The sequence below is a fragment of the Vipera ursinii genome (genome assembly GCF_947247035.1).
Source record: "Vipera ursinii genome assembly, chromosome: Z".
NCBI classification, from domain to species: domain Eukaryota; kingdom Metazoa; phylum Chordata; class Lepidosauria; order Squamata; family Viperidae; genus Vipera; species Vipera ursinii.
Window position 1 is genome coordinate 14,347,455 of NC_139517.1, and position 140,769 is coordinate 14,488,223.

At 44.7% G+C, this 140,769-nt stretch overlaps 10 protein-coding genes across 14 annotated transcripts; 5 read left to right on the plus strand and 5 right to left on the minus strand.

The window, feature by feature from the left end:
• The first annotated feature begins 15,841 nt into the window (after nt 1–15,841).
• LOC310648571 (histone H1.5-like) lies at nt 15,842–17,866 on the plus strand. The gene has a single exon (XM_083376472.1). The coding sequence runs from the start codon at nt 15,896–15,898 to the stop codon at nt 16,553–16,555; it is 660 nt and encodes a 219-aa protein (XP_083232598.1). The 5' UTR covers nt 15,842–15,895; the 3' UTR covers nt 16,556–17,866.
• A 60-nt stretch (nt 17,867–17,926) lies between these two features.
• Nucleotides 17,927–18,499, plus strand: LOC310648572 (histone H4). Its single transcript, XM_083376473.1, has one exon. It carries the CDS (start codon nt 18,068–18,070, stop codon nt 18,377–18,379), a length of 312 nt encoding a protein of 103 aa, XP_083232599.1. The 5' UTR covers nt 17,927–18,067; the 3' UTR covers nt 18,380–18,499.
• A 3,801-nt stretch (nt 18,500–22,300) lies between these two features.
• On the plus strand, nt 22,301–23,214 carry LOC310649812 (histone H4). The gene has a single exon (XM_083378605.1). It carries the CDS (start codon nt 22,329–22,331, stop codon nt 22,638–22,640), a length of 312 nt encoding a protein of 103 aa, XP_083234731.1. The 5' UTR covers nt 22,301–22,328; the 3' UTR covers nt 22,641–23,214.
• A 1,689-nt stretch (nt 23,215–24,903) lies between these two features.
• On the plus strand, nt 24,904–25,314 carry LOC310650229 (histone H3.2; the record flags this gene model as incomplete). The annotated part of the gene is made up of 1 exon (XM_083379062.1): nt 24,904–25,314. One exon carries the CDS (start codon nt 24,904–24,906, stop codon nt 25,312–25,314), a length of 411 nt encoding a protein of 136 aa, XP_083235188.1.
• Nucleotides 25,315–26,053: 739 nt separating this feature from the next.
• Nucleotides 26,054–26,781, minus strand: LOC310650260 (histone H1.10-like). Its single transcript, XM_083379104.1, has one exon. It carries the CDS (start codon nt 26,725–26,727, stop codon nt 26,083–26,085), a length of 645 nt encoding a protein of 214 aa, XP_083235230.1. The 5' UTR covers nt 26,728–26,781; the 3' UTR covers nt 26,054–26,082.
• Nucleotides 26,782–30,733: 3,952 nt separating this feature from the next.
• LOC310648405 (histone H4) lies at nt 30,734–31,112 on the minus strand (the record flags this gene model as incomplete). The annotated part of the gene is made up of 1 exon (XM_083376223.1): nt 30,734–31,112. The coding sequence occupies one exon, from the start codon at nt 31,110–31,112 to the stop codon at nt 30,801–30,803; it is 312 nt and encodes a 103-aa protein (XP_083232349.1). The 3' UTR covers nt 30,734–30,800.
• Nucleotides 31,113–41,872: 10,760 nt separating this feature from the next.
• On the minus strand, nt 41,873–47,119 carry FIZ1 (FLT3 interacting zinc finger 1). Of its 4 annotated transcripts, XR_014494346.1 has the most exons (3): nt 46,972–47,119; nt 42,553–44,457; nt 41,873–42,504 (listed from the first exon to the last, which is right to left on the minus strand). XR_014494346.1 is itself a non-coding variant. In XM_083379170.1 (2 exons), the coding sequence occupies exon 2, from the start codon at nt 44,440–44,442 to the stop codon at nt 42,988–42,990; it is 1,455 nt and encodes a 484-aa protein (XP_083235296.1). In that variant the 5' UTR covers nt 44,443–44,457; nt 46,972–47,119; the 3' UTR covers nt 41,873–42,987. The 4 variants fall into 4 exon arrangements, 3 of the variants coding, with proteins under 3 accessions (XP_083235296.1, XP_083235298.1, XP_083235297.1); XM_083379170.1 differs by having other exon boundaries at nt 41,873–44,457; XM_083379172.1 differs by lacking the exon at nt 46,972–47,119 and adding an exon at nt 46,438–46,756 and having other exon boundaries at nt 41,873–44,457.
• Nucleotides 47,120–49,938: 2,819 nt separating this feature from the next.
• LOC310650287 (sacsin-like) lies at nt 49,939–78,613 on the minus strand. 2 transcript variants are annotated; one of them, XM_083379137.1, is made up of 8 exons: nt 78,451–78,613; nt 76,037–76,067; nt 74,342–74,429; nt 72,527–72,638; nt 70,432–70,578; nt 62,077–63,535; nt 61,363–61,451; nt 49,939–60,684 (listed from the first exon to the last, which is right to left on the minus strand). In XM_083379137.1, exons 2-8 carry the CDS (start codon nt 76,057–76,059, stop codon nt 49,943–49,945), a joined length of 12,660 nt encoding a protein of 4,219 aa, XP_083235263.1. In that variant the 5' UTR covers nt 76,060–76,067; nt 78,451–78,613; the 3' UTR covers nt 49,939–49,942. The 2 variants fall into 2 exon arrangements, with proteins under 2 accessions (XP_083235263.1, XP_083235262.1); XM_083379136.1 differs by having other exon boundaries at nt 78,447–78,613.
• A 2,259-nt stretch (nt 78,614–80,872) lies between these two features.
• Nucleotides 80,873–110,665, minus strand: LOC310648832 (sacsin-like). The gene is made up of 8 exons (XM_083376890.1): nt 110,499–110,665; nt 109,773–109,803; nt 108,038–108,125; nt 103,334–103,445; nt 97,995–98,141; nt 94,429–95,887; nt 93,715–93,803; nt 80,873–92,226 (listed from the first exon to the last, which is right to left on the minus strand). Exons 2-8 carry the CDS (start codon nt 109,793–109,795, stop codon nt 81,497–81,499), a joined length of 12,648 nt encoding a protein of 4,215 aa, XP_083233016.1. The 5' UTR covers nt 109,796–109,803; nt 110,499–110,665; the 3' UTR covers nt 80,873–81,496.
• Nucleotides 110,666–129,266: 18,601 nt separating this feature from the next.
• LOC310649985 (uncharacterized protein) lies at nt 129,267–130,354 on the plus strand (the record flags this gene model as incomplete). The annotated part of the gene is made up of 2 exons (XM_083378818.1): nt 129,267–129,301; nt 129,358–130,354. The coding sequence occupies 2 exons, from the start codon at nt 129,267–129,269 to the stop codon at nt 130,352–130,354; spliced, it is 1,032 nt and encodes a 343-aa protein (XP_083234944.1).
• Between the last annotated feature and the right edge of the window lie 10,415 nt (nt 130,355–140,769).

Sequence of the window (140,769 nt, forward strand, 5' to 3'; positions counted from 1 at the left end):
AATTAACGCTATCATGCCAGGCCAGCCTGCTGGAACAAAAAAGTTTTTAAGTCGCGACGGAAGGTACGGAGGTCAGGGGCCATCCGGATTTTGGTAGGTAAGGTGTTCCAGAGGGCTGGCGCACCCACTGAGAATGCCCTCCCCCTGGGGGCCACCAGCCGACATTCCTTGAGCGGTGGCACCCTGAGGAGGCCCTCTCTGTGGGAGCGCACAGGACGGTGGGGTGCTGACATCGGCAGAAGGTGCTCCCGTAGGTAGTCCGGACCCATGCCATGTAGGGCTTTGAATGTCATTGTTAGCACCTTGAACTTCACACGGAAGGCAACCGGAAGCCAGTGCAGCGCACGGAGGAGAGGTGTGATATGGGAGTATCGGGAGGCTCCCAAGAGTGTCCGTGCCGCCGCACTTTGCACCAGTTGAAGCTTCCGAGTGGATCTCAAGGGCAGCCCCATGTAGAGAGCGTTACAATAGTCTAGGCGAGATGTCACAAGGGCATGGGTGACTGTACGTAAGGAATCCAATTATAGCAGTTACATTATTATTGCTGTACTTATAGCTCTCCAGCCTATCTGAAACATATAAGGGCTGGGAAACTATTTGATGGCCAGACATCAAAAGGAATCTGAAAGCTATATTTTTAATGTTTTCAGAAAAGCTGCCATCAGAATGATTTTTTGCTACTATAGCCCAATGTGGCTTTCTTCCTACAATATTTTCAGGAATATTCCTACAATATTTTCAGACCTCACATGTAAAAAAAGTTTTTAAATTTATATTTATTAAGAATTTTCAAGGAAGGAAGGAAGGAAGGAAGAAAGGAAGGAAGGAAGGAGAAAAAAACAAAAGTAAACTAAAGTTAAGAAATATATAAATGAACTTTGAACTTCTTTTCAATAGACAGTCATTGTCCTTCCTCTCTCTTAAATATTTTACCAATCCCCTCAGTCCATCCTTTAACCCACATCTTTCATAATCTTTAAATCCACAAATCATTTATTCATTTTTTCTTCTTTCAGCAAAAAGACCACATGAGGGTTCCAGTCTTTTTTAAAAACTTGTTTGTTCAGTTTTACCATTCCTGCAAATTCCGACATTTTCACAATCTACTTCTCGATTGTGGGAATGTTATTATTTTTCCATTGTTGACCATACAGTATAATTTTCTAATTAAAAAAATGGAAGGAAGGAAGAAAGAAAGGAAGTTTAAATGTAAAAAGAACACGTATGTATACTATGCTATTTTAAAAACTACTGATCAGTGTTGAGATCCAAATAAATATAAATATCAACAGTAACAGTGAATACCATACACATCATAACATAACATGGGAAGTAAAGTGATTTCTATCCAAAGACTTTATGTTAAAAGCAATCCAAAAAGGGCTGATGATTATCTAGTCTAGACTTATCCTGTTTTCCCAATTAATACTCCCTTTCCCAAGTTCTCAAATGCCAGAAAGAGGAATATTGAGATACGAATATTATTATTATTCTCCTTGTAGTGGTTTGTTTCTGTTATGTATATAGGGAATGTGTCCAGTTGAGATGAGCCACTGACCCCACCAGGTGGCATGGTACCCTGTCCGGATTGGCAGGGTAGTCCTTGGCGGGAAATTCAGACAAGGGGATTGGTTCCTGGTATACCTGGCTAGGTTTATAAAAGGGGCTAATAGCCCTTTGTCTCCAGTCTTTACCATCTTCAATAAAGTATACTATGTTGAACCCTATTCTCCGGAGTCATCCATGCGGTCCAGGACCCACAACACAATAGTTTCTGTTTTGCTTTTACGATGTCGTTGTTTCAGTCCTCCTCCCCCACCATTGTCCCCTAGAGTTTTCTCCTCAAACAGCAGACCTGACATCAACTGTACGTACCCCTTTTACTTGTTTTTCTGCATTGTGGTCCTTAACAGGCAAGCAGGTGACTTAGCCCTTCAGATTAGAGCCTTGGTGGAGCAGCGGGCTAATGCCTCCTTAAGTAACACCAGCTGCCTGCAAATTAGTGCAGGTTCGCATCCCACCAGGCTCAAGGTTGACTCAGCCTTCCATCCTTCCGAGGTAGGTAAAATGAGGACCCAGATTGTTGGGGGCAATTAAGCTGACTTTGTAATAATGCCGCTTGGGGTGTGTGTGAAAGCCCTAATAAGCAGGCATATACATAGAATGAAGGCTACTGCTAAGTTTGTAAAGCCGCCCTGAGTCTTAGGAGAAGGGCGGGATATAAATGGAATTTAAAAAAAAATTAAAAAAAATATCGGTGGTCAAACAGCTGATAATGAGCTGGAGTGTTGAACAAAGGAAGTTGGAAAAGAGATGGCAATATTGGTTAAACCTTTGCATTGACTCATCAATTATTTCTCATGCTGCCCTCCTTTCTTTCTTTCTGGAAGCAGAGGGCCTGAGTTTAATGGCAATAGTGACGAGCAATTACTTTATAATTGCCTTTATAATTCAGGACATTTGTTCAGGATGCTAAGATGAAGGAAGAAGGCCAACAAGGGTGTTGCTTCCTTTTGTGCTAGCAAAATTCTCCCCTGCGGCTGGTATCTCCATGGTGTTTTGAATGTTCAGCAGCCCGTGAAGGGGAGGACATCGGAAATGGGTGCAAGTAGCAATAACAGCCACATCCCAGTGACAAATATGTGCTAATGAGGAAGCTTCTGCTAAGGGCTTCAACTGAGGGACTACAAAACATTGGGAGAGAATAAGTGAAAGAGTGGGGAGAGGGAAATGAAAGCAACAGTAATTTGGCCAGTACTGCAGAAATTTAATTACTTATAGATTTAACCTATGCCTCCAAAAAGAGTCTGCAAGTGCTGTTAGCGAATGGGGTGACGATGCACGAAACAATATTAATTATGAAAGTAGATATAAAGGTGTAGAACAAGCCACAGGCAGACGTGATTTATAGCTGCTAAATTTCCCACCCCGTACCTGGAAAACTGCCTTTAATCAACCATCTTGCAGGAAGAAATATAACGATACGTTTGCATCACCACTTATTTTTGCTGGAAAAGAAGAGAACTGGACATCATTAGCAGTAAAGGGAGGGAACTGAGTAAAAAAAAAAAGATTTTATGCCACAATTCTACATGGGTCTAGGTAAAAGTAAGCCCATTAAGTTGAAGGAGGTCTGTATGGATAGAGGACCTTAGCTCTACAAAAGCTTGTCTACCGTTTTAGATAAGGTCAGGAGGGAGAGAAGACTATAGAGATATCTCTATATCTCTAGATATCTCTATTCTAGAGAAGCTGAGATGAAGAGTGGGATTCCTGCGACCATTCTAGAAGCTCTAAGCTACTCTTTCTAGATAGCTTAGCAAAGTCTTTGTCTCTTGAGTTGCAAAAGCTTTTAAGATACCTTGTTGAAATGTTGATTCTTGAAGTTAAATTAGGACTATCCTTTCCTGCATTAGAGCCAACACCATTTATGGAGTAGACGGCCCCATTACCCCCCCTTTAGCTAACAACCAAACGTCCTGGTGCTGTTTTGTTAGTGTTTTTTTTTAAACAGTGTTTGTGTTCTTCAGAGAGAGGAGAAGAAGAAAGGAGTGGCATTTCTAAGCTTCATTATCATCTTCTATTCTGTGCTGGGTACCAATTTCAGGCAGCCTTCCAAAAAAAAAAAAAGAGTAGATGACATTATGGAAAAGGACTGATAGGATCAGCACTGGGTAAGGAAAAATGAATGGAATGGAAAAATGAACAGACACAGAAATGACTGGCTGAAGATTGGTGCCTTTACTGTGAATCTGCCTTCTTAGCTTACCTCATCAAAGAACAGGTAGGTGAGATTGAAAGCACCTTTTCCTTTCTGTCTATAGAACCTTTTAAAAATGTAACATACCAGCAAAAAATGGAAGGCTCACTTCTTCCATAGAATTTGATCCTATCACCCATCTGATCTCAACATCAGTTGCTTTTGTATGTCTAGTGTAATATCCTTTTCCATGTCATTCATGAAGCCTGTCATATGTAAATTCACTTTCAGCTCAGTCTCTTTTGTCAAGTAAAACTTGTTCCTCTTCCATAACACATTTTAGACAGTTTTCCATAGAAGCAGATATTGCTATTGACATTGTTAATATTAACTTCTGACTTCACTTCTCAACAGCATCCTTCAATAATTCCAGTGTTAGGATATTTTGTGTCACTCTGTAACTGTTAGTCAAGTTTATGTGTACTTCTCCTTTAATTGAAATATTTAGTTCCCTCTAGTATCCAGTATTTAAAATCTTTTTTTTTATTTAAAATGAAACTATTTTCCCGAAGGAAGATTGTTTCTAATTAATTCCACAATCATATTCCAAATTTATCTGGAATTCTAAAATTAAAGTTTTAATCCATCTTTTGATGTTTATTTTTTTTAAAAAAAGCTTGTAGTTCTTAATTCTTAAGCTTGTAATTAAAACTTTATTTCATTCAGGATTGAATGCAAAATGACCCAGTGCTTTAAAATGTGTCAGTCCAAAGGTTTGTAATGGCTAAAAGGTAGCTAACAAGCTATTTCCAAAAGTGATTAGAAAAGGAAGTATGCAAAGTTAGTGTCCTTTCAATGGTGTGGACCATCCTTTGAGCAAGATAACTATTCCCTTATCTCACCCTGCTTAAAACCTGCTGGAGACTGCTATCTTGCAAGCTTCTCAGGAGGAGCAAATGTGTGGAGAACTTGTGGGTGATCTCTACCCCTCTCCTTTGTCCAGTCAGCTTCGAAAAGGCCAGTCTAATCATTGACTCTTCGTTCTCTGTGGTTGTCAGCTCTGCTTTTTCTTGGAACTATCTTCAGTTCACCATTCTTTTTCTGTGAGTCTCAATACTCTTAAGAGACACCTTGTACAAAATATTTATATTTATATTTATTATATTTTTATACCGCCCTTCTCCCGAAGGACTCAGGGCGGTGTACAGGGCAATAAATAAAAAAACGGAATACAAAAGTTAAAAAACAATTAAATATTATGCCCAAGTTTAAAACAGTAATTAAAAAACATATTAAAACCCCAACCCTAACCCATCAAAGGTCAGATTGCTCGAATAAATAAGTTTTTAGATCGCACCGGAAGGAGCGAAGGTCGGGGGCCATCCGGAGCTCAACCGGCAAGCAGTTCCACAGGTCTGGCGCACCCACAGAGAACGCCCTCTCCCTAGGGGCCACCAATCGACTTTCTTTGATCGGAGGCACCCTGAGGAGGCCCTCTCTGTGGGAGCGCACTGGATGGAGGGAAGTTGACGCTGGCCGCAGGTGTTGCCGTAGGCAATCCGGACCCATGCCATGTAGGGCTTTGTAAGTCATTACCAACACCTTGAATCTCACCCAGAGGACAACCGGCATCCAATGTAGCTCACGGAGCAAAGGTGTAACATGGGAGTATCGGGAGACTCCCAGCACAACTCGCGCGGCTGTATTCTGCACCAGTTGGAGCCTCCGAGTGGTCTTCAAGGGCAGCCCCATGTAGAGAGCATTACAGTAGTCCAGACGAGAGGTCACGAGCGCATGAGTGACTGTATGCAAGGCATCCCGGTCCAGATAGGGTCGCAACTGGCGCACCAGGTGAACCTGGGCAAAGGCCCCCCTAGTCACAGCTCCAATATGCTCTTCTAAAGAGAGCTGTGAGTCTAGAAGGACCCCCAAGTTGTGTGCCCTATCTACCCCCCATGGCAAGAGATGGAATAATTGGAATTTCCCGGGATGCCGGCACGAACAGCCACTCAGTCTTGTCAGGGTTGAGCCGAAGCCTGTTCCTCCCCATCCAGACCCGGACCGCCTCCAGGCAACGGGACATCACGTCGAGGGCATCACTGGGGTGGTTTGGGGTCGAAATAAAAAGCTGGGTATCATCAGCATTCCATATCACTGGCTCCTGATATTGAACTGCTAAAGAGTTCTTAGCTCAATGTAAAATTGTTCAACATCTAATAAGAGAGTCTCACTTGTTATTCAAATCAGGCTTAGTACAGGAAATTAGAAGGATTTTTAAAAAGGGATCCAGGGTTGATCAGGGAAACCACAGGTCAGTCATCTTGGTGTATAATTAATCGGCCATGACATCTCTGCTCTGCAGTTGGAACTGAACCTCACTCATATGGACACAGAGAATGTTTCACCACAACTACCCAATTTTGGCACCTCCGCCACAACCCCTGGCTCCCGCTGAAGGTGGGAGCGATCTGTGCACCTTTGTGTCCGCTGCAACATCCCATGTGATCCATGCTTTGCAGAAGCCTTGCAAGAGCCGACCTACTAAACGGAAAGTGAATCTCCGGCGGTTTCTCCAAAACCAGATATGCAGGTATTGTTGGAATGTTTTCAGCCTCCCTACCTCTGGAGCAGGGGGTCTTGTGGACTACAACTCCCAGAATTCCTCAGCCAGACACTCTGGCTGAGGAATTCTGGGAGTTGAAGTCCACAAGTCATAAAAGGGCCAAGTTTGAAGACCCCCTGCTCTGGAGTAACCAGACCTGTTCTAAGCCACCATCCTAAAATGAACTGGGACCATTTAGGTCCGTGTTTGTCCCAGCTTATTGGTAGAAGAAGGATGTCACCCAGGTGATTTAGGGATGTAATATTAAAGCATCTCCCAACTGATGCTTTCAGATTTGTTGGGTCCTTAGCTCTAAGAATTCCCAACCCACATGGACTTCTGGAAGTTCTAGCCATGCATTTAACTTCAGCACCTCTGGAAGGTTTCCGGTTGGGGAAGATAAGCTGCAACAGGAGTTCTCTTTATACCAGGATTGATGTTTTTAATTGGGTTTTGGAGGGGAGACACACAAGGACATTTTTTTGTTTTTGCGTTTCAGGGAATTTATTTTTTTAAGGCAGAAAAGGTGAAATCTGATTTCAACACAAAGAAAAAGGAGGGTGAATGGTCCTGTATTTGTTCTTATATTATGAAAAAGTGCACCAATGAAAGCGGGCCTGGGTGGGGCTGAGTGGATTTGAATGGCATAAACCTGGAATTGGGAAAGCAATTTGCTAGGACACACCTGGAATACTGCATCCAGTTTTGGTTACCATGATGTAAAAAAGATGTTGAGACTCTAGAAAGAGTACAGAGAAGAGCAACAAAGATGATTAGGGGACTGGAGGCTAAAACATATGAGGAACGGCTGCTGGAATTGGGTATGTCTAGTTTAATGCAGAGAAGGACGAGGGGGGACATCATAGCAGTGTTCCAGTATCTCAGGGGCTGCCACAAAGAAGAGGCAGTCAAGATATTCTCCAAAGCGCCTGAGGGCAGGACAAGAAGCAACGGATGGAAACTAGTCAAGGAGAGAAGCAACCTAGAACTAAGGAAAGACTTCCTGACAGTTAGAACAATTAACCAGTGGAACAACCTGCCTCCAGAGGTGGTGAATGCTCCAACACTGGAGGTTTTTAAGAAGAGACTGGACAGCCATTTGCCTGAAATGGTATAAGGTTTCCTGCCTGAGCAGGGGGTTGGACTAGATGACCTCCAAGGTCCCTTCCAACATTATTATTATTATTATTATTATTATTATTATTATTATTATTATTATTATTATTATTATTATTAAAATGGGGCTTCAGAACATCATGCGGTCTGCACTTGATTCCTCTTACTTTTACAAGTACTTAGTGATGATGTGCTTCACATATACAGGTAACTTATGACCACAATTTAATTCCTGTTGCTATGCAAGCCAGTTGTTAAATGAGTTACACCTGATTTTTACAACCTTTTTTTTGGTCTTGGTGAAATACAGCAGAGTTATCATCTGTGAAGGGTAAGCAGAGACGTAATAGCAAAATTCAGAAGTTTGTTTAAGCTGTAATGAAATGTAACACTTTGTTCTACCGGGTAACTGCCATTCACAGCTTTTTCCCCTCTCCTTTCCATCCCACTCCAGAAGCTTTTCTGACATTGAGGCTGCTACTCACAGCTTGGCCTCCTCCATTCTTTCTCAAGAAGCTCTGGCATTGCCTAAGGTATCCCAGGAAAAGGCCCCTCTGAAGCCCCCCTCATCCCAGCCACTCCAGACTCCTCCTGGCTCTTTCTCAGGCATAGCAGAAGCTTTTGCAGCTCCAGACCAAAGCCCTGGTTGGTGTTTCTCCCTTGAGTCTCTCATGTCGGAGCCTGATGAATTTTTTGAACCTATTGCCAAGGAGAACTTACTCGACCTGGATGCATGTGGTTCAAATCTGCTGGGATATGATACATACCCCGATTCACAGTCCTGTGTACTTTCAACAGTCTGTGGAAACCTCCTGGAGCCCCCCCCCTCCAGTCTGCTCTGCAGTGTCTCATCTCTGCTGCCACTCCAAAGGCAATGTCAGCTTCTGCCTGTGACATCCACATGCCCTTCTGAGATGTGGGAATAGGATGATTTTCCACTACATACCAGTGTTTGTAGAGGAAAAGGAGGAGGAGGCAGAAGAAGAGGCAGGAAGAAAGAAAGAAAGAAAGAAAGAAAGAAAGAAAGAAAGAAAGAAAGAAAGAAAGAAAGAAAGAAAGAAAGAAAGAAAGAGACATTTTCAACGTACCCTCACTTTGGTGAAGAGAGAACAGCAACCTCCTTGCTGGAGAGTTTTGGGACATGCTTTGGTGTTAAATCTCTGTCATGCTAGCCTTCTGTAAATGGATAGAAGGAAAAGCCTTGAGGGAGGGGAAAAAAACACCCTCCCCCCCAAAGAAAAAAAATTGTTCAGATAAAAGAAATCTGAGTCTGAAGCTGTAACCTGAGAAGGCATCTGAGATAACCTTCCCCCGTTCTCATAAAACTAAACTTCCGACTTCCAAGGTTCTGTAGTAGAGCAGCTGTGTAATAAAAGTATTATTGCCTGCACGAGGTTGGTTGCCTAGTTGGGGCCTGCCTTGACATCTTTCTGCGCCCTTAACCTATGTTGAGATGCCAGCGTCTAGCATTGCATAGCCGGTGGCTCTGTTGGGTGAAATTTTGGACAGCATCAGATGGAAGGAGACTATTCAATGGCGGGTTTCTTCCCGCCCCTCCCCCGCAACGCCTCTGATGACTCCCCCCACCAAAATCTTAAAGGCCAAAGAGAAGACGGCTTTGAGCACCTTTTCTGTGGTTCCCACTTCTGTCCTAGTTGAGAGGGATCGATGGGTGTTTGAAAGGGAAACTGTTACCCAGTCTCTGAAGTCAGCTTAGAATGGTGTTATAAAATAAACAGGCCAACCCCACCCCCCACCCCACCGCAACTACCTCCAACGTCATAGGGGGGGAAAATCACACAACCCAGAGGCTACTCACCTTGCACCCTTCTACCTGCTGCAATATTTGATATCCAAAATATTGCCCACCAGTGGCCCAAATAAATCCTCTTCCCCCCTCCCCTCTCCGCTGGCCTCCCCTCCAGAACAATTGTGGTGTTCATGAAACAAAGTTTCCCATGTCACCCTGCTTCATCATAGGGAAAAAAATGTTTATTTGTGGTACTTCTGTCCCAGTGAGAGACAGTTTAGTGGAGTTGTTGTAGTTTTAGAGATTATGTGACTAAGAGTCTCCCCTTAAGCAAGAACCCAAGCTGGTGATCTCTCTCAGCCTTAGAAAGAAGGTAAGGCACACATGCACGCACACGCGTGTGCACACACACACACACACACACACACTCTTAAATCCCCCCTGGAAAGAGCTGAATATAGTGTACATACTATTTTGTTCTCTTAATTTTTTCCAAGAACATCAGCACCCATTAAGATAGGGCAAGCGATTAGTCTGAAATTCCTGAGGAGTGAAGGAGGGAGGGAGGGAGGGAGGGAGGGAGGGAGGGAGGGAGAGAGAGAGAGAGAGAGAGAGATTGAGATTCTTTATCAGATGGTGGATGTCAGTATTAAATATTTGTTTCTTTCTGCCCCCTAGTGGTTTGATCAATATTATGTGACATCCCACCATCACCAACACCACCAAACTCTTTTAGAGCAAGGATTACGTAGAATCAAATCAGAGGTCAAAGCCACTTTCTGTCTTTCCTTAGTGATTTGCAAGAAGATTTTAGTTCTTTGATGAATGACAACCATTCATTTGTGGGAGAAATTAAATGAGCTTATAAAAGATGTCAGCACTAAAGTCAACTCATGTCCTTGCTTATACAGGTAGTCCTCGAATCGCAACTACAACTGAGGCCAAAATTTTGTTGCTAAGCAAGAATTGCTGATTTAAGTTGTTAAGTAGGTTTTGCTCCATTTTATGACCTTTCTTGTCACTGTTGTTAAGTGGATCGTTGCAGTTGTTCAGGCAGTAATACGGTTGTTAAGTGAACCTTGCTTCTCCATTGACTTTGCTTGTCAGAAGGTTGAAGGGGATCACATGACCCCAGAACATGGCAACTGTCATAGCTACATGCCAGTTGCCAAGCCCCTAAACTTTGATCATCTGACCTTGGGAAGGCTGCAATAGTCGTAAGTGTGAAAAATGGTCATAAATCTCTTTTTTCAGTGTCATTGTAACTTTGGACAGTCATTAAATGAACGGTCGTAAGTAGAGAACTCCCTGTACAGTGGTAGCTATTTTTTTTCCTTCTTTGCCATTCTCAGGTGGGGCAGAATATTGGAAACATCAATTAAAAGTAGGGGCACTGAATGCCAACAGGTATGTAACTAAAAAGGGTCTTGAAGAATTATTCCCCCCCCAATCTAATTTTTCATTTCCCCTAATCTAGGGGTCCCCAACCCCCGGTCTGTGTACCAGTACCGGGCTGCAGCATGCCAGCAACTGGTCCACACAAATAAGTAAAGCCTCATCCCCAGGATGCAGGCAGTACAGGAAACCATGCCCCGTCTGTTTCTTGGAAAAACCTCTCTCCACGGAACCGGTCCCTGGTGCCCAAAGTTTGGGACCTCTGCTCTAATCCACAAAACACTCGGCAAGTCTACACCAGTCTCCCAGTTCTTTATATTTTTCTCCTTTTTTATTCCCTCCTTACTCTGAGTCTTGGCAATGGGTGGGAAATGGACTAGTTTCCTGCTAAGCTGGGGCTGATGTGCAATTTTTCCCAATTACTTTGGTTAAGTAGCACCAATGTGTCCTTCTTGATTTATGCCTTATGACTCTGTTCAGTGCTGAAGACAGGTAACAAGATAACAATGTAATACAAAATACAAGACACATTCAGAAACTAATGGAGGTAGTCCTTGACTTATGACTTATGTAATAGAGCCTTCCTTTTACAGTTGAAAGTGGTGAAGTTCATCAAGTGAACCCAAATGACCGACCAAATTTTATGACTTTTTTGTGGTGATTGTTAAGGAAATGCCATGATTATTAAGCAAACTCTGCAGTCCTTATGAGAACGCAGCAGCCATTAAGTGAATGCCAGAGTCATAAAACGACTGCCACGGTCATACTTGGCAGGTCTATGCAAACAGCCATAAACGTGGGTTGGTTTCCAAGCACCCAAAATGTGGTCATGTGACTGGGGTGGTGGTGGCTATTGGAACTTCGGAACTAGGTAGTAAGTACCTTTGGGGGATCCATTGTAATAGTTACTAAATGACTAGTTTTGTAGCTGTGCCCACATCAACATTACTTCGCTAAGCATAACACACTGAAAATTTCTGAGTGGCTCCCTATCCAAGTAGGCTTCTGGGGATGACATCAACTTACATTTTTCTTGACTTCCTGAAACTTTATATTCCTTATGTGAGAAGAGGAAGAGGAGGAAGAAATGCATTTTGTAAAGTTAAGAAACTAAGGAGGAAAAAAATGTACTATTTTTTCCCATTTCTTTAGAAGTAAGCAAAATAGAGGGACGCGGTGGCTCAGTGGGTTAGGACACTGAGCTTGTCGATCAGAAGGTCGGCAGTTTGGCGGGTTGAATCCCGAGTGCCGCGTAGCAGAGTGAGCGCCTGTTACTCGTCCCAGCTTCTGCCAACCTAGCAGTTCGAAAGCACGTCAAAATGCAAGTAGAAAAATAGGGACCGCTACGGTGGGAAGGTAACAGCGTTCCGTGCGCCTTTGGCGTCTAGTCATGCCGGCCACATGACCACGGAGACGTCCTCGGACAAGCGCCGGCTCTTCGGCTTTGAAACGGAGATGAGCACCGGCCCCTAGAGTTGGAAACGACTAGCACGCACATGCGGGGGAACCTTTACCTTTACCTAAGCAAAATAGATAAATGAACAGGAGACACTTTCCAAGGGGGGATTTTATTTGCTGCCAGGAAATGTTTCTGGCTTTCAATAAATAGCACCCATGAATGTACCAGGATGCAGTTCTAGACCTAAAATGATCCAACTACCGTGGTCTCAATGTGGTCACTCTTCAGGTCCTCAACTGTAATAATACATAAAATTTTAATACTATACTACACTACACTAATATAATGTTATATAATATAATATGTCAGATAAGCATCTTAGAGCCACTTAACTACAATTCTCACCATGCTAGCTAGTACTGTTGGGGGCTCAAGTCAAGCTGGCAGGCTACATATATAGTTTGCACCAAGAAGGGAGCTACCAGAAAGTCAACAAACAAATCTGTCTTCTGCATTTTGATTCCACACTAAGCAAGGAAAGGAAGATAAATCAGCCTGACCTCCCCAGCTGTTTCTCTTCCGGTCAAACATACAAATAAACATGTTTGAAAGTTAAGTTGTGAAGTCACTCCGTACGATGTTGCATGCATTTCAGGAACGGTATTAAAGTTCTTTTGATCCATCATTCTGAGTTGCTTTCAGAAGGAATGGTCAATTATAAAGGAATGGTATATCTGTGGTTGTCCTGGAGAGAAACTGAAGTATCTAATGGGTTGATATCTCTAACTGAATCCCATAACTTCATTTACAGCGGTAGAAGCAATAACAATATTTTCTTGGTTTTCCTTAACTAAGAGAAAAGAATACTTGGTGGAGGTCCCTATTTACAGTACAGTCTCTGCAACAACCCTGTAAAATAAGATGGCTTGAGAGTTAAGATGGGTTTTCTCCAGGTGATTTTGAGCTAATCCTCGAGTTATGACCATAACGGAGCCTGCCTATTACAGTCATAAGTTGTGATGGTTGTAAAGTGGTTTGATCACCTGACTGACCAAATTTTATGACCTTTTGCAATGGTTATCAAGCAAATGAAGTAAAAAAACAAACATTATGGTCGTTAAGTAAACCACAAGGACTGCCACACTTGTTAAGTGAACGTGGTTTGCTGTGGGTGCATTTCTGCTGAAAACTGGAAGTAAGTGCCAGTTTTTGGCAAAAACATTGTAAAATGTGGGATACTGCAAATAGCAGTAAAGGTGGCCATGTTGCTGAGCCTCCAAAGAGCAGCCACGTGACCATGTGGGGAAATGACCAGCATAACTTCAGAACCAGTTCATAACTTTCCATTTGCAGATAGGTTGTAACTTTGAACTCTCATTAGGCAATTGGTTGTAAGTCAAGAACTACCGGTACTTGTACAGTACTGTGCTCCATTGTTATACACTGGTACCTTGGTACTCCACTTCTTTGAAACTAATTGAATTTTGATGTGAACATTTTGTCCCAGTACTCATTATTTGTTTGGTACTCAAAGCACCAGCTAGAACTTGTCAGTGTTGGCTGCCTTGTGACTCACTACATTATTCCATTATTCCAGGACTACCTGTACTTGGTTGGCCACTGTGAGAACAGACAGCAGGACTACATGGGCCAGGGCCGTGGTGGCGAACCTATGGCATGCGTGCCACAGGTGGCACATAGAGCCCTCTTGGTGGGCACACGCACCATCGCCCCAGTCCTAGGCCGTCAGCTGGGTTGTATAAAACCTTTTTGCTTTAGGCCTTCGCTGCTGTGTGCAAAAAAAAAAAAGTTCAGTCAATCAATGTCAACCTTGCAGGGGAAAAAAAAGATCTCGCAAAGTTGGAATTGTTTGAACTTTTTAGACCCACCCAGTCTGCCGTTACCACCGCAGCCACGCCCACCCAATGGGCCACGCTCACCAGATACCGATGATACATAAGTGGGTTTTGGGTTGCAGTTTGGGCCCTCGGTCTCTAAAAGGTTCACCATTAATGGGCCAGGGGGTCTGATCCAGCAGGCCACTGCTTATGTATGTCCTTATGGTAATTATTGGAGGTGATGGATACACATTCCAAAGATTTCCAGGGTAAGAACTGGGACAGACTTGGTTAACTTTCAATTACTCCCAACCTCCATTGTTATCAAACCTACTCAGCTGAAAGGCAATCACGAATGCATATAATATATGCCATAAAGTTTCATTCCCCAGCAGCAATATAAAATGAAACCAGAACTATTGTACAATGGAGGAATTTTAAAAGACAGGATTAAAATACTTCCTATTTCTCAGAGTTAAACTAAATTGAACTGACATATCTTTGTGTTGACAAGAAATAGAGAAATCATTTTAAAAATACTATCAGTGCTTAGAAAGTTAGCAATCGTGCTTGATTGCTGGAGATAACGTCTGGAAAGAATAAAAGTTCAATGTAAGTTTTACAGAAAAGTACTGATCACTCCCAGTGCAATTGCATTTTTACTATAATTTTATTTTTTTCTAGCATTAGTGACTGGATATCTGCTACTATACATTTCTGAAAAGTGATAGTCTCAGAGTTAAACCAAATTGAACTGACATACCTTTGTGTTGACAAGAAATAGAGAAATCATTTTAAGATACTATCAGTGCTTAGAAAGTTAGCAATCGTGCTTGATTGCTGGAGATAACGTCTGGAAAGAATAAAAGTTCAACGTAAGTTTTACAGAAAAGTACTGATCACTCCCAGTGCAATTGCATTTCTACTATAAATTTATTTTTTTCTAGCATTAGTGACTGCGTATCTGCTACTATACTACATTTCTGAAAAGTGATAGTCAATTACTTTGAAAAAAATACGGAGTGTTTATTAAACACCAGCGATAGTTTTCTCCATTTTATGCCACTGGAATTTTATAGGAATCAATATACACTTATCCAGGGGCCATCCACAACATATTCTTCAGGTCATCGTTCATTCCGCCAAATTTTGGATTTAAAGTTAGGATTTCCCCCCCCCCCATTAAACAACAGCAGGGAGAATGACAAATGCAGGAAAGGAGCCATTTAAAGACCTTAAAGCTTTTGAAGCTGCCCCGAGCCACTCACTCCTTGCCAGAAACGATGCTCGACGGCGTCCGACAGACAAGCAAACTTCTGCGGCCGGCCCGAGGAACCGGACATTCGGGGCGATCGACGCTGTCAAAGAAAGAAAGAAGGAAGGAAGGAAGGAAGGAAGGAAGGAAGGAAGGAAGGAAGGAAGGAAGGAAGGAAGGCAGGCAAACCCGGCTTTTTCCTGGGAAGAATCAAAGTAAAAGTCCCCAATCGGAAGCGTTTTCCCAGCGAAGTGGCCTCACGCCGACTCCAAAGCGAATGAACGAATGTGTTACTTGGGACAGTTCAAGCGGCTTCTCCAGCCCAGCGGCCGTCCGGGCAGAGGCGCTTTCCTCCCCACGCCGGCCCGGAGTGCCCCGAGAGCGGCCCGGCCCCCTTCCCCAGCCCCGCACTCCCGAGACGAGGCCGGAATTTAGGCCAAAACACCCAACGTCTCCTGGCCGGGGACGCGCCGAGCCGAGAGCCGCTCGGCTTCCGCCCGCTTTTCTCCCGCCCGCCGCCCGGCCTCGGCCGAGCGCCGCCCCCGAGCGAAAGGCCGGCTCCCCCCGCCCCGTTTGCCCCGGCCCCGGCCGCGCCCCGCCGCCCCGCCGCCCCTCGGGGGAGGCTTTGGGGGCCCCCAAGAAACACAAAGTGGCCGCCGGCGGAGCCGCGTCTGGCTGGCGGAGAGCGGCGCCCGCCAACGCACCAATCAGGGCGCAGCTCCGCCCCTATAAATAGCAGGCAGCTCCGGCGCGGCGGGTCAGACTTGACTTTTCGGCTGCCGGAGACTCTGCGCCCGTTGCCCGCCGACGCAAAGGAAGCCGAGAGACCCCGAGGAGAGCATGTCCGAGACGGCGCCCGAAGCCCCCGCGGCCGCTGCGCCGGCAGCCAAGGCGCCGGCCAAGAAGGCCAAGAAACCCGCGGGCGCCGCCAAGCCGCGCAAGGCTTCCGGGCCCAGCGTCACCGAGCTGCTGACCAAGGCGGTGGCCGCCTCGAAGGAGCGCAACGGGGTGTCCCTGGCGGCGCTGAAGAAGGCCCTGGCGGCGGCCGGCTACGACGTGGAGAAGAACAACAGCCGCATCAAGCTGGGCCTGAAGAGCCTGGTGGGCAAAGGCACGCTGGTGCAGACCAAGGGCACGGGCGCCTCGGGCTCCTTCAAGCTCAACAAGAAGCAGCAGGAAGGCAAGGACAAGGCGGCCAAGAAGAAGCCGGCCGTCAAGAGCAAGAAGCCCGCCGCCAAGAAGCCGGCCGCCGCCGCCGCCAAGAAGGCGCTCAAGAAGCCCGCCGCCAAGAAGAGCCCCAAGAAGGCCGTCAAGAAGTCGGCCGCGGGACCCAAGCAGGCGGCCAAGAGCCCCAAGAAGGCCAAGCCCGCCAAACCCAAAAAGGCGGCCAAAAGCCCCGCCAAAACCAAGGCGGTGAAGGCGAAGGCAAAGGCCGCCAAGCCCAAGACTCCCAAAGCGAAGGTGGCCAAGCCCAAGAAGGGGGCGGCCAAGAAGAAGTGAAGCGGCTTCTTTGACTCTTTCGATCCCAAAGGCTCTTTTAAGAGCCACCCACTTTTTCTATTGAAAAGGGCTGACCTCATTTGAGTCCAGGCGATCGCTGTGCTTAAGCCAACCCCCGTTTCAATGGGGGGAGCACTTCAGTACGTCTGAAGTACTGCTTGAAACTTCCACAAGGAGTCCTGGTAAGGTCGTGGGGACTTCCGAAGTCACTTTTCCGGGTTGGGGTTTCTGGATATTGAAGCAAAAGTGGGTGGGTGGGGAAATCTTCCCTCTGGCTCTTTATCTTGCAATCAACAGCGATCAACAATAGTAGTTGATTTCCCGAAGTGTTAGGTAGGAACTCGCCAACGGCTCCTTGTTCGCTAAACGTTGGACAGGGAATGCGCAAATAATTTTTTAGGTAGCGCCATGTTCGCCCGCAAAACCAAAGCGAGAGCGCTGCATTTCGTTCTTATCGCGACTACTATTGCCCGGATATTCCTCCCTAATTTATGCGTAATCTTGTTTTATATATTCCCCCACGATAGCGGAGAAAAATGCCCAGATAAGGACTAAAATGAATGAATGCAGATGTGCAGAATTATTGCAACCTTTGCAATTCCTGAAAATTGCTGATTGGTTGAGAAAGCTATGGTTCATTAAAAAAAATAACCCGGGCTTCACAGGGATTGGGTGGTGACTTCATTTTTAACCAATCAGGGCTGACGCAGGCACTGCGCATAGTGACGATCTAATTGCATTTCTGCTTTCCCCGCTATTTCGTTACGATGTAACGAAGGCATGTGAAAGTGATCGGTGTTGCTCTTATGGTGTATCCCAATTTTCCGGAAACATCATGAGACAATGTTATCCAAAATGCCGCAATCATGTCTAAGAGAAACCATTTGAGGCTTCCTTAAGTCTAGGGAAGAAAAAAAAAGCATAGTAAACATTACCGAAGAATTGTTTCATAAAATAAACATTTTTTTTAAACTAAGAATGCTTGAGGCACCGTTGGCCATCATGCCGAAATCATATGTTGGAATCGAGTACTGAAAGCAAAAAGAAATACAAGACACTTAAATAAACACCTCTGCGAACACGCTTTTAGAAATTTCCTTGATAAACGGCTTTGTTGCAATTCACGAATCGCAACTCCCAATTTCCCGAGGTGCATGCAATTTCAAAACGTTTTTGTAACTTTTTTTTTTTAAAAAAAAGTTCGGCACCCGCTTGTCTATTAAGTTACAGTGCTTTGTAAGCATAAAAAGAAAAGTTGCGATTTTGTAGCACATTTCTTTACAAACGAAGAACCTGATTGGTCACTTTCCAGTTCCTGGTTGATTTATTGATGGAAAAGCCCGCCTCTTAGAATTCTTTATACTTAAGGGAGGAGGGGCCGAAAGGGGTGTACGCCTCTCTTCAAGTTCTCACTCAGGTCGGGTAAAGGGCTATATAAACGTTGGTCTCGCAGTCGCTCATCGTTATTTTTCTCTGCTTCAGCCGGAGGTCTGTGGTGGCCGTTTTCTCGTCATGTCTGGTCGTGGAAAAGGCGGGAAGGGTCTCGGGAAAGGAGGCGCCAAGAGGCATCGGAAAGTGCTCCGCGATAACATCCAAGGCATCACTAAGCCGGCTATACGCCGCCTGGCTCGCCGTGGAGGTGTGAAACGTATTTCGGGCTTGATTTACGAAGAGACTCGCGGTGTACTGAAGGTCTTTTTGGAGAACGTTATTCGGGATGCTGTGACCTACACCGAACACGCGAAGCGCAAGACCGTAACCGCTATGGATGTCGTTTATGCCTTGAAACGCCAAGGTCGTACTCTGTACGGCTTTGGTGGATAAGTTTGTAGAATTCATCTTTTATTTCTTGACCTAAAAGGCCCTTATCAGGGCCACCCACGCATTCATAAAAAGAGCTCCGTTGGCTTGTGAATACAAGTGTGAATGTTGAATGTGTTCGCTTGTGGGTGTAAATTATATGTTAAAGCAGGGGTCTTCAAACTTGGCCCTTTTATGACTTGTGGACTTCAACTCCCAGAATTCCTCAGCCAGCTTTGCTGGCTGAGGAATTCTGGGAGTTGAAGTCCACAAGTCATAAAAGGGCCAAGTTTGAAGACCCCTGTGTTAAAGTATTGGAAGGAACACTAGGGAGAGAAGTCTGGTGTTGGGGGAAACACCTTCAGTAAAACATTGTAACCTTAAAAAATTGATACAAGCTCTTTGAAAGAAAGTGGCACCATGTGAAGCTGTTAAAAATGTAAATGTTTGGTCCATTCATGTATCTCGTTTAAGAAAACAAAGTAGCTCCTTTAAAAATTAACCCCTTTCCAGGAAACGAATAACAAAAAGCTTTTATCAAGAGTTCTCTGCTGCCCTGCAACTCTGAAGAAGAGACGTGAATGCCCAGATTTTTTTTGGGGGGGTGCCCAGATTTTTTTTGGGGGGGGCGGCTGTTTATGCTGGTTCTCATTTCACGCTATCTTTTCAATAGCCTCTTCCCCGCTATTTCTGACATTAAAAGTAATTGCTCTCATATTTTCTAGCATATTTTCTCCTGTCCCACCCACCCACCCACCCCCTTGACACTGCTAATAGAGCAAAAATGGAAGGATCTGTTGAACACGTTGGGCTGTTCTGCTAGTCGCAATGCAATGTGGGATGTTTCAATCATGAAGGCTCACAATTTCTATTGTTCTTTCTCCCACTTTTTGATTATGAATCCCAAGGTTAAGTTAAGCTTGATGGGAAACCTGCTGCCTAAAGTGGCCGAAAGGTTTTATAAATGAGCAGTATTCACCTCACCTATCAACTCAGGATTTGATTAACCATGATTTACCAAATAAATTATAATTTTATGAGCTGGTACAATATGCTTTTAGTTAACTGAGCTACTTTCCATAATTAACACATCTGTGTTGGAGATCCTATGAGTAGGCTAATAATGGTAGTCAAATTTACAAAAAATACATTTTAGCCTAGCAACTCCAGGATCACATGCAACTCATTTTGGGTTAATAAGGTAAATTAAACCTGGCTACTTTGTGCAAAAAGTTTTAAATAACTTGGTAATTAAGCAGCTTAAGCTGCTCCACATAGAATTCTGGTTTATGCTTTTATAGAATCCTGGAATGCCAGTAAAAATTTTCAGAAATTACACCCACATGAAGAAAAACATGAGAAGGAGAGCTTATATGCATACACAGTCTCATACTCTGGAGCTCAGCGGAACCAGGCTTTGTTAGAATTCGAATTGGATACCACCAGGTAATTCCAGAATTGTAGAGAACAAAGGGTTAGATTAGGAAGTTGAAAACATGCTTTGGAAGATGGAAAACCACATTCATCCTGCCAAGAATTTAATTTTTTTTAATCCTTTTTATTTTAGAAGTACAGGTAGTCCTCAACTTGCAATCATTCATTTAGTGACCATTTGAAGTTACAGTAGCGCTGAAAAAAAGTGACCAGTTTTCACATTTATGACCGTTGCAGCATCCCCACGGTCACATCATCAAAACATGGACGCTTGGCAACTGGTTCCTATGGATGAGGGTTGCAGTGCCTCTGGGTCACCTGCTCACCTTTTCTTGACCTTCTGACAAGCAAAGTTAATGGGGAAGCCAGATTCACTAAACCTTTTTTACAAACTTAACAACTGTGGCAAAGAAAGGTCATAAAGTGGGGGCACAACTTTGTTGACATCTGTCTCACTTAGCAACAGAAATTCCGGATTCAATTGTAGTCATAAGTCAAGCACTATCTGTAACTCAAGGCAATGAATATGCATAACACTCCTTCCTCCTCCTCCTTTCTCCACAACAACAAACTTGCGAGGTGGATTGGGTTGAGAGGGAGTGAATGGCCCAGTCACCCAGCTGGTTTTCATGTCTAAGACGGGACTAGAATTCCCAGCCTCCTAGTTTCTAGGCCAGTACCTTAACCATTAAAGGTAAAGGTAAAGGTTCCCCCGCACATGCGTGCTAGTCGTTTCCAACTCTAGGGGCCGGTGCTCATCTCCGTTTCATAGCCAAAGAGCCAGCGCTTGTCCGAGGACGTCTCCGTGGTCATGTGGCCGGCATGACTAGACGCCAAAGGCGCACGGAACGCTGTTACCTTCCCACCGTAGTGGTCCCTATTTTTCTACTTGCATTTTTACGTGCTTTCGAACTGCTAGGTGGGCAGAAGCTGGGACGAGTAACAGGCGCTCACTCTGCTACGCGGCACTCGGGATTCGACCCGCCAAACTGCCGACCTTCCGATCGACAAGTTCAGCGTCCTAACCCACTGAGCCACCGCGTCCCTACCTTAACCATTACAACAAACTATATCCATGATTTAAGTACATCTTTCTAGTGGGATGCGGTGGCTCAGTGAGTTAGGACACTGAGCTTGTCGATCAGAAGGTTGGCAGTTTGGCGGGTTGAATCCCAAGTGCCGCATAGCAGAGTGAGCGCCTGTTACTCGTCCCAGCTTCTGCCAACCTAGCAGTTCGAAAGCACGTAAAAATGCAAGTAGAAAAATAGGGACCACTACGGTGGGAAGGTAACAGCGTTTTGTGCGCCTTTGGCATCTAGTCATTTCGGCCACATGACCACGGAGACGTCCTCGGACAAGCATTGGCTCTTCCGCTTTGAAGCGGGGGAACCTTTACCTTCCCTTTCTATTAAACAGAATTCACTTCTATATTAGTATGGGTGTCAAACAAATTTCTCAAAGTAGTAAGCTTGAGTTTCTTAAGGAATAGGTGAAGAATTACAAGCCCAAGAGACAGTTGATTAGTACAAAAATAGATGCCTTTTAAATTAAAACTGTCCCAGAACCCTTGCTTTGGGTATAGAACAGAGGTGTTTGCTGGGTATGATCCGAACAGTCATGGTATCAGTCAAAGCAAATGTAATTGAAGCTTAGCCTATTTTTTTTATGTGTATTGCCATCTTGATTTCTTTTACCACGTCCTTTTATTGTGATTGGAACTCATGGAGGATGAAATCCCAAGTATCTTAAGGAAAGCAAAATAGTCCACCTCTTCAATCCTGGGTCAATCCTGGAAGATTTTTCAAAGGAAAAAAAATCCATTCAATATTCTAAAAATGGATATTACTTTCAATCCGTTTGTGGGATGAAAGTTGCAAAAGATGATTATCAGTAATATTATTTTTCTTGCTCCCTTTCAATCATGTCTCCAGAGAAAATGAGGGGATGCAAAGGAGAAAAACCTCTACTAAACTGCACAAAAGGCAACTTAGTTGCAAGAATGAAGTAATACATACAAGGCATTGGCTTCCTTTGCTTTTTTTTTCACCCTTGCCTTACATTCTTGGAATTGTCTCACAAAAGAGCTGGAAAAGAAATGCCTTTCTGAAGTAATCAGGGAAAAATATTTCACTAGACGTTTTAAAACCTTATTCCCAGTAGATTTAAAAACAAACAACAAACAGTTATCCCTTTATTCAGTTTTAAATTTTATAACAATGCATGTTCAATAGATAAATTATGAGAGGCTTGAGACCGTGTAGATTAAATTAGACTCGCCACATAATTATTTTTTAAAAAAAATGGGCGCCAAAATCGTGCATAGCTTTGAATTCTATTTACTGTATTCTGATTGGACAGTTTAATTCCGCATTAGTCATTCATTGGATAAAGGAACAATAAGGTTCGTTTTTTTAAAAAAATCTCCCTCCCCCCGCTGTTTTCATTCTGGTCGGTCTCTGCGCAATATAAGCTGAGAGACTCGCGTGCTGAACAGCATTTCTTTTCCTGCAAGCGAGGCGTCTCGTGTTCGAAAAGAATCATGTCTGGACGTGGAAAAGGCGGAAAAGGGCTCGGAAAAGGGGGCGCGAAGAGACATCGGAAAGTGCTCCGCGACAACATCCAAGGCATTACCAAGCCTGCTATTCGCCGTTTGGCTCGCCGTGGGGGAGTAAAGCGTATTTCTGGCTTGATTTATGAAGAAACTCGGGGTGTGCTGAAGGTTTTCCTGGAAAACGTTATTCGTGATGCCGTGACCTACACCGAGCATGCAAAACGAAAGACCGTGACTGCGATGGATGTCGTTTATGCCCTGAAACGCCAAGGTCGCACTCTCTACGGCTTCGGAGGCTAAAAAGTTGAATTAACAGTACAAAACTCAAAAGGTCCTTTTCAGGGCCGCCAAATCTTTCAGAAAAAGAGTTTGAGTTGTTTGTTGGCTTTGTAACCAGAATTTTGGTATAAACATTTAAATCTTAATACAGTGGTGTGAGTGCTTGCTACCAGTTTTCAGGAACTATGCCTGCAGGTTTTTAAGATTTCCTGAAATAGGTTGCTATTTATTTTTCTCTTCAACATAAAGAAAAGTTGTGAGAACTGCTTGAGGCAGCATTCACGATTTCCAGCTTTGTACCCTGGAGTTTCAACCCATATATCAAATAGGCTCCTTACTATTGCTAACATGAAAATATTCATAGCATTGCAGCATTTTAACTAAACAAATTGTAGGTTTGTGTAAGTAACAAGACAAGCACCACAATGTCAAATAAGTGATATTTTGAAAAAGGATATTTCTAACTAGTATAACGGTCTTATATTCAAACATTCTGTTGGATTCAGTGGGAATTCATCTGGAATAAAAACTGCAGCCCTAATGCAGTGGGTCTAATTTGGAAAATGTTTTAAACGTCAGTACTGTCTCTTAAAGCTGAACAGTAACAATTCAAAGGATTTCTTTGCATTTTGTTATGTGGATTGAAGAGTTTGGATTTTGCCTTCACTTGGATGACTGATGAAAATGGGGTGGGGGGGGGGAAGTAGTCCCAGTCTTTAAAATGTGTGTTGGTGGACTAACACTACAAATAGATGCCAGCTCTGCTCCACAACTAAGTAAATCATTCTCTTTGAGAATTACAGTATCGGCCTGAGTTTTTGTTATGGCTTTTTACTATCCCATTTTGATGAGTTTGGGAGAACATTAAAGCTTGTTTAAGCTTTTCTCTTACTGCAATTTGACTGGTGTAGGGCTCATACTTCTCTCCAGGACTAGATTCACCTTTAATTTCTATTTTTATCTGCTTGATTTGGACCGGTTTTGTAGCAAGGATTTAATAGTTAATTCTTTTAGTGCATTGTTTAAACCCTCACTGCAATACCCTCTTGCTTTCTAAAGAGCCATTCTGGTAATAACATTTAAATCTGTTATATAAATTGCTAATCGTTCCTCCACATAGCAGAAAAGGCAAAAAAGTCTGACCATCTTTGTCCAATTTCCACCAAATCTACCAGAATTGGAAGTGAAATTGAAATCCAACATATCTAAAAAGAACTAGACTGGGGAAATTGTGGGTGTGCTTGTACATGGAATGTTTTGTAATTTATGTTTGTAAACTTTTAAATATCCCTATTTTCAATCTGGGCCAAAATCAACCATGGAGTATTCAGGAACAATGCATCTTTTGCTGACATTTGCTGAGTACAAAGAAAGGAAGATTGCTAAATAGTCTACCAATTTTGATTAGAAAATCAGTTGTGATTAGGAAATCAGACACGGTAATTTGGAGATGTGCTGCAATTAATAAACCTCTAATCTGACCCACTTCCCATGTTTTTGAATGCAGTCCATATGGAGGAAAGAAAGGTCATGTTTTAAGAAAATGGCATTAAATTGCAGTCTTAGCGGAAATAAAACTTTGTGTAATATACTGAGTTACTGTGCTTAGGATTTCACAGTAGAAAGCAGAGAATACAGAATAATAGAGTTGGAAGGGACCTTGGATTTCAACTCACTGCTTGAGCAGACTTTTCCAGACATGTGGCTGTCCAATCACTTCTTAAAAACCTCTAGTGATGGATTACTCACAATTTCTGAAAGAAAGTCATTCCTCTGATTAATTGTTCTCACTGCAGGAGATTTCTCCTTAGTTCTAGGCTGGATCTCTTTTTGATAAGTTCCCATCTGTTACTTATTCATTTTATTTATTTTATTTTAATTCCATTTATATCCCGCCCTTCTCCGAAGACTCAGGGCGGCTTACAAGCTTAGCAGTAGCCTTCATTCTACTGGACAGACTACAAGATTTATTATTCCTGGTACGTTTGCATGGATGGAGACGTCATCTCTTAGTATCGATAAACGCGGGTGAGGGGGAGACAGGATGCTTCGAGTCAATTAAAATCACAGAAGAGCGATTGGCTGCGGAAGGAGGAAAAGAGACCAATCAGAGCTGTGCTGCTATTGTCCAATCACGGCAGAGCCCGGGAAATTCAAACAGGGTTAATGACTTCACTCTCAGCCAATAAAACGAAGGGACGCTGCCTATAAATACCCACCAGCTCAGCCGCCAAATTCATTCACCCGAACTTTTTAAGCGAGTGAGCTTTCCTTTGTTTGGAGGATGGCCAGAACCAAGCAGACAGCTCGGAAGTCCACCGGTGGCAAAGCACCAAGGAAGCAGCTTGCTACGAAAGCAGCTCGCAAAAGCGCTCCCGCCACCGGAGGCGTGAAAAAACCTCACCGTTACCGTCCTGGCACTGTGGCTCTCCGAGAGATCCGGCGCTACCAAAAGTCCACCGAGCTGTTGATTCGTAAGCTCCCTTTTCAGCGCTTGGTGCGTGAAATTGCTCAGGACTTCAAGACCGACCTGCGTTTCCAGAGCTCGGCCGTGATGGCCCTTCAGGAGGCCAGCGAGGCTTATTTGGTGGGTCTATTTGAGGATACTAATCTCTGCGCCATCCACGCCAAGCGAGTCACCATCATGCCCAAAGACATCCAGTTGGCTCGCCGTATCCGCGGCGAGAGAGCCTAAATCGTTCACCTCGACTCGGAGGCTTCGTTATACCCCAAAGGCTCTTTTAAGAGCCACCCACGCTTTCACTTTAAAAGAGCCTGGTCATTTAGAATAAAGTCCCTGCAGCTGCTTTGGTACTACAGTGTCGCTTAATGGTGATATACACGGGGGACTATTTTATTTTTTTTATTTTAATTCCATTTATATCCCGCCCTTCTCCGAAGACTCAGGGCGGCTTACAAGCTTAGCAGTAGCCTTCATCCTATGTATATGCCTGCTTATTAGAGCTTTCAGGGGCCCCCAAGCGGCATTATTACAAAGTCAGCTTAATTGCCCCCAACAATCTGGGTCCTCATTTTACCTACCTCGGAAGGATGGAAGGCTGAGTCAACCTTGCACTACCCTTGTGGCGCTCTCGTTGCCACCCCCCCTCCCTCAGCCAACGGTCTGGGGGACAGTTAGGGCAGGGAAACCCTGAAAAGGAAATGGCTTATACGGTTCTACGAGGGAGGTGCTTGGCTGAAGTTTAGCATACATCGTGTGTGTGTGTGTGTGTGTTATATACTGCTCAAAAAAATAAAGGGAAGACTTTAAAACACCAAAATGTACAGTATTTAATAGTAGGATGTCTTGTGTTCCCTTTATAGTAGGATGTCTTGTGTTCCCTTTATTTTTTTTTGAACAGTATATATTTTCCAGGGTCTCAAATGAGGTCAGCCCTTTTCAATAGAAAAAGTGGGTGGCTCTTAAAAGAGCCTTTGGGATCGAAAGTCAAAAGAAGCGCCTCTACTTCTTCTTGGCCGCCCCCTTCTTGGGCTTGGCCACCTTCGCTTTGGGAGTCTTGGGTTTAGCCGCTTTCGTCTTGGCTTTGGCGGGACTCTTGGCCGCCTTCGTCGGCTTGACGGGCTTGGCCTTCTTGGGGCTCTTGGCCGCCTTCTTGGGTCCCGCGGCCGACTTCTTGACGGCCTTCTTGGGGCTCTTCTTGGCGGCGGGCTTCTTGAGCGCCTTCTTGGCGGCGGCGGCGGCCGGCTTCTTGGCGGCGGGCTTCTTGCTCTTGACGGCCGGCTTCTTCTTGGCCGCCTTGTCCTTGCCTTCCTGCTGCTTCTTGTTGAGCTTGAAGGAGCCCGAGGCGCCCGTGCCCTTGGTCTGCACCAGCGTGCCTTTGCCCACCAGGCTCTTCAGGCCCAGCTTGATGCGGCTGTTGTTCTTCTCCACGTCGTAGCCGGCCGCCGCCAGGGCCTTCTTCAGCGCCGCCAGGGACACCCCGTTGCGCTCCTTCGAGGCGGCCACCGCCTTGGTCAGCAGCTCGGTGACGCTGGGCCCGGAAGCCTTGCGCGGCTTGGCGGCGCCCGCGGGTTTCTTGGCCTTCTTGGCCGGCGCCTTGGCTGCCGGCGCAGCGGCCGCGGGGGCTTCGGGCGCCGTCTCGGACATGCTCTCCTCGGGGTCTCTCGGCTTCCTTTGCGTCGGCGGGCAACGGGCGCAGAGTCTCCGGCAGCCGAAAAGTCAAGTCTGACCCGCCGCGCCGGAGCTGCCTGCTATTTATAGGGGCGGAGCTGCGCCCTGATTGGTGCGTTGGCGGGCGCCGCTCTCCGCCAGCCAGACGCGGCTCCGCCGGCGGCCACTTTGTGTTTCTTGGGGGCCCCCAAAGCCTCCCCCGAGGGGCGGCGGGGCGGCGGGGCGCGGCCGGGGCCGGGGCAAACGGGGCGGGGGGAGCCGGCCTTTCGCTCGGGGGCGGCGCTCGGCCGAGGCCGGGCGGCGGGCGGGAGAAAAGCGGGCGGAAGCCGAGCGGCTCTCGGCTCGGCGCGTCCCCGGCCAGGAGACGTTGGGTGTTTTGGCCTAAATTCCGGCCTCGTCTCGGGAGTGCGGGGCTGGGGAAGGGGGCCGGGCCGCTCTCGGGGCACTCCGGGCCGGCGTGGGGAGGAAAGCGCCTCTCCCCGGACGGCCGCTGGGCTGGAGAAGCCGCTTGAACTGTCCCAAGTAACACATTCGTTCATTCGCTTTGGAGTCGGCGTGAGGCCACTTCGCTGGGAAAACGCTTCCGATTGGGGACTTTTACTTTGATTCTTCCCAGGAAAAAGCCGGGTTTGCCTTCCTTCCTTCCTTCCTTCCTTCTTTCTTTGACGGCGTCGATCGCCCCGAATGTCCGGTTCCTCGGGCCGGCCGCAGAAGTTTGCTTGTCTGTCGGACGCCGTCGAGCATCGTTTCTGGCAAGGAGTGAGTGGCTCGGGGCAGCTTCAAAAGCTTTAAGGTCTTTAAATGGCTCCTTTCCTGCATTTCTCATTCTCCCTGCTGTTGTTTAATGGGGGGGGAAAATCCTAACTTTAAATCCAAAATTTGGCGGAATGAACGATGACCTGAAGAATATGTTGTGGATGGCCCCTGGATAAGTGTGTATTGATTCCTATAAAATTCCAGTGACATAATATGGAGAAAACCATCGCTGGTGTTTAATAAACACTCCGTCTATGTATTTTATTCAAAGTATGTCACTATTCAGAAAAGTAGTAGCAGCAACATAATATCCAATCGCTAAAAGTAGAATAATAATAGAATATTAGGATAGTAATTGATCATTTATGCCATGAATTGAACCTCCTTGATTATTCTTCATTCTACCCTCTGAAATGATGAAGAACAAATTCTGTCAACTTTACCTGTGGCTCTGTAATTGCTTGGAAATGTTACATCCCATCCTTCATCATTATTGTCCTTTTAAAATGGTATATAAACCAACCGACCTCTGCTTAAAGGATCTGTTTCCTGGTCTCCTAATCTTCCCTGGTGCCCTTGTCTGAACATATTCCAAATAGTTTCATATTGGTGTCCCAAACTGGACACTGTATGCAAAGTGCAATTCTAAAATCCAAAACAAGTATGAAGGATGCATGGGTGTCATCAAATATTTCTAAATAATGGAGCCAAGCACATTCTCATTGTACCACTTTTCTTCTTTCCTTTATTTCTGGAGCTTTAGCTGGTATTAGGTCGCATCATCCTAACATTAAATCTACTGAACTATCACAGATTCCACTTGAGTGAATGCCAAATGCTCATATTTGCCATTCAAAAGGGGGCACCTAATCATATTTCTGACTGCCTGCACATTATAAAACATGTGATTTAAGCCCACATCACTATAAGGAACATGGAAAAAATAGACCCGTGTAGAAAAAGAACTATATCTTTTTCAGTGCTGATATAAATGATCAATGCACTGACCTGCCCAAATTTTAATAGCAATTGATCTCAGTTCAGATGAGACTTTTTCTTTCGGTTTGATTTCTCTTTGTGGTTCTGGACATGATTTTGTCCTTGGTTTCCCAACCCTCTTTATATTTCATTGTGTCCTCATGCTTTGTGTATGTATACGTATTCACATGTTCACCATTTTCACTCTTCATGCAAATGACTAGTCACTGAGGATGTTACCTAGATTGGATAATGTAACATCTGCAAGAAAATAAATAGCCAAGCTTAGAATGCACCAAGGACCCTTCGTTTCAACCCTGAGCTACAAATATTCTTCTGTATTGGTTATGGTTATGCCATACAGTTACTCCTCAACTTACAACCACAACTGAGCCTAAAATTTATCTTGCTAAGAAAGAGTTGTTAAGTTAGTTTGTCCTCATTTTACAACTTTTCCTGCCACCGTTGTTAAATGAATCACTGTAACTAAATTAGTAACATGGTTGTAAAGTGATTCTGGCTTCCCCATTGATTTTGCTTGTTAGAAGGTCACAAAAGGTGATCACATGACCCTGGGACACTGCAACTACCATACATACTATATTCAAGATGGACAGAATTTAATATTTATTTGTTATGTATATGTAGGGGTGTGGGTCTATACATATGTTTATTTATTTATTATTTATTATTTAGACTTATATACCACCCTTCTCCCGTATATATGTTGTATATAGTATGTTTAGATGTGTGTCATGTATGTGTTCCACTTTGAGAGAGGGCAACTAAATTTCATTTTTGATGTATGCCGTTGTGCCCACAGTAAAAAAAAATGACAATAAAGCTTATCTTATCTAAAATTTGTCATGTCCCTTTTTTGGGTGCCATAACTGCAAACGGTCACTAAACAAATGGTTGTAAGTCAAAGACTACCTGTATTATTTTACCAATTTGGAGAACATTTGTGTTACTAAAAAAAAACTTTGGACAGAGTATTTAAGTTTAAATCATCTGCATTATTATCTAAAAGATAACAATAACAGACACCACCTACATTTAAGTGTTCATGTGGAAAAGTGATGCTAGAAGCAGGACAATTTCAGCAATGGAGCCCATTTTGAGGACAAGGGACCCTCCTGCCTCAGTTATTGCCTTCATTTTATTTGATGTGTTTCTGAATCAAGGATCTTATCTTGACTGTAGATGTTATGCTGCAGCCTTTGAATCCACAAGGTATCTTAGTGCTTTGGTGGGATAAGTAAGCTCTACTATTAACCGCTTGTGTGAAGAACCCTAACCATAATAACCCCTCTGAAACTAATTGTGAGAGAAATAAGGAGTCCCTTGCTTTATTTTTCCTGCCCTCACCTTTTTTTTCCCTTGAAGAGAAAAAGTTTTTTGAAATAGGCAAATTTATTAATTTTTCCCCTGTGCAAAAAATCCAGATGGTTAGCTTCAAAAATGCAGAATACCAGAAGCGAACGGAAAACTCAATCACTGGTGGTAATTGAGGATATAAATGAGTATTTGGACTTGAATACTTATTATTCCAAGCCATATCTATTCCCTGGAGATATTCTAATACAGCAATAGCACTTAGACTCATGTATCTCCAAGTAATTTAGAGTCGGAGTATGCCCCCAACAATCTGGGTCCTCATTTTACTGATCTCGGAAGGATGGAAATGTACCTAGAGATCAGAATTTCTCCACTATCAAGCGTTCGATCAGTTGTGGAGTATATTGTAAGTCTTTTCATGTCGTTTCATGAGGGGCTTTTTTTGGGGGGGGAGGGGCAATCGGTAATCCTTGTCCTCTGCTGCCATCTCGTGTCAAATTTCTCACATAATCTACGATTCAATGAACAAGATCTGAATTTGCCGCGCTGCAGTACTGACTCCTTTGTAGGCGCGTCTTAAATTTACATCTCCCCCCCTCTTTTGTCCCCCGATAAACGTGATAAAAAGATGGCGAAAGGTTCGCCATTTCACGCCTCCCGTTGAGAGAGAACCAAATCAGTCTTTCCGGAAAAGACAAAAACATGCCTTGAATAAATACACTTTTCAAAATAATAAAACCTTAATCAGCCCGTTTTCACAAACGTCAAGGACTCGATGCGAAATAAAAGCAGCTTCATTTGCTCAGTTAATTATTTACTAACATTGTCGATCAGAATAAGTTTATACTAGTTAACGCTGGGTTTTGGGTTTGGTTTTTTTTTTTTTGGCCAAATGAAAACAGCTCTTTAAATTGACTGCGTGGGTGGCCCTGAAAAGGGCCTTTGGGTTGCTTGGTCAGCAGTGGAAATGTAGCTTCCTAGCCACCAAAACCATACAAGGTGCGGCCCTGGCGTTTCAAAGCATAAACGACGTCCATGGCAGTCACCGTCTTTCGCTTGGCATGTTCGGTGTAGGTAACCGCATCCCGGATAACGTTCTCCAAGAAGACCTTTAAGACGCCTCGGGTCTCTTCGTAGATGAGCCCGGAGATACGTTTCACTCCCCCACGGCGAGCCAAGCGGCGAATGGCGGGCTTCGTGATGCCCTGAATGTTGTCGCGAAGGACCTTACGGTGCCTCTTAGCGCCTCCCTTCCCTAAGCCTTTCCCTCCTTTCCCGCGACCAGACATCTTCACAACCAGACCACCACGTCGATAACAACGAAAGGACGCCGTGCCAGGAAGTTAATATAGTCTGGGGTCGGACCAGAGTGAGAACTCCGAACGAGACTAGTCTACTCCTACTCCGCCCCCCCCTCTCTCTCTCTCTCTCTCTTGCTAACCTGTAAAAACGCCTGGTCGTCTTCACCAATCGACCCGAAGGATGTCAAAAGTTGTCCAATCAGATCTCGTTGGAAAGTGTCCAATCAGAGAAACCTAAACACATTCTAGTCTAGCCCATCTGGTTACTACTTTCCATGAGTCCAAAGACTGCTTCCTAAATAGGAATGCATAGAGTAGTAGACAATTGGATAGAATTTTATCCATCCGACACATATCGGCGTTTAAATAGAATAGATGCGTTAACATTTTAAGGTGTCATATAATATTACTTAGGATTTTTCTTAATGGAGATTATTGTAAGCCCAGGCATTCTTGTATGCAGTGCTTTTTTTGTAAAAGAAAAAGGTGCCGGAACTCACACATGTCATACAACCCGCCTTGCCTACCCTACAAGGTTCCATCTAAAAAAGGTGCCGGAACTCCGTTCTGAGCGTTCTATGACAAAAAAAGCCCTGCTTGTATGAAACATGCCTCATATCCTGCTTTCGTTAGAACTCAAGATGAAACTTCTTTAAAACATTAATTCTTTTGTTGTCTTTATCTCCAACATGAGAACTCATTAATACAAGAGTTGACAAGGTTTACTGGGTACCAGAGTCACTTCCACTAGTTGGAATCCTCCCTTGAAAAATATTTGAGGCAGATGCCACATTGGTATTGCTTTGCTTTCTCCAATGTACTGTTGATTTGGGAAACATTTAAGGGTCTTCAGCTCCTCTCTGTCCTGAAAGCTTGCTTGTAAACAATGCCCAGTAATATCCAGTGATTTGTAGTCCCACTGTAGGCATGACAGCCAGCTGGGTGATACTGGGCCAGTCATTCACTCTCAATCCAACACACCTCACAGGGTTGTTGTTATGGGGATAATAGGAGGCAGTATTATGTATGTAAGATTCAATCTGGGTTGGTCACCAGGACCAGAGGTTCACTATAAAATAGAATAAAATAGAATAGCCCAAAGCACACATTCTGACAGAGAGAAGTTCCCTCAGGAAGGGCTCCAGAGCATGTCTGAAAGCTCAGAAAATTAAACCTCTTGTCCTGGTGACTGACCCAGATTGGGTCCTGCGACATTATCCTGTATATTTACCTTCATTTGTGAGTACTGTGCATGTTCACCATCTTGAGTTACCTACCGTATGAAGTAGTAGTAAAGGCGGGATACAAATCTAATCAATCAATAAAAAATTTTCATCGTAGGTTAGTCAGTGCTGTGCCAAGCTGTAAGAGAAATGTGAACATATTACAAATCAGGCAGAAGCTCTGATTTATGTGTGTTGTGTGGCAACAGCCTTGGGGGAAAAAACAATCTTCATAACCAGATAGGACCAGAGGGGTGAGAAAAAAACATTGGAAAGTTCTAATGCAGAAGAAGAAAACAAAATTCCTTTTTCTTCAAGGGAGAAACCAGCAAAAATTTTGAAATGGAGATTAGCTGTATCTGGTAGTTCAGATGAATCTTCTTCAGGACCTACGGGTTAAAAACTCCCAAAATCCTCCCTATTTTTAGAAGATTTTAAATTGCGTGGCAGCACCATGGGAATTACATAGAATTATTGTCCCAAAAGAAAACTAATAGGAAATTTTAAAAGGGGGGGAAGGGTTAATGCACCTAGTTTCAGACACTGTTTGAACATTCTCATTCAAAGCAATTAATTATGGAGTCAGAGGTCCTTGACTTTTTTCTGTGAAGTTGCTAAGAGCTTCTGAGAAACCCCACACCTTGGAGCTGACAGCTCCATATTAAAAGCTGTCTCATCCAATCTCGTGTCCCTCTGATTTCTGTCAGTCCCACTTTTGCCTTTGTGTCTCCTGCAGGACTTTAAATGGAGACGACAACCCCAAATGGAATTATCAAGCCGATCAGAGGGTGTAGATGAGCGCCTGGTAAAGTTTCCAAATTCAGGACCTGAGATTTCCAGAAAACAGGCAGAAAATGTCGCAGTTGAGTCCTTCCCAGGACTCAATTATGATTACGATTACTATTACGATTCACACTTGGTCAGATGGTCAATATAAGACAAATCCTGGGTGGCAATTTCAATAATTGGGCGGTTTAATGCATGTCCCACTTCCTGCGTATCAACAGAAGGTGCTTCGTGGAAGAAATGAGGAGTCCAAAAACGCAGCGGGTACATGCAAAATCCTAGTCCATTTTACATATGAACAGATGGATGGGAAATGGAGGGCACAGGCTGGCCACTTCCTCCATCTGCTGCCTGGGGTGTTTGTGTCTCTACACAAGAATGCAGCGAGAATCATCCCCAATTTTCTGCTGTAGACATAACTAGCAAAGATTTCTTCATTAGTGTTCCCTTAAACACATGGGACAGGCAGGGGTAGGCAACCTTGGCTCTTTTATGACTTGTGGACTTCAACTCCCAGAATTCCTGGGCCAGCCATGCTGAGGGGAAAGGTAAAGGTTTCCAAGCTGAGCCATGCTGGCTCAGGAACTCTGGGAGTTGAAGTCCACGAGTCATAAAAGAGCCAAGGTTGTCTACCCCTGGTAGGAACAGAGTACAGGTTGTCCTTGACAACCATCAAAGTTCCAATGGATCTACCTGGACAAGTGTTTACAACCCAGATCTGAAATTCTGATGGTTCTTCCCCCACACCCCCAGTGATCACATGATTGCACTTTGTACATTCAGCAATTGGGCTGCATTTACAGCCATTTGCACCATCCTGCCATCATATGACTGTGTTTTAGGATGGTTTTGCTGAAAGCCCAAATATATTTCCAGTTTTCGGCAAAACCCCACTCATAGCAAGCTATTGGTTCGCTTATTGACTTTGGTGTTCACTCAACAACTGTGGATTTGCTGAACAACTGGGGTGATTCATGTAATTACATCAAAAAAGGTCACATGACTGATCCATTTTACGAATGGACCAGAAGTGATGACCATGGTGGGCAGTGACTTAAGGCAGTGGCTGTAGTAGCGAATCTTTGGCATTTTAATTCATTAAAGGACTAAAGCTATGAATATATTTAATAAAGAAGAAAATAATGGAGCGTTTGTGAAGACCCACCTTTTCCGTTTAGATTTTCCTTATCTTCCTAACAAAAAGAATCCTGTGTAGTGAGTTGGGCTCAAAGTTACTCAGCCAGTTTTTCTCATGGTCTCCTGGTTTCTAGGACAACACCTTAACAACACAGGGCCAAACTGGCTTTCTCTATCTTGCTGAAATCAAGATAGGAGATTATCTGAAATGGTCTGTACAGCTTATCTCCCAGAAGACAAGGCGAGATGATAAATACGCTACACATACCAGGCTAGACACCAAGAATCCATGAAGCCAGCTGAATGACCTTGGGCCAGTCACTCTCTTTCAGCCCTAAGAAGTGGGCAAGGACAAACCCCCTTCTGAAATGTTGCCCATAAAACTGTAGAGACTTGTCTAGGCAGTCATCAGGAATCAAAACGTTGTCTTGAAGGCACACACAAAGAGAGAAATCGAATTGAGATTTATTTTGGGGAGAGTCAAAAGTGTTACAGAATGACTTTGAGTGTTGACTATGTGGAAAGTCACACACACACACACACACACACACCCCAGAGAAGGAAATATTAAAAGGGCAGAAAAATATATTTCCTTAAAGGATCTTAAAGAGGCAGAAAAGCATGCCCAGTTTTCTTAATAGCCCCAAGTCTCCCTCCCCCAAGCAGAAACCAGCTCTGTAGAAATGCAGATGTAAAGGTTGAAGCTAGAAGAAGAGAAAGGCACCTAAAATCTATATACCCCACCCAAACTCTAAGACAGGACATTAGGATTAACCCCCAGATGCCAAAGGGACACAGGTCAAAATACATGACACAGGAAATGGAAAGCCCCAAACAGGAACAGGAAACAACCTCAAGAGCCCCAGAGGGTATAAAAACCCACTCCCTACATGTGCTCTCTCTCTTTGCTTCCAGAGCCATCTTTCTGTCTGGCTCTCCTCTTCAATGCACTGCAACCTTCTTTCTAAAGCAGTCGCCACGTTGTTTATTCCCGGCTTGGACTGAACCATGATGAAGACTTTTCCTTCAACAATTGGTTTTACCGAATTGCAGTTTACTGATTAAGCCATAAGTGGTTCAGCTTCATACATATGAAGCCCAAAATCATGATTTACAAACTATACTGGCTGTCCCCACAGCAAATGGTGCAGACCAAAAGGTGCAGCGACTTGGCGGGCTAAAAGAACCTCTTTGTATCTAGAGCACCATGATGGAGAGAAGATTGTTAACAACACAGGAGACTCTTTCTTCTGCCTCTTTCAGTTGCTTATGTTTTTCTAATGTGTCTATACTGTAAACCTCCGGAGAAATTATGCTTGTAACCAAGGTGAAGTTTGGTCCAGCTGTGAGATCAGGCACACAGCATTTGTGGGTGCCATAGTTACTGTTGCTATGGGGGGAAGCTTCAAACCACATCAATACAACCTTCAGAACACACCAAGTCAGGGTTACCTTAATCATGATTTGCCATCAGCCGTGTTTTCACAACCCATTAGGTCACAAACAAGTTGACCACATTTTAGCCTTGTGGACTGTATGAACCCACCCATAGTATTTTCTTGTGTGTACAAACAGAGCTGTGTTACCTGAAGCAGCTAAAAATTATTTATTTATTTAGATTTATATACCGCCCTTTTCCCGAGGGACTCAGGGCGGTTTACAGGGCAAATTAAAACAGTGCAATGTACAAATTAAAATAAAATAAAATTAATAGCCCCAAAAGACTTTAAAATTTAAAATTTAAAACCTTAACATCACTCAGTCCAGGCCGGCTAACTCAAATAGCCAGGTTTTTAGGACCTGGCAAAACGAGCGAAGGTCGGGGGCGATCTGGAGTTCCACAGGCAGTTGATTCCATAGGGCAGGCGCGCCCACCGAGAACGCTTTCCCCCTGGGGATCGCCCGCCGGCACTCCCTGACCAGCGGGACCCTGAGGAGGCCCTCCCTGTGGGAACGCACAGGACGATGGGAAGTTGATGTTGGCAGCAGGTGCTCCCTAAGATAATCTGGACCCATGCCATTTAGGGCTTTATAGGTCATCACCAGCACCTTGAATCTCACCCGGAAGGCAACTGGAAGCCAATGCAGCTCGCGGAGAAGAGGCGTTACATGGGAGTATCAGGAGACCCCCATCACAACTCGCGCGGCTGGATTCTGCACCAGCTGAAGCCTCCGAGTGGTCCTCGAGGGCAGCCCCATGTAGAGAGCGTTGCAGTAGTCTATTGAAAAGTCTTTCTTTCTCCTTCAAAACCTAATCTCTAGCCAGGTGTTGGCAACCTCAGCTCTTTTATGACTCAGGTGACTCAGGAATTCTGGGAGTTGAAGTCCATGAATCATAAAAAAGCCAAAGTTCCCTACCCCTGCTCTAGCCCAAGATGGAGCTTTCCTAACCTTACAACAATCCTAACATGTAGGGTCAATGTAGGTAGTCAAAAATCAAGATGGCAGCCACAACTGCACTATCAAAGCCATGCATTTATATCATGTAAAAAAAAAAAGAACAGGGCTGTAATTGTGTTGTCACAGTCACTATCTTGGTTGTGTTGTCACAGTCCCTATCCTTCAATGGCCTTTTAGTAGACTTTGCATTATTTCTTTACTTTTGTTCATGGTCAATTCCAGTCAGAAAAGAGAAGAAACAGGAATGGAACAACACATTTGTTAGGCGTAGATAGTGCTGGATTCAATTTTTTTATATTGTCGATGTCAAACCAGAGATGGCAAATCCACCCCCTTAAGAGACTGCACCAGCAAGAAAGCATCTTTTATAAATCATAAACACTGCAGCAGATCTGAAAGCTGCTATTTTTCAGTGAAAATGTTCCAAAGAGACATTTCCTCCAAAATTGTTGATGTAATGCTATGAGTTAAATGCTTCAGACTTCAGCTACTACCAATTGGGGATGTTTAGTAAATCTTTCCCCAGCCTGGCGGTGTGTTGGAATTAAAATTAAGAGCCTTGGTGGAGCAGTGGGCTAATGCCTTCTTAAGTAACACCAGCTGCCTGCAATTAGTGCAGGTTCGCATCCCACCAGGCTCAAGGTTGACTCAGCCTTCCATCCTTCCGAGGTAGGTAAAATGAGGACCCAGATTGTTGGGGGCAATTAAGCTGACTTTGTAATAATGCCGCTTGGGGGGTGTATGAAAGCCCTAATAAGCAGGCATACACATAGGATGAAGGCTACTGCTAAGCTTGTAAGCCGCCCTGAGTCTTCGGAGAAGGGCGGGATATAAATGGAATTTAAAAAAAAATTCCCATCAATGTACTATCAGGCTAGGAATTCCGATACAGGTAGTCCTTGACTTACGAGCACCATTCTGGGACCAGAATTTTTGTTGCTAAGCAAGATGGTTCTTAAGTGAATTGCACCCAATTTTATGACTTTTTTTTTGGCCACAGTTAAGCAAATCACAGCAGTGGTTACTCGTGCCATCATTAAGTGAATCCAGCTTCCCCCCATTGATTTTGCTTGTTGGAAGCCAAGGACACTGCAATTGTTGTAAATACACACGTTACTAAGTGCCTGAATTTTGATCACGTGTCCAGGAGGATGCTGGTTGATTTTAAGTGTTGATTTTATGTGCGAGGACCAGTTGTGAGCTATTTTTCAGAGCCATTGTAACTTTGAACAGTTGCTAATTTGCTTTTAATTGAGAAACATTCAATTTATGCCTGTGCATAGCTAGCTACACATTACACAAGACTGGACTTACAACCACAGCTGGGCCCAAAATTTCTGTTGCTAAGCAAGATGTTTGCAAAGTGAGTTCTCCCTATTTTACAACCTTTCCTGCCATCATGATGTTAAGTGAATCACTGCAGCTATTATGTCAGTAACATGTTTGCTAAATCAATCCGGCTTCCTCATTGACTCAGATTGTCCGAAGGTCACAAAAGGTGATCACATGATCCCGGGATACTGCAACCAGTGGCCAAGCACCTGATTTTGTAATCACACAACCATGGGGATGCTGCGACGGTTGCAAGTGTGAAAAACAGTCATAACTTATTTATTGGGGCTGTTTATTTAATTTCTTTTAACTTTTGTATTGTTGTTTTTATTGTTGTTAGCCGCCCTGAGTCCTTCGGGAGATAGGGCGGCATATAAGTCCCAAAAATAAATAAATAAATAAAAAAATAAGTCACTTTTTTTCAGTGCTGCGGTACTTCAAACGATCACTGAATGAATGATTGTGTGTTGAGGACTACCTCAAATGAATTTTGTGAATCTTTGGCTTGTTCCCCTCCCTTTTATATGCAAAAGCCGGGTAATAAATGAGACAAAAGCATTGCTCCTCTAGACCAGGAATGGCAAACTATAGCAACTCTACAACCAATGGACTTGCAACTCCCAGAATTCCTGAGCCAGCAAAAAAGGCAGCTGTTGACATATTTGTTGTTGTTAGTTGTGAAGTCGTGTCTGACCCATCACGACCCCATGGACAACGTTCCTCCAGGCCTTCCTGTCCTCTACCATCTTCTGGAGTCCATTTAAGCTCACGCCTCCTGCTTCAGTGACTCCACCCAGCCACCTCATTCTCTGTCGTCCCCTTCTTCTACATTTCCCTTTATTTCTTCTTCCTTGTCACAACATATCCAGTAGTTTCATATTATCATGGAGCCTTGTAAGAGACAAGAGTCCAGACTAGGGTTTCTCAACCTTTAAGACACGTGGACTCCCAACTCCCAGAATTCCCCAGTCTGCATTAAATTCATATTTCTTAAGGTTGTCAGGGTTGAGAAACACTGGTCCAGACCTAAAGAGAGTTAGTAATCTCTGCTGCTCTGTCAAACTGGATTGTTAGGTGTCTCCACATCATTGCTGATTCCTGGCAACTGCCTGAACTACGATAGTCCCAACCTTACTCTTGGCAAGTTTTGGAAGTGGCTTGCCCTTGCCTCCTTCTCATTCAGGCTGTGAGCGTGTGACTTGGCCCTAGGTTGCCCCGCTTGCTTTGTGAGTCAACACTGCGAACAAATTTGGCTGAAGCCATTTTACCCTTGGTTTTCGGTTGCCACGTAATTGGGAGGAGGGTGTTTTTAACTTAAGTCAAAACAATACACTGTTCTATGGGAACCAAGGTCGTTGCTGACTGCATTTTGGCGGGCTGGGGTTTCCATTAGAAGCACAATTTATTTTAATTGGATAATGTGATTTATATGACACCTTGCTGGGGTGGGAACTTCCATTTTGCAACACTGTAACCTGAGGGGAGGGGATTTCAATCTTGGGTTCACCTTTGTTCATGCCGATACTATGTAGCCAAATAAATTGCCTTGGAAGTTCTTTTAACTGGTCTCATCTATCGGAGCCATGACATTGTGCCTGAGGTGGGACTACAATTCACAGTCTCCTGGTTTCAAACTTGGTGCCTTTACCACTACACCGAACTGGTGCTCCAACCTGTTTTTACTGGCAATGTTTCTGAAATATTTCTCTGTTACGGTTTCAGCTCAATTTTCTCACCTGTACGTCGGGACTGGGAGAGGCAGTTTGGTGTAGCGATTAGAAAACAAGTGATTAGGTGTTCTAATCCTGCCTTGGGCACAAAGCCTGCTAGGCGACCTTGGGCCACTTACTCTCTCTGTTTCAAGGGTGTATTCTAAACCATGGCTAGAGTTTAGGGTAATCTAAGCCAGTGTTTTTCAACCTTTTTTGGGCAAAGGCACACTTGTTTCATGAAAAAAATCACGAGGCACTCCACCATTAGAAAATGTTAAAAATTTTAACTCTGTGCCTATATTGACTATATATAAAGTAATTCTCTTGAATAGGAATCAAATAAACACAAAGAAAGTATTTTATAATTACTTTTCAATTTTCCCCACGGCACACCAGGCAGCATCTCGCGGCACACTAGTGTGCCGCGGAACAGTGGTTGAAAAACACTGATCTAAGCAGATCATTCAAACACAAGGTGAGTTCATTGCTGTGTATAAACATGCTGTCACTTGAGCCTTATGCCCAGAATGACATCAAGAGAAAAAAAAAGATAGCTACATAAAAACTGCAAATGTTAATCCATAGGTATACGATGCAGGTTTAATATAATGGTAAATTAGCAGAAATACAATACTGCCTGCCATATGGGAAAATATTTCAACCAGCTAACCTAGGTGCTGGCTTCTTGCACTGCCCAGGTACTACTGATGGATATTTTTTTTCCTCTCTCGTGCGCGTGCACGCGTGGTTAATTATCTTGAAACCAAGGTTGAAGTAGCTAAGGGTTCAAGCAGAGGACAGGTAAAGTAGGTCCCTTGGCCAGACAAACTGGACAGGCTATGTTTCCAAAACATAAGAAATACCCACATGTGCAATTATTCTTTCAATAAAGTAATACAGAAATGCCCAGGTGCAAGGCTTACATTCCACAGAAGATAAGGAACTGGATTTTGGTCAGGTACATAAGTTTATTAGATGTTCAAGGACCTAACAAGGACTTAAAAAAGAGGAAAAAACCCCCCAGAAGACTCAGTTGTTGGTCAGCAAACAACTCCATATTGGGATGGGAAAGGGCTACTCCATCAGAATCTAGAATTCGTAGGGAATGAGTTTGCACAGCCAGGAAGTCCTAAAAATGGCAGCAGACAGGCAAGAGTATAGAGCAGGGGTAGGCAACCTCGGCTCTTTTATTGACTCACGGACTTCAAAGAATTCCTGAGTCAGCATGGCTCAGCTTGGAAACCTCTCCCTTTCCCCTCAGCATGGCTGGCTCAGGAATTCTGGGAGTTGAAGTCCATGAGCAGAGGTTGCCTACCCCTGGTCTAGACCAAAGCCAACCCAGTGTTAGGTTTTCATGTAGGGTACAGGAACATACAACTCTTCACTGTGTTCTAATTTCTTGTTTAGAGCAGGGGTGTCCAACCTTGGCCACTTCAACTTCAACTCCCAGAATTCCCAACCAGCCATGCTAGCTGGGGAATTCTTGGAACTGAAGTCCAAACATCTTAAAAGTTACCCAGGCTATACATCCCTGGTTTAGATAATACGCCTTGCTTTTTAGTTTGTTCTCTGTTGCCTATGTAAGTAAATGTGAGCTATCCTTGCTCCCAGGAGATCTTAATCTTTATGAGATGCTACTAGGCACCTAAATTTTTTTAGCAGTTTTAAATATCATTTGGAAATTATACATAAGCCTAGGCCAACTCAAAATTTCACCCTTCCTATAGCCAACCATGAAGGAGAAATATACCAGCTCCTCAATATTACCATTAAAATGACAAATACTCTTTAAATTATTTTGTTAAACATTGTCTTCCATTAAATACTAAGTTTCTCTGCCTTGAAACTTCACACCAAAGCAAAGGCATTTGTTTGGCCTTTACACAGTTTTCAGAAAGGAATAGCAGAGGTGACCCAAATGAACATTCTTCTGGCTGATAAATTGGAGAAAACATGTCATATAGCAAGATTAAAAATAGGAAACAGAATTCACCCTCCTCAAACAGCCCCAAATTCCCTCATAAAACTATTGTTGGGAAGAAAATTTGGACAGCGTGTGCTAGAAATGCTGGTGGGAGCTGTAGGAAAAAGGAGATAAATAAAATAAATATAAAAGGCTAACATTTGGAGGGGAGGGTGGAAGAAACAGGCTGTCAAGTTTTGTGATTTTTTTTTAATCAATGGTGTGAATTATTTTTCAATACTTAATATCCCTTTTGTAGCATATATACCGTGAAGTAAAAAGTTCTCAAATCTAGTATTAGTGGGCTTCTCTAAATCAAGTTGAACCTTTTTGGAGATTCCCAATAAATTACAATGTGTACAGTTATGTCATAAACATCTTACCCTCATTTAACCTTTGGGGATAACGGTTATTATGAGAGGCATAAGGTTTCTCTACCTTTAGGGACAGGAAGTCCATCTAACTGTAGTCCTATCAATTCACGAACAGAAGGGCAAAAGGAAGAAGAAAGAAAACTATACGAAGTAAAGAACAATGCAAGTTAGATTTGTGCACATTTATCTTCTTTTTTTTTTAAATTTGGCCAATTGTGCTGCCTTTTAGTACAAGACCCCAGTACTAAAGTGATTGGGAAATACTCAAGGGTGAAGTAGTACTCTGCCTCTTTAAATATCCAGCAAAGTTTCCTCACTCTCTGGAAGGAGAGACAGAAAAAATGGCTCTGCCCCCACCCCAAGCTCTCCAGGATTATTGGCCGAAGTAATTTCAGCATTGTTAAGCTCACCCACATAAAAGCGCCTTCAGAGGTTAGACCAGGGGTGGGCAACCTCGGCTCTTTTAAAAGAGCCGAGGTTGCCCACCCCTGGGTCAGACACTTAGCCAAGGGGTTTTTCCTGTCATAACTTCTTTGCGTGGCTCTGAGTATTCCTGTTCTGAAATCAAGAACTTTCTGGAACCGATCAGGTCAATAGACAGGGAGATATTCCTCTCTACCCGACATATCGAAACCTTATATATTTGCCAAGCATGTGCAATGTATTCTATTAACAGTAGTGGAACATTGTGTAAATAATATAATATAATATAATAATATAATTATATTTATATTATATTTAAAAAAAATTCCTTTCAAGTCCTTGCCCTAAAGTACTGAACCAAGAAGGAGGGTGAGGGGCAGGCAGAGTTCGGGAACGTCAGGCAGAAGTCTACCTCCAAAACGGGAACATCTGTGGCTGCCACTGGGGGACGGAGGTAGAAGAAATGGGGTGCTGGGGAAGGAGGGTTATTCTCAGCAGATCAGGATAGCCCTCCTAGTCAATCCCTCGGTGCAGCTTGAGATGGCGGGAGAGGTTGCTCAGGGTGATGAACCCCTTGTGGCAGACAGTGCACTTGAAAGGACGCTCACCGCTGTGCAAGAGACGGTGCCTTTTCAGGTAACATTCATGCCGGAAGAACTTGCCGCATTCAGTGCACTGGTAGGGTTTCTCACCGGTGTGTACCAACACATGACGGTCCAGGTCTCGGGGACTGCGGAAGAATTTCTCACATTCGCTGCACTTGTAGAGTTTCTTGCCGGGCTGAGTCGGGAATGTCCGGAGATCCAGCTGGGGCAACAGGTGGCGTTCTAGCTCGCTGCCCGGGCCTGGTAGTGGTGCTGTGGACACAGCGTGGCTCAGCTGGTGCTCCTCCAGGGCCTGCAAGTTCACGAAAGGCTGGCCACATATGCCACAGGTGAAAGAGGGCTCGCCTCCGTGGGCAGTCAGGTGAGCGGCAAGGGTGTTGCTGTTGGCAAAAAATGTTCCACACTCACACTGGTACAGCGTGTCCGGCGGGCGAGTTTCAGGAGAGTGGCAGGATGGACAGCCTCTGCTGTGACGCTCAGTCTCCTCCTGCCCCCGCTCACCTCCTTTCGGCTGTTCCTCCACGCCATTCAGTTCCGGCACCCTCCCATCCCTCTTCTGAGCTTTCTTGGAGCAAAGTTGGCACGGTAGGGGCCTGTCCTTGGCATGAGTGAGCTTATGGCGTTCCAAGAGGGACGCAGCGTTGAAGTCTCTCTCACAATCCGGACATTTAAAGGGTTTGATGTCAGTATGAGCCAGCCAATGGCGGCGAAGTTCAGAGGCTAACTGGAAGTGACGCCCGCAGGCCCCACAACCGAAAGGGGCGGCCCGGCCTCGGCCGGCAGCACAAAGGTGTCCCAAGGGACTCTGCTCTTTGCCGCAGGCCAGGCAACGCGGGGTAGGCGCTTGAGGGGCTGCAGTGGCAGGAGACGCCCGGTGCTGGCGCTTGAGGTGGCGGCCCAAACTGCTACGGGAGGAGAAACGGAGCTCACAGATATGACAGCAGTACGGCTTCTCTCCAGTGTGGACCACCTGGTGGTGAAGAAGTCCCGTAGAGTCCCGGAAGCCTTTGGGGCACATGGTGCAGCGGTAGGGACGCTCCCCGGTGTGGCTCCGGATGTGGTTCACCAAGTTGAAAGAATGCTTGAAGCTCTTGACACAGTGAGGGCACTGGAAAGGCTTCAGTTCGGTGTGTCGGGCAAAATGGCGGCGCAGGTCCGAACGGTAGCGGAAGCTCTTGTCACATTCGGAGCAATGGAATGGGGCTCGGGGGCCTGCTCCATTGACCGTCAAGAATGAGGGGTCGTCCTCAGTATCCGAGTAGAGAACGGCGCATTCTTCCTCAGTTCCAGGGGCCGTCCGAACGCCTCCTGGAGCCTCCTGGGAATGTTGGCCCTCTGGCCATGCTTCACCATGGCTCTCCATCTACCCAACGTACTTCTAGAGAGCAGTAAGAAGAGAATTAGAGCTGAAGGGGTTCTCAAGCTGTTGAGTTCAAATCCCCAATAAAGACAGCCCCCTCTTCCCAGTGTACAGGTGGCCCCTGACCTATTATCAAGATTGGGAACAGAATTTCCGTCGTACGTCATTCCTGTCGTAAGTTGACACATCTGTGGGACTGAAGCTTATTTTTTTTGTGCTGATTTTGTAGTGGTTGTTAAATAAATCCATTCTCACAAATGGGATTTTTTTTTGCCAGAAACTGTTGCAAATCACAGTCACGTGACTTCAGAATACTGCAGCCAATTTTAAATGTGAACCAGTTGCCAAGCACTGGAAATGTTGCCATGTGACCTGGGGGGGGAGGGAAAGGATTTTATGATGGCCAGTGGTGCTTTACAGGCTGTAAGGCATCCATTCTAAAATTGTCATAATTTCAAACAATCGTTAAAACAACTGGCCTTAAGTTGAGGTCTACCTGTAAACCCATCACCCGAACCATTAAACAACTTCTAAAAAGTATCTGCATAAAAAAACAATTGAAAGTAATTCATTGAAAAACCCAGGAAAAATACTGTAAAAAGCTCTGCATATGGAATTGTTGGGTTAATCCGAGAGTGCCTTCTCGTGCTGCAATGTGTACTAATTCAGGATGGTTTAATTCAGGTAAGGCAGAGGTTAATGCTTTTATTTCCAAACAATGGAAACAAGTCAACGGGGTTTTTTGGGGGGGAAACATCTCAATTCTTGTCAATGCCATTAGATTTCCTGCACTAGCAGATAGTATTAAACATAGACGTGGGAAATCTCCAGGGTTTATTTGTTCCTGGCTATGGTAGATGAGTTGCTTCAGAAAACTCTTGGTATAATGGGGCGTTGGTAGAAAACTAAATTTTTCTACAGAAGCAGGACCACAGAGGGATGTGATATAGGATAAAAACTTATTACGTTTCAATTGCTCACTTTCTTGAATGGAATTAAGGGTTCCAAGTTTTTTGGGCACCCACAACATTGTGCAGATTTGTTCTTACAAGACTGAAGCAGGAAGAAAATCCTTGCCCTGAAAGTGCCCAGAGGTTCAACAAACTTTTTCTTATCCTACACCAAGCAGCTCTTTTTCTTTGAAAAGCTGAAGCCTGAAGTCTTATTTCCTATTCAGGATGTTCACCTTTACACCAACCACAACCTTCTAACAGATGCACAAGAAAGAGAATAATGAATGAAGTGCAATCTTTGCTGTCTTCCAGTAATGTAAATTGAAGGAAGGGAAAAATAACTGAAAGGGGACAAAATTTTTAAATAGCATCAAAATACACATGGAATATTAATTTTGCCCAAACATACTGCTCTTCCTTGAGCGGCCTGTTGAGGTGGCAATCTGCTTTCTTTTCCAAGCTGAAGCAATATTAAAAAATATTTGAGAAAAGAACAAAGTCAGACCATGTATGCCTTTTTTTGAGAATTCAAAAAAAGCCTCAGTCTCCCTTTGGAACTTCTGCACTTCACCTTTGCTGCTGATGCTTATGCCAATGGCTCTCAACCTTGGTAAGATTTGTGGACTTCAACTCCCAGAAATTCTTGCCTGTGTGGACTTCAACTCCCCTAAATCCCATGTCTGGGATTTGAAGCCCACACATTTTCAAGCTGCCAAGGTTGAGAAACTCTGGCCAATGCTTTTTTTGTCCTTAACCCAGGGGGAGAAAAAAACCTGAGCCAGTTTAAACCAATGATGGCCTAGAAACCAGGAGAAGCATGAAAAACTGGCTGGGTTACTTTGGGCCAGTCCCCTCCCTCTGCTCTCTCAGCCCAACCCACCTCACAAGGTTGTTGTTATGAGAGAAAAGAGGAGGAGGAAGACCGTTTAGGTACATTCCTCACCTTGAGTTGTATGGGCAAGATAAAAAATCATTTTTGATTCGGGCTTGCAAACCAACTTCCAGGATCGTGACCACCCCACACCTCTATCCGAAGAAAATTCACCTTTTCTTCTTGACTGCAAACAAAAGACCCTCCGCATCTTTCGTCTAAGCTGAAAATGCCGGAAAAGAGTTTTTGGACCATCCCTGTCCCCATAAAAGCCCTCCAGATCTCCTGGGCTGCCGTTCGCCTAACCTCCAGCTAACTTGGCCAGCTCTAGATTTCCCAGCCGGTTGAAGTCCAACTTTTGTCTAGACTCGGACAGAATTGGGGGGGGGGAGGGAGGAGGAGGAGGAGATATTGATGGATCCTAACCCAGTTTCTATAGACCACGATCTCCTTGCTGTTCCCTACGGTGCTCTGGGAATAGAAGTAGCTTGCAGGGATCGTAGCCTCTCGCACAGGCACTTTTGGGGAACCCGGAATCCGGGCTCCAGGCGTTATGACTCTGTAAACTCTCTCCCTAACTCAACCCAGGCGCCCTGCCTTCCCTTTGCTGCTCGCCTCCTGCCCGGTGGGCTAACTACAGGCGCGGGGTCTGTCCGCTCAGTCCGCCGCACCCCCGTCCCCCCCGTTCCCAACGTCTACAGTACTCACAACTTATCGGCGCCGACATTTTAGTGAAGGGCAGATCCTTCGACGGACGGCGACAGGGAGGCTAACGTCTGCCCTCTTCTCCCCCCCCCCCCGAGAAACTACTCAAGGGGTCGCCGCGAGGAAGCGTTGACCTCTGGCGACAGTCGCTCCCCCCCACCCTCCAATCCAACCCCGATGGAAGTTAACAGGATGCTCCACCCCCGCTCCTCCCCCATCTTTTCTGTGGGCAAGAAGAAGAGGGAGGCGCAGAAGCGGCGTGTTCCTTGTGGGCAGGTGGATGGCGGGTTCGCTGCGGCGCCATTTTTGATTCGGGCTGCTTCTTCAGGGCCTGGTTACTAATGCGACGGCGGAGGAAAGGTGGGCCTAGCTTGGTGGGCGGGGGGCAATAAAGAGCTGCAGTGTCCGTAACTCCGAGAAAACGGTTGTGATTTCGGATGGCAAGGAACGGAAAAGAATGTTGGGGGTTCCATGTTTAGTACTGGCATTCAAAAAGGCGGAAAAGCCACCACGCTTTCTTTGGGCAACGAGCAACACGGAAAGGCATCCTCTTTGTCGTTGTTGGGACAGGCTCCTCCCCTATAGTAATAAGAATGCTTGAGCTGCCATGTTTGATGTGGGCAAAGAAGGTTACAGGACCGAGTGTGGGATTTAAGGAGGCGCCAATTTTTCATAACCCTAATTTTTACTGATGTAGAGGTGGGAGAAGAGATGCTTCCCTTACTGTGTATGTTAATTAGAAAAATATATTTTCTGCAAGCAAGAAAAGTAGAGATCTTCTGTATTCCAATGAGAGAATGGAATATAGAGGCCTATAGAAGTATTAGGTGATGGGCATTTTTTTAAAAAAATGTTTATCCTCAGCGTTATGCTGTCTGAAATTGCACTCTGTGACACAGGTGCAAAGGACAAAGGAGCCATGTTATGTGAAAATTAAATGGGAGCCTGAAACGGTGTGGGTGGAAAAACATATATAATCAGGTAGGAGTGATTTTTAATTGATTGCTTTACTGGTATAAAAGTAAAGTTCTTATTTATTTTCAATGACTGCTAAATCAACCTTTGAGACAGATCACTGGCAGAATTCTTGAAATTAGAAGAGAGTGGTGAAAATTTATGATCATTAGATACACCTTCTGGCAGGGCATTTCAGCCTGTTACAGTGACCATGTGTGCCCTTTATTTCAGAAAGTTGAAATATGCATTTTTGTAAGTTTTTTTCCTTGGCTTTGCTCTTGAATTTGCCTTTGTAAAGTTATAAACAATTACCATTTAAATCCTTATGAATCTCTTTCATATTTGTCCCTTTACACATTTGTCCTTTATCTTTTTTCAAGAAAATATGTACATATGGTCCCATGTTGATGTGCATTGAGACAGTTGCCAGGGGTGACTGTCACAAAACTAGGTTAGTTTTACAACTTGCTTCAGAACCCCTCCCTTCCTTGGGCACTTCAACTTGTTCATTTAGTGGGCAAAGATTACAGAATCCCTTGCTTGTTAAGATATATAGAATATTTGAGTTCAGGAACACATACTTTCCCAGGGCAAGTAGAAAACTTGGGACCTCACATCAACATGCCTAGAAAGGACAATCCCTAAAGCACGCAAAGTAGTGCAATATGCAATGTTGAACCTGTTGCTGCCATCAATACCATCTATTAAAGGATGTTGTGTCAATAACATGAACACAGTAACCTAAAACAACCGAAGAGTTTCTGTTGCACCAGTTAGCAGACAACACTTGTGTGGGAAGGCTGCTTAACAACCATTCACACCCCCTTGGCAATGTGAAGTACTGATAGCTGGCCAGGGATATTTATTTATTTATGAAATTTATAGGCCGCCCATTTTACCTCAAGGTAACTTTGGGCAGCTGTAATCTATTTATTGTGCCTTTCACCAAATATCCTGATTTATTTTTAACAATGTGGAATTGGTTATAGTCCAATCTAGGATTCCTTAACACCAATCTTAATTGTACTTTATACTAAATAGTTAACTGTATACTAAATAATTCATACAACTATAAATTACAGTACTAATTGCTATTTTCACAAGAAATCAGAAACCTGGATTCTGTATTTTTATTCACCTCTCAAAGTCCCAATTGCAAAACTAGAGTAATCTCCAATTGGGCCAAACAGGATTACACCTTTTAACTGTAGTTGATCCAAAATGGTTGACACTCTCATGCAAGAGTATGTGATTCTGATCCTGAAATAAAAATTCTACACTGGTCAAGATGTGCAATAAACTACAGATGACCTTTCTGTATGTATATAAAAATATGTACAGTACACACATCCCCTGTAAATAGGGAACCAAAATATAAGACATTTCAGTATAGCTAGTCCTCAACTTATAACCACTGAACAATCAGCAGCAACCAGTGGCAGTGGTGCACCACTGCAAAACCTGAAGGACCAGATGTGGGACACATCATGGGAAAAATGTATTTTGACATGAAGAATCAACACCAACTTGATGGCACATACTCAGTCACGACAATTTCAGTAAGCACATCCATTGGGAAAAACACCATTACCGTACTTCTATGGTAGTTATTGGGTATTCGGGGGAACTGGTGGTTGATCTTATAGAAGACTCAAATACAGAGATAAAGAGGAAATGAAATCTCTATGAGGGAACATATGGCTATAATAATTCCCTTTCCCCCCTCCATAAATATATAATCAATTCTTTGGTTATTTAAGAAAGCCAAGTTTATTAAATCAACTTATTAAAAGACAAAAAACAATTGGAATGTCTATATTAAAGAATATGCATACTGTTTTCATAGACACCCTATTATTTTATCATCTGCAAAGAATGATAATGTGAGGCTACTTTTTTCCTAGAGAACAACCTTTCTCATTTTAAAACTCTCTGCAAAATGTCTTTACAGGTACTGCTGCATTATATATACAATGGTCTCTCCCAGCTTCTAATATTTATTGGGGGGGGGGGTTGTTTAGAGGCCAAGCCATCTCTTTACCACGTTTAAGATCTCCCAAGCTGACAATAGCACATCCTGCTCTTTGCAGGCAGAAAAGGCCTCATTAGGAATGGTGGGTGAAGTGTGATATTTGGGATACTGTGTTATCTTGTCATCCACACCGTGTTCCCTGAGCACATCTATCTGCTCAGGAAGCTTAGCCAGCTCACATCCATAAGATGCTGCCTTATCAGCCAGCTTTGCAAGAGAGAGATTCCTCTCAAAGCTACCTCCCTGGTTGTACTCAACTGCTGTCAGAGTCTTCTCCATAGCCCGGAAAGTCATATACAGCAGCCATTCAGTGCTGCCATTCCCAACATTTCTGGCTGCTACCTGCAGATCACATTCTGCTTGCCGGAGCCAACGCTTTGCCTCCAGGAAACAGTGATTTGGTTGTGATCTTGAAGAGTTTGGTCCACATCGATGGTATGACCAGAAATTGTAACTGCCGCCGCCGCCTCCTCCTCCACCACCACCACCTCTGGTAAATTCATAGTGCCTCTGTTGATGCTGATGAGCTTGCCGATCCCATTCACTCCAACAGTCTGAGAAGTTTCTGTGATAGGAATTGCTACTTTTGGATCCTCCACAGGAGCCATTTGACCTCATTCCCTTCTCCATCTCCTTGATCTTTTCTTTAAGATACTTGAAGAGTTCATTAGCAGAATCTTCCTGGCCAAGATTTTTATCTGGGTGGTAACACAGATACAATCTTCTAAGGGCTTTCTTCTTCTCCTCTTCTGAAAGTCTCCAAACTTGAGCTAGGCACGCATCTATCTCTTTCTTCACCTCGCTCAGTGGCCGGTGGTGCCAATACTCATTAATATCTGGTCTTACCACTTGGGCAGCATCAGCGGGACCTGTGGGCAGCACTACCAGTTTATTTGAATCGGAAACTGGCTTATTTCTCTTGAAATGGTACAAGTCATAAGCAGTCACTTCTTCTTGCCGACCTCCTCCCAAGTCAATACGATATGTGAGTATTTGACCAGCACCATTCTTCTGTGACTCAAGTACTTCAAGGACAACAGCATACAGGTAATGCTCCTTGGGCTGGGAAGAATCCAGATAGCCCACATAATCTCCTTTCATAAAGGTATGCAGAATGCTCATATCCAGACTGTCATACCATTCCTCAGGGATGTCTTCTCCTGGAGGAGGAAGGTCATAAGCATTTCGGATTGCCTGCTGATACAGGGGCACTGCACGTTTCTCTAGGACTTCAGCAATATCTTTAGGTCTCTCGCAAGCTAAAATCTCCATGAGGATCCCCATAGCTCCTGGCTGAAGTTTTTCTCCCAAAAGCTTATTAACCTCAATGGCTAGAGTTGAGAAAATATGTATTCCCTCTTGGCAACTCATGCTTTCCTGGTGAGTGAGGTAAATCTTTGTCTCTTCATCTGACATTCTTGCGACATGCACTGTCTTGACACGTTCAGTTTCCTCTAAAACTTGCAGGTTGTAGACCATTACAATGCAGAGCTTTTCACAGCATACCACTTCTAGCTGATCTGGAGAGAAGAGTCCGTCATTCATGTCGTCTATCTCCTCTGTTTTACTCTGCCATTTCAGTAGTGCAATCAGCGCATTCCGGAAATCAAGAGAAACCAGAAGTTCTTTGAGATTGTTCTGAAACTCACAGTGTTCCCGATACATGCACAGTTTCAGAGAGGACTCTTCTAGTTGTTCTTCAACAATGTTATTGAAATACTTGGGGCGGAGATTTTCAGGTAGCAAGCGCAGAAGTTTCCACTGCTTATACTTGTCCGCTGATATGGAACATTCAGAGAGATCAACCAGAAAGTGAAGTGTGTTTTTCAAAGCAAGGGGTTCTTGACCAGATTGGTAGAAACTAAATACTAAAGTGTTTGATGGATATAGCTTCCCATCAATGCAAGGGAGATAAAGTTCTTGCAGCTTTGAGAAATCCACTGGCTCCTTTGCTTCTTCCAATAGATGGAAGAGGAACTGAGTAGCCCTGAGCACTGCTTTAGTAAGATTGGGTTGCAGTTTCATCCATCCTGCAGTCTCTTCTTGGATCCTGGCCAGAACACTGGCATAATGATAGATGGTTGCCTCAGTCTGCACTCCAAACTTTTCAAAGATATCTATATAAACCCCTAACTTGGATGGCAGCATGTAGAGGTATGGTCGAAAGTCATTTGAGTGCTGCAAGTGGACCACCACATTTTCTGCCTCAGCTACTTCATTATCATCTGTCAGTATCACAGGAAGGCCTTTAAGGGAATTCACATCTATCTCTTCCTGTTCTGACAGGAATTTGTACATGCATTTTAGAACTTCTGCCCGAGTTTTCTTATTTCCTAGGGTATCACAGGTTACTTGACAGACATTACCCAGATTTTCCAAGACCACTTTGGTAGGTACTGTGCATATCACTCCAAGTTTTTCTAAAAGATCCCTACCTTCTTTCCCAACATAGTCATTAAAAGAGAAAGCAACAGCTGAAGTCCAAAAGAGTACAGGGTTGTTTGAACAGTACAAAGAACCTCGGGGTGCCACTGGATCTCTGCAAGGGGCGTATGGCAAATGAAGGCTACACAGTTCATCAGGGAGGCGACGCGGTACAAGGAAACGGATCTTGGACAAAATTGCCAGGAAGGAATTAGACAGTTCATCTTTTGCTCTGGAAAACAGATATTTCAAGAGTGCTTTACTTTTTCCTCGGACATTTTCAGAAGTGGAACCGCTGCTGAATGCCTCTCGTTCAACCTGGGTAGCACATTTCAAAAAATCTTCCTCAGAAATCACCTCCTGCAAACCCACATCCAATAAAAACAGGTTCACTTCCCACTTTTTGATTGGACACATTGAAGCATAGAATTTCTCTGGTACAAATCGAGAGCTCAATCCCAACTCTTGAAAAATTGTATCATCCTGATAGAAGTATGACACAAGACGCAGCACATTTTCCTCATCCCGAATGAAGGCAAAGGACTTGAATGTTGACACCACAACTGCTTTCTGGGTCTCATACTCTTCATCATAGTGTAACTTGATCATGAAGAGTAACTTTAAGGCTTCCAGTACTTTGGCCTCAGGAAAACTGGGTATCCTTGGCAAAAGTAGCATAAATTGTTGCAAATCATTCATTTCTCCAATACCAAAGCACTTGCTCAACCTTTGATTCCAATAGGTGTCCCTGAGTAAAACAGTCCTTGCATCCATTTCATAAAATTCCAGAAAGTTCTCACAGAGTTTTGGATTTTTGGATACTAGACGATAGACCTTATCATATGAAACTAGTGATACGTATTTTTCTTGATATGTGTCAAAGACAGGCAAAGCTTTCAGTTTTGCTAATAATCCTAGATTACTTATCACTTTAAGTTCCTTACAGAGAAACCTCAAGAGTGAATCATAATCCCAGGATTTGAGTTCTTTCCAGCGTAGGCTACGGTGGGTAGACAGTTGCTCCAGCACTACTATAGGGTCTTCAATGTTTAGCAACTCTGGATTGATGCAGTATTCAGTCAACTCTGGAGGCAACAGGGATTTATCTAATTTGGCAAAGCCCAGCTTATTAAGAATTTCACAAACTGGGCTTAAGTTATTAGGTATCAACGTACCAAGGGATTCAAGAGGAATCAACTCACTGGAACCATAGACAGGGAGCAGAGAGCATCGTTTGAAGAGGGAAATGAACTTTGCAAATAGCTCGTTCCTTTTTTCCTTATTCTGTGTCACACAGATTTGACTTTCAAAGAACTTCCACACTTCCCCTAACCAGCTCTTCTTGCGTTGCTTATCGTTGCCCCAGCTGTCCAGTGTCAACATCTCTTGTATATAAGCCACAGATTCATCTAATGTAAACTTCTTCAGGAATTCCATTTCTAATAGAAGCTGATTTAGATTGTAATCTGCAAAGGAAGAAAAACAATGCTGACGATGTGGGAAAAGCTCAGAAGCACTGCTTTTCTGATAAACAGGTTCTTGTTGGCTGAAACATCTCAGCACGTTATCATTGGTCAACAGTAATGGAAGTCCTTCCACGCAATTCACGTCATCAGAACACAGTCCACTGAGAGAGGAGGTTAGGAGAGCAAGCCAATTGGAACGATTCTTCACAGGGGTTTGATTTAGTGAGCATGGTAAGAAGTTGAGCAGACTTTTCAAAAAATTACAGAGGGAAGGAGAATCGAGAGTCACTACATCAATTTCCGCCATGACAAATTGCTCATGTATGTCTTGTAACTGTTGAAAGGCAGGGACCAACCTCATACCCAGCTCCTGAAGAGTGCGCTCAAGAATTTCATCCTCTATTGTATTCTTCAGGAAATAGGGGCCTCTGGTGGAATCCTCTTCTTTAGGTGCACTCCAACACACACTTATTGTTTCAATTCTACGGGCATTTTTGTAATTGACATTTTTCTGATAAACTGGCAACAATGGGAGCTGGTCCTCATGCATCAGTTTATACAGATGGATCACTAACTGCTGCCAAACAGGAGATACATCTTTGGTCACAATTGGGAAATATTGCAAATACTTCTGAGCAAGATGATCATGGCATTTCTGCAGAGTATGGAATTTCAGGGGTTCACTCCCCAGTGTCTGGCACAGGTTTTTAAGTAACTGGCCATATAAAGGGGCCAGCAGATATTGCATGAGTAACCTATTCCAGGTTGAATTGACATCCCCTTCACCGCTATCCTTGCGCAAGTCACGCCGAGCCGAATCCACTGCAAAGTTCCCATTGACATGGATGGGAAGGCCTGTCCTTCCTGGCAGGGGCAATGTACAGAAAGCCCTCCCACACACTTGTCTATTAAGACAAACAGCCACACCACCATAGGGCAGTAGCATGCCCTCTATGGTCTCTGTGCTGTCCATTCCAATTTGCCTTCCAACCCACCAGATGCTGGGATCATGCAAGAGATTAGTGCCGATCTTCATTTTGTAGAAGACGGTTGCTGGTTTGCTCATCTCCAGGCCTCCTGCTGCAGCTGCCTGCTGCAGATGTTTCTGGTACTCGAGCCTTCCAGGCTCCCCTCCTTCAGTTTCAACCCGCAACAATTCTTTGGGTTTCCTGTCTTCCTCACCCATAACAGAGAAAATTACAGTGCGAATGTGATTGAGGAACATCATGAGGCATTCTGCATCTTCTTTAAGAGCTTCCAACATATTCTCCATATCTATCTCAGACACAGATTTCTGACAAATGGGAGAGGAGGCCGCCCCTGCAGGAGTACGCAGGGGCAACCGGAAAAGTGTGCCCTGTTCCAACTTAAACACATCAGACAAAAAGGTGTCATAAACATTCAAAAAGGCCTCTCTGAAATCTTTTGTGAGGTTGTATTTTGCGCCAGGTGAGACCTCATCAGACTCTGGGAGATAACGCAATGTGGGGTCAAAGACACATAATGTTCTATCCCCTGTGACAAATGCAGGGCAATCTGTCAAATGGTAAACAGTGTTGAATCCCAGACCGTATTTTCCTATAGCATCCCGCCTTCCTTTTTTGCCACCATAGCCTAAGCGCTGGATCCCCTCAATATCGCTCATTTGGAAGGTCCGGTTGTTATAAATGCAGAGGGCTGGACCTTGAAGAGACTTCCATTCATCACTGAAAACACGCTCTGTTGGATGCTGACGGCGATCCCAAAGGAAATGGATGACACTCGCACCAGCATCGTCAGCGTTCTGCAGCAGCTCTTTCAGCACATCCTGTGAAGAGGGATATTCCTGAAGGATGTTAGACAGGCGGGTACACGAATCCTCCTTAGCTCCAAAATCTGTGCCCCAAAGAGAAAGTTTCTCGATCCGTCTCTTGGACAGTATATGGTGCTTTTTGGTCGATATGCCGCAGCGCACAGCAATTTCTCGTGGAATCATACTATGGCAGAATGGTGTTCCGCTCTCACGTGGGAGCCATGGAGTATCATCAAAAAGCAGCTTAGGCAATTGTCGTAGGACTTTGTCCTGGTCTGGGAAAAACATTTTCTGGGACAAATAAGAATCCAGTTGTTGATCTTCTAGCAAAACTCCAGCAAGCCCTGCAGTGATTAACCTAAGTACAATTTCTAGTTGCTTTACAGAAAGTGGCCGTCCAGCTGCATCCTTAGCCAGGGTTTCCAGGACAGAAGCATAATCATCCAAAGTAAATACATCACGTACACCGATACAATTCCACAGATCCTTTTGTTGCCAGTACTCCTCAGGCAATTTGAAGAGATATGGAATAGCGTCGAAAGCCAGATTGTGAGACACTTTACACACTGGCACAAAGCCAACACTGACCAGGATGAAGGGGAACGTCTGTGCCTTTTGAGCTACCTCCACCCTACCTTGATTGTTCTGGACTACTTCATTGAGAAAAGCATAGCAATTTTGTGCCATCTTAGCCAACTTTTTTGGGGGGAGGGCATTGGAACAAAAGGACGCTGTCTCCAGTTGCTTTAGCACTGTAGTTGCAGATAGTTTGCATTTGACTCCCAGGAATTCCATTATCTCCTCAGAGAGCTTGGAGTTTCCCCCAAGGGCTTTCTTGTCCAGGATTGGTTCAATCAAATGTACCAAGGAATTCAGCTTGTGGTAGTAAATCTCACCGGGGCAGCAGATTTTACGCATATTCCCAGGAAGCACTGCCGGTAAAAAGGGAATATCCCTAAACAAAACCTGGGTAGTATTTCTGGAACTTTCCTGGAGATGGCCATCAAGGAGATCCAAGATACAGCAGACTCTCTGGCATGCTTTGTCGGGGTTCTGATGCCACAAAGCCTCCACAGTTCGGGCTCGGCTTATCAATTCTTCCATTTCCACCCAATCTTTGCTCATGCCAAGATGTTCCAAGCGCAACAGCCTCTCTGGCTTCAGAAATTCTTCACCCATAGGAAAGCAGCCATCTTCAGGACAGTAGAGAGGTGCGACACGGCCCTTTGGGTGTACAAGTTCTTTAATGGTTTTCAGCTTTTCATTTGGAGTAGCAGGAATGCAAGGCAGGGATTTCAGGCACTCATTCACCCTGGCATCATTCATATCTAGGGCACGAAGAATCAGGGCATTACGATCAGGCACTGCAAGCTTAGCAAGGTTGGGTAAAACAAGCTCCTGAAGGAACCGTGCCCAATTATAAGTGTTTAGCACTGAGCTGTTTCTCGGGGTCCAGGTTTTAAAGCTCAATTTAACCTTCTCTGGAAGAGAAACTGCAATCTGTGGTTCTGGTAAGAGTAACGAGAAGGCTCTCACCGCTACAGACCTCAGTTGCGTCTCGCGAATGATATCATCATCCAAAATGCAAGCATGATTAAGCGGGCGCCATTTTTGTCCATCAGAGAAGAGAACTGGCTGCTCCCCATTTACTCCATCGATTAGTGCTAGATAGAAGGCTTTGGCTGCTTCAGTGAAAGGGTACTTGATACTGTGTATATCAGGCCAAAAATCATAATACTCGTAGTCCTCCAGCAGATCTTGTTTGTACATGTCTCGGAGTTGAGTTAGTGCCCCAAGCCATGCAGCTGTCACTGAATCTCGTAGCAGTGCTATATTCCACTGACCCTTTTCTGTGGTATCCCAGAGTCCTTTACGATTACTAAGCACGGCAAAGGGAGCTGTGAGATGCAGTGGGAGACCTGATTCGATGGGAAGAGGTAAGAAGCAAAAGACACGGCCTTTAAAACCACTTATATCCGGGAGCCATCGCCCAACGGTGGTACTAGGCCGGAGTGGTAAGGCTACCCTAGCAGAAGGAGGCAAGAAATGGATACCCCTTTTTCTTCCCTTTCTGAACAGTTCCTCAGCTTCCCCATCAGCTGAGCATGAATGGAGCAGAAAATGGTGGATATTCACAGCTGACTGCCACGTTGTTCTCAATCGTATAAGGGGAACGCCCATCTCATTCAGTACTTCTCTGCTTACTGTCGCCAGTGGCTGCACAACTTCTGGACAACTGGAACCCTGTGCAAGGTAGGAGAGTGACACCTCCTGCACTTTATTTAGGAAAATCAGCAGGTACTGGGACATCTCCTGGAAACCAGTTTCTAGTCCTTTGATCCGGCTGGGTCCAAACGGCTCAGGGCAGATCTGAGATTCTTTGGCCTCCTGTTCAGTGCGGAAAGGCAAACGGATCAGTGTGCCTTGGTATTTCTCCCCAATTCGACATCCAAGAATCCCTCTGAAAGGCCAAAATTGCTCTGGAAAGGAAGCGGCGACTGTGGAGGTCAAATTCAAACGGATGCCCGGTCGGGCTGAACCACGGATATGTTTTTGGAGATGGGTGATATTGGGATCAAAGATGAGGACGGTCTGACCACTGAGAAGGAAAGGCACATCAGTCATATGGTAGACAGTGCAGAAACCTAGGCCAAAGCGACCGATCTTGTCCTCCTGGTGCTCCTTGGTGGCTGCACCTAGTTGGGTAATGTTGGAGAAATCTGCCTCGGTAAACAGCGCATCATTCTGGGCCCAAAGGGCTGGGCCTTGGCAAGTAGCCATGCCAGGATCCAGAAGTCCTTTAGTAGCGTCATGTTGCCGGTGGTCTATTAAGAATCGGCAAGTCTGAGCACCGGCATCCTCGGCATTCTGCAGCAGTTCCTGAAACACGTCAGCATCCTGGCTGTACTCCCGAAGGATGTTACGGATCCGGAGAGTGATGGGCTCTGAAGGCCCCCAAGCCTCAAACAGTTCTAAGCCTGACAACTTGGTACTCACCATCTCCACCCCAAAGAAAGCAGCTGTGGCAGAAGAAACCGCTTCATGCACCAAACTGGGTAGGTCTCCATCCAAATCAGCAAGACGGGCACGATCCATGTCACAATACAGTGCTGAACTGGCAGGGCGAAGAGCAAAACCAACCAAACCTATGATCTGCACCGGTATAAGCATTTCCTCTTCCCCATGGTAATCTTGATTGGTAAGCCAGTCCAAGGCAGCTACAAAGAGGAGTAGTTCAGCCTGCGTACCCCCGTTTGGTCTGGCATTAATTTGTTTTGCCAGCTTACGAAGAGCCTGGTCTATATCTTTCTCAGTGGGTGACTGCTGGACACCCCATTCTGCAAAAAGCTGCCTGTACTCTTGGAAATCTGGAGGAACTCGTGGCATTAGGAGTGCAAAGTCCAAATCATTAGGAAAGGACAGTACCACGTCTGTTGGCCACGAGAAGCCCTTCCCATTCCAAACTGAAGTGTACGTGGGGGGATGCTGGAAATGGAAGAGATGCTGTTGCATGTGTTGATAGATGCTACACAACTTTGCAGTTAACAGGGGTGTCTCTTTAGAGCAATAGGCTTCTACCAGGTCAGCTAAGTTTTCCATCACCTTTTCTGGAGGTGGTAAGCGTTCCAGGCCCAGTTTTTCTGCAGCGGGGGCCCCAAAAGCATTTGTCAGTCCCATGACCTGTCCTACAAGACTTGCATACCTCTCTGAACGAATTGATTCAGGTGCTAGGAAGACTCCAGCTGGCCCAAGCTTAGAAGAATTGACGGCAGGGACCCAAGGCAGGGACCTCAGCTGATTCAGCATCTCAGGAGATAAGCGGGACAGTAGAGGACTCTCATTGCAAACCCGGATAAGGGCTTGTGACTTGGCCTTGGCAGTTGCTGTTTCACTTACATTCACTTCTCTTGCAGCGGTTATTGCATCTGCTGGAGAGACAGCACTAAGATCTGATTTCAGACCCAGCGTACGAAGCGTTCGCAGCACTGCTTGCTCCTGAAAGGGCCCTTTGGGAAAGTGGCTCGGTCTTAATAAAGCCAGCAATGTGCGGTTCTCCGGATCGTAGAGATGACAGGGACGGAGCAATTCTGTTGATCCGCAATCCACAAATGGAAGATCGCAGCACAAAGCTTGTAATTCTCGGCTCTGGCTAAAGAGTGTGTCTCCATTGTGCAGTAACCACAACATGAATTGCTTGGCATCCTCAGCCCGATTGGCATAGGACCCCTTCTTCATTGCTCGGACACACAGCAGGCACAGATCCGGCGTCCCCAGAAGCTTTCCACGGATTTTGAAGAGCAAGCTTCGTTCAGCTTCATTGCGACACAAGAGCACAGGCTCCGGAGTCAAGAGATTTGTAGGCACTGGTGGAACCAAAGTCTTTTCTAAAGCCAAATAATCCTGGGCTGATACCAAGGCTGACTTGGAAGGTGGAAGAAGAGAAGGCATCTTGAAGAAGAGTGGCAATTTAGTGAGGACTCCGATATCTTTTTGAGAGAATGAAACAGCCGTAGAGAGAAAAGCACTCAAACTTTCAATCTGGCAGGTGGACAACAATGTCAGGTGGTCTGTTACATTTGCTACCCCCAGATGGACAAAAGCTTGCAGGACATTGCTAGGTGTGGGTTCTAGAACATATTCTTTCAGTTCATGGTGGGACCAACTGGAGTCCCAGTTCTGGATCACGGTGCAGCCCAACACTTGCAAAATTTTAGCCACTGCATCTGGCAAGCATTGCCCATTACGCCTCTGGAACATGAGGGTGGGTTGAGGCAAAAGCCGAGCCAACTGAATGCCATTGAGAGAATTGTGCAGAGGAGTCAGTGGTATCATCGGGCATCCTTCGAAGGGTTCCAGGGAAGAAGCACAGTGTGTCAGGAAAGTCCAGAAAGCAGAAATCCACTCAAGGGGAGGCTCGCCAGGATACGCACTGGGACTCCAAATAACAGGAACAGATTTGCTGCTCACCCAATCTCTCGGGAGAGCTCTAGGAAGATTCTTCTCAATGATGGCTTGATTCAAGGAGACCAGATTTTTGAATAACCCTAGAGACAGGAAAGACACAAGGATCAAGTACCAATGTTTGTGCATCTCTGTTGGAGGAACATCTTTGGAGATTCTCAGTCATCTAAGGTCATGGTTATCTCAAAGGTGCTTTTTCAAAAGGCAACTACACTTCATTCTTTTCTTTGAGGAAAAAGTTTTGCTTCTCATCCAAGAAGCTTCATCAGCTCTAACTGGATGGTGGGGGGATGGAAGGATTCGTTCTGGCATTAGAGTTAGTTCTGACTGGTTGGTTGGTTAGTTAGTTAGTTAGTTAGTTCTTCGGAACTAATCCTTCCATCCCCCCACCATTCAGTAGCAATTGCAATATGGAAAAGCTCACTGTCCCTTCTTCTAGTCTGTTCTCAGAGGGCATCTGGCTGCTATGTGTCTACATGGACATGCTAAGACCCGATCATATTGTCCTTCAGGCAGATCCAAATAATTCCATCCTCTGCAACCAATATCCCACTGAGATGGTGGGAGATGCAGTCAACTGGATAAGGCTGCACCCAGCCACTCTAATGGGATGGAACAATTACCTTGAGGAACATGAAGGAGAGCCACAACTCAAGACAGCGCTACTGTTTTAGTTGTGGCTCTTCTTTCTGTTCCTCAAGGTTATTCTCACAGCCTATTACACTACCTAGGGGTTCGCATATGGGACATTAACAACTTACCTTTTTTGGCAATTGCCTCCAAATGGTTCAGCAACACAGGAGTTAGATCTTTGGGAAGAAACTGGTTGGCCAAACCAGGCAAAAGAATTCTACAAAACCAAGAGAAAAGTTCCATAAACTACAAACTACCAAGAAGGTCAAGAAAATGGATCTTACTCTATATATTTTAAGGTTTGTAAATACTACACAGGCTCATCAAATATTAAGGCAATCTGCTTTATTTACCAAATTGGCAAGCTTAATCCTTCACGCTCTTGCTGCCATCTCCCTGGATGATGTCTGTTACTTTGAATAGTATCTTTCATCTTTTTCTAAATAAACAAGTGCTTTTTCCGTTTTCTACAAGTCAGCTACCATTCTTACCTTTTTAGTATGCTACCTGGTCTATCTGGCAAAATACAAAGTGATGCAGCTTTCCATTTAATTTTCTTTGCCTAGAACATAAGACGTCTTAGGAAATAAAGGTATGTTCAGTCCAAGATTTAGAGTGTGACATCTCTAAATGCATCTCTTGACACTGACCTTCAGCTGTTCTGGAACAAATCAGTAAAGTTCTGCTTCCCTTTATCCTTAAAGCATTTTGAATTTCTACCTTAACAGATGTTCAAGGGTGACTAAATTCAAAACAGGAGGTATAGTATGTTGAAGGAGGAAGAAAGGGAAGACAGAATTAGACTATTTGGGGTGGGGGTGGTGTGGAGGGAGGCTGCTCACCTGGGAAAGTCAGGATTCTCAACAAAAACGGTCTCTCCAGCATCTCCAAAGCAGGTGTAGTGCCCATTAGCTGTTGGAAGTAGGGGCAGATCCTTCAGTTCCAGGTAACATCCATCTTCAACCAAATATTCCAGTAACAACTTTTTCTCAGATTCTGTGAGCCAATTCCAGATGTTGGCAGCAGCACGTTGCAGAGCCCTTCCCACAAACTTGGCTGTGGCTTCCTGCACTACTGTCCCATCTTTTGCACCCAATACCAAGGCTTGACGCACGTGAGGAGGGGCTGCTGCCAGCGGTGATCCTGCCAAAAGGAGGGCCTTCTCCAGCACTGGGCCTATGGGCTTATCCAAGACTGGCTTTGGCAAAAGGATGGCTTCAGATGGATGGAGCAAGCGAGGGTTCCCCTCTCCAACCCTCACCAAGAGTTTCATGTCCCTTAACCTCTGGCATATTTCAGTTACTAGAGGCTTGTACCGGAGTTGTTGGCTATGAGTTGGGTCTGGCCATGCCCCATATGGGTCACCAGGACAGGAGGAGGCCAGCACCACCATTTGGCAATAAGCAACAGGCAGTACCTCCTCCATAAGTAAGTGGTTCCAACGGCCCTCAGCCCCCCGTGCCTGGGACCCCTCTTCAGACCACTGCACATGCCTCCGGTCATCGGTGAGTTGAAAGGGAGCACTGATGTGCAGTGGCAATCCAGTGACATTTTCCTCAGTGGCTGGGAGAGGCAAGACACAGCTAAGGCGGCCGGCGCATCTGTCCTGCAAACAGTAGGCCAAGGATAATGCTGGTGTGGATCTCACCTTCTCAGCCAGGTCCCACAAACCTGGGAGAGCATTTTGTTTTGCTTCTGCTGACAATATGAGCCACTCACAGCTGGCGGCTTTAGCAACCCCAGTACCTTGTAAAGCAAGAGTTTTGATGCAGCCATTGGTCTCCAGTGTGGCACCAAGATTGTAATCAGCAAATATTTCTGAGATACTTCTGTTTCTTCCCTGGCTCAGAGATGCTTTGGTTGGTTTTTGCACGTCTTGAACAGCATTTGACTCACAATATGGACGAGTTGACACATCAGCCTTCAGCAGCTCACAGATGGAGCCACTAGAACCAACAATGCCCAGAGTCAGTTTCTGGATGTTCCTGAGAAACAGCAAACTAATGGGGGCATCATTTAAGAATGAGCGCAGCAGTTCCTGCACCCGTTGTGCACTGTAGATGTTGTCTGAGATCTTGGAGGGGCTCTGCCGAATAGGAAAGCGAAAGAGGGTGCCAGGGAAGTAGCCCTTGACTGCTGGGCAGGGTTTACCAAGGGAGTCCAGTGTTGCCCAGAATGGTTGGAATTGATCCGATGCCTCCTCCCATTCCTCTATACTCCACAGCTGACCTCCTTCCTCAAGTGCTGTTTGCTGCGTGTCCAGCACTCCCAAAAATTCACCAGAGAGAATTGATGGAAAATCTGAAGGATGAGAAGGAAAATTTAGCTTCACAAACATGCAGTGAACACTCCTACTTCAATTACTTTCCTCCTTTCTTATTTCAGTACATATAAGTCAGTAGTAGCCACTGCATTATTTTATCTTGGTTCTTGACAGTGTTGTACCTGCTTAATACTTGGACCACCAGGAAATATTAATGTAGACTAGATCAGTGCTTTTCAACCGATGGAACGCCTACCACCAGTGGTACTTTGGCATGTGGCAATTGATATGCGGCCCTCCTAGACAAATGTAGTGGGGGAGGGGAATGAGCTGAGCGACGCAAGCCTCAGGGAGAGTCAGCTGGAGCTGCAGGATTGTCTGGGCTCGGCAGAAGCTCCAGGAGTGCAGGCAGAGCTCCAGCTGATTGGCACTTCTGGAAGCAGCGCGGAGCTGAAGGTGAACTGAAGAAAAATGGGGGAGGGAGGAGAGGATATGTTTTGGTGGGAAAGGAAAAAAAAACAGGGAAAAAGACAGGGAAGAGAAGAAGCTGTGGAAGGAGAGCTCAGCAGGCAGGGAGAAAAAAGAGATAGGGAAGAAGCAGCAGCTGTTGCTGGAAGAAAAGGGTCCTGGTTCGTTTTCTCCAGCCAGGAGAATGCAATCAGCACTGATGAAATGAAAAGCCAGGAGACGAGCATGTCAGAAAGAAGGTTGGCTTATTTTGGAAGCCAGTGGGTTCCTGGTCAGCTGGAAGCTTGAATGGATTACCATAAGGATTTTTATGTAGTTTTTACAGCGTTTTGTAATTCAGAAGCTCAATTTGTGTGCTTTGGTTATTGGACTATTTTAGTCTGTTTCACAAAGTCTAGCAATGAGTCCAAAGTGTTGGCTTCCATAGGTTTCATTCCTTTAAACAAATGTAATTAGTTTTACCCCCTTGAGTCTGTCTATGGCTTTTAGCAAGTTTTCTCTGTAGGTAAACAGGCTTAATTTAAAGTTATCACTTTTCACAATTGCTGGAGCCTTTTAGGCTCTGATTGCTACATTGTTTAAACTGTGACACCCCAAGGAAGCTTAAAGAAAAAACAAAAACAAAAAAACCAACAGTTTAGTGTTTCTTTATTCTGGGAGGCTTTTGTGAGCCTTTCTTGCTTTGCGCTTGATTCCTGTGTCTTTAAGGGTACAGAGAATGGACGGGGGGCACATTCTTACTACACTGTGGAAGGAGAGCTAAGAAGAGGAGAGGGAGACAGGAAGAAGGGCCGACCAGCCAGCTTTTTTTTTTAGTCATCAAATTTTCAACACCTTGCTAAGCACTGGTGGTACTCAAATATTGTCATGTCCTAAAAGCGGTACAATCTGTGAAAAGGTTGAAAAGCCCTGGACTAGATAACCAGGCAATGAACCCCAAGAAAAGCCAAGTGATTGCACTGGAATGATTTGCCTTCAGAAGCTATGGCGGACGTGCTCGACTGAGCTCCGCGAGCTCCAGCTCCAGTTCCAGCTGATAGGCGTCCCTTGGGAGCCCCTCACAAGCCCTATGGCTTGCTGAGAAGGGATTGGTGTTCGTGGTGAGTGGCAGAGTGGCAACGTGGAGGCTGACGAAGCCGGCAGTGGTCTATTTGGACTTGTGTCTTTTTCGAGCTACCGGCTGTTGGCTACCGGCTGCTGGCTGCTGGCCCTGCCGCCCTCCGGCTGCTTCTTCTCGCCTTTTCGGATTGCCGTTTTTACCTTTTACTTTCTCCGGGGCTGCTCGTACCTGGCGTGGCGCTCCCTGCTGCTTTCGGGCCGTCCGGGCCACTTTGGTGTTTGCGGGCTGGCTCGGGTTGACGAGGAGGACGCCCGTCAGTGAGGAGTACGCCCGTGAGGCTGTTCGAGCGGCGGCGGCGATGATGGCAGCGACGGCGTGGGCGTCGGCCCCGGCGCGGGTTGTAGCCTGCACGATGATCCTTTGGGCCGCGCTCGGCGGTGTTGGCGGTGGCGGCGGCCCGAGTCTGGCGGCGACAGTGACGGTGGCATACCCCGGACGCTTGGGAATTCACCAGCTTGCCTTAGGGCTGTTCCTAGCTGTACCGGTGTTTCTGGGACTGTTGCCCCGTCTGCGGGAGCCGGCTGCTGGCTTTGGTGCCTTTTTTGGGCTTTTGACCCCTTTCGCCGGCGGCGGGACCCCCATGTTGCTCCAGGCCGCCTTGGCCCACTTCGGTGGTGGTGTCGCCCTCGGGCCGTTTTGGCGGCGGAGAGGGTGACTATTATTCATCCCGGCGGCGATGGTTGATCTTTATCCTTGCTTCAGGCCGCCTTGTATGGCGACGGCGTCTTCGGACCGCTTTGGTGGTGAAGAGGACGACCGGGGGTTATCTTACCAGAGCAAGGACGACATGGGGCTCCTGCATTATTTCCGGACTGCTTCTGCAGTGACGCCGGTGATTCAGACTATCTCCTTTATTCTGGCCTGCCTACCCTCTTTGCCTTGGACATATTTTTTACCATCTGCCTGCCTCCTCTCCCCCCCCTTTCCCTTTGGACTTTCGACACACCTGGGTATCGGCCACGGTGGGAGAGTGGCTGGACTTCTCCATTCGCAACCTCATAGAGGTGGGAGCTCTATGGGGTTTGCCTACCCAGAGGATTCCTGGTCCACCCCCAGGAACGGAGTCTCATCCCGTCGTGAGGGCGGGGAGCGGCCTGTCTCTGGGGGCACCCAACTGAGTGGCAGTGAAGTTGGGTGGGGACCCAGATATCTGTCTTCATGTTCAATCCTCCCATGGACAATTAAGGGATGCCTATCCTGGACTGCCTGGACTTTCTAGACTCATGCGGCAATATACTAGCACGGACTTGTACGCCCTCAGGGGTGCCCCCCTCTCCTGGGTGCGACCCGCCTCCTTAAACATTTTTAACCTCGATGACGGGCCCGAGTTTTGGGTCTCTGAGAGTTGGCTGGGCAGGGGCAGGGGCCGTCAATGTAAATCTAATAGAAGGCCTCTGATCACTTTTTTATCAAAATTTTTTATAGGGTTAGGGAGCGGGGTGGGTGATAGGGGTTGTCTGGCTATGGGGGGTGGCCATTCAACCATGGTTCAGGCCAGACTTGGGTCTGACCGCACGGGGGGAGAAAGGGGTGTCGTCGCCGGGGCTCATGAGCGGGATGTGGGATTATCAATTTCCACGACGGGGAATGGCAGCAGGCGGATAGACAGGGGGCCGTATTGCTACCGGGAGGGCCGTCTCCGCTACTTGCAAGCGGTGAGGCGCTCCGACCCTCTGCTTCTTCCCCGAGGTCCCGGGAGCGAGGATGTGCAGCCTCCTGAGCTCCGGCTGGTGTACCTGAATGCCAGGTCCGTGGTTAACAAAGCTCCCCTTGTTAGGGACTTAGTTGAGGGTGAGCATGCGGACCTGGCTTGCATCACGGAGACTTGGTTGGGCCCAGAGGGTGGGGTCCCTTTGGTTGACCTCTGCCCACCAGGCTTCCGGGTGCTACACCGGCCACGAGCTCATGGCAGGGGTGGGGGAGTGGCGGTCACTATTAGGGAGACCTTATGTCCGCGGGAGACCGTTTCTCAGATAGTCGGGTGTGAATCTCTCGTTGTGAGATTTGGTTCTGGGGCGCAGTTGGGCTTGCTGCTGGTGTACATTTCGCCTAGTCGCACAGCGGCAGCCCTGCCCGAGCTGCTCGATATCCTCTCGGGGTTGGTGGTTGAGTTTCCCAAACTTATAGTTTTGGGAGACTTCAATCTACCATCCCTGGGAGGTTCATCTGAGTTAGCTCGGGAGTTCATGGCTTCCATGACGGCCATGGACCTGACGCAAGTAATTTCTGAGCCAACTCATGAGGGAGCCCACACCCTTGACCTGATTTTTATATCTAGACAGTGGTTGGATGATCTTGGTGGGGGCTCTCCATTTATTATGCCCCTGTCATGGACCGATCATCACCTCCTGCGGCTGGTCTTCCGTTTTGCCACCCCCCGCCGTGGGGGTACGGAGCCAATTAGATGGTACCGCCCCAGACGCCTAATGGATCCCGATAGATTCCAAGCGGCGCTGGGGTCCCCACCTGCCTCCATTGCTCACAGCTCGGCAGATGCCTTAGTGGAAGCCTGGGAAAGGGCAGCCACTGAGGCACTTGACCGGGTTGTACCCTTGCGGCCCCTGACCCGGCGCAGATCCCAGCGAGCTCCATGGTTCTCCGCGGAGCTCCGGGAGATGAAGCGTCGGAAACGGGGCCTAGAGAGCCGTTGGAGGTCTAGCCGATTCGAACCCGACCGGTTGCGGTTAAGAACCTACATTAGGTCTTATCTCGCAGCGATGAGGGTGGCGAGGTGTAATTACTTCTCCACCCTCATCGCGTCCGCAGATAATCGCCCGGCCGCCCTGTTTAGGGTGACTCGCTCACTTCTTAATCAGGAGGTGAGGGAGGATCCCTTGCAGGGTCGTGCCAAGGAATTTAGTCAACATCTGTCGGATAAAATCGCTCGGATTCGGACCGGTTTGGACTCCAACTGGGCAGAGTCAGGCGATCAGGACACGGGCGGTCTTGTCAATGTTACCTGGGAAGAGTTTGATTCTGTGACCCCTGATGAAGTGGACAGGATTATGGGGAGGCTGAGCTCCTCCACATGTTTGTTGGACCCGTGCCCTTCCTGGCTGGTTTATGCAGCTAGGGAGAGGACACGAGGCTGGCTCCAGGCGGTTATATCTGCTTCCTTGAGTGAGGGTTATTTCCCCACCGTCTTGAAGGAGGCGGTGGTGAGACCTCTCCTCAAGAAGCCTGCCTTGGACCCAGCTGTATTGAACAACTTTCGTCCAGTCTCCAACCTTCGCTTTCTTGCGAAGGTTGTCGAGAGTGTGGTGGCGCATCAGCTCCCTCTGGTCCTGGATGAAGCGGATTATCTGGACCCCTACCAATCGGGTTTCAGGCCCGGGTACAGCACGGAGACGGCATTGGTCGCTCTGGTGAATGATCTCTGGAGGGCTCGGGACAGGGGATATTCCTCTGTCCTAGTCCTATTAGACCTCTCGGCGGCTTTCGATACCATCGACCATGGTATCTTGCTGCGGCGTCTCAGGGGATTGGGAGTGGGAGGCACAGTTCTTCAGTGGTTCTCCTCCTATCTCCTGGGACGCTCGCAGTCGGTGTTGGCAAGGGGGCAGAGATCGGCCCCTAGGTCTCTCGTTTGTGGAGTGCCTCAGGGGTCGGTTCTCTCGCCTCTCCTGTTCAACATCTACATGAAACCGCTGGGTAATGCCCTCGCTGTGATGTCCCGTTGCCTGGAGGCGGTTCGGGTCTGGATGGGGAGGAACAGACTTCAACTCAACCCTGACAAGACTGAGTGGCTGTGCATTCCGGCATCCCGGGACATTCAAAATGTTCCATCTCTTTCTATGGGGGTGAGCTCTTACCCCCCGTGGATAGGGCTCGCAACTTGGGAGTCCTCCTAGATTCACGGCTTACCCTGGAAGATCATATAGTGGCCGTGACTAGGGGGGCTTTCGCCCAGGTTCGCCTGGTGCGCCATTTGCGGCCCTATCTGGACCGGGATGCCCTGTGTACGGTCACTCATGCGCTCGTGACCTCTCGCCTTGACTACTGTAATGCTCTCTACATGGGGCTTCCCTTGAAGACCACTCGGAGGCTCCAACTGGTACAGAATGCGGCCGCGAGAGTTGTCTTGGGAGTTTCCCGGTACTCCCATGTTACACCTTTGCTCCGCGAGCTGCATTGGTTACCAGTTGTTTTCCGGGTGAGGTTCAAGGTCTTGGTTATGATCTTTAAGTCCTTACATGGCATGGGTCCGGGTTACCTCAGGGACCACCTGCTGCCGGCGTCAACTCCCCTCCGCCCTGTGCGTTCCCACAGAGAGGGCCTCCTCAGGGTGCCTCCGGTCAGGGAATGCCGACTGGTGGCCCCCAGGGGGAGGGCCTTCTCTGTGGGCGCTCCGGCATTATGGAATGAACTGCCGGTGGAGCTCCGGATGTCATCAGACCTCCGAACCTTCCGTCGCGGCCTGAAGACCCACTTATTTGAATTAGCTGGTCTGGCCTGATGGGGGAATATGGGTTTTAAATTGTTGTTCTTAGTATTGTATTATTGTTTTTTTTAACTGGGCATTGGTTTAATCTTTTTTAACTTTTGTATTGTTATTTATATATGCCCTGTGAACCGCCCTGAGTCCCTAGGGAGAAGGGCGGTATACAAATTAAATAAAACCTAAACCTAAACAATATTGTGTAAAACAAAGTTGAAAATGGCAGGGAATGGCAAAGGGCAACTATTATTGGATAGTTGCTAAGCAAAGAGCAAATGCACTCAGCAGAGCTGAATTTCACTCTGCAGCAGTGTTTCCCAACCTTCGCAATTTTAAGATGTGTGGACTTCAACTCCCAGAATTCTGGGAATTGAAATCCACACATCTTATAATTGACAAGGTTGAGCAACACCGTTCCAGAGTATCTTCACGTTGCTAGATGCTCACATATCGCATTACGTTCTAACAGTCATTCCTTCGGGCTAAATCAGACCAGACAAATCCCATTAAGGCTTAGTGCCCTGTACAAACCTTATTGCGCTAAACCACAGTTATTACATTCACAGTACATTACAATTTGCTGGATTTGCACAAATCAATAAATGATAAGCCACAGTTGATAAATCAGGCGGCACAGTGTGATTGTTTGGTTTTAACCTAAGGCAATGTGTGAAGCTAAACATTAGGATACTTTGGACAAAAAAGCAACTCCTCCCTTATCTAAAATACCTGGGATGTGTCTTGCTGGATTTCATATATACGAAGCGCAAAAGTCCTTTTTCTTGAAACACTTCAGAATTTGGGCAGTGGCGGTAAAAGGAAAAACTATGCCCAAGAAATGTTTTCAGAAATGTGTGTCGGTTTTGAGATTTGCTGTCTCCTAAATCAAGACGTGCAGAGCTACTCACCAGTAATATGGTAGACAGAATTGAAGCCTAAGCCGAATCTACCAACTGTAGATGGATCATCTTCCTTATGACTGATGCCGGGACTTTTGATCCCCTCCCAGTCATCCTCAGAGAAAATGCCATTATTGTAAGCCAGAAGTGCAGGTCCTAAGAGAGAAAAACGTGGACTAACATATATTCCTTTTTTTAACATGAGGGATTACAGTGTCGTCCAAAAGTACAGTCTTCCCACCCGCCACTTTTAACTGCTTGATCCATTAAGTCAGGTCCTTCCTCAGTTTCTTCCTGCAACTCCTAAAGGGACTGAAGGCTCCTGCCCCTCTTATCCAATTGTTTCCTAGGCAGGCTCGCTCTGGTCTTTTCCCAAGGTCACCCGTGCATTCCATTGCAGCAAAGGTGGGGAACGATGGCCCCTTTTATGACTTTTGGACTTCGGCTTCCAGAATTCCTGAGCAAGCATAGAGGGTGTTAGGCATATGGTGTTAGCCTACAATGTTGGGTTGAAAATATATTAACCATAATGTTATGACTTTAAGAAGTTAATTGGCCAATGGGTGTGTAAGTGTTCTCATGGCCATAAGAGGAAGCTAGGAACGTAGCTTCTCTCTCTCTCTGAATTCACTGATCTCTACTATTACTGTTTTTGCTCTGCTGATGGTTTACTACTGTTGTAAACCTGAACTGTGTATTGACCTCTGGACCGGTAAGAAGACTTTGTAGTTTGGATTACTCCTTGGACTGTTGCTATTGTGTATGACCTGGACTGTTTATTTTTGACTGTGCATTTTTTGTTTTTACACCACCCTCAAAGTAAAATACTTTTTGCTTTTACAACTCAGTGTACTCCTGTGTGTGACTCTTACTGCTCTCAGTGCCCTTCCTTGTCTGTGCAACTCTTTGGTAGCACAAGGAGACCTCTGCACAACAAATTCCTTAACAGAGGGGCTCAGGAATTCTGGGAATTGAAGTCCACAAGTCATAAAAGGGTCATCGTTCCCCACCCCTGCATTACAGCAACCTCTATACTGGGTGTGGGGTGGTGGTCTTTTTGGTGCTGGAAAAACAGGAACTCCTGCTCCCCCCCCCTTTTTTTTTCCTCCCCAGAAGGGAGAATGGCTCTTTTGTAGCCATTTCCCTGATCCCAGGAAGCGATGACACCGTGTGAACGGGAAACTGACCAAAAGCAGCAGAAGTAAGCCAAGAATGAATCCTTGCTGGCAGACCTCTAATCTCACCAGCTTCCTGGAATCTGAAAACTAATAGAAGATCCAGTCTTCTGTGGCCAGGAACTGATGCCAAATGAGGTCTTCCCCCCCCACCCCTTTCTGCATTTGAGGACAGAACCCCCTATTTGGATTCACTGTGTAGGCAGAATATGGGTTGCAGACATCCTCATCACTTTACATCATCATTCTTTTCTGCCAGCTCCTACGCTGGGGAAAGGCTCTTTCCTTGCTGGCCCGTGGCTGTGTTCTAAAAAGATTTACTGGCAAGGCCACTTAGGAAGCCAGCCTCCAGAGGACAAAGTGGAGAAAGAGTTCTTGCTAATGGAAAAACAACCTATGCCCCACACTCCCTTGGGCTGCTGTGATGCAAATCGCAGAACTAACGTTTCAGCATTTGGAAAAAAAACAAAGTTGTAAAATGGGGCAAAACTCATTTAACAACTGTCTCGCTCAGCAATAGAAATTTTGGGCTCAAATTAGTCGAGGACTGTCTCTAACATAGGAGGCTTTTAAAAATGTAATTTCTTTATTTCTAAGAAGGGAGGATAGCATCAAATCAAACGGGGTAACAGGCCCGGCTGCCTGCAAAGTGCAGGGCCCCCTGTTGTCCAGTGTACACGTAACAGAAATGGAAAAACATTCCTTAAATCCCATTAATAATGCAATCTCCCTGTGCTATTCATATATCCAGTTTTCATTCTGTCAGTTAATATATGGATCATTATAGGCCTGTGTCTCAGGATTTTGCATCCCAAGCCACACAACACAGATCTCCACCATCAGCCCACCCCACCCCCTCAATTGACAGCTGGAATTATTTCTGGGTGAAGGTGAGCAGCTTTTAGTCCTCCGCATGTCTTGCTCTCTACCTTGGGTGCTTGCCAGTCCATCGGAGAAAAGACTTTGTGTTCCAAAACTCCGTTCATCATAGAGTAAAATCACCTCTTCAGCACCCGCGTCATCTGCATTCTGGATCAGCTCCTTTGAGAAGAAGCAGAAAATCAGAGGGCAGATTCAGGTAGACGCCAAAGCCAACAAACATTAAGTAAGCTGTGCCTTTACAGATACACCATCCTTTAAAGCTCATCAGAGATGAAGTGCTAGCTATCCCTCCCTGACTCTCTGCCAAAGGACTTGGGATTTCCTGGGACTTCCTTTGCAAGGTTTTAGTCCTCATCTCTCCATCTCCCTTCAGTTTCAATCCGCAAGAGTTCCTCACTGTGATACACACAAATGACTAAATGTGCAGTTTTTTATTATTATTATTTTATTATTTTAATCCCATTTATATCCCGCCCTTCTCCGAAGACTCAGGGCGGCTTACAATCTAAGCACAAATCAATGTGCTTAGCAATAGCCTTCATTCTATGTATATGCCTGCTTTATTAGGGCTTTCGCCCCCCCCCCCAAGCGGCATTATTACTAAGTCAGCTTATTGCCCCCAACAATCTGGGACCTCATTTTACCTACCTCGGAAGGATGGAAGGCTGAGTCAACCTTGAGCCTGGTGGGATGCGAACCTGCACTAATTGCAGGCAGCTGGTGTTACTTAAGGAGGCATTAGCCCACTGCTCCACCAAGGCTCAGTTGACATGTAAGTGTATTTACTCGTGTACAGACACTCCCTATTCTCTGGAATGCTCATCTAGTGCTGGGATGAGTAGCAACAAGAGAATTAATGTTTGTATTTACATTCATTGGATAGGAAGGGATTACAAGAGAGTAAGCAGGCACACAATAGTTAATATGCACTAAATGCAATATGATGGTGCTCAGGACTACACAGACCCATGTATTCTTTGTGTGTCTGCTTACTCTCTTGTAATCCCTTCCTCTCCAATTCTCAAGGGGAAGGGAGAAAAACAGGTCAGGATAATGCATACTGATTATAATGGTGATCATGTGAATGAAAATGCTGTAAAGATTGTAAAAGTGGTTATTGGTTGTAAAGTTATTGTTCAGCACTTCTAAGGAATGAAGAAGATAGTGGGTTGGGTCTACCTGTACATTATTATATGATTAAATGAAATAGGTATATGAAACTATATCTAACACAAATGGCTTCCATCCCCAAAACACCAAATTTCCCTACAGTGTTGAGGGTGGGAACTGTAGTTGTCAACATTTCCTTTAGCATGAAGAACCCAACAGTTCTAAAATCCCAGAATTCCTGGTGTAAACAAAATGTACAATTTTCAGGAGTCTGCCCACCCCTTCTTCATATGCATTTCATTCCCTCAATAGTTTCCAAATAATTTTATAAGGTAAGTTGAAATAATACATAGATTAAAAGAGATAATTATGTATGTTTACTCAGCAGTCCCAAGTTATCCAGATTACCTAAATTACCATCAAGCTAGTTACTTATGTTCGTATATCTTTTTTAAACAAAAAGTTCTGATTTTTTATACAGGATGTGTATGCATGGATACACACACATTTTCCTTACTTTTAGTTCATGTAGAAAACAAAACTGCTCCTTAGATATTGCTGATAAAATGTGCAATATTCTCAAATTAAGAACCATGTTCCTTGCAACAAAATGTAATATGATAAGCAGCTATATAAATGTGATGAATTAATGAATCAATGAATGAAGAAACAAGCAAAGCAGCTAGAGTCTATTCCTATGTCAATATTTCCAAAGACAAAAAAAATCCAGTGTTTAACTCTTACAAACCCACCTTTAATATCTGCCCTCCATCTGGGTATTTGCGAAGGATACCCTGCAAATACTTGAGGATGGGAGGCGGTTTCTGCCGAAAGCCCTTCCTGAAAGACAGACAAACTTCAATACAGGGCATAAGGACCTTCTAATAGCCAACTTCCAGCAACGCCTGTTCAGATACATTGTGTAGCTACTCCATCTATCTAACACCAGAACGGGAGTTTGTGACCTTGCAGAAGTTACAAGAAACAATAGTTCTAAACTTCTTTTACTGCTGTCAATTCTGTGTGTGGGGGGGGGGGGGGAGAAACACTGGGACCTGCAGTTTAGTAACATCTTGAGGATGCCAGGTTTTCAGTCATTGTTTCTAAGGGGGCTGGGGAGGAGGGGGAGGGATCCTGCCTTAAAAAAAGCCAGAAGTACAAGAAGACAGGATGATACAGGCAGTTCTTGACTTACAGCCATTCATTTAGCAATCATTCAAAGTTACAACGTCACTGTAAAATGTGACTTGGGACCCATCCTTGCACTTACACACTTTGCAGGATCCCTACTACCATATGATTAAAAATTCATGCACCTGCAACAAACATGTACATCATAGTGCTATTTGCAGCTTTCCCATCCAGCCTCCAATAAGCAAAGCCAAAGGGGGAAGCGGGATTTGCTTAATGAAGGCGTGATCAGTTAACAACTGCAGTGACTTGCGTAACAACTGTGGCAAAAAAGGTTATTAAATTGGATATGACTCATTTAACAACTGCCTTGCACAGTAAGAAAAATGCTGGTCCCAATTGTAGTCCTTAAGTTGAAGACTACCTGTACAAATACAACACCCCATAAAATTATACGACCCAGGGAAGATAATTCACAATTAAAATTTTGTCCAGAAATTACCCACAGATTTAAATTTTAAATTACTGGCTCTGTCAATAAACAGTTTTCTTCACTGCACAGCAGGCAAGTTTTACCACATAGATTTAATAGCTCTGGTTTACACGGTTGTATTCATACAACACATTAAGCCAATAACAAATCATATTCTGGCCACATTTAGCCCATCACCATTTCTCTCTCAGCCCATGTTCGCACAAGGCGATTCCAAGGCTGGAACAAAGGGATTAGGAGTGAGATGGGCCCTCTCTAAATTTGATAAATAAATTGATCAAATGGACCTATGATCTGTGGGACAATTCAGTCTGATTTCTCATAAGCCTTGGGCATGGCCTCCAGTGGCCCTCTATTGCCAAATTATAATATTTAATTGAATAGAAGGTAATATTAGCTACTATAGCTGGACACACACTGAAAAAGTGCTTTGAATATTATTATATCTGCCCCAAATATACTTACTAAATAACCCGGCTCTCTCTCCTTGCTCCTACTCCAACTATTTCACTATCCCAGCTTGTGCTGAGGATAAGCTGGGATCTGAAGCCTTCCTCCCCAAGTGTGTGTGTGCATGTACATCACACATCTCCTTTATGGGAATATAATGTCACGTTCATGTGTCTCTTGGAAAGTTATATGCAACTCTGTATGCACGGACAAACATGCACAAGCTGTGCATTGATGTAAACACTCTACTGTAGTTCAATGTTTCAACCATTACACCTGCTCTCATTTGGTTGGGATTGCCATTTTCACAATCCCCAGCCATAATCCTTCTGCCTTCTCTCTCACACACAAACACACACACACAAATCCTTACTTTTTCTTCTCCTTTTGAGACATTCTTCAACCTGCAGGAATAAGAAAAAAATGTATAAAAATGAAATACAGGCATAACATACAGTTGCAAGAAAAACTATGTGAACCCTTTGGGATTATGTGGAGTTTTGAATGAATTGGCCATAAAATGTGCTCTAAACGTCATGTAAGTCACAACAATAGAAAAACACAGTCTGCTTAAAATAATACTACACAAACATTAGCTGTTGTCATGTTTTAATTGAACATAAGATGGAAACATTCACAGTGCAGGGTGGAAAAAGTATGTGAACCTTTGGACTTAATAACTGGTTGACCGTCCTTTGGCAGCAATAACCTCAACCAAACGTTTCCTGTAGTTGCAGATCAGACCTGCACAATGATCTGGAGTAATTTTGGACCACTCCTCTGCACAAAACTGTTTCAGTGTAGCAATATTCTTGGGATGTCTGGTGTGAATCGCTCTCTTAAGGTCATGCCACAGCATTTCAATCGGGTTGAGGTCAGGACTCTGACTGGGCCACTCCAGAAGGCGTATTCTGTTCTGTTGAAGCCATTGTTTTGTTCAATTACTTGTATGCTTTGGGTCATTGTCCTGTTGCATCACCCATCCTCTGCGGAGCTTCAGTTGGCAGACAGATGGTCATATGTTTTCCTGCAAATTGTCCTGATAAACTCTGGAATTCATTTTCCCATCAATGACAACAATCCGTCCAGGCCCTGAGGCAGCAAAGCAGCCCCAAACCATGATGCTCCCTCCGCCATGTTTTACAGTGGGGATGAGGTTTTGATGTTGGTGTGCTGTGCCTTTATTTCTCCACACATAGTGTTGTGTGTTTTTCCCAAACAACTCAATTTTTGTTTCATCTGTCCACAGTATATTTTGCCAGTAGTGCTGTGGAACATCCAGGTGCTCTTTTGCAAACTTCAAATGTGCTGCAATATTTTTTTTGGACAGCAATGGCTTCCTCCGTGGTATCCTCCCAGGTACTCTATTCTTGTTTAATGTTTTCCTTATTGTAGATGTGTCAACAAAAATGTTAGCATGTGCCAGAGATTTCTGTAGGTCTTTAGCTGACACTCTAGGATTCTTCTTTACCTCATTAAGCATTATGCACTGTGCTCTTGCAGTCATTTTTACAGGATGACCACGCCTAGGGAGAGTAGCAACAGTGCTAAACTTTCTCCATTTGTAGACAGTCTGTCTTACCGTGGAACATCAAGGCTTTTGGAGATACTTTTGTAACCCTTTCCAGCTTCATGCAAGTCAACAATTCTTGATCGTAGGTCTTCTGAGAGCTCTTTTCTGCGAGGTATGGTTCACATCAGACAGTGCTTCTTGAGACCAGTAAACCCAAAACAGGTGTGTGTTTTTAAAGGGCAGGACAGCTGTCAGCAACACATCCAATATCATCACACTGGTTGGAGTCAAGTTTGGCTCACTCCTGGCTCCAATTAGCTCTTGGAGAAGTCATTAGGCTAGGGGTTCACGTACTTTTTCCACCCTGCACTGTGAATGTTTCCATCTTATGTTCAATTAAAACATGACAACAGCTAATGTTTGTGTAGTATTATTTTAAGCAGACTGTGTTTTTCTATTGTGACTTACATGATATTTAGAGCACATTTTATGGCCAATTCATGCAAAACTCCATGTAATCCCAAAGGGTTCACATACTTTTTCTTGCAACTGTAATCAAACCAATTAATTTGAACTCAGTGCAAATTAATTCCAGGATGAATCCAAGGGAGCTGATCCATTGCCACCCTGCAAATCTGGCACAAGTCAATTTTTAGGAAAGCTGGAAACGATCTGAGAGGAGGAATCCATTTCTGTCTCAAATCTAAACTATCTTTCAAGCTTTTAACTTTTAAGGCCATTAACCCGCTGACATTTATGGATCAAAAACGAAACTTAAGACACACCATCTGGAATCAATTCATTCGCCATTAGGCAGGTGATTCAGCCGGCCAAAATCTGCTCCGTCGCAATCCTCTCCCTCCTCTCTCAAACTGGATTTTTCAGATCCAGCAAATAATGAGATCCCTAAAATCGAGCGGAGACACAGAAATTCCCGAAATACGGATCCCCTTCGCTTCGCTGTAGAGCAAGGCTATTTATTGTTGGGTGTTTTTTTTCTAATTCGCTTTTTTTAAGTGATTACCTTCTAGAAATTAAAAGAACCCATAAAGTCCTGTGCCAAGTTTCTGCCCGAAGCGATGCTCCCCAAACTGTTCCGATCGAGCGATCCAGAGCTAGGATCGTATTCTCGGATTGAAGTAACGGGGAGATGGGATCCTATGGGCTGGATCGCATCCTGCCCTGCTTTTTTGAACCCTTCTACCCCCCTTTTCTCTTTACCTCCCCTCCCCGCCCCCCGAAAACCAGGCACGCTGGTCCCCATCAATACCTACGCGCCACTCCCGGTCTTCAGGCTGTCGCTTCTCCAGAGGAAAAGATGCAAATGGCTGCTCCACGCCTTCTCCGCCCGATCAGCAGAGTGCCGGCAGCGGAGGCGTCTGCATGCGCTTTAATAGCCGGCTGCCTTTCCTCCCGGGGAAATCGAAACCGAAAGTGATCCTGGCGGCGGAGGAGAATGGGAAGTGAGAGCGAGAAGGTCACAGAGGTGGCCGAGAGCTGTAAAATCTGGGGCGAAGGCTTGTTTTCTTCAGGGGAAAGCACGGAGGGCTGGACTCCTGCTTGAGCGGAATGCCCACGGCTTCTTTACTCAAGGTGTAAGCTTCAGGGACTTAAGTGGGAGTTACTCCTAAGTAGGTAGGTATGTGTAAAGCATTGCAAGCCCCAAAGTGCGGTTCTGTTCAGGAGGAGACTTTCCGCTGGGAAACCTCACCCATCCAGAAGCGTCCTAAAACCAACCTGCGTGTTCGGGTTTTATCTTGACCAGACCCCAAAGCCAGATCTGTCCATCGCTGAAACATCTTGATTGGCTGGCATGAGGTTGGGAACGCCCTGGGAGCTACTACATGCTGCATTCACACAACAACGTGCTGAAGTAAAACTTTTAGAGAAGATGGAAAGAGTCGCACTGCGGCGAGATGGGCGGCAAACAAATTTAATCAATAAAAAATAAAATAATTTATTCTGAAAGGCAGTTCATTCCTTACTGGTTCATTCCATCCTTCAGAGGTGGGTAAAGGGAGGACCCAGCTTGATGGGGGCAATATGGGGATTCTGTAAACTGCTTAGGGCTGTAAAACATTGTGAAGTGGTATGTAAGTCTAAGTCAGGGGTGTCAAATTTGCAGTGCCACGTGACGTGTCGCGACATATCGTGACTTTTTTTTCCTTTGCCGACGTGGTTTGGGCATGAGGCATCCGGTCCGCCTGCTGGCAGTTTAACACCCCCTGGTCTAAGTGCTATTGCTAGGATTCGGTAAGGCTGATTGGATTGCAGGAATGAAAAGGGTTCCAGAGCTACAGATCCTAGCAGCTCCAGCAGCAGGGGCAATGGAGGGGGATTCTGGGAGGCGGCAACTTCCTCACTTCTAGAAGGGAGCCAGGGTAGGGCTAGACAGAGCTCTTCATGTCTATCCTAAGTTAACGTGATGTCTTCCCATGCACTTTGGAACTGCAGGATAGATAGTCCTTGAGTTACAGCCATCCATTTAGCAATCGTTCAAAGTTAAAACAGCCCTGAAAAAAGTGACTTAAAACCAGTCCTCACACTTAACAACCATTGCAGCTTTCCCATTTGGGAAATTTGGGCATTTGGCAACCAGCATGTATTTATGATGGCTGCAGCATCCTGGGACCATGTGATCGCCATATGTGACCTTCCCAGCCAGATTCTGACAAGCAAAGCAAAGGGGGAAGCTGCATTCACTTAATGTCTGCGTGATTCACTTAACAATCATGGCGAAAAAGATTATAAAATTGGACACGACTTGTTTACTTGTTTAACCTCCTCACTTAGCAACAGAAATTCTGGGCCCAATTGACTGTAAGTTGAGGACCTTGTATTGAAGTTTGATATCCGAATACTCAGAACAGGGTTTTTCTAAACGGTGAGGTCTACCTCTTCGTCGATGCAGAGTCCAGGGAAGGTGTGAGGAACCTTTCAATGGCATCAATCCATCTTTCCCAAAGTTTCATGGTATTGTTTTCATTAGAGTGTCTGTAGCTCAGGGTTGAACTGTGAGGGGTCCTTGGTGCTCTCTGAGCTTGGTTCTTTTCTTGCAGGTGTTTCATTATTACTCAACTAGGTAACACCTTCATGGGCAAAAATAAATAAATAAACAAGCTCATAGAGCACCAAGGCTCATTGTCTCCATTTTGGTGTGTGGCTTTGTAGGGAAGGTATATACGTTAAAATTACAATAAAGGGAGATGTGATGGCGAAAAGCCTGATTTAGTCTAACAATGTGGAATTGGTTATACTCCAATCTAGGATTCCTTAAGACCAATCTTAATTGTAGCACACTAGTTAACTGTACACTAAATAATTCGTACAACTACAAATTACAGTACTAATTACTATCTTCACTAGAAATCAGTAACCTGGATTCTGTATTTTTATTCATCTCTCTAAAGTCCCAATTGCAAAGCCAGAGTAATCTCCAATTGGGCCAAACAGGTTTACACCTTTTCACTGTTAGTTGATCCAAAATGGTTGACACTCTCACGCAAGAATATGTGATTCTTTCCTGAAGTAAAAATCCTACATTGTAGACAGGCCATTGAACTACAGATGACCTTTCTGTAAATAGGGGACCAAAATATAAGACATTTCAGTGTAGCTAGTCCTCAACTTATAAGCATTGAACGATCAGCAGCAACCAGTGGTGCACCACTGGAAAACTTGAAGGACCAGATGAGGGACAGATCATGGGAAAAATTTATTTTGACATGAAAAATCAACACCAACTTGATGGCACATACTCATTTAGTCACGACAATTTCAGTAAGCACATCCATTGGGAAAAACACTATTACTTCTACGGTAATTATTGGGTATTCAGGTGAACTGGTGATCTTATAGAACAGGCATGTCAAACTAGCGATGTCATGTGATGTCGTTTGATGTATCCCAATTTTTTCGCGCAGTTTTGGGATGACACGTCTGGCCTATGGGCCGGCAGTTTGACATGCCTGTTATAGAAGAATCAAATACAGAGATAAAAAGGAAATGAAATGACTGTCAGGGACCTCCATAAATATATAATCAATTCTTTAATTGGTTATTTAAGAAAGCCAAGTTTATTAAATCAACTTATTAAAAGACCAAAAATTGGAATGTCCATATTAAAGAATATGCATACTGTTTTCATAGACACCCTATTATTTTATCATCTGCAAAGAATGATAATGTGAGGCTTCTTTTTTCCTAGAGAACAACCTTTCTCATTTTAAAACTCTCTGCAAAATGTCTTTACAGGTACTGCTGCATTATATATACAATGGTCTCTCCCAGCTTCTAATATTTATTGGGGGGGGGGGTTGTTTAGAGGCCAAGCCATCTCTTTACCACGTTTAAGATCTCCCAAGCTGACAATAGCACATCCTGCTCTTTGCAGGCAGAAAAGGCCTCATTAGGAATGGTGGGTGAAGTGTGATATTTGGGATACTGTGTTTTCTTGTCATCCACACCGTGTTCCCTGAGCACATCTATCTGCTCAGGAAGCTTAGCCAGCTCACATCCATAAGATGCTGCCTTATCAGCCAGCTTTGCAAGAGAGAGATTCCTCTCAAAGCTACCTCCCTGGTTGTACTCAACTGCTGTCAGAGTCTTCTCCATAGCCCGGAAAGTCATATACAGCAGCCATTCAGTGCTGCCATTCCCAACATTTCTGGCTGCTACCTGCAGATCACATTCTGCTTGCCGGAGCCAACGCTTTGCCTCCAGGAAACAGTGATTTGGTTGTGATCTTGAAGAGTTTGGTCCACATCGATGGTATGACCAGAAATCGTAACTGCTGCCGCCGCCGCCTCCTCCACCACCACCACCTCTGGTAAATTCATAGTGCCTCTGTTGATGCTGATGAGCTTGCCGATCCCATTTACTCCAACAGTCTGAGAAGTTTCTGTGATAGGAATTGCTACTTTTGAATCCTCCACAGGAGCCATTTGACCTCATTCCCTTCCCCATCTCCTTAATCTTTTCTTTAAGATACTTGAAGAGTTCATTAGCAGAATCTTCCTGGCCAAGATTTTTATCTGGGTGGTAACACAGATACAATCTTCTAAGGGCTTTCTTCTTCTCCTCTTCTGAAAGTCTCCCAACTTGAGCTAGGCACGCATCTATCTCTTTCTTCACCTCGCTCAGTGGCCGGTGGTGCCAATACTCATTAATATCTGGTCTTACCACTTGGGCAGCATCAGCGGGACCTGTGGGCAGCACTACCAGTTTATTTGAATCGGAAACTGGCTTATTTCTCTTGAAATGGTACAAGTCATAAGCAGTCACTTCTTCTTGCCGATCTCCTCCCAAGTCAATACGATATGTGTGTATTTGACCAGCACCATTCTTCTGTGACTCAAGTACTTCAAGGACAACAGCGTACAGGTAATGCTCCTTGGGCTGGGAAGAATCCAGATAGCCCACATAATCTCCTTTCATAAAGGTATGCAGAATGCTCATATCCAGACTGTCATACCATTCCTCAGGGATGTCTTCTCCTGGAGGAGGAAGGTCATAAGCATTTCGGATTGCCTGCTGGTACAGGGGCACTCTGCTTCTCTCTAGGACTCGAGCAATATTTTTAGGCCCCTTGCAAACTAAAATCTCCATGAGGATCCCCATGGCTTTTTGATGAAGTTTTTCTCCCAAAAGCTTGTTAATTTCAATGGCTAGAACTTGAGAAATATGTACTCCCTCTTCCAGACCCATATTTTCCTGGTGAATAAGGTAAATCTTTGTCTTGTCATCTGGCATTGTTGCGACATGCACTATCTCGTTAGGTTCAGTTTCCTCTAAAACTTGCAGGTTGTAGACCATTACAGTGCAGAGCTTTTCACAGCACACCACTTCTAGCTGATCTGGAGAGAAGAGTCCGTCATTCATGTCGTCTATCTCCTCTGTTTTACTCTGCCATTTCAGTAGTGCAATCAGCGCATTGTGGAAATCAAGAGAAACCAGAAGTTCTTTGAAATTGTTCTGAAACTCACAGTGTTCCCGATACATGCACAGTTTCAGAGAGGACTCTTCTAGTTGTTCTTCAACAATGTTATTTAAAGACTTGGGGCAGAGATTTTCAGGTAGCAAGCTCAGAAGTTTCCACTGCTTATACTTGTCCGCTGATATGAAACATTCAGAGAGATCAACCAGAAAGCGAAGTGTGTTTTTCAAAGCAAGGGGTTCTTGACCAGATTGGTAGAAACTAAATACTAAAGTGTTTGATGGATATAGCTTCCCATCGATGCAAGGGAGATAAAGTTCTTGCAGCTTTGAGAAATCCACTGGCTCCTTTGCTTCTTCCAATAGATGGAAGAGGAACTGAGTAGCCCTGAGCACTGCTTTAGTAAGATTGGGTTGCAGGTTCATCCGTTCTGTAGTCTCTTCTTGGATCCTGGCCAGAACACTGGCATAATGATAGATGGTTGGCTTAGTCTGCACTCCAAACTTTTCAAAGACATCTATATAAACCCCTAACTTGGATGGCAGCATGTAGAGGTATGGTCGAAAGTCATTTGAGTGCTGCAAGTCGGCCACCACATTTTTTGCCTCAGCTACTTCATTATCATCTGTCAGTATCACAGGAAGGCCTTTAAGGGAATTCACATCTATCTCTTCCTGTTCTGACAGGAATTTGTACATGCATTTTAGAACGTCTCCCCGAGTTTCCTTCTTTTCTAGAGTATCACAGGTTACTTGACAGACATTACCCAGATTTTCCAAGACCACATCGGTAGGTACTGTGCATATCACTCCAAGTTTTTTTAAAAGATCCCTACCTTCTTTCCCAACACGGTCATTAAAAGAGAAAGCAACAGCTGAAGTCCAAAAGAGTGCAGCGTTGTTTGAACAGTACAAAGAACCTCGGGGTGCCACTGGATCTCTGCAAGGGGCGTATGGCAAATGAAGGCTACACAGTTCATCAGGGAGGCGACGCGGTACAAGGAAACGGATCTTGGACAAAATTGCCAGGAAGGAATTAGACAGTTCATCTTTTGCTCTGGAAAACAGATATTTCAAGAGAGTTTTACTTTTTCCTCGGACATTTTCCGAAGTGGAACCGCTGCTGAAAGCCTCTCGTTCAACCTGGGTAGCACATTTCAAAAAATCTTCCTCAGAAATCACCTCCTGCAAACCCACATCCAATAAAAACAGCTTCACTTCCCACTCTTTGATTGGACGCATTGAAGCATAGAATTTCTCTGGTACAAATCGAGAGCTCAATCCCAACTCTTGAAAAATTGTATCATCCTGATAGAAGTATGACACAAGACGCAGCACATTCTCCTCATCCCGAATGAAGGCAAAGGACTTGAATGTTGACACCACAACTGCTTTCTGGGTCTTATACTCTTCATCATAGTGTGACTTGATCATGAAGAGTAACTTTAAGGCTTCCAGTACTTTGGCCTCAGGAAAACTGGGTATCCTAGGCAAAAGTAGCATAAATTGTTGCAAGTCATTCATTTCTCCAATACCAAAGCACTCGCTCAACCTTTGATTCCAACAGGTGTCCCTGAGTAAAACAGTCCTTGCATCCATTTCATAAAATTCCAGAAAGTTCTCACAGAGTTTTGGATTTTTGGATACTAGACGATAGACCTTATCATATGAAACTAGTGATACATATTTTTCTTGATATGTCTCAAAGACAGGCAAAACTTTCAGTTTTGCTAATAATGCTTGATTATTCAACTTTTCCAGATCCTTACAGAAAAACCTCAAGAGTAAATAATAATCCCAGGATTTGAGTTCTTTCCAGCATAGGCTACTGTGGGTAGACAGTTGCTCCAGCACTACTATAGGGTCTTCAATCTTTAGCAGCTCTGGATTGATGCAGTATACAGTCAACTCTGGAGGCAACAGGGAGTTATCTAATTTGGCAAAGCCCAGCTTATTAAGAATTTCACAAACTGGGCTTAAGTTATTAGGTATCAATGTACCAAGGGATTCAAGAGGAATCAACTCACTGGAACCATAGACAGGGAGCAGAGAGCATTGTTTGAAGAGGGAAATGAACTTTGCAAATAGCTCGTTCCTTTTTTCCTTATTCTGTGTCACACAGATTTGACTTTCAAAGAACTTCCACACTTCCCCTAACCAGCTCTTCTTGCGTTGCTTATCGTTGCCCCAGCTGTCCAGTGTCAACATCTCTTGTATATAAGCCACAGATTCATCTAAAGTAAACTTCTCCAGGAATTCCATTTCTAATAGAAGCTGATTTAGATTGTGATCTGCAAAGGCAGAAAAACAATGCTGACAATGTGGGAAAAGCTCAGAAGCACTGCTTTTCTGATAAACAGGTTCTTGTTGGCTGAAACATCTCAGCACGTTATCATCGGTCAACAGTAATGGAAGTCCTTCCACGCAATTCACGTCATCAGAACACAGTCCACTGAGAGAGGAGGTTAGGAGAGCAAGCCAATTGGAACGATTCTTTACAGGGGTTTGATTTAGTAAACATGGTAAGAAGTTGAACAGACTTTTCAAAAAATTACAGAGGGAAGGAGAATCAAGAGTCAGTACATCAATTTCCGCCATGACAAATTGCTCATGTATCTCTTGTAACTGTTGAAAGGCAGGGACCAACCTCATACCCAGCTCCTGAAGAGTGCGCTCAAGAATTTTATCCTCTATTGTATTCTTCAGGAAATAGGGACCTCTGGTGGAATCCTCTTCTTTGGGTGTACTCCAACACACACTTATTCTTTCAATTCTACAGGCATTTTTGTAATTGACATTTTTCTGATAAACTGGCAACAATGGGAGCTGGTCCTTATACAGATGGATCACTAACTGCCGCCAAACAGGGGATACATCTTTGGTTACAATTGGGAAATATTGCAAATACTTCTGAGCAAGATGATCATGGCATTTCTGCAGAGTATGGAATTTCAGGGGTTCCCTCCCCAGTGTCTGGCACAGGTTTTTAAGTAACTGGCCATATAAAGGGGCCAGCAGATATTGCATAAGTAACCTATTCCAGGTTGAATTGACATCCCCTTCACCGCTATCCTTGCGCAAGTCACGCCGAGCCAAATCCACTGCAAAGTTCCCATTGACATGGATGGGAAGGCCTGTCCTTCCTGGCAGGGGCAATGTGCAGAAAGCCCTCCCACACACTTGTCTATTAAGACAAACAGCCACACCACCATAGGGCAGTAGCATGCCCTCTATGGTCTCTGTGCTGTCCATTCCAATTTGCCTTCCAACCCACCAGATGCTGGGATCATGCAAGAGATTAGTGCTGATCTTCATTTTGTAGAAGACGGTTGCTGGTTTGCTCATCTCCAGGCCTCCTGCTGCAGCTGCCTGCTGCAGATGTTTCTGGTACTCGAGCCTTCCAGGCTCCCCTCCTTCAGTTTCAACCCGCAACAACTCTTTGGGTTTCCTGTCTTCCTCACCCATAACAGAGAAAATTACAGTGCGAATGTGATTGAGGAACATCATGAGGCATTCTGCATCTTCTTTAAGAGCTTCCAACATATTCTCCATATCTATCTCAGACACAGATTTCTGACAAATGGAAGAGGAGGCCGCCCCTGCAGGAGTACGCAGGGGTAACCGGAAAAGTGTGCCCTGTTCCAACTTAAACACATCAGACAAAAAGGTGTCATAAACATTCAAAAAGGCCTCTCTGAAATCTTTTGTGAGGTTGTATTTTGCGCCAGGTGAGACCTCATCAGACTCTGGGAGATAACGCAATGTGGGGTCAAAGACACATAATGTTCTATCCCCTGTGACAAATGCAGGGCAATCTGTCAAATGGTAAACAGTGTTGAATCCCAGACCGTATTTTCCTATAGCATCCCGCCTTCCTTTTTTGCCACCATAGCCTAAGCGCTGGATCCCCTCAATATCGCTCATTTGGAAGGTCCGGTTGTTATAAATGCAGAGGGCTGGACCTTGAAGAGACTTCCATTCATCACTGAAAACACGCTCTGTTGGATGCTGACGGCGATCCCAAAGGAAATGGATGACACTCGCACCAGCATCGTCAGCGTTCTGCAGCAGCTCTTTCAGCACATCCTGTGAAGAGGGATATTCCTGAAGGATGTTAGACAGGCGGGTACACGAATCCTCCTTAGCTCCAAACTCTGTGCCCCAAAGAGAAAGTTTCTCGATCCGTCTCTTGGACAGTATATGGTGCTTTTTGGTCGATATGCCACAGCGCACAGCAATTTCTCGTGGAATCATACTATGGCAGAATGGTGTTCCGCTCTCACGTGGGAGCCATGGAGTATCATCAAAAAGCAGCTTAGGCAATTGTCGTAGGACTTTGTCCTGGTCTGGGAAAAACATTTTCTGGGACAAATAAGAATCCAGTTGTTGATCTTCTAGCAAAACTCCAGCAAGCCCTGCAGTGATTAACCTAAGTACAATTTCTAGTTGCTTTACAGAAAGTGGCCGTCCAGCTGCATCCTTAGCCAGGGTTCCCAGGACAGAAGCATAATCATCCAAAGTAAATACATCACGTACACCGATACAATTCCACAGATCCTTTTGTTGCCAGTACTCCTCAGGCAATTTGAAGAGATATGGAATAGCGTCGAAAGCCAGATTGTGAGACACTTTACACACTGGCACAAAGCCAACACTGACCAGGATGAAGGGGAACGTCTGTGCCTTTTGCGCTACCTCCACCCTACCTTGATTGTTCTGGACTACTTCATTGAGAAAAGCATAGCAATTTTGTGCCATCTCAGCCAACTTTTTTGGGGGGAGGGCATTGGAACAAAAGGACGCTGTCTCCAGTTGCTTTAGCACTGTAGTTGCAGATGGTTTGCATTTGACTCCCAGGAATTCCATTATCTCCTCAGAGAGCTTGGAGTTTCCCCCAAGGGCTTTCTTGTCCAGGATTGGTTCAATCAAATGTACCAAGGAATTCAGCTTGTGGTAGTAAATCTCACCGGGGCAGCAGATTTTACGCATATTCCCAGGAAGCACTGCCGGTAAAAAGGGAATATCCCTAAACATAACCTGGGTAGTATTTCTGGAACTTTCCTGGAGATGGCCATCAAGGAGATCCAAGATACAGCAGACTCTCTGGCATGCTTTGTCGGGGTTCTGATGCCACAAAGCCTCCACAGTTCGGGCTCGGCTTATCAATTCTTCCATTTCCACCCAATCTTTGCTCATGCCAAGATGTTCCAAGCGCAACAGCCTCTCTGGCTTCAGAAATTCTTCACCCATAGGAAAGCAGCCATCTTCAGGACAGTAGAGAGGTGCGACACGGCCCTTTGGGTGTACAAGTTCTTTAATGGTTTTCAGCTTTTCATTTGGAGTAGCAGGAATGCAAGGCAGGGATTTCAGGCACTCATTCACCCTGGCATCATTCATATCTAGGGCACGAAGAATCAGGGCATTACGATCAGGCACTGCAAGCTTAGCAAGGTTGGGTAAAACAAGCTCCTGAAGGAACCGTGCCCAATTATAAGTGTTTAGCACTGAGCTGTTTCTCGGGGTCCAGGTTTTAAAGCTCAATTTAACCTTCTCTGGAAGAGAAACTGCAATCTGTGGTTCTGGTAAGAGTAACGAGAAGGCTCTCACCGCTACAGACCTCAGTTGCGTCTCGCGAACGATATCATCATCCAAAATGCAAGCATGATTAAGCGGGCACCATTTTTGTCCATCAGAGAAGAGAACTGGCTGCTCCCCATTTACTCCATCGATTAGTGCTTGATAGAAGGCTTTGGCTGCTTCAGTGAAAGGGTACTTGATACTGTGTATATCAGGCCAAAAATCATAATACTCGTAGTCCTCCAGCAGATCTTGTTTGTACATGTCTCGGAGTTGAGTTAGTGCCCCAAGCCATGCACCTGTCACTGAATCTCGAAGCAGTGCTATATTCCACTGGCCCTTTTCTGTGGTATCCCAGAGTCCTTTGCGATTACTAAGCACGGCGAAGGGAGCTGTGAGATGCAGTGGGAGACCCGATTCAATGGGAAGAGGTAAGAAGCAAAAGACACGGCCTTTAAAACCACTTATATCCGGGAGCCATCGCCCAACGGTGGTACTAGGCCGGAGTGGTAAGGCTACCCTAGCAGAAGGAGGCAAGAAATGGATACCCCTTTTTCTTCCCTTTCTGAACAGTTCCTCAGCTTCCCCATCAGCTGAGCATGAATGGAGCAGAAAATGGTGGATATTCACAGCTGACTGCCACGTTGTTCTCAATCGTATAAGGGGAACGCCCATCTCATTCAGTACTTCTCTCCTTACTGTCGCCAGTGGCTGCACAACTTCTGGACAACTGGAACCCTGTGCAAGGTAGGAGAGTGACACCTCCTGCACTTTATTTAGGAAAATCAGCAGGTACTGGGACATCTCCTGGAAACCAGTTTCTAGTCCTTTGATCCGGCTGGGTCCAAACGGCTCAGGGCAGATCTGAGATTCTTTGGCCTCCTGTTCAGTGCGGAAAGGCAAACGGATCAGTGTGCCTTGGTATTTCTCCCCAATTCGACATCCAAGAATCCCTCTGAAAGGCCAAAATTGCTCTGGAAAGGAAGCGGCGACTGTGGAGGTCAAATTCAAACGGATGCCCGGTCGAGCTGAACCACGGATATGTTTTTGGAGATGGGTGATATTGGGATCAAAGATGAGGACGGTCTGACCACTGAGAAGGAAAGGCACATCAGTCATATGGTAGACAGTGCAGAAACCTAGGCCAAAGCGACCGATCTTGTCCTCCTGGTGCTCCTTGGTGGCTGCACCTAGTTGGGTAATGTTGGAGAAATCTGCCTCGGTAAACAGTGCATCATTCTGGGCCCAAAGGGCTGGGCCTTGGCAAGTAGCCATGCCAGGATCCAGAAGTCCTTTAGTAGCGTCGTGTTGCCGGTGGTCTATTAAGAATCGGCAAGTCTGAGCACCGGCATCCTCGGCATTCTGCAGCAGTTCCTGAAACACGTCAGCATCCTGGCTGTACTCCCGAAGGATGTTACGGATCCGGAGAGTGATGGGCTCTGAAGGCCCCCAAGCCTCAAACAGTTGTAAGTCTGACAACTTGGTACTCACCATCTCTACCCCAAAGAAAGCAGCTGTGGCAGAAGAAACCGCTTCATGCACCAAACTGGGTAGGTCTCCATCCAAATCAGCAAGACGGGCACGATCCATGTCACAATACAGTGCTGAACTGGCAGGGCGAAGAGCAAAACCAACCAAACCTATGATCTGCACCGGTATAAGCATTTCCTCTTCCCCATGGTAATCTTGATTGGTAAGCCAGTCCAAGGCAGCTACAAAGAGGAGTAGTTCAGCCTGCGTACCCCCGTTTGGTCTGGCATTAATTTGTTTTGCCAGCTTACGAAGAGCCTGGTCTATATCTTTCTCAGTGGGTGACTGCTGGACACCCCATTCTGCAAAAAGCTGCCTGTACTCTTGGAAATCTGGAGGAACTCGTGGCATTAGGAGTGCAAAGTCCAAATCATTAGGAAAGGACAGTACCACGTCTGTTGGCCACGAGAAGCCCTTCCCATTCCACACTGATGTGTACGTGGGGGGATGCTGGAAATGGAAGAGATGCTGTTGCATGTGTTGATAGATGCTACACAACCTTGCAGTTAACAGGGGTGTCTCTTTAGAGCAATAGGCTTTTACCAGGTCAGCTAAGTTTTCCATCACCTTTTCTGGAGGTGGTAAGCGTTCCAGGCCCAGTTTTTCTGCAGCGGGGGCCCAAAAAGCATTTGTCAGTCCCATGACCTGTCCTACAAGACTTGCATACCTCTCTGAACGAATTGATTCAGGTGCTAGGAAGACTCCAGCTGGCCCAAGCTTAGAAGAATTGACGGCAGGGACCCAAGGCAGGGACCTCAGCTGCTTCAGCATCTCAGGAGATAAGCGGGACAGTAGAGGACTCTCATTGCAAACCCGGATAAGGGCTTGTGACTTGGCCTTGGCAGTTGCTGTTTCACTTACATTCACTTCTCTTGCAGCGGTTATTGCATCTGCTGGAGAGACAGCACTAAGATCTGATTTCAGACCCAGCGTACGAAGCGTTCGCAGCACTGCTTGCTCCTCAAAGGGCCCTTTGGGAAAGTGGCTCGGTCTTAATAAAGCCAGCAATGTGCGGTTCTCCGGATCGTAGAGATGACAGGGACGGAGCAATTCTGTTGATCCGCAATCCACAAATGGAAGATCGCAGCACAAAGCTTGTAATTCTCGGCTCTGGCTAAAGAGTGTGTCTCCATTGTGCAGTACCCACAACATGAATTGCTTGGCATCCTCAGCCCGATTGGCATAGGACCCCTTCTTCATTGCTTGGACACACAGCAGGCACAGGTCCGGCGTCCCCAGAAGCTTTCCGCGGATTTTGAAGAGCAAGCTTCGTTCAGCTTCATTGCGACACAAGAGCACAGGCTCCGGAGTCAAGAGATTTGTAGGCACTGGTGGAACCAAAGTCTTTTCTAAAGCCAAATAATCCTGGGCTGATACCAAGGCTGACTTGGAAGGTGGAAGAAGAGAAGGCATCTTGAAGAAGAGTGGCAAGTTAATGAGGACTCCGATATCTTTTTGAGAGAATGAAACAGCCGTAGAGAGAAAAGCACTCAAACTTTCAATCTGGCAGGTGGACAACAATGTCAGGTGGTCTGTTACATTTGCTACCCCCAGATGGACAAAAGCTTGCAGGACATTGCTAGGTGTGGGTTCTAGAACATATTCTTTCAGTTGTTGGTGGGACCAACTGGAGTCCCAGTTCTGGATCACGGTGCAGCCCAACACTTGCAAAATTTTAGCCACTGCATCCGGCAAGCATTGCCCATTACGCCTCTGGAACATGAGGGTGGGTTGAGGCAAAAGCCGAGCCAACTGAATGCCATTGAGAGAATTGTGCAGAGGAGTCAGTGGTATCATCGGGCATCCTTCGAAGGGTTCCAGGGAAGAAGCACGGTGTGTCAGGAAAGTCCAGAAAGCAGAAATCCACTCAAGGGGAGGCTCGCCAGGATACGCACTGGGACTCCAAATAACAGGAACAGATTTGCTGCTCACCCAATCTCTCGGGAGAGCTCTAGGAAGATTCTTCTCAATGATGGCTTGATTCAAGGAGACCAGATTTTTGAATAACCCTAGAGACAGGAAAGACACAAGGATCAAGTACCAATGTTTGTGCATCTCTGTTGGAGGAACATCTTTGGAGATTCTCAGTCATCTAAGGTCATGGTTATCTCAAAGGTGCTTTTTCAAAAGGCAACTACACTTCAATTTTTTTTTTTGAGGAAAAACTTTTGCTTCTCATCCAAGAAGCTTTATCAGCTCTAACTGGATGGTGGGGGGATGGAAGGATTCGTTCTGGCATTAGAGTTAGTTCTGACTGGTTGGTTGGCTAGTTAGTTAGTTAGTTAGTTAGTTAGTTAGTTCTTCAGAACTAATCCTTCCATCCCCCCACCATTCAGTCAGAACTGATGAAGCTTCTTGGATGAGAAGCAAAATATCTTCATCAAGGAGAAAACAAAGTTCAGTTGCCTTTTGAAAAAGCACCTTTCAGACGTCCCTGTTGGAGCTAAAGAGTTACAGAAGTATTTTTGGTCTGTACTAAAGGCTATATCGCAAAGGTCTGTGAATGGTTTGAGATCACACTGTTGTGGGGTCCTTGGAGGTCTCTGAACATGATTGTTTTCTTGCAGATATTCTATTACCCAACTAGGTAACTTCATGAATGCACCAAGAATGCCTTGGCACTAAGGACCCCACAGTTCAACCCTGAGCTACAAATATTCTCTTCTATAGGTACCACTCATTTTTCAGCTAATTGCGTTTGATGATTCTAACGAGAATGTCGACATGCTATTGGAATGTTAGTCTAGAAGCAAGGAGATTTAAGGTTCAAACCACCATTCTGGTTCAGAAAGCTTACTTTTCAGTCTTTGCAGCGAGTAGCATTATTACATTCACTCTGGGCCTGATCCAAGGCGGACTTGACAGTCTTACATACTCAAATGACCTCTGACGGCACTTTTGTGGCCAGAAGTCAAAACGTCTCATTTACTCTACAACTGACAAAAAGAATCTTTGACTTCCTTCAGGGGAACGTTGCATTTGCCCTTTGTTTTCTATTGGAAGATAATCCTGAATCCCGAGAAGACGAATCCTCCTCCTCCTTTACTGAACCACAAGTTAAAACCAGAAAGGTGGTGAATGACTTCCCTCTTCTAACTGCACCAGTAAGTCAGGTGTATCCTACACTGAGTAGCAATTGCAATATGGAAAAGCTCACTGTCCCTTCTTCTAGTCTGTTCTCAGAGGGCATCTGGCTGCTATGTGTCTACATGGACATACTAAGACCCGATCATATTGTCCTTCAGGCAGATCCAAATAATTCCATCCTCTGCAACCAATATCCCACTGAGATGGTGGGAGATGCAGTCAACTGGATAAGGCTGCACCCAGCCACTCTAATGGGATGGAACAATTACCTTGAGGAACATGAAGGAGAGCCACAACTCAAGACAGCGCTACTGTTGTTTTAGTTGTGGCTCTTCTTTCTGTTCCTCAAGGTTATTCTCACAGCCTATTACACTACCTAGGGGCTCACATATGGGACATTAACAACTTACCTTTTTTGGCAATTGCCTCCAAATGGTTCAGCAACACAGGAGTTAGATCTTTGGGAAGAAACTGGTTGGCCAAACCAGGCAAAAGAATTCTACAAAACCAAGAGAAAAGTTCCATAAACTACAAACTACGAAGAAGGTCAAGAAAATGGATCTTACTCTATATATTTTAAGGTTTGTAAATACTACACAGGCTCATCAAATATTAAGGCAATTTGCTTTATTTACCAAATTGGCAAGCTTAATCCTTCACGCTCTTGCTGCCATCTCCCTGGATGATGTCTGTTACTTTGAATAGTATCTTTCATCTTTTTCTAAATAAACAAGTGCTTTTTCCGTTTTCTACAAGTCAGCTACCATTCTTACCTTTTTAGTATGCTACCTGGTCTATCTGGCAGAATACAAAGTGATGCAGCTTTCCATTTAATTTTCTTTGCCTAGAACATAAGACGTCTTAGGAAATAAAGGTATGTTCAGTCCAAGATTTAGAGTGTGACATCTCTAAATGCATCTCTTGACACTGACCTTCAGCTGTTCTGGAACAAATCAGTAAAGTTCTGCTTCCCTTTATCCTTAAAGCATTTTGAATTTCTACCTTAACAGATGTTCAAGGGTGACTAAATTCAAAACAGGAGGTATAGTATGTTGAAGGAGGAAGAAAGGGAAGACAGAATTAGACTATTTGGGGTGGGGGTGGTGTGGAGGGAGGCTGCTCACCTGGGAAAGTCAGGATTCTCAACAAAAATGGTCTCTCCAGCATCTCCAAAGCAGGTGTAGTGCCCATTAGCTGTTGGAAGTAGGGGCAGATCCTCCAGTTCCAAGTAACATCCATCTTCAACCAAATATTCCAGTAACAACTTTTTCTCAGATTCTGTGAGCCAATTCCAGATGTTGGCAGCAGCACGTTGCAGAGCCCTTCCCACAAACTTGGCTGTGGCTTCCTGCACTACTGTCCCATCTTTTGCACCCAATACCAAGGCTTGACGCACGTGAGGAGGGGCTGCTGCCAGCGGTGATCCTGCCAAAAGGAGGGCCTTCTCCAGCACTGGGCCTATGGGCTTATCCAAGACTGGCTTTGGCAAAAGGATGGCTTCAGACGGATGGAGCAAGCGAGGGTTCCCCTCTCCAACCCTCACCAAGAGTTTCATGTCCCTTAACCTCTGGCATATTTCAGTTACTAGAGGCTTGTACCGGAGTTGTTGGCTATGAGTTGGGTCTGGCCATGCCTCATATGGGTCACCAGGACAGGAGGAGGCCAGCACCACCATTTGGCAATAAGCAACAGGCAGTACCTCCTCCATAAGTAAGTGGTTCCAACGGCCCTCAGCCCCCCGTGCCTGGGACCCCTCTTCAGACCACTGCACATGCCTCCGGTCATCGGTGAGTTGAAAGGGAGCACTGATGTGCAGTGGCAATCCAGTGACATTTTCCTCAGTGGCTGGGAGAGGCAAGACACAGCTAAGGCGGCCGGCGCATCTGTCCTGCAAACAGTAGGCCAAGGATAATGCTGGTGTGGATCTCACCTTCTCAGCCAGGTCCCACAAACCTGGGAGAGCATTTTGTTTTGCTTCTGCTGACAATATGAGCCACTCACAGCTGGCGGCTTTAGCAACCCCAGTACCTTGTAAAGCAAGAGTTTTGATGCAGCCATTGGTCTCCAGTGTGGCGCCAAGATTGTAATCAGCAAATATTTCTGAGATACTTCTATTTCTTCCCTGGCTCAGAGATGCTTTGGTTGGTTTTTGCACGTCTTGAACAGCATTAGACTCACAATATGGACGAGTTGACACATCAGCCTTCAGCAGCTCACAGATGGAACCACTAGAACCAACAATGCCCAGAGTCAGTTTCTGGATGTTCCTGAGAAACAGCAAGCTAATGGGGGCATCATTTAAGAATGAGCGCAGCAGTTCCTGCACCCGTTGTGCACTGTAGATGTTGTCTGAGATCTTGGAGGGGCTCTGCCGAATAGGAAAGCGAAAGAGGGTGCCAGGGAAGTAGCCCTTGACTGCTGGGCAGGGTTTACCAAGGGAGTCCAGTGTTGCCCAGAATGGTTGGAATTGATCCGATGCCTCCTCCCATTCCTCTATACTCCACAGCTGACCTCCTTCCTCAAGTGCTGTTTGCTGCGTGTCCAGCACTCCCAAAAATTCACCAGAGAGAATTGATGGAAAATCTGAAGGATGAGAAGGAAAATTTAGCTTCACAAACATGCAGTGAACACTCCTACTTCAATTACTTTCCTCCTTTCTTATTTCAGTACATATAAGTCAGTAGTAGCCACTGCATTATTTTATCTTGGTTCTTGACAGTGTTGTACCTGCTTAATACTTGGACCACCAGGAAATATTAATGTAGACTAGATCAGTGCTTTTCAACCGATGGAACGCCTACCACCAGTGGTACTTTGGCATGTGGCAATTGATATGCGGCCCTCCTAGACAAATGTAGTGGGGGAGGGGAATGAGCTGAGCGACGCAAGCCTCAGGGAGAGTCAGCTGGAGCTGCAGGATTGTCTGGGCTCGGCAGAAGCTCCAGGAGTGCAGGCAGAGCTCCAGCTGATTGGCACTTCTGGAAGCAGCGCGGAGCTGAAGGTGAACTGAAGAAAAATGGGGGAGGGAGGAGAGGATATGTTTTGGTGGGAAAGGAAAAAAAACAGAAAAAGACAGGGAAGAGAAGAAGCTGTGGAAGGAGAGCTCAGCAGGCAGGAAGAAAAAAGAGACAGGGAAGAAGCAGCAGCTGTTGCTGGAAGAAAAGGGTCCTGGTTCGTTTTCTCCAGCCAGAAGAATGCAATCAGCACTGATGAAATGAAAAGCCAGGAGACGAGCATGTCAGAAAGAAGGTTGGCTTATTTCGGAAGCCAGTGGGTTCCTGGTCAGCTGGAAGCTTGAATGGATTACCATAAGGATTTTTATGTAGTTTTTACAGCGTTTTGTAATTCAGAAGCTCAATTTGTGTGCTTTGGTTATTGGACTATTTTAGTCTGTTTCACAAAGTCTAGCAATGAGTCCAAAGTGTTGGCTTCCATAGGTTTCATTCCTTTAAACAAATGTAATTAGTTTTACCCCCTTGAGTCTGTCTATGGCTTTTAGCAAGTTTTCTCTGTAGGTAAACAGGCTTAATTTAAAGTTATCACTTTTCACAATTGCTGGAGCCTTTTAGGCTCTGATTGCTACATTGTTTAAACTGTGACACCCCAAGGAAGCTTAAAGAAAAAAAAAACAAAAAAAAACCAACAGTTTAGTGTTTCTTTATTCTGGGAGGCTTTTGTGAGCCTTTCTTGCTTTGCGCTTGATTCCTGTGTCTTTAAGGGTACAGAGAACGGACGGGGGGGGGACATTCTTACTACACTGTGGAAGGAGAGCTAAGAAGAGGAGAGGGAGACAGGAAGAAGGGCCGACCAGCCAGCTTTTTTTTTTTAGTCATCAAATTTTCAACACCTTGCTAAGCACTGGTGGTACTCAAATATTGTCATGTCCTAAAAGCGGTACAATCTGTGAAAAGGTTGAAAAGCCCTGGACTAGATAACCAGGCAATGTACCCCAAGAAAAGCCAAGTGATTGCACTGGGACAATATTGTGTAAAACAAAGTTGAAAATGGCAGGGAATGGCAAAGGGCAACTATTATTGGATAGTTGCTAAGCAAAGAGCAAATGCACTCAGCAGAGCTGAATTTCACTGCAGCAGTGTTTCCCAACCTTCGCAATTTTAAGATTTGTGGACTTCAACTCCCAGAATTCTGGGAATTGAAATCCACACATCTTATAATTGTCAAGGTTGAGCAACACCGTTCTAGAGTATCTTCACGTTGCTAGATGCTCACATATCGCATTACGTTCTAACAGTCATTCCTTCGGGCTAAATCAGACCAGACAAATCCCATTAAGGCTTAGTGCCCTGTACAAACCTTATTGCGCTAAACCACAGTTATTACATTCACAGTACATTACAATTTGCTGGGTTTGCACAAATCAATAAATGATAAGCCACAGTTGATAAATCAGGCGGCACAGTGTGATTGTTTGGTTTTAACCTAAGGCAATGTGTGAAGCTAAACATTAGGATACTTTTGACAAAAAAGCAACTCCTCCCTTATCTAAAATACCTGGGATGTGTCTTCCTGGATTTCATATATACAAAGCGCAAAGTCCTTTTTCTTGAAACACTTCAGAATTTGGGCAGTGGCGGTAAAAGGAAAAACTATGCCCAAGAAATGTTTTCAGAAATGTGTGTCGGTTTTGAGATTTGCTCTCTCCTAAATCAAGACGTGCAGAGCTACTCACCAGTAATATGGTAGACAGAATTGAAGCCTAAGCCGAATCTACCAACTGTAGATGGATCGTCTTCCTTATGACTGATGCCGGGACTTTTGATCCCCTCCCAGTCATCCTCAGAGAAAATGCCATTATTGTAAGCCAGAAGTGCAGGTCCTAAGAGAGAAAAACGTGGACTAACATATATTCCTTTTTTAACATGAGGGATTACAGTGTCGTAAAAGAGATCTTATTCCTTGTAATTCCTGGAAATGGTTAATGGACAAAGAGAACTCCACCTCCTGCCCATACACATCTTGCTCCCTTCCTTCTCATCTTGTCAATTTTAAATTAATTTAAATTAATTTGAGCGTTTATTTATTGTTTCCATGTTTTATCATTTTTATGATTGTAAGCCACCTAAAGTTGCCTCTAGGAATGATGGACAGCATAGAAGTTTACACAGATGCATACATGCAGGGCTTTTTTTCTAAAAAAAAAAGGTGTCGGAACACAGAGGTGCTGTCACTGGGAGCAATGCCGGTGTCTGTAAGAACCCCCTCTTGCTACAGCAGCGTGGCCTGTCTTTTGCACCCCCGCCCCTGCGGCTTGGAGCCACAGGCTGCAGGGATTCTCCTCTCCACAGCTGCCGTAGGGATTCCCCTCCCTGCAGTTGCCACGCTGCAGCCCATGCTGAGCCCCACCCAGAGCTGCGCCGAACCCCGATCCAGAGCTATGTTCATCGCGGCAGCGGTCTCCGACGCTGAACAGCTGACGGCCTCCAGCACCATCCCTGACACCAGCTGAAGACGCCCCAGCCACAGAGCGCTGCATCGGGCCACCCGGCGTCTCCAGCGCCAAACAGCTGATGGCCTCTGGCCCTGGCACTCATTCACTTACTGCCCCGTCACTTCCAAACGCAGTAAGTGAGCGAGCAAGTGGCATTTGGAAGCATTTAGAAGCAACGGGGCAGTAAGTGAGTGTGTGAAGGAGCAAATGGTGTTTGGAAGCGACAGAGCAATAAGTGAGCAAGCGAGCAAGAGGCCTTTGAAAGAGACGGAGTAAGTGGGGGAGAGACTGAACGAGGTGCCTTTGAAAGAGACGGAAGAGTGAGCGAGCGACTGGAGACTTGTGAGCACAGTGTGAGTGGGGGGCTTTTGCGAGTGAAGGGTGAGAGAAAAAGGGGAAAGTGAGGTGGAGAAGGGAAAAAGAAAAGACACTGACTTCTGACTCTCTTTTGCAGGAGCAGAAGGAAGCATTAACATTGAACCTCAACTTTTTACTTTTCTATAACATTATAAACTAGCCATTTCTATAATAGCATTTTCAAAATAGAAGATATTATGGGTGAGTAAGTGTGACAGAAAGTGATAAGATTCTTAACTGAAATGTACAAAGAATATGGAAGATCTATGCAAGGACTTAATGTGGTTTTGGGAACACTTCCTGAAACGTAACGTCAGCTGACATTTAGGGCTGAGTTGGTGTCTTTTATTTTTTTTAATGTGGCTTGTTTGAACCTGGAACAAATCTCTTGTTCTTTATTGTTTTGGTTTCCAAAACTTTATTTCTTCTGAGCTAATGTATGATTCACTTTTCCATTGGATGAACCATTTCTATTTCTTGGACTTTTCCTTCTGTTATTTTTCTTTGTGAGGTTTTTGTTTTTTGTTTTTCTTTTTGGAGATATCAACTTTTAAATGCAGTGTGTTAAAGCAATTCAACACGGATTTTTCCTTTTTTTCAAAATACAATAGCCTCTCATTATAATAATTGAGAGCCAGCGTTGCTAGCAATTGTAAGGGCTGAAGTTAATTTAAAGGGATTTGATAAAGTAAATCATAGTCTCCTTTTTGATAAAGTGGAAAAAATGGGCTTAATGGCCCCACTGTGCATGGATTCACAGTTGACTTCAGAGTCATCCTGGTGAGATAGTCAGCATATAAATTTAATAAATAACTTTTTTTTTCAAATAACCCCTATCAGGAATTGAATTTGAATGAAGTTTCAGAAAAGCAAATGTCCTGTGCTGGTGGTACTAAGCTCCCAAATATCTAGCATGTGATAAATGAATTCTCCCTAATAAAAATAACTTCCTGCCTTTTTCTAATCATCATTTCTTCCCTACATCAATTTGAAAAGTAAAACAAAGTGAAACAAACCACTACTCCCTCCATGCAGGGAAAATTTCCTTGAGTCATATTTGGATATCCTATTTGCAAATAATATCTTACTTACCTAGTTGAGATGGTGTAGTTGGGGAGCAGGGAGGAATGCGAAGTTCCTGCCTTTGCTACAACTTGCCTGTGCAACATTTGCCGGCCGGGTCTTTTGGCAAGCTCAGCAGCAATTCCTATTGGCTTTCGAAAGCCAATAGCATAGTTGACTCAGGAATTCTGGGAGTTGAAGTCCATGAATCATAAAACAGCAAAGCCTGCAATAGGTTTAAGCCAATAGCAACACAGCTTGTGCAAAAGCTTTTTTTTCCCCCAAAAAAAGGTGCCGGAACACTGTTCTGAGCATTCTATGAGAAAAAAAGGCCTGCATACATACATACATACACAGAGATACATAATTCTTCATGTCTATAAATTCCCACTCATAGCTGAGATAACGAAAGAACACAATTTTGTAGCCTGGTGGTATCTTGTCGGTCCTTCAAGGCAGGACAAATAAAAACCGACAGGGTTGGGATTTTAGGAATAAATAATTATATTTAGGTAGACTTGAGTCAGACTCTTGAAAGTTTATCCAAGTTTCTCTCTGTCCCACCTTATAATAAAACAACATCAAGGCATGGTTATTTTTACTTTCTTTCTCACATTCCCCCTTTTCTCAAGGCTTCCAATCTTTTCGGGTCATTCAATACCACTCATTCATCCTCATTGTAAATTTGAAGTGTTGCTGAAAGAGTGGATGTTAAATGAAGGCTACTTGCATCAAAACTTGAATTGTGGACCCAACTAGTTCACTCAGAGATACAATTAGCCTCCAAAAACCCCTTTCTTGACAACCTTCTCAAGTGGGCCAGACAGAAAACATGACCAGATGAGCTAAGCCTACTTTATTGTAAGGCTACGTTAACAGAATCTTGCTACTTTGAAAGTACAAGTCTCCTGCTGTTTCTTTTCCCATCCTTAAGGGAGAGGCTCTTCTGAGTCTCTTTCTCCGCCCATTATGCAGCTCTGGACTATACCCTCTCTTATCCGATCACTTCCTAGGCAACATCTCTTCTTTCCATCTCCCAAGGTCATTCTCATATACCAATAGTTCTGCAGCCCTGCTGCTGAAGCTGTGGGCAGCTATTTTGTGGGGCTATCTATCTTGCAGACCTGCAATCTGCCTGGGAAAGGAAACAGCCGCTCTTCAACTACTGCCAACACTCCCAGGTAAAACCAGACAGGAAACAGGACTAGATGAACTAAGTCTACTTTACTGTAAGACTACACTAACAGAAGTCCAAAAGTACAGTCTTCCCACCTGCCACTTTTAACTGCTTGATCCATTAAGTTAGGTCCTTCCTCAGTTTCTTCCTTCAACTCCTAAAGCGACTGAAGGCTCCTGCCCCTCTTATCCGATTTGTTTCCTAGGCAGGCTCGTTCTGGTCTTTTCCCAGGGTCACCTGTGCATTCCATTGCAGCAGAGGTAGGGAACGATGGCCCCTTTTATGACTTTTGGACTTCGACTTCCAGAATTCCTCAGCCAGCATAGAGGGGCTCAGGAATTCTGGGAATTGAAGTCCACAAGTCATTAAAGGGTCATCGTTCCCCACTCCTGCATTACAGCAACCTCTATACTGGGTGTGGGGTGGTGGTCTTTTTGGTGCTGGAAAAACAGGAACTCCTGCTTCCCCCCCCCTTTTTTTTTCCTCCCCAGAAGGGAGAATGGCTCTTTTGTAGCCATTTCCCTGATCCCAGGAAGCGATGACACCGTGTGAACGGGAAACTGACCAAAAGCAGCAGAAGTAAGCCAAGAATGAATCCTTGCTGGCAGACCTCTAATCTCACCAGCTTCCTGGAATCTGAAAACTAATAGAAGATCCAGTCTTCTGTGGCCAGGAACTGATGCCAAATGAGGTCTTCCCCCCCACCCCTTTCTGCATTTGAGGACAGAACCCCCTATTTGGATTCACTGTGTAGGCAGAATATGGGTTGCAGACATCCTCATCACTTTACATCATCATTCTTTTCTGCCAGCTCCTACGCTGGGGAAAGGCTCTTTCCTTGCTGCCCCGTGGCTGTGTTCTAAAAAGATTTACTGGCAAGGCCACTTAGGAAGCCAGCCTCCAGAGGACAAAGTGGAGAAAGAGTTCTTGCTAATGGAAAAACTGTTCTGTACCAGCCTGCTACCGGCCCTGCAGAAAAGGCAGGGACAACCCCTTTTACAAGAAGGCAAGAGGCTGGAATTACGCCTGCCAAATTTATTGCTACAAAAACAAATAGAACAAAACACAAACCAAGAAACAGGAGCTTTTCAAGCGGTTGCCTTCAGCAAACCAGCCCTCCCACGCATTCCCCCTTAAATACAGTTCAGGGCGTGGCTTCTCTCTGCCTCCTTCCGAGGAGCCCCATTGCCTTCCTCTGTTTACTCCTGATTGACTGCCTCCTGCGTCGGGCGTCCTTGAACAGGGCCAGCTGTGGGTCATCTTCATCCACGCTGTCAGGCTCACACAGCTGGGTCTGCGTCGTGACCAGGTGAGAGGGACCTGGCTGAGGGCTCTAATCAAGCTGTCCAACCCCCTCAGCAAGCTCTTCAACACCCCCCCTCCTCCTCCTCTGAGTCATCCGACCCAACTGCCGAATCCACAGGCTGACCCTGAATCACAACAAAAACAACCTATGCCCCACACTCCCTTGGGCTGCTGTGATGCCAATCGCAGAACTAACGTTTCAGCATTTGGAAAAAAACAAAGTTGTAAAATGGGGCAAAACTCATTTAACAACTGTCTTGCTCAGCAATAGAAATTTTGGGCTCAAATTAGTCGAGGACTGTCTCTAACATAGGAGGCTTTTAAAAATATAATTTCTTTATTTCTAAGAAGGGAGGATAGCATCAAATTAAATGGGGTAACAGGCCCGGCTGCCTGCAAAGTGCAGGACCCCTGTTGTCCAGTGTACACGTAACAGAAATGGAAAAACATTCCTTAAATCCCATTAATAATGCAATCTCCCTGTGCTATTCATATATCCAGTTTTCGTTCTGTCAGTTAATATATGGATCATAATAGGCCTGTGTCTCAGGATTTTGCATCCCAAGCCACACAACACAGATCTCCACCATCAGCCCACCCCACCCCCTCAATTGACAGCTGGAATTATTTCTGGGTGAAGGTGAGCAGCTTTTAGTCCTCCGCATGTCTTGCTCTCTACCTTGGGTGCTTGCCAGTCCATCGAAGAAAAGACTTTGTGTTCCAAAACTCCGTTCATCATAGAGTAAAATCACCTCTTCAGCACCCGCGTCATCTGCATTCTGGATCAGCTCCTTTGAGAAGAAGCAGAAAATCAGAGGGCAGATTCAGGTAGACGCCGAAGCCAACAAACATTAAGTAAGCTGTGCCTTTACAGATACACCATCCTTTAAAGCTCATCAGAGATGAAGTGCTAGCTATCCCTCCTTGACTCTCTGCCAAAGGACTTGGGATTTCCTGGGACTTCCTTTGCAAGGTTTTATTTTATTTATTTATTTGTTTGTTTGTTTTTATATACCGCCCTTCTCCCGAAGGACTCGGGGCGGTGTACAGAGTAAGGTAAGTATACAGTAAAACAGTAGTAAAAACAAATGAAACCCCAAAATCTATCAGGCCAGGCCGGCTTGCTGGAATAGGTAGGTTTTTAAGTCACGCCGGAAGGTGCGAAGGTCGGGGGCCATCCGGATTTTGGCAGGCAAGCAGTTCCAGAGGGTTGGCGCACCCACTGAGAATGCTCTCCCCCTGGGGGCCACCAGCCGGCATTCTCTGACCGGTGGTACCCTGAGGAGGCCTTCTCTGTGGGAGCGCACAGGATGGAGGGGTGTTGACGCTGGCAGTAGGTGCTCCCGTAGGTAATCCAGACCCATGCCATGTAGGGCTTTGTATGTCATCACTAGCACCTTGAATTTCACTCAGAAGGCAACTGGAAGCCAGTGCAGCTCACGGAGGAGAGGTGTATATGGGAGTATCGGGAAGCCCCCAAAAGTGTTCGTGCAGCTGCACTCTGCACCAGCTGAAGCTTCCGAGTGGCTCTCAAGGGCAGCCCCATGTAGAGAGCGTTGCAGTAGTCAAGCTGAGAGGTCACAAGTGCATGGGTGACTGTACGTAAGGCATCCAGGTCCAGGTAGGGTCGTAGTTGGCGCACCAGGCGAACCCGAGTGAAGGCCCCCCTGGTCACAGCTCCTATGTGATCTTCTAAGGAGAGCTGTGAATCTAGGAGGACACCCAGGTTGCGGGCCCTATCAACAGGGGGTAATAACTCACCCCTGATGTTAAGGGATGGAATACTCTGAGTATCCTGGCATGCCGGTATGTACAGCTATTCAGTCTTGTCCGGGTTGAGTTGAAGCCTGTTCCTCCCCATCCATTCCCGAACCGCTTCCAGGCAACGGGACATCACGTCGAGGGCATCACTGATGCAGTTTGGAGTCGAGATGAAACACTGGGTGTCATCAGCATACTGATGGTATCCTACTCCAAAACCACGAATGATCTCACCCAGCGGTTTCATGTAGATGTTGAACAGGAGAGGCGAGAGGACCGACCCCTGAGGAACTCCACAAACGAGAGGCCTCGGAGTTGACCTCTGTCCCCCTGCCAACACCGACTGCGAGCGTCCCAGGAGAAAGGAGGAGAACCACCAAAGAACCGTGCCTCCCACTCCCAATCCCCTGAGGCGCCGCAGCAAGATACCATGGTCGATGGTATCGAAAGCCGCCGAGAGGTCTAATAAGACTAGGACAGAGGAATGTCCCCTGTCCCGAGCCCTCCAGAGATCATTCATCAGAGCGACCAATGCCGTCTCCGTGCTGTAGCCCGGCCTGAAACCCGATTGGCACGGGTCTAGATAATCCACTTCATCCAGGACCTGAGGAAGCTGATGCGCCACCACACTCTCAACAACCTTCGCAAGAAAGCGAAGGTTGGAGACCGGACGAAAGTTATTCAATGTAGCTGGGTCCAAGGTGGGCTTCTTGAGGAGAGGTCTCACCACCGCCTCCTTCAAGAAGGCGGGGAAGTGACCCTCACTCAGAGAAGCAGAGATGAACGCCTGGAACCAGCCTCGTGTCCCCTCCCGAGCTGCATAAGCCAGCCAGGAAGGGCACGGGTCCAATAAGCATGTGGAGGAGCTCAACCTCCTCATAATCCTGTCCACTTCCTTTGGAGTCACAGGATCAAACTCCTCCCAGATGACGTCGACAAGACTGCCCGTGTCTTGTTCCTCAGACTCTGCCCAGTTGGAGTCCAGGCCGGTTCGAATCCGAGCGATTTTATCCAACAGATATTGACCAAATTCCTCAGCTCGACCCTGTAAGGGCTCCTCCCTCACCTCTTGATTCAGAAGGGAGCGGGTCACTCTAAACAGGGCAGCCAGGCGATTATCTGCGGATGCGATGAGGGCGGAGAAGTAATTGGCTCTCACCGCCCTTATCGCTGCGAGATAAGACCTGGTGTGGATTCTTAGTCGCAACTGGTCAGATTCGGATCGACTGGATCTCCAACGGCTCTCTAGGCCCCGTCTCTGACGCTTCATCTCCCGGAGCTCCGCGGTGAACCATGGGGCTCGCTGGGATCTGCGCCGGGTCAAGGGCCGCAAGGGTAGAACTCGGTTAAGTGCCTCCGTGGCTGCCCTTTCCCAGGCTTCCACTAAGGCATCCGCCGAGTTGTGAGCAGGGAGTGCAGGTGGGTTCCCAAGCGCTGCCTGGAACCTTTCAGGGTCCATTAGGCGCCTGGGGCGGTACTATCTGGTTGGCTCCGCACACCCACGGCGGAGGATGGCAAAGCGGAAGTCCAGCCGTAGGAGGTGATGATCGGTCCATGACAGGAGCATAACGGTTGGAGAGCCCCCACCAAGATCATCACGCCACCGTCCAGATAAGAAAACCAAGTCAGGGGTGTGGCCTCCCTCATGAGTCGGTCCTGAAATTACTTGCGTCAGGTCCATGGCCGTCATGGAAGCCATGAACTCCCGAGCTAGCTCAGACGATCCTCCTAGGGACGGTAGGTTGAAGTCGCCCAAAACTATGAGTTTGGGGAATTCAACCACCAACCCCGAGAGGACATCGAGTAGCTTAGGCAGGGCTGCCGCTGCGCGATTAGGAGGAAGGTACGTCAGCAGCAGGCCCAACTGTGCCCCACGACCGTATCTCAAAAAGAGAGACTCACACCCGACTATCTGAGGAACGGTGGTCTCCCGCGGGCTTAGGGTCTCCCTGATAATTACTGCCACTCCTCCGCCCCTACCATGAGGCCGAGGCTGGTGTAGCACCTGGAAACCAGGCGGGCAAAGGTCAACCAGAGGAACACCGCCCTCTGGGCCCAGCCAGGTCTCCGTGATGCAAGCCAGGTCCGCGTCCTCATCTCTCCATCTCCCTTCAGTTTCAATCCGCAAGAGTTCCTCACTGTGATACACACAAATGACTAAATGTGCAGGTTTTTAATTATTTTTTTATTATTATTTTAATCCCATTTATATCCCGCCCTTCTCCGAAGACTCAGGGCGGCTTACAATCTAAGCACAAATCAATGTGCTTAGCAATAGCCTTCATTCTATGTATATGCCTGCTTTATTAGGGCTTTCGCCCCCCCCCCAAGCGGCATTATTACAAAGTCAGCTTATTGCCCCCAACAATCTGAGTCCTCATTTTACCTACCTCGGAAGGATGGAAGGCTGAGTCAACCTTGAGCCTGGTGGGATGCGAACCTGCACTAATTGCAGGCAGCTGGTGTTACTTAAGGAGGCATTAGCCCACTGCTCCACCAAGGCTCAGTTGACATGTAAGTGTATTTACTCGTGTACAGACACTCCCTATTCTCTGGAATGCTCATCTAGTACTAGGATGAGTAGCAACAAGAGAATTAATGTTTGTATTTACATTCATTGGATAGGAAGGGATTACAAGAGAGTAAGCAGGCACACAATAGTTAATATGCACTAAAAGCAATATGATGGTGCTCAGGACTACACAGACCCATGTATTCTTTGTGTGTCTGCTTACTCTCATGTAATCCCTTCCTCTCCAATTCTCAAGGGGAAGGGAGAAAAACAGGTCAGGATAATGCATACTGATTATAATGGTGATCATGTGAATGAAAATGCTGTAAAGATTGTAAAAGTGGTTATTGGTTGTAAAGTTATTGTTCAGCACTTCTAAGGAATGAAGAAGATAGTAGGTGGGGTCTACCTGTACATTATTATATGATTAAATGAAATAGGTATATGAAACTATATCTAACACAAATGGCTTCCATCCCCAAAACACCAAATTTCCCAACAGTGTTGAGGGTGGGAACTGTACTTGTCAACATTTCCTTTAGCATGAAGAACCCAACAGTTCTAAAATCCCAGAATTCCTGGTGTAAACAGAATGTACAATTTTCAGGAGTCTGCCCACCCCTTCTTCATATGCATTTCATTCCCTCAATAGTTTCCAAATAATTTTATAAGGTAAGTTGAAATAATACATAGATTAAGAGATAATTATGTATGTTTACTCAGCAGTCCCAAATTATCCAGATTACCTAAATTACCATCAAGCTAGTTACTTATGTTCATATATCTTTTTAAACAAAAAGTTCTGATTTTTTATACAGGATGTGTATGCATGGATACACACACACACACACACACACACACACACACATTTTCCTTACTTTTAGTTCATGTAGAAAACAAAACTGCTCCTTAGATATTGCTGATAAAATGTGCAATATTCTCAAATTAAGAACCATGTTCCTTGCAACAAAATGTAATATAAGCAGCTATATAAATGTGATGAATTAATGAATCAATGAATGAAGAAACAAGCAAAGCAGCTAGAGTCTATTCCTATGTCAATATTTCCAAAGACAAAAAAAATCCAGCGTTTAACTCTTACAAACCCACCTTTAATATCTGCCCTCCATCTGGGTATTTGCGAAGGATACCCTGCAAATACTTGAGGATGGGAGGCGGTTTCTGCCGAAAGCCCTTCCTGAAAGACAGACAAACTTCAATACAGGGCATAAGGACCTTCTAATAGCCAACTTCCAGCAACGCCTGTTCAGATACATTGTGTAGCTACTCCATCTATCTAACACCAGAACGGGAGTTTGTGACCTTGCAGAAGTTACAAGAAACAATAGTTCTAAACTTCTTTTACTGCTGTCAATTCTGTGTGTGTGTGTGGGGGGGAGAACACTGGGACCTGCAGTTTAGTAACATCTTGAGGATGCCAGGTTTTCAGTCATTGTTTCTAAGGGGGCTGGGGAGGAGGGGGAGGGATCCTGCCTTAAAAAAAGCCAGAAGTACAAGAAGACAGGATGATACAGGCAGTTCTTGACTTACAGCCATTCATTTAGCAATCATTCAAAGTTACAACGTCATTGTAAAATGTGACTTGGGACCCATCCTTGAACTTACACACTTTGCAGGATCCCTACTGCCATAGGATAAAAATTCAGGCACTTGCAACAAACATGTACTTACAGTGGTTGCAGCATCCCAGTGTGATCATAGTGCTATTTGCAGCTTTCCCATCCAGCCTCCAATAAGCAAAGCCAAAGGGGGAAGCGGGATTTGCTTAATGAAGGCATGATCAGTTAACAACTGCAGTGACTTGCTTAACAACTGTGGCAAAAAAGGTTATTAAATTGGGTATGACTCATTTAACAACTGCCTTGCACAGTAAGAAAAATGCTGGTCCCAATTGTAGTCCTTAAGTTGAAGACTACCTGTACAAATACAACACCCCATAAAATTATACGAGCCAGGGAAGATAATTCACAATTAAAATTTTGTCCAGAAATTACCCATAGATTTAAATTTTAAATTACTGGCTCTGTCAATAGTTTTCTTCACTGCACAGCAGGCAAGTTTTACCACATAGATTTAATAGCTCTGGTTTACACGGTTGTATTCATACAACACATTAAGCCAATAACAAATCATATTCTGGCCACATTTAGCCCATCACCATTTCTCTCTCAGCCCATGTTCGCACAAAGCGATTCCAAGGCTGGAACAAAGGGATTAGGAGTGAGATGGGCCCTCTCTAAATTTGATAAATAAATTGATCAAATGGACCTCTGATCTGTGGGACAATTCAATCTGATTTCCCATAAGCCTTGGGCATGGCCTCCAGTGGCCCTCTATTGCCAAATTATAATATTTAATTGAATAGAAGGTAATATTAGCTACTATAGCTGGACACACACTGAAAAAAAGTGCTTTGAATATTATTATATCTGCCCCAAATATACTTACTAAACTGAGCCAGATTATAACCCGGCTCTCTCTCCTTGCTCCTACTCCAACTATTTCACTATCCCAGCTTGTGCTGAGGATAAGCTGGGATCTGAAGCCTTCCTCCCCAAGTGTGTGTGTGCATGTACATCACACAACATCTCCTTTATGGGAATATAATGTCACGTTCATGTTTCTCTTGGAAAGTTATATGCAACTCTCTATGTACGGACAAACATGCACAAGCTGTGCATTGATGTAAACACTCTACTGTAGTTCAATGTTTCAACCATTACACCTGCTCTCATTTGGTTGGGATTGCCATTTTCACAATCCCCAGCCATAATCCTTCTGCCTTCTCTCTCACACACAAACACACACACACACAAATCCTTACTTTTTCTTCTCCTTTTGAGACATTCTTCAACCTGCAGGAATAAGAAAAAATGTATAAAAATGAAATACAGGCATAACATACAGTTGCAAGAAAAAGTATGTGAACCCTTTGGGATTACGTGGAGTTTTGCATGAATTGGCCATAAAATGCGCTCTAAACGTCATGTAAGTCACAACAATAGAAAAACACAGTCTGCTTAAAATAATACTACACAAACATTAGCTGTTGTCATGTTTTAATTGATCATAAGATGGAAACATTCACAGTGCAGGGTGGAAAAAGTACGTGAACCCCTAGCCTAATGACTTCTCCAAGAGCTAATTGGAGCCAGGAGTGAGCCAACCTTGACTCCAACCAGTGTGATGATATTGGATGTGTTGCTGACAGCTGTCCTGCCCTTTAAAAACACACACCTGTTTTGGGTTTACTGGTTTCAAGAAGCACTGTCTGATGTGAACCATGCCTCGCAGAAAAGAGTTCTCAGAAGAAATTAAAAGAACCCATAAAGTCCTGTGCCAAGTTTCTGCCCGAAGCGATGCTCCCCAAACTGTTCCGATCGAGCGATCCAGAGCTAGGATCGTATTCTCGGATTGAAGTAACGGGGAGATGGGATCCTATGGGCTGGATCGCATCCTGCCCTGCTTTTTTGAACCCTTCTAGCCCCCTTTTCTCTTTACCTCCCCTCCCCGCCCCCCGAAAACCAGGCACGCTGGTCCCCATCAATACCTACGCGCCACTCCCGGTCTTCAGGCTGTCGCTTCTCCAGAGGAAAAGATGCAAATGGCTGCTCCACGCCTTCTCCGCCCGATCAGCAGAGTGCCGGCAGCGGAGGCGTCTGCATGCGCTTTAATAGCCGGCTGCCTTTCCTCCCGGGGAAATCGAAACCGAAAGTGATCCTGGCGGCGGAGGAGAATGGGAAGTGAGAGCGAGAGGGTCACAGAGGTGGCCAAGAGCTGTAAAATCTGGGGCGAAAGCTTGTTTTCTTCAGGGGAAAGCGCGGAGGGCTGGACTCCTGCTTGAGCGGAATGCCCACGGCTTCTTTACTCAAGGTGTAAGCTTCAGGGACTTAAGTGGGAGTTACTCCTAAGTAGGTAGGTATGTGTAAAGCATTGCAAGCCCCAAAGTGCGGTTCTGTTCAGGAGGAGACTTTCCGCTGGGAAACCTCACCCGTCCAGAAGCGTCCTAAAACCTGCGTGTTCGGGTTTTATCTTGACCAGACCTCAAAGCCAGATCTGTCCATCGCTGAAACATCTTGATTGGCTGGCATGAGGTTGGGAACGGCCCTGGGAGATGCTACATGCTGCATTCACACAACAACGTGCTGAAGTAAAACTTTTAGAGAAGATGGAAAGAGTCGCACTGTGGCGAGATGGGTGGCAAACAAATTTAATAAATAAAAAATAAAATAATTTATTCGGAAAGGCAGTTCATTCCTTACTGGTTCATTCCATCCTTCAGAGGTGGGTAAAGGGAGGAGCCAGGGTAGGGCTAGACAGAGCTCTTCATGTCTATCCTAAGTTAACGTGATGTCTTCCCATGTACTTTGGAATTGCAGGATAGATTGTCCTTGAGTTACAGCCATCCATTTAGCAATCGTTCAAAGTTAAAACAGCCCTGAAAAAAGTGACTTAAAACCAGTCCTCACACTTAACAACCATTGCAGCTTTCCCATTTGGGAAATTTGGGCATTTGGCAACCAGCATGTATTTATGATGGCTGTAGCATCCTGGGACCACGTGATCGCCATATGTGACATTCCCAGCCAGATTCTGACAAGCAAAGCAAAGGGGGAAGCTGCATTCACTTAATGTCTGCGTGATTCACTTAACAATCATGGCGAAAAAGATTATAAAATTGGACACGACTTGTTTACTTGTTTAACCTCCTCACTTAGCAACAGAAATTCTGGGCCCAATTGACTGTAAGTTGAGGACCTTGTATTGAAGTTTGATATCCGAATACTCAGAACAGGGTTTTTCTAAACGGTGAGGTCTACCTCTTCGTCGATGCAGAGTCCAGGGAAGGTGTGAGGAACCTTTCAATGGCATCAATCCATCTTTCCCAAAGTTTCATGGTATTGTTTTCATTAGAGTGTCTGTAGCTCAGGGTTGAACTGTGAGGGGTCCTTGGTGCTCTCTGAGCTTGGTTCTTTTCTTGCAGGTGTTTCATTGTTACTCAACTAGGTAACACCTTCATGGGGAAAAAAATAAAAATAACCATGCTCATAGAGCACCAAGGCTCATTGTCTCCATTTTGGTGTGTGGCTTTGTAGGGAAGGTATATATTTTTTTTTATTTTAATTCCATTTATATCCCGCCCTTCTCCGAAGACTCAGGGCAGCTTACAAGCTTAGCAGTAGCCTTCATTCTATGTATATGCCTGCTTATTAGGGCTTTCACACACACCCCCAAGCGGCATTATTACAAAGTCAGCTTATTGCCCCCAACAATCTGGGTCCTCATTTTACCTACCTCAGAAGGATGGAAGGCTGAGTCAACCTTGGGCCTGGTGGGACTTGAACCTGCACTAATTGCAGGCAGCTGGTATATACGTTAAAATTACAATAAAGGGAGATGTGATGGCAAAAAGCCTGATTTATTCTAACAATGTGGAATTGGTTATACTCCAATCTAGGATTCCTTAAGACCAGTCTTAATTGTAGCATACTAGTTAACTGTACACTAAATAATTCGTACAACTACAAATTACAGTACTAATTACTATCTTCACTAGAAATCAGAAACCTGGATTCCGTATATGTAGGGGTGTGGGTCTATACATATGTTGTATATAGTATGTTTTTGGTGTGTGTCATGTATGTGTTTCACTTTGAGAGCAGGCAACTAAATTTCATTTTTGATGTGTGCCGTTGTGCCCACAGTAAAAAATGACAATAAACATTATCTAAATAAAAAGTTCCACAAGCAAATTATCTTTACCTTAAAGAATCTTTTAATAGTATAGCATAGCTTCTGCACATACATGTTGGAAGCCAAGATCTGAATTCTCCTCCCATAAAGACATTGTATCAAAGCACAATTCCCTCCCTTATTTAAACATCATAAATCACATTCTCCAATTAGTTTAAAATGCAAACTTTCTCTCCCTTTGTCAACCTGCCAATTCTTCTCTTATTAGAAACAGTCTTGAGATACATTCTCCTTACTCCCCCCCAGCGTCCACTAATTCTAACTCTAAGAGTAACATACAGGTTAAAGAAAAAGGCTATATCTCCCTATGTTGTCAAGCAAGAACATCCAATGTTAGCAGCATTGACATCACACATATGATTATATGTACACACACACACACACACACACACATGGGGAGGCTTCAGCAGTCATAAGGGTGAAAAACAGTCATAAGTCATTTATTTCAGTGCGGTTTAACTTCAAATGGTCACCCAATGAACTGTTGTAACTCAAGGGCAACATGTGTATACACACACACACACACATATATATATTTAACTGTAATGTTATTATATTATAGTACTGTATAGTCTTCTCCCAAATGTCTTTCAGTAGGAAAATGGCAATAAACTTCCTCAAATTTTCATGTGACTTCCTCTGCCTGAAATAAATTTCAGAATCTTTAGTTTTGTTTCTTTGTACCAGCCTTGAGAAATAGAAACCAAAATCAGCTTAACATTGTTGAGCAAAACCTTTTCCACAATCAACCTTTTTTTAAAAAAAAACCCTAAAACCTCAACATTTTACATGAAGTCAGCCATTCCTGCCACTTGTTATCCTCTAACCAAGGGCTTCCCAAACGGGGGTGGGAAAACTTGGGTTTTCAAAATTATAGTGTATGTGCATAATTCGTTGCCATTACTTTGAACTTTTCTAAGGGGTGCGAGAATAAATCAGAAGTGTTCTAGGGGTGCGGGGTATAGAAAAGGTTGGGAGCCGCTGTGGCTAGCCCAGGGGTGGGGGAACCCTGGGCTCTTTTATGACTTGTGGACTTCAACTCCCAGAATTCCTGAGCCAGCCAGCTCAGGAATTCTGGGAGTTGAAGTCCAGAAGACATAAAAGAGCCAAGGTTCCCCCACCCCTGGGCTAGCCTAGAGAAGAGAGTGAGCAGGGAAGAGAAGGGCATAGGAAAGAAAGAAGAGGAAGGCAAAACAAAGGAAAAGAGAAATAAGATCTTCCTAAATAATTCCACCTGGAAATAAGGATCTCTCACCATCCACGGTTGATCTATTCAGAGGTGGGATCAGGTGCAGCAGGAAAAAATGGAAGTGAAGTGACTAGATCTTCTTTCCACCCTTTGCGGCGCTTCTCATTTCAAGCTCAGAACTTCTTAGTGTAGCGATGTTGTCTCTCACTAATTGATTTTTCAATTTCATTTCCCTCTATATCATGGGTTTCAAACTCGCCGCATCACGTGACGTGTCTCGACATATCATGACTTTTTTTGCATTGCCAGTTCTGAGGTGGGTGCAGCCTCTGTATAATGCAACTGGCCCACGGGCCGGCAGTTTGACACCCCTACCCTATATGGATAGGGACGCGGTGGCTCAGTGGGTTAGGATGCTGAGCTTGTCGATCAGAAGGTTGGCAGTTTGGCGGATTGAATCCCGAGTGCCGCGTAGCAGAGTGAGTGCCTGTTACTTGTCCCAGCTTCTGCCAACCTAGCAGTTTGAAAGCAAGTAGAAAAATAGGGACCACTACGGTGGGAAGGTAACAGCGGTCCGTGCGCCTTTGACATCTAGTTATGCTGGCCACATGACCACAGAGACGTCCTCGGACAAGTGCTGGCTCTTCGGCTTTGAAACGGAGATGAGCACCAGCCCCTAGAGTTGGAAACGACTAGCATGCATGTGCGGGGGAACCTTTACCTTTACCTTTACCTTTCCCTATATGGTCAAGAACCCTTCATGTTTCTTTTTCATTAGTCTCCACCAGCTGAACCTGGAGCTTTGAATCCAGGTTGTAAATAGCTTTTTGAGGGTCCATCATAACATCAAACTGTAAATTGAGAACTACCTGTATACCGGTAGTCCCAGTGGTGGGATTTAACTGGTTTGCAGAACCGGTAGCTAATTTTTTGTTCCCCAGGCCCAGAATGGACTTCCTGGAAATGGCATCTACACAGAGAACCGGTTGTTCACATATTTTGAATCCCACCATTGGGTAGTCCCACCATTTGAAGTTACAATAGCACTGACAAAAGTGACGTATGGCCAGTTTTCACACTTAAGACCGTTGCAGCATCCCCATGGTCATGTGAACAAAATTTGGGCACTTGGCAACTGGCATACATTGACGACAGTTGCAGCATCCCAGGATCATGTGATCACACCATTTGTAACCATCCTAGCCTGCTTCCAACAAGCAAAGTCACTGGGGGAACCTGGATTCACTTAACAACTGATTCACTTAACAGCTGTCATGGTTTGCTTAACAACTGTGGCAAAAAGGGTGGACAAATGGGCAAAGCTCAGTTAACAACTGCCTTGCTTAGCCATAGAAATTTTGAGCTCTGGGGTGGTTGTAATGCAAGGACTACCCGTATGAGCAGAATGGGGCAGAGATTTAGGTGGGAATGTGGAGCAGCTGCTGATAGCGCAGTGCAAGAAAATAAAGACTGAAAGAAGAATATAGGTAGTCCTCGACTTATGACAGACCCTCCCCCAAGCTATTTACAATCAGTTCTAAAATTCCAACTGATGCCCCTCCCCATGGTCAGATGGCTGTATTTTGGGTGCTTAGCAAATCAGCTCACATTATGGGCATTTACAACATCCTGCAATCGTGTGACTGCATTTTAAGGTTTTGTCCCCAAACAGCATTTGTTTAACAGCTGCAGTGTTCACTTAACAACCACAACAGTCATTTGACAACCACCACAAAAAAGGTTGCAAAAGTGGGGGGATGACCTGTTTTATGACCATCGTGATTTACAACCATGATGAGCAGGCTCCATTTTGGTTGTTAAGTCGAGGGCTAAAACAACACAGCTGGGGAAAAACAGGTGAGATTAAAGAAAGGTCATGCCTGTCCCAGAGGACTAGTATCTTGCAGGATAAGGATCAGAAAAGCTACAACCATTGGCGTGTTGGAAGAAAAGTCTTCATCGTGGTTCAGTCCAAGCTGGGAACAAACATGGCAACTGCTTTAGGAAGAAGGTTGTAGTTTATTGAAAAGTAGAACAGACAGGAAGAAGGCTGGCAGAAAAGAGAGTGAACACATGTAGGGAGTGGGTTTTTATACCCTCTGGAGCCTTTTGTTTGGAGCTGCTTCCTGTTCCTGTGGCATGAACTTTGACCTGAGTCTGAGTGTGTCCTTTGGCATCTGTGAGTTATTATGTCCCAAAGACCATATCCTGCTTCCCTGGTGCTGGGGCTAATGACTCTTAGAGTTTGGGTGAGGTGTGCAGATGTTAGGTGTCTTTGTCTTCTTAATCTCCTAGCTTCAACCTTCCTGATGGTTTACATCTGCATTTGTATAGAGCTGGCTTCTGCTTGGGGGAGGGAGACCTGGGGCTATCAAGAAAACCTGGGCATGCTTTTCTGCCTGATCAAGATCTTTTGAGGACATATATTTTCCTGCCCTTTTAATATTTCCTTCTCTGGGGAGCTGACTTCCCCCAGGTGTATTGTGCAAGACAGAACTACCACCTAAGTAAGATCTCAGGGTGATGGCTAGCCCCAGAAAAAACCCTGCAGGTAGATATTGGAGACTTCCAAAATCCTTACCAATTTGGGACCTCTAAGGTAACAGGAGGAATCATTACATTTATGAGTGGGGAGCAACTGCATATGTCCTTAATTAAATGTAAGATCTCAGAACATATTTTGCTTGGGTTCTTGTCCCATCCATCATGTTTTGGTTATATTTGATAATCAGAATGGCTATCGGCCCAGAAGATCCTGTGTGTTGATTTCAGGAAAACCTTTGAAGGAACAGTCCATGGGGGGGGGGAAGGGGGTTTAAAGAAAAGAAGAGAAGGGAAGATGTGGGGAAATAGAGCAACTTGCTAATATTTCATGTTATTATCCCACTTCTATTATTTTTATAGATGACTCAAGGTGATGAACATACCTAATACTCTTTCTTCCTCCTACTACTGCAACGCTCTCTACATGGGGCTGCCCTTGAGGACCACTCGGAGGCTTCAGCTGGTGCAAAATGCAGCCGCACGAGTTGTAATGGGGGTTTCCCATTACTCCCATGTAACACCTCTGCTCCGCGAGCTGCATTGGCTTCCAGTTGCCCTCTGGGTGAGATTCAAGGTGCTGGTGATGACCTATAAAGCCCTAAATGGCTTGGGTCCGGGATATTTGAGGGAACACCTCCTGCCGGCATCAAGCTCCCTTCATCCTGTGCACTTCCACAGGGAGGGCCTTCTCAGGGTGCCGCCGGTAAAAGAATGCCGCCGGATGACACCCAGGGGGAGGGCCTTCTCTGTGGGGGCGCCTGCCCTTTGGAACCAGCTGCCCGTGGAGCTTAGGACTGCCCCTGACCTTCGATCATTTCGCCGAGACCTGAAGACCTGGCTCTTCGAGCTTTCTGGCCCAGGCTGAGTTTTAATTGGGGGTTTTAACTGGGGTTTTATATTTTTTCAGGGACTTAGTTTAATCTTTTTAAATTGCTCTTAATTTTTGTATTGATGTTTTATATACCCTGTAAACCGCCCTGAGTCCTTCGGGAAAGGGCAGTATATAAATTCAATAAAATAAAAAAATAAAAATAAATACTTTCCTCACGACAGCAATCCTGTGAGAGGTGGGTTGGGCTGACCCAAAGTCACCCAGCTGGCTTTCATGCCTAAGGCAGAACTAGAACTGACAGTCTCCTGGTGATTGCCCCAAAGACACCCAGCCAATTTTCATGCCTAAGGAAGGTCTAGCACAGGGGTGTCAAACTCAATTTCATTGAGGGCCACATCAGCATTGCGGTTGCCCTCAGGGGGCCGGGTGGGTGTGGCCAGGGTGGGCGTGGCCTACTGGGTGGGCGTGGCTAGAGTGTGTGTGGCCTACTGAGTGGGCGTGGCCAGCTCTACATCGTTCGCATCAAGGGTGCCTATGGGGGCCTGGGCAGGAGTGGGACAGATCTGAGGGTCTCTGGCAGGAGGAGGGTCTCTGGGCCAGGGCCAAGGCAGAGGGGGCTGTTCCCTCACTGTTTCCAGGATGGCTTCGCGTGCCACATGAAACCATTTTGCGGGCCGGATCCGGCCCCCGGGCCTTGTGTTTGACATGTCTGGTCTAGCACTCACAGTCTCCTGCTGTCTAGCCTGGTGCCTTGACCATTACACCAAATTTCCTTGTAATATTTTTTTCTCTTTCTTTTTTCTTCCTTTCTTAGATACATGGAATGTTACAAGATCAGGGTTAGCAAATGTAGAGATGGAGGTCAAGGATATGAAGGGACCGTGTGCAGAAAACTGCCTGCTTTAGTATCCTGTTATCCGCATGTCTATGAGCTCATTCCAATTAGCCCTGCCAAGGACTGCCAGGAACCAGCTAGATATGAGAGACTCTGCCCTGGCTGGGATGTTCCGATGTTCTTTAAGATTGACTAGGGAATACACCAATAAACAATGCTTTTGCTGTGCATTATTTCCTGCTTGTTAAAACTGTATAAATACAATAAACTCTGCGTAGGCAGGCAGACATTTTTGGACACCCTGCAATGACTGGTCTCTGAATCCGACAAACAAAGTGGCTATATTCTTTAATTTTAACCATTTGGCTTCCCAAGTAGAATTATGTGCTTCACTGAACCGCCTGCCTCCCACCCACCCCCCAAAAACACTTTTTTTTTTCCTGCTAACAGAAAGATGGGGCATGATTAGCCCTGACGCTCTTCCAACCTGGCACTTCCAGATCTGTTTTCCCACAACTCTTTTCATCCCTAGCTACCATATGCTGCCCTAGGCGAAGAGGCTGGAGCCTAACACACGTTTGAAAGACATCAGCCTGGAGAAAGCTGCTTTTATGTCATAATAACTACTAGAGGGAAACAGCCGACACCCCTTTCATTTTAGTCAAAAGAATTTTAGCTCCCAGAATTTCCCTGTAGTAGCTATGTTACATACCGCTTTAAGCAATGACTTTTCTAACCATGGTAAATTGATTAAACCACAATTGACTGGTTTAAGCCACAATGCTAATCTTCAAATATAGGCTACTATTGCTGGTGTATTGTGTGAAGCCAACAAAAGCCTTGGTGGAGCAGTGGGCTAATGCCTCCTTAAGTAACACCAGCTGCCTGCAATTAGTGCAGGTTCGTGTCCCACCAGGCTCAAGGTTGACTCAGCCTTCCATCCTTCCGGGGTAGGTAAAATGAGGACCAAGATTGTTTGGGGCAATAAGATGACTTTGTAAAAAATGCCGCTGGGGGGGGCAAAAGCCCTAATAAGCAGGCATATACATAGAATGAAAGCTATTGCTAAGCACATTGATTTGTGCTTTAGATTGTAAGCCGCCCTGAGTCTTCGGAGAAGGGCGGGATATAAATGGGGTTTAAAAAAAGGGGGGGGCACAGGAAAAATAAAATGCAACTTGCACTCTGATGGTATAGACCAGGGGTAGGCAACCTTGGCTCTTTTATGACTCGTGGACTTCAACTCCCAGAATTCCTGAGCCAGCCATGCTGAGGGGAAAGGGAGAGGTTTCCAAGCTGAGCCATGCTGGCTCAGGAATTCTGGGAGTTGAAGTCCACCAGTCATAAAAGAGCCGAGGTTGCCTACCCCTGGTATAGACCCCTGCAACATTATACAGTTCTATTACAGGTAGTCCTCACCTAATATCTGTCCTGTTTAGGGATGTTCAAAGTTGTGATGGTGGGGGGGGGGGGGAAAGAAACTTTACAACCAGTCCTCCCAATTGCAAACATCACAGTTGTCCCTGTGATCATGTGATTGCCATTTGCACACTTCACAGCTGGTTTCCGACAAGCTGAGTCAACTGAGAAGTTGTAGCCCCATGACGTCTTGCTCAACAACCCACAATGACTCACAACAACAAAATGAGAAGTGATATTGTAAGTCGATTGCACTTAACAATGTTTAACAATAAAGTTGCTGGTCACTAAGGGAGAACTACCTGTAGATTTTACCCTTGTTCACCTTTTAAAGCTATAATGCTAAAGGTCTGTAGCCTTTTCTTCCCATCCTGATCAGATGCAGGTAGTCCTCCACTTACAACAGTTCATTTCGTGACCATTGAAAGTTACAAGACCACTAAAAAAAGTGACTTATGACCATTTTTCACACTTACAGCCATTGCAGCATCCCCCTGGTCATGTGATCAGAATTCAAATATTTGGCAATTGAGTCATATTTATGATGGTTGCACTGTGTGTGTGTGTGTGTGTGTGTGTAGCTTGTGATCCCCTCTTTGGACCCATGGCAAAGTCTATGGGAAAGCTAGATTCACTTTGCAACTGTGTTATTAAGTTAATAATTGCAATTATTAACAAAGCCAAAAAAGGTCATTAAAAAAGTCATAAAAGTAGCAAAGTGGCAAAAAAAGTCATAAAAAGGGACAAAGTTCACTTAACTGTCTTGCTTAGGAACAAAATATTTGGGCTCAATTGTGGTTGTAAGTCAAGGAAGTACCTGTACACGCCATCATAATTTTCAGCTTTTCTTGTAGGGTTTTTTTTAAAAAAAGAATTAAACACATATTCTTATATCATTGTGTTTACTCTGAAAGTATTAAAGCAGGCTACTATAATTCAGAATCCAGGGGTAGGCAACCTTGGCTCTTTTATGACTCGTGGACTTCAACTCCCAGAATTCCTGAGCCAGCATGGCTCAGCTTGGAAACCTCTCCCTTTCCCCTCAGCATGGCTGGCTCAGGAATTCTGGGAGTTGAAGTCCACGAGTCATAAAAGAGCCAAGGTTGCCTACTCCTGTCATAATCACTGCCAAATGTTAAGAGCAGGATGTTGAGGCAGGGGGACTGTAAAAAGAGAGGCTGGGTGGCACAAGTGGTATTTTCCTTTTGTAAATAAATGAATTTACATCTGAAGCAGCAGAAACTGTTAAAAATCAACTTCATCTTTCTTAAAAGAGAGAAACCAATGCACAGGTGTCTTTTATAGCAAGCAGAGAAATTGCTGCTTCGGAGATGTCGTGCTAAATCTGCATTCACCAAGGAGATTTAATAAGTCATGAGCCGGTTTGGTGTAGTGATTAAGGTGCAGGCCTAGAAACTAGGTGAGGATATGTTCTACTCCCGCTTTAGGCATGACAGCCAGCTGGCTGACTTTGGGCCAATTGCCAGGAGACTGTGGGTTCTAGTCCCACCTTAGGCATGAAAGCCAGCTGAGTGACTGAACCAATCATACTCTTTCAGCCCAAACCACCTCACAGGGTTGAATTAGAATTAGAATAATAGAATTGGAAGGGACCTTGTAGGTCATCTAGTCCAACCCCCTCCCCAAGCAGGAGACCCTACACCATTTCTGACAGATGGCAGTCCAGTCTCTTCTTGAAAGTTTTCAGTGATGAAACTCCCACACATTTGGAGGCAAACTGTTCCATTGGTTGATGGTTCTCACTGTCAGAAAATTTCTCATTTCTAGGTTGAATCTCTCCTTGATCAGTTTCCATCTGTTATTTCTTGTCTGGCCTTCAGGTGCTTTGGAAAACAGGCTGATCTCCTCTCTGTGATAGCCCCTAAAATATTGAAAGACTGCTATCAGGTCACCTGGTCCTTCTCTTCACTAGACTAGTCATGCCCAGTTCCTGTAACGTTCTTCTTGTGTTTTAACCTCCAGTCCCCTAATCATCTTTGTAGATCTTTTCTGCACTTTTTCCACAGTCTCAACATCTTTTCTATAGTGTGAAGACCAAAACGGGTTGCAAAACAACAACAACAACAATAATGTTGGAAGGGACCTTGGAGGTCATTTAGTCCAACCCCCTGCCCAGGCAGCAAACCCTATACCATTTCAGACAAATGGCTGTCCAGTCTCTTCTTAAAAACTTCCAGTCTTGGAGCATTCACAGCTTCTGGAGGCAGGTTGTTGCACCGGTTAATTGTTCTGTCAGGAAATTTCTCCTTAGTTCTAAGTTGCTTCTCTCCTTGATTAGTTTCCATCCATTGCTTCTTGTTCTGCCTTCAGGTGCTTTGGAGAACAGCTTGAGTCCCTCTTATTTGTGGCAGCCCCTGAGATATTGGAACACTGCTATCATGTCACCCTTCGCCCTTCTCTTCATTAAACTAGACCAGGGGTAGGCAACCTCGGCTCTTTTATGACTCATGGACTTCAACTCCCAGAATTCCTGAGTCAGCTGACTCAGGAATTCTGGGAGTTGAAGTCCATGAGTCATAAAAGAGCCGGGGTTGCCTACCCCTGAACTAGACATACCCAATTCCAGCAACCATTCCTTATATGTTTTAACCTCCAGTTCCCTAATCATCTTTGTTGCTCTTCTCTGAACTCTTCCTAGAATCTCAACTTAAAAAGATCCTTGGTGGAGCAGTGGGCTAACGCCTCCTTAAGTAACACCAGCTGCCTGCAATTAGTGCAGGTTCGCATCCCACCAGGCTCAAGGTTGACTCAGCCTTCCATCCTTCCGAGGTAGGTAAAATGAGGACCCAGATTGTTGGGGGCAATTAAGCTGACTTTGTAATAATGCCGCTTGGGGTGTGTGTGAAAGCCCTAATAAGCAGGCATATACATAGAATGAAGGCTACTGCTAAGCTTGTAAGCCGCCCTGAGTCTTCGGAGAAGGGCGGGATATAAATGGAATTTAAAAAAAACACATCTTTTTTACATTGTGGTGACCAAAACTGGATGCAGTATTCTAGGTGTGGTCTTACTAAGGCTTTATAGAGTGGCATTAGTACCTCACATGATCTTGATTGAATCCCTCTGTTAATGCAACTTAGGATTGCATTGGCTTTTTTTGCTGCTGCTGCACACTATTGGCTCATATTTAATTGATTGTCCACTAAGATTCCAAGATCCCTCTCACAGGTACTGTTATTCAGCCTGGTTTCACCCAATCTATGTGTGTACCTTTGGGGTTTTTTGCTTAAGTGTAAGACTTTACTTTTCTCTACATTGAATTTCATTTTGCTAGATAGGGCCCAGTGTTCAAGTTTGTCAAGGTCCATCTGGATCTTGACCCTATCATCTAGGGTGTTGGCTATTCCTGCCAGCTTAGTATCATCTGCAAATTTGATAAGTTCCCCTTTTATTCCCTCATCTAAGTCACTTATGAAGATGTTGAAGAGTACTGGGCCTAGGACAGAACCTTGTGTTACCACACTACTTACTTCCCTCCATGTAGACGTAGTACCATTAAGGACTTGTCGAATACGGTTTGTCAGCCAGTTAAAAATCCATCTGATATCCCACTTTTTTTTTTTACCTTTTCAAGAAGTAGGTTGTCTTGCTGAAGTCTAAGTATACTATGTCCACAGCATTTTGCTGGTCTACTGTTTGGTCAAAGAGGGAAATAAGATTGGTTTGGCATGATCTGTTTTTGACAAACCCGTACTGGCTTCTAGTTATAATTTCATTTGTTTCTAGCAGATCTGTTTTTTGATTATCTTTTCCAGTATCTTCCCCAGGTATTGAAGTTAGGCTGATTGGTCTGTAGCTTCCTGAGCCTGTTTTCCCCCCTTTTTTTTGAAGATGGGAACTACGTCAGCTCTTTTCCAATCCTCTGGTAGTTCCCTGCTGCTCCAGGATTTTTGAAAGATATGGTACAGTGGTTCTGAGATGACATTTGCCAGCACCTTCAGAACCCTGGGATGTAATCTGCCTGATCCTGGTGATTTATGTTCAGATCAGACAGGTGTTTTCTTACCAATTTTTGTTTATTTTAACTTTTACTTCTAGTCTGTCTTTTTCAGTTATGTTTTTGGTAGATTGGGCTATATCTTTTTGCATGAAGACCAATGCAAAGAATGAGCTAAGCAGTTTTGCTTTCTCTCCACTGCCTGTTACTTCCTTGGCGTCTTCTCTCTTTAGTGGACCGATTGTTTCCTTGATTTTTCCCCCTTGTTATTTATATGTTGAAAGAAACTTTTTAAATTAGCTTTGACTTTTGTTGTAACTCTTTGTTCGTTCTGAGCCTTTGCTTTCCTGACTTCTTCTTTGCAGATTCTGGCTATCTGCTGATATTCTGCCTTAGTTGCGTGTTTCTCTTTCCATTTTTTGTATTTATGCTTTTTAATTTATCAGAGAGATCTTTGTGCAGCCATGCTGCTTTTTTGTTAGATTTCTTGTTTTTCTTTTTGGTGGTATTGTGCTGGATTGGGCTTTTAGGATCATTTTTTTCAGAGTTTCCCAAGCTTCTTGACTTGTTTTCCCCTTCAGGATTTTCATCCACGGAATCTTTCCCAAGTTATCTCTGAGTTTGTTAAAATCAGCACTTTTAAAATCTAAGACTCTGTTATCATTATGTTCTATTGCTTGTGCTTGCATTATATTGCATTACAGTAAGACGTGATCACTCTCACCCGAGGTTCCTGCAGTTTTAACTCCCTCTATCACTTCTTCTGTTTGTGAGAATTAGGTCCAGTATGGCTGTCTCTCTAGTTCCCTCCTCTACCTTTGTTACTGTATGGAAGAAAGAGGAGGAGGAAGTTATTTATTTATATCCTACCTTTGTGGTTTTTACCCAGGGCTTTTTTTCTCATAGAACGCTCAGAATGTAGTTCCAGCACCTTTTTTGGATGGAACCTTGTAGGGTAGGCAAGGCGGGTTGTATGACATGTGTGAGTTCCGGCACCTTTTTCTTTTACAAAAAAAGCACTGTTTTTATCAATAAGGCAATGAGCTCATTTGCTGCCTTGAGTTACATATAAAGCAATAAAAGTGAGATAAAAAATCTTTTTAAAAATTTAATAAATGATGGAAGCTCCAATTGCATGATTGATAATGCATTGCTTTTGAATATGCATTTGGCTGCCATTTTTACTTTCTTTATGTCCCCCCTCCCACTGGACGAGCCTGGAAGGTTACAACTGCTTACCGATCACACCAGAGTCCAGGATGTGAGAACAAGGAAATCCTGTAATGGTTCAGCAGAAGCGACCCAGCTTCATTGCGCTGACCTGCAAACTACAGATCTATCGGCTGCATATGCCTGTACACTGCATAGGTGATCTCACCTAACCTGCCAGGCTAACTGACCTGAAATATGGCTATCCCTGAAGATGGCTGGGGCCCCTTGTTCGATATGCTTATCTTTATTTTGAGGTTGTTAGGCAGATTCATCATTTCATCATTTCTTTACCTATTTTATTTTTATTCTGACATCTTTAGAGTTGTGAGTTACCCAGAGTTCGTCTGGATGTAAATAAATAAATAGCATCTGGTTGATTGGCATGTGGTAGGCAGATAGTCAATATCAATTTCAAATTCCTTCTTAGGAGCCTCATCAGGTGGTAGCCCGGAGCAGTCCGAGTCTGGACTCACAAGCTAAATTTGGTTGGATGGAGATGTCCAAATAGGACCAATGAAGATAAATCCTTTTTATAAAGTTATGAGAAAACAGCATGTCCATGTAATAACAAATAGTCAAGCTTGACTCAGTGAGGCCATTTCTTTAAAGCAGGACTGTCCAACCTTGGCAACTTTTAAGACCTGTGGATTTCAACTCCCAGAAGTCCTCAGCCAGCACTGACTGGGGGATTCTGGGAGTTGAAGTCCACAGGTCTTAAAATTGCCAAGGTTGGATAACCCCACTTTAAACAGTCATTTAACTAGGGGATCACATATTGTACTATGCCATTAAATGATGTGCTTGGTCTTGGCATAGAGCAAGGCTGGCTGGGGGATTCTGGGAGTTGAAGTCCACAGGTCTTAAAGTTGCCAAGGTTGTGAAAATACTGGCATACAATAGAGGAATGTGTAAACCCAGTCAGTGCTGGTTCATTGAGAAATGGTCAAATCATGGTCTATCGTGATGTTAACTAGTCCTTGTAAGGTGGAAAATCATAACTGGGCAGGCGAAGGAGTAACCTCTTTCTCTCAAAGGCATAAGGCGACAACGCCCTCGCGGCAGGGACCCCGTACTATTTCGAGTCTGCTCGCCACTCCTGGTGTCCCCTTCTTGTGACCAGCCAGTAGCACTAGGACCCAGGAGCCGCTCTTGAATGTAGGAATGGTGCTCTCTGCCGGGTCCCTCGGCTGGGTCCGAACGCCTCCCGGATGCCCAGCTAAAACCAGCCAACCTCTTTTGTTCTGCAGCGGCCGGGCTGAGAGGCTTCCCAGCAGACGCTCATCTCTTCCCCACCCGCTGCCGGCCCATTGAAACCCTCCACTGCCGCAGATCACAATGCAAAACAGGTATTAGCTGCTCCTCAGGTCCTCCGGCTGCGGTGGGTAGCGCTTTTCCTTTCAGCCAGCATAGCCCAAAGCAGAATTGTGGGGTGGGGGTGGGGGGTGCTTAAAGCTTTGACCGCTTATCCGCAGGCTGGGGGCGCAAGGAGGAAGGGAAGGGTGATCTTGGATCTGGGCGATCCATTTGTGTCGGATGAGAAACGGTCTCAAGGCTATGAATCCTCTGCTTTTGGCGACACTGTTGGAGGAATAAGGGATAGCGGGGAAAAAATAGATTTCTCTTTAAAAAGTAAAATGCAATTTTAATAGGACATTTCCCTCCTTTTATGGGATGCCAGGGATCGAGCCTGCTCGGAAACCTTCCGTGTGCTTTTTAAACCTGCCTGTCTTGCCACTGAGTCGCAGGTGCTTCAGGGCTGGCTTGTGCTATTCCAACTGGTAAAGGAAGGGCACTCAGCACATGCCCAGAGGTGCTGTCTCCTCTTTAATGGGGAAGGGGGGGAAAATCACAATGACCCATGCTCAAAACAGCACTCGGGGTCCTTCCAGAATTTCTTAGGGAAGTTTTTAAAATGTATTGGTTCAGTTGTGACAAGGGCTCAATTCAGGTTAAGCATTGAAAGTGGGTATTTTGCTACAGCTGTGACAAGAAGCTTGATCACATGATTTCAGCTGAAAGTAGTACATGCATGCCTCACCTTTCTCCAGGGTAGGAAAAGTATAGATTGGCAGATTGTGAACAAAAATGTATTTGATGGTGCAAAGTGGAAGAGGCTTTCTGGTCCAAAATCACATGGACTGCAACATTTGTAACCCGTGTTCTCTATTTTCATTCTCTCATTATCTTTACCCTCTCACCTTAGTATTTCTAGTAATGGTGCTGAGGGATTTTAGTATGTTTAAAAAAAATGCAAAGGAATGGATTTCACAGTTCACAGCATGATTTAAGATTAATCACCTAGAATTAAGAGAGTGGGGGGGTGTTTCATTCTTAAAGTAACAGAAATGTTCAAAAATAAGTGTTAAGCCTGATACTGGTAACATTTAAAATTGAGTGCAGCTCAGAATTCTAGGCTGTATTTTAGTATTAGAATTTGAAGTTATTAATAGATACTTGGAGACTGTGTAAAAATGCATATCCTGTCTTTCTTTTAAAAACTCAAGTTAGTGCAAAGGGGAGTGTTCTCCTATTTTACTTTCACAATAACATTGTGAGGTAGGCTGGACTGAAAGATATGTTATGGGCCCAAAGTCTCCTAAGCAATAATCTAGCATTTATTACATTACTAAACACGTACAGTGCTAATATTCTAGCTGGGGGCAGCAAGGGTAGCTGTTTGAAATTAGACTCCAAAGCAAAAGGAATTTTAAACTTGACCCTTTGATTTAGTCTCTGATTAGAGCAGGCGGCTTCAAACTTGGCTCTTTTATGACTTGTGGACTTCAATTCCCAGAATTCCTCAGTCAGAGTGCCTGGCTGAGGAATTCTGGGAGTTGAAGTCCACAAGTCATAAAAGGGCCAAGTTTGAAGATCCCCTTGGATTAGAGCTTTGAGAGTCATCTGCTATGTACAAGGCATATAAAGGACTAGATCTAAACAATGCAAAGACCAGGTACGCCAGAGAACCTTTGCAAATGACAAACTTTGCTATTTGGGAAGAGTTGGTACCCTCCAAATAATTCTGAGAATTACAGCTTTCAAGAATTAGGACACAAATTTAATGTCTACCTCACTATTGCATCTGTGAACTACTACATTCTACTTGCAAAAGTGTGGTCCATTTTGTAGAGTGTAATCTGTGCAGAAGCTTTGCATTGTAAAGAGAAGAAAGTAAGCCAGGGTTATATAAATATATTTTCCAAATTGCTTTTGTTCTTGCCTCTGGATGATGGACCTGATACTGCTTACATTTTACTTGAAGTAGCTCCCTTGCTCTACTTCCTTACAGTGGTTAATGTAACTTAGAATCCTCACTTTACCCGTAAGCACACTTCCAAAGGGGAGAAAAATCAACCATTCTCATGTACCAAACTGATTATGAAAATGGTAGGATAATTCAAAATTATCCTACGGTACAAATGTTATGGCCCATCAAATCAGCCCCAGCTCTTGGTGAATACAAGAAAAAGTATTGCATTTTTCTTAGTAAATATTTTTCTGAAGTGGTTTGCCAGTTGTTGTTGTTTTTCTGAAGTTGAGAGACAGAGACTGATCCAAAGTTGCCAGCTGACTTTCATGTCTGAAGACTAGACTAGAATCACAGTCTCCCAGATTCTAATCTAGTACCTTTATAATAATAATAATAATAATAATAATAATAATAATAATAATAATAATAATAATAATAATAATAATAATTAGTAGTAGTAGTAGTAGTAATAGTTGGAAGGGACCTTGGAGGTCATCTAGTCCAACCCCCTGCTCAGACAGGAAACCCTATACCATTTCAGGCAAATGGCTGTCCAGTCTCCTCTTAAAAACTTCCAGTGTTGGAGCATTCACCACTTCTGGAGGCAGGTTGTTCCACTGGTTAATTGTTCTAACACTTTAACCACTACTGTTCTCCAGATTGGTTTCTACTGTATTGTAAACAAAATCTTTCTTGTGGGTATAATAACAAATCATAGATGTTCACACAAATACCTTGCATTCTCATGGGCTGCAGGTGCTTAGAATTCTGCTTATAAGTGTAAGGCAAATATTCACCAACAAATATTTGCGTTCAGAAGAAAATATCTGAACAATACCAGGCAGTTGTATCCATGCTTGTTGTGTGCATTGCTATGCTAACAATTTTCTAGACATTTCGAAAGAACGCTACATATAACTAATACAAGATTTATTTTATGAAGCTCACTTTGGAGCTTCATAAAAAAGCTCCGTACTTCATAAAAAGGCTGAAGAATTTATTAATAGTTTGCAACTCATGATCCGGCATAGTCTTGAGCAAGTTTTATATGAAAGTAAGTTCCACGAGTCTTAGTTAAATTTGGCGTTACCGGGCTTTTAGTTTGCTCTGTTTTTTTTTAAATCACTTTAATTCCGGAAGTATTATTTTGAATGTATTCTCATGACAAGCGTGTTAAAAGCGATTGTGTGCATTTCATGGGTGGGTGCATTTCCTCACGGTTCTTACTATTCTCCCGTTTCTGCAGTGATGCTCCTGTAGCTGATTGCCCTCTTGTTCCTGGTGCCCAATGGAGCCATCTCACAGGTGGCATGTCAGCAGGGGTGATGGGCATCCAGCGGAGCTGCAGGCAGAGGCTCGGGTATTGGTGCCAGCAGAGAGTAGTTGGCCGAGACTGGAAAACCATGGTGGCAACAGGCTTGAGAACGAGGTGATAGAAAGTTACCCCCCAGTGCCTTGGAACCACTATACGCAGGCCCCACTCAGCAGTGATGTCACGCAGCACCAAGTGGCTACAGATGACAGGCCACCCCACCCTGAGATCTACAGCATTGCTCTCTGGGGTCCCAAGCTGCATTCTGCCCTGACTAGACACAGAGGAGGAAGGTCGAACACACAAGCCTCTGCTCCAAAGTCTAAGCACCTGGGTCCAGCAGGAGAGGGTAGTGCCACTGATGAGGGATCCCTGGTGCTGATTGATGCAGAAGGGGTGCCCCACACTGTGTCACGAGAGGAAGTGGAACTGGCTGGACAAATGCAGTCTTCGGAACCCGAGTTGCTGGCTTCTGCTCCACCACCACGACAGCTGTATTTTTGCCCCATCTGCCTGCGGACCTTCCTCTACCAGTCTGACCTGGAGCGCCACAGCATCACCCACTCCGAGAGCAAGCCGTACACGTGCCGCGAGTGTGGCAAGGCCTTCAAGCGTTCCTCACACCTTCAGCGCCACAAGCACATCCACACCGGTGAGCGGCCCTTCAGCTGTCCCGTCTGTCGCAAAGGTTTCCGGGAATCTGGTGAACTGTTGCGTCACCAGCGGGTCCATACTGGGGAGAAGCCCTATCAATGCCAGATCTGTCGGCTGCGCTTTACAGAACGCAATACCCTCCGCCGGCATGTTAAGCGCAAACACGCCCGTGAGACCTACTATCAACGCTCTGTGGAGGAAGGAGGGGGCAGTTGGACTACGGCGGGGGACTGGGAATCCGAAGTGATGGTGGGAAGTGGGGACTGGGCCACAGAGGACCTTGGGACTGGCTGGAGCAGTGAACCAGTAGAAGACTGGGTTGGGAGTGGGAATCACTGGAGGGAAGCTTCAGAAAGGGAAGTAGGAAGCCTGCCTGGAACCGTGACACAAATGTTACAGATGGAGCACATCAAAGATAAAGACAAACCTGAGATTCAACCCCCGTAAACATGCAGAAGGTGGGGGAGGCAGACCAGGACAGTGAAGGCTCTGCAAATACGTTTATCCTACGGTTATCTGTCGGAACTTTAAAGCTGCATTGAAACATTTCTCTGTAAGAAAGGACATGAAACTAAAGGATCTTCTAGAACTGTTCTACAGTGTTAAAGCCTTTCAGATGGCACCATCTGGGCATCACCAAAGACTAGAGAAGGCTACGGGTGGCAGGGAATCAAGGCTGCCCCGTTCAACAGTTGTACCGCAATATCCAGAGCTGCTATGAAGAGAGGGGAACATTTCATATTTTTAATTCTTTCGCAGGTGGAAATGAAACTGAGAATGCTGTTTTCTTAAGTTTCCTGTCCTTTCCTGAAGAATTGGTACAGAGAGAGTTGTGCTCCTCTCACAATTGTACCAAACAAAATATTGATGTATGATGCTCCTCTGTAAAATGAATTGCCCTCCCTACACACCTGAGCTGCTATTTGTTTTGTTTTCCTTTAAAATCCACATCCCTGCAACGGGGCATATTCCCTTTGCAAACACTTTAATGAATTAACATATGCAAAACAGTGCTGACTTTTTTTTTCTTTCTTCATGTTCCACTTTAATCAAGGTGAGGGATTTAGATTTCTCTTTCCATTCTCTATAGCCCATAGCTGTAGCTTGGGCCTAGAACAGCTTTCCTAATCTTGTGTTCTCTGAAATTATCCACTTTAATTTCCATACTTCTTCCAGCGATGTTAGCAGCCAAAACCTCTGGAGGGCTCTTGGTTTAGGAAGGTTGAACTAGAGCAGGAAAAGATAAACTTGGATACATGTGAGGCTATACAACTTTTCTTTTACCTTTTATGCTTAATAAGGGATGGGGGAACAAACAAAATCTTCATGGACAGCCTAAGAGTCAGCTTGCATATATGCTTTTGAAAAACTGAGGAATTAAAAGGAAATACGGGATAAATAAGAAGCCTGTTCTCTGCAGCTGGATCTTTACACAAACTTTGAATTCAGTGAAGTCGATCAGAATCACTTTCAAATAACAGTTTTCACCTGATCCAGACTGATGATATTGAGGCAAAGAAGAGCCAAGGCAGTTACGTTAGCACTTCAATGGAAGCACAAATGTACATTGTTGTGTCTCAACCTAAAGAAATCTGAAAGATTATTTTTAAGGAAAGTGTTGCCAATGGTATTATGAATTGAAGGGAAACAGGAAGCTATTTGTAATTCAAAGCTGTCACAAGCAGAGAGATTCTCAAAATTTTAATAGCAAATATTATTTACATTTTATGTAAAGGGACAGATCGGGGTGTTATTTGCTGAATACTTGCAGTCAAAATTTTAAGAACCTCACAGCTTGTGACAGCTTTGCAGTAGCGCTCTACTTCCCTTCAAAGAACCCTAGAAATCTTCTCTATAATGTTTCATTTTAAAGTCAAGCAGATCAAAAAGAAGCCGGGGGCTGTGAGTTTACATGTACATTCTTTGGTATGTAAGAACTGAAAAATAAGGGTTGTCTGGCTACTTCAGATAATTGCTGTCACTGGTCCAATCAAGATGTATCAGTAAAGAAATAAAAATGGCAAGGGAAGTGTTTTGACTTTGGTCAAAATGTACTTACGTCTTCTTGGGCCAAATGTACATTTCATAATGCCGTTTCCATGAGACTACTGTCTGTGCGTGCTGCTCATGACAAAAAGATCAGCATTGTGTCTCTTAAGTGTAGGATCTCAGTCTTTCTGAGAGAGAGTTGGACTCTTCTATAAAAAGCATTAGGCTTTTGATACAAGCAAGAGGCAATTCGTGCAAAACAGAAACATAACATACTGAATCACGAAACCTGTACTTAATGTATATGTATTTGGTAATGCATATGGCCTGCAATATTTTTTAAAGAATAGGTTCTTCTCCTTCTAAGGCTCGCATTTCATAAATTCTCAAACCCAACCATGCACAAGGCTGAACAGCAAACATTCAATGTCCTATATGCAAGGTCACGTAGATATTGTCTGTATTATTTCGTTAGAAATGGCTGTCATTTTCTGCTACTATTCTTTGTGGGCAATCCTACTTACAGACTGAATTTTCATTTTATCCATATATGTTGTGTTGTTCATGCCCATGCTTTTTCCTTTTTAATAAGTTTTTATTTGTTCTTAGTAAGTTTTTGTACCTAAATTAAATAATAATAAGTTTTTATACCTAAGCAGTAATATGTGCGGGAAGAATTTGAGTTGAACATGTGTGGTATTCGCTCAACATTACAAGCCATTTCATTGCAGTGGCTCTGGTGATTTCATTTCCACAGCACTGCAAAGCATTTCAGATTACGGTTTGCTGAAAAGAGAGTGACAGCCTAATTCACAATGTGAGCCACAAATGCTTCATAACCCAGAATGGCTGTCAGAAAGATTTAGGTTACGTTCAAATGCTTATCTGAAATGGATCCTAGAGTGATGATAAAGGAGGAGTTATAGGAGTTGGAGGTGGGGTGGGGTGGCTACTTCTAGCATCAAACAAATGTGCCTGAGTCTCTCATTTTGCCAAACAGAAGGCTTTATGAAGTAGCTTGGCATATGCAATTTATACAGAGTAAAGGAATGCATGAATCCTTTATTATTATAAATAATAATAATACAGAACAGGAAGCAGGAGAATTCTGTTCAGACAAGCTTCTCGGAAACAAGTATGTGGGTATCTGCCATCATGTAAGAGTACCTCGGATTAGCAAATTCAAATGAGCCATGCAAGGTCTATTCACAAAAAGGTCTCTCATCTTTCCATTTTGTTAGAAGGGCTCAAACCATGTCCTTGGGCAGGGGTAGGCAACCTTGGCTCTTTTATGACTCGTGGACTTCAACTCCTAGAATTCCTGAGCCAAGCTGTCTCAGGAATTGAGCTGGCTCAGGAATTCTGGGAGTTGAAGTCCACGAGTCATAAAAGAGCCAAGGTTACCTACCCCTGTCCTTGGGTATAAAAACTCAAGATTTGAACAGTACCGATTATGTCACCATAATGTTATCAAGGCCATTTCTATTCTCCTTTGCACAGGCTATGGTACGGAAGAGGGAAGCGTATGCAAATTCCCTCTGGGAAAAATTATACCACTTTCCATTCTACCAGAAGGAATTGTCTTTGCCACTGGTAGCTTAGTCTGCAACCAGTAAAGAAGGCAAATGCATTTTTGCATTTTCCAGCAGTGAGCATACTAAAGCTCAATTCCTTGATTTTTTGTGGGGGGGGGAGGGGCGAGGGGTGTGTGGTTGCACCACCAGAGATGAAAATAGTCATATTCTGAAGCCTGAATAGACCACAACACACAACACCTCATTAAGGGCACATTGTCTACCTTGCTACATTTCCATCCAATATCAATGCTGCTTTTTCCATCAAATAAGCTGCAACTCTGCTACACACTTGCACAGGCACATACCCTGCAAACTGCATCCGAGTAGGAGGAATGGAGTCCAGCTTTGCCTTGAACTACCTCCAGGGCTCTCTTGTTGCCCAGGCCTCCAAGTTATCTTTGTTGCCATGGAGACCACCTTGAGCACAGAGTCGATGTGTTCCAAGCAGAATCTTTGTTAAGAAGGGCCTCAAGGCCTTGGGTGTTGTGAAGGCTGCAGGAGGATTTTTTTTCAAAAAAAAAAATACTATCTCATTCCTGGCTTTTTTTTCCTCTCTCTCTCTTAACTGCAGCAGCAATATGTTCAGCTGAAAAGCGGAAAAACAAAGTAATGGATGTAGGATTCTGCCCTCATCTTAGTGCAACACCCTGCAAATGGTTTCATTCACGCCAGCTGTTTCTCACAAAAAGTGGCCCGAGACATCTGTTCAGCAGCTGGTCCAATCCACACTCAGTCCTTAAGGATAATTCTCCATTTAAGCTCTTTTTGAGTTTTGATGTAAGATAATCAATGTATCCTTTTTTTAAAAAAAAAGAAAGGAAAAAGCTTCCTTGCAGGGCTTCCTGTGGTGCAACAACTGATACCAGAAGAGACCTACTTACATTAAAAAAAGAGACTTAAGCTTTAAAGATGATTAAGGGCCTGGAGACTAAAACATATGAAGAAGTCTTGTAGGAATTGGGTATGTCTAGTCTAGTGAAAAGAAGAACTATGGATGACATGATAGCAGCCCCTCCCAATATTTGAGAGGCTGCCACAAAGAAGACGGGGTCAACCTATTTTCCAAAGGACCAGAAGGCAAGAAAAGAAGCAACGAATGGAAACTAATCAAGGAGACAATCAAGGTAGAACTAAGGAGAACTTTCCTGACAGAATTCCCTTCAGAAGTTATAGGTGCTCTTATCATAGTTGCAGGAGATTGGACTAGAAGACCTACAAAGTCTCTTCCAACGCTATTATTCTGATGCCCTTGGTCATAGTACTATATGGGTGGAGAAATCAATATGATAGCCAAAAGGGAAGTGATCTGCCCTGGCAGAAGCTCCTTACGCCCATTACCTACTCCTGCACTACACATTGTCTAAAGCAGGGGTAGGCAACCTCGGCTCTTTTATGACTCATGGACTTCAACTCCCAGAATTCCTGAGCCAGCCAAACTGGCTCAGGAATTCTGGGAGTTGAAGTCCACGAGTCATAAAAGAGCCGAGGTTGCCTACCCCTGGTCTAAAGCTTCAGGCTAAAAAGTAAGGGGCATTGAGTTCAAGTCCTGCCTTAGTTATGAAAACCAGCTGGCTAACCTTGGGCCAATCACCAGTCACCCTCTCTCAGCCCAACCCATGCGCCAGTCATCAATTACAGTAATAGATATGCAAGCACCATATCCTAAAGCAGGGATAGGAATCCTATGGCCCCAGCGCCCAAGAAACTCCCAACTCCCATTTTTGTGGTCCTTGCAGACCCCACAAACTACAATTGTTGAAATTTACACCAGTTTTCTCCAATTTTGGATTGAGAAATAGATAAAACAGTAATACAAGGCCTAAAATGGGCATGTCACCAATTAAAAACAAAGCAAAATCCTAACTCTTTCTACAACCAAATTACTTGAGGTGACCATGCCCTTTTTACATTCTCAGACTCCTCCCAAATGCATATATGTGGTTACTGGTTACCCCAAAATTGCCCCCCTCTTTACCAAAAGAACTGAGATAGAGATGTGCTAAATCTAGAGACAGCTGCCTTTAGTCTTCTATAATCCCTTTCTCAGCACATCCCAAACAAAAGCACAAAGAAAACTATAACAATATGTTTTAGAAAGCTCTAGACAAGATGGTCATTTTTACAATACTTTTAATTGTATTTATAACTGCATTATTTGTGTATGCTGCCTTTAGAGACCAATTTGGGGTTTTAATGGTCGATTAAATATCTAAATATTAACATAATAAAATTCTTCACAGATTTTCTCTGTCTGCATGCTTCAGTTTGAAATGACAGATTTTTACGCATTGTAGAACAGGTAGAAAATAAAGAAAAAGAACTGGTATGAGAAAAAATATATTATTTATTATATCAAAAACCCAGCAGGTTTTAAAAGAATACCTGTTTTTGAAATAATGGAAAATATTTGTAGCTCGTGTGGTAGATATTGGTGGTGATTCATTCTCCGAGCTTGCTGTTTGGCTTCCAAACATTTTGCCACCAGGTTGGGCAACATCTTCAATGGGACTTCGGTTGAAGCTTCTTGTCTCACTTTCCCTCTGCTTTTATCTATCCTAAGTGGTGACGTGGTCTGGTCGCGTGACTGGCTGGTTGTGTCATGTGAAGGTCACCAGCTGAGGAAGTGGTCGGTGCCGTCGTTGGTTGTCCAAATGATCCAGCTTCTTATGGCCTTGTAGACTGGTTCCAGATTGACATGTTTGTTGATCGACCCATTTGTTGAATACCAGGCTTCAACTAATTTGTGTACGTGGCATGTGGTGGCATGGCCAATGATTTTTGTTCTGTCCCAGTTGAACTGGAGTTGCAGGGTGCCAACAAGGGTTGAGATCAGGGATTTGTGGTCACACTGGTTGACTGCTAGTCAGTGCTCGTAGATTGTTTTTAATTTTTAACTGTTTGCCCAAGATAGAATTGGTCGCAGTTGTTGCATTTGATCTTGTAGTGATCAAGGGTCTCCAACCTTGGCAACTTTAAGATTAGTGAACTTCAACTTCCAGAATTCCCCAGCCAGTATGGCTGATTGAGGAATTTTGGGAATTGAAGTCCTCAAGTCCTAAAGTTGCCAAAGTTGAGGACCCCTGTTACAGATTACATTGCATCTTCCTTCAGTATTTTATCCTTCGTTCTGGACAGCTCTTGTTGGAGTGTTGATGTTGGTTTGTGAGCCAGCATTATTCCCAGTGTTTGTAGAATTCTGACCACCATTTCTGACATTCCTTTTGACATAAGACAAAATTTGTTTCCATGTTGCGGCTGGTTATGTGGTATGACACAATTTGGGTGATGTGCATTGGATTGTTGTTGACTATCTGGATGTTGATTATTGGTGTCATTCAGATCTTCAGCTTTGTTGATTTAATTGGTTTTGTCCATTATCACCATCAGTCTGCCTTTGTCTGTCAGTAGGATGACAAATGTTTTCATCTTGTCTGTTTCTTTAACGCCTTCCTCTGCTTCTGGTTAAATATTTTGTTGTGTTTGCTTCATTGGATGTTGGGGATGATTCTCTGCCTGATGTCCTCTTATGTCTCGTGGCTAAGTTCGTTTGCTTACAGTATGGATTCGAAGTTGGCTAGGAAATCAACCAGGTCCACATCCTTGTGGTTGAAATTGAAGCCCTGTGTGAGGACGGCCTTTTCATCGTCTGACAGAGGTCTGCTGGATAGTTTTTTGATCCACAACTTGGAGTTGTCATCTTATGGCTTTGGGATGATTGCTGTGAGTTTCTTTTGTAGGGCATCATGTTTCCGAAGTTTGACAGATTTTCTGTTGACTGTGTGTTCCAAAGTGTAAGTCAGGTTTTGTCCGATGGTGTTGAGGCACTCGGTTTTCTGTTCATGTACCTGTTTTTCAGGGGCATGAAAAAAAAATGAAGTTACATGTTTACAATATATGAAACAAATTTCAAATACGCCTAAAACATTCACTAATATAGAGTTCCCCAACCTTTCCAGCTTTGTGGACTGGCAGGGTGGGAGAGGAGATGGAGCAGTTGGCAAGTGCATGCATGTACGCCCGCAGCTTCATTTGTGCAAGCAGCGGGCACACACACCTGCCGCTAGCATAAATGGAGCGCGCACACATGCACTTGCCCACTGCTCGTGCAAGTGACAATGCACACATGCGTTCACCCACCGCTTCTGCAGCCCGGTTGTGAACAGCTCACAGCACAAGCATCCCCTCTCCCACCGTGTCAGTCCACAAAGCTGGAAAGGTTGGGAAACTTTGTGTTAATGAATGTTTTAGTGAGCAGTGGGCAAGTGTCGTGGGCTGCGGTCTGGGGGTTGGAGACCTTTGCATTAACATATGCAGAAAAACCATATGTCAGAATCCACCCCAATCCACATCTTAGGAAAGAAGAGCTCTTGGAGACAGGATTGTCCAAACAGGAACTTTTACTAAAACATGGTTGACAGTGGATAATCTAGACAGGATCTGGAAACTGTCTCACAGATTGATACTTTTAAAGTGTCCCCGAGTGAGAACCCCTCCCCTCAGTCCATTTGGTCAGTCCCGGATCAGTCAAATTTCAGGTGTCAAAGCCCCTTGTGGGAAAAGAGAAACATCAGTACATTTGCAACATTATTGCTTCCTCCCCTTCACATTTCATTCAGAGATACAAACCAGAATCCCCTCCCCTCTTTCTTTGTTCTTCTTAGTTCAGTGGGTTTCTTCCCTGGTCTTTTGTGATGGCCTCCAGGCAGGCTGAATAAACAAACATTGCATCTAAGGGATAGAGATAGCAATTAACATCCTGTCTTCTCTTCCCCTCCTTGGGAATGGCAGAATCCAGTAAGAGGGTGAGATTTAGGTTTGCACAGATAGGGAGTTAGAAATAAAATATAAATGGATTCTGACACCATATGTGCATTTATCCCCTGCAAAAAAATAAAATAAACAAATGCTGAAAATATAGAACATACATATGCTTGTTTCATAAATTGTAAACACAGTATTTTATTTTCTCAGTCCTCTAATACAGGGGTCCCTAACAGCTAGAAGGATTTTAATTATTTAAAAGAGACAGACCAAATAAAAGAGAAAGTGGAGTTGCTCTCTATATAAGAAATAACTACATCTCTACACAAATAGAGCACAACAATGATGAAAACTGCCTTGAATGCATTTGGGTCAATATAAAAGGTGGGAAAAATGACATTGCCATTGCTAGTCAGTTAAGTAAGGTATGTAGGAAGCACATCACAATAGTAACGGGGGACTTTAATTACCCTGACATCAACTGGGAGACAAACTCTGCACCAAGTGGAAGATCAAACAGGTTCCTGACAAACCTAGCAGACAACTTTCTTTCCCAAAAAGTAGAGAAGGGAACTAGGGGATTAGCCATATTGGACCTAATTCTCACTAACAGGGATGAAATGACAGAAGGTGTTGAAGCCACAGGAACCTTGGGGGAGAGTGATCATGCAATATTGGCATTCAACGTTATGCAAGGACAAGCAATAGAATGCAGTCAAACTAGAGCAGGGGTGTCAAACTGCTGGCCCACAGGCCAGATACGTCATCTGGAAGCTCCGCCCACCCCATTGCCGGCAATGGCAAAACCATCCCTATACGTTGCACGATGTCACATGATGTCACAAGTTTGACATATCTGAACTAGAGTCTTGGACCTCAAGAGAGCTAATTTCAGTAAACTTAGAGAGAGCTTGGGAAGGATTCCATGGATGAGAATCCTTAAGGGGAAAACAACTCAAGAAGCTTGGGAAATTTTGAAAAGTGAGGTAATAAAAGCCCAGTCTAGCACAATACCAACAAAGAAGAAAAATAACAGCTCTCAAAAGAAATCAGCATGGCTGCATAAAGAGCTCTCTGATAAATTGAAAGACAAAAAAAGACAAGTATAAAAGAGGGGTACATAAACTAAGGCAGAATATCAGCAAATAGCCCAAGCCTGCAAATATGAAGTGAGGAAAGCTAAGGCTCAAACTGAACTAAGGCTTGCGACAAAAGTCAAAAATAACAACAACAAAGCTTCTTTTTAACATGTAAAAAACAAGAAAAAAGTCAAGGGAACAATTGGTCCATTAGTGGGACAAAGTGGCAAGAAGGTGACAAGCAACAGGGAGAAAGCAGAACTATTTAACTTGTTTTTTGCATCTGTCTGTACACAAAGGGAAAAAACAGCCCAACCTATCAAAAATAGTACTGTAAAAAACAGATTAGAAACACAAGTTAAGATTGGCAAGAAAATGGTGAGCACCTGTCCAGCCTAGACAAGTTCAAATCACCAGGACCTGATGGATTACACCCCAAGGTTCTCAAGGAACTGGCAGATGTGATCTCAGAACCACTGAACTATATTTTTCAAAGATCCTGGAGCACTGGGGAACTACTGGAGAACTGGAAAAGAGACGATATATTTCTCATCTTCAAAAAAGGAAAAAAAAATGGATCCAGGAAATTATAGACCTATCAGCCTGACCTCAATACCTGGAAAGATTCTGGAAAAGATAATCAAACAATGAATCAGCGAACATCTAAAGGCAAACAAAATCATTACCAAAAGCCATGGGTTTGTCAAAAACATATCATGCCAGACAAATCTTATCACATTCTTTGACCAAGTGACAAAATTAGTGGACCGGAGGAATGCTGTGGATATAATTTATTTGGACTTCAGTAAGGCATTTGATAAAGTAGATCACAACCTACTACTTGGTAAGATAGAAAAATGTGGGCTAGACAGCATCACCACCAGATGGATTCGTAGCTGGCTGACCAGCCATACTCAGTGTGTAGTCCTCAATGGAACTGCATCTGCATGGAGGGAAATAAGTAGTGGGGTGCCCCAGGGCTCTGTTCTGGGCCCAGTGCTCTTCAACATCTTCATCAATGATTTGGATGAGGGGATAGATGGGGAACTCATCAAATTTGTAGACGACACCAAGCTGGCAGGAATAGCCAACACTCCAGAAGACAGGCTTAAGATACAGAAAGATCTTGATAGACTTGAACACTGGGCGCTATCTAACAAAATGAAATTCAATGGTAAAAAAAGTAAGGTTCTACATTTAGGCAAGAAAAATCAAATGCACAGGTATAGTATAGGAAGTACCTTGCTCAATAGTAGTAACTGTGAGAGGGATCTCGGAGTCCTAGTGGACAATCACTTAAATATGAGCCAGCAGTGTGCTGCAGTTGCCAAAAAAGCCAACACAGTGCTAGGTTGCATTAACAGAGGGAGAGAATCAAGATCATGTGAAGTGTTAATACCACTTTACAATGCCTTGGTAAGGCCACATTTGGAATACTGCATCCAGTTTTGGTCAC

Coding starts and splice junctions, on each gene's coding strand:
- LOC310648571 (XM_083376472.1), top strand. CDS start 15,896: ATGTCCGAGACGGCGCCCGAAGCCCCCGCGGCCGCTGCGCCGGCAGCC.
- LOC310648572 (XM_083376473.1), top strand. CDS start 18,068: ATGTCTGGTCGTGGAAAAGGCGGGAAGGGTCTCGGGAAAGGAGGCGCC.
- LOC310649812 (XM_083378605.1), top strand. CDS start 22,329: ATGTCTGGACGTGGAAAAGGCGGAAAAGGGCTCGGAAAAGGGGGCGCG.
- LOC310650260 (XM_083379104.1), bottom strand. CDS start 26,727: ATGTCCGAGACGGCGCCCGAAGCCCCCGCGGCCGCTGCGCCGGCAGCC.
- FIZ1 (XM_083379170.1), bottom strand. CDS start 44,442: ATGGAGAGCCATGGTGAAGCATGGCCAGAGGGCCAACATTCCCAGGAG.
- LOC310650287 (XM_083379137.1), bottom strand. CDS start 76,059: ATGTCTCAAAAGGAGAAGAAAAA. Junction 70,579..72,526: donor TGGACTGGCAAGCACCCAAG/GTAGAGAGCAAG, acceptor TTTCTCTCTTAG/GACCTGCACTTCTGGCTTAC. Junction 63,536..70,431: donor TTCTGTCTACCATATTACTG/GTGAGTAGCTCT, acceptor CTCATCCTTCAG/ATTTTCCATCAATTCTCTCT.
- LOC310648832 (XM_083376890.1), bottom strand. CDS start 109,795: ATGTCTCAAAAGGAGAAGAAAAA. Junction 108,126..109,772: donor TCTCAAAAGGAGAAGAAAAA/GTAAGGATTTGT, acceptor TCTGTCTTTCAG/GAAGGGCTTTCGGCAGAAAC. Junction 103,446..108,037: donor ATGGAGGGCAGATATTAAAG/GTGGGTTTGTAA, acceptor TTCTTCTCAAAG/GAGCTGATCCAGAATGCAGA.